At 45.4% G+C, this 144179-nt stretch overlaps 1 protein-coding gene across 1 annotated transcript; it reads right to left on the bottom strand.

Moving 5' to 3' along the window:
* Positions 1-32909: 32909 nt before the first annotated feature.
* On the bottom strand, positions 32910-106094 carry PPP1R14C (protein phosphatase 1 regulatory inhibitor subunit 14C). The gene is made up of 4 exons (XM_037048778.1): positions 103526-106094; positions 52674-52757; positions 51328-51360; positions 32910-34514 (listed from the first exon to the last, which is right to left on the bottom strand). The coding sequence occupies exons 1-4, from the start codon at positions 103832-103834 to the stop codon at positions 34440-34442; spliced, it is 501 nt and encodes a 166-aa protein (XP_036904673.1). The 5' UTR covers positions 103835-106094; the 3' UTR covers positions 32910-34439.
* Positions 106095-144179: the final 38085 nt, after the last annotated feature.

The raw sequence follows: 144179 nt of genomic DNA, 5'->3' as shown, positions 1-144179 counted from the left end.
GGATTTCACAGGTAGAATAAAAGTGCATTTTTACTACAACGTGCCTCCTCATCACATGTCAGGGGGGACTCAGAAACGCCTCTCCTCCATCAGAATCTCTGTGAGAAAAAGAAAAGAAAAATATTTCTTTTCGCACCACAACGAAGTGTGAATTGTTTTTGCAGTGTGACAGGAAGGATCAAGGAAAATGCCAGCAAGAGCAATATTTAGCATGAGTGAAGACTTTTTTTTTCTAGCGCGGTGTGTGACATTCTGGATATGACGGCTGACAGTCCTGTTTGATCACTGTTGTCCTGTCTCCGTTGGCTCCCCCTGGGCCCAGGGCTCTGCTCCAAGACACACAGAGCGTGCTGTGTGGTTATTGGCATCGGGAGAGGCTGGAGTCCACGTCAATGAGCCCTTTTTCCTTTTTGCTCTCTCCCTCCCCTCCCTACCCCTCCCACCCAGAGCTGTCAGCCCGCTCTCCTTCTATGAGTCTGTCTCTATTTCCCTTGTGAGTTCAGTTTGTTCATTTGATTCCACATAGGAGTGAAATCATAAGCATTTGTCTCTCTCTGACTGCCTTACTTCACTCAGCATAACAGTCTCCAGGCCCACCCATGCTGAGGCAAAGGGTAAAATTCTCTTCTTCTTTACAGTTGAGTAGTGTTCCATTGTGTAAATGTCCCACAGTTGTTTTATCCACTTGTCTATGGATGGACACTTGGGCTGCTTCCATATCCTGCCAGTTGATTGTAAATAATGCTGCAATGAACATAGGGTGCTTCTGTTCTTTTGAATGAGTGTTTCAGGGTTCTTCAGATAAATTCCCAGAAGTGGAGTCCCTGGGTTGTAAGGCAGTTCCATTTTTTACTTTTTGAGGAAATTCCTTACTGCTTTCCACAGTGGCTGTAGCAGTCTGCATTCCCAACAGTGCACTAGGGTCCCGTTTCTCCTCATCCTCTCCGACACTTGCTGTTTGTTGGCTTACTGATGATGGTCCTTTTTACGGCTGTGAGATGGCAACTCATTGTGGTTTTAATCTGCATCTCTCTGATGACTAGTGATATTAAGCATCTCTTCATATGTCTATTGGCCCTCTGTATGTCCTCTTTGGAGAAGTGTCTATTCAGGGCCTTTGCCCATTATCTAACTGGATTGTTTGGGGTTTCTAGTGTTGAGTTTTATAAGTTCTTTATAAATTTTGGATATTAACTCCTTATCAGATGTGTTGACGAATATGTTCTCCCATTCACTGGGTTGTCTTTTTATTTTGATGATGGTTTCCTTTGCTGTGCAAAGACTTTTTAGTTTGATAAAGCTAGAAAAAGCTTTATCAAAGACAAAGAAGCTAGGGCCACTCAGCAGCAGGCTGAGGATTTCCTCTCTCATTTCTAAACCGCAAATGGCCCTCACATATCTCCTTAATGAATGAATACAGATGTTTCTCAGCTTACGATGGTGTTAGGTCCCAAGAAACCCATCACAAGTTTAAAATATCATTAGATTAAAAATGCACAAAATCCATCTAACCTGCCCACATCATAGCTTAGCTTGGCCTCCCTTAAATGTGTCCGGAAAGAACACTTACATTAGCCTACAGTTGAGGGGTGGTCTTGAACTGCCTTCCTGTTCTTCTTCAGCAGAAGCAGAACACACAGAAAGGCCTTTTGTAGATGTGATGGGAAGAGAAAACACAAAAGACCACGTCCAAACACTGAGAACACAGTGGCTGTGGAGTATCTGTCTGTTATTGACCTTCGTGGTCACTCGGCTGACAGGGGGCGGTGGCTCCCAGCCACTACCCAGCATTGCAGGGGACAGTATCACTAGCTCAAGAAAAGATCAACATTTGAAGTATGGTTTCTGCTAAATGAGCCTCTCTTTTGCATTATCATGAAGTAGAAAAGAAAACTCATTAAATAGAACCATTATAAGTCAGGGTTCATCTGTAAATCTAGTTATATTCCAACATGAGTAAACATGACTAATTATTTATTATACTAAGATAATAATGCTTAATTTGTGATTAATGACGTCTTTGGGATCAGGTCAGATATGCTATATTTGTGCTTAGGATGAAGGGAATCAGAGCGATGAGGAAAAGCAGGACTTGTGCTGGTCTCGAAGGAAGGACACAGGCTGAAGAGGTGGAGGTGGGGAACCTGTACCAGTGAGGGTCCTGCGGGCTCTGCCCACAGGCCGGCTATAACTGATAATGCTGTGTGTGGAACTGAATTTTGCTAAGCGGGTAGAACTAAAGTGTTTTCATTTTCAGCAAAATAAAAAAATTTAAGGTAAATATGGGAGATAATAAACGGGTTCACTAACTTGGTGGGAATCCTCTCACAACTATTGGGTATGTCAAGTGATCACACTGTACACTGTACATGTATCACAGTTTCATTTGTCAGTTATACTTCAGTGGATCTTAAAAATATATACAAATAACAATACCCTGATTTTAGTATTTTATTTTAGACTAAGCTATATTCCAATAATATCACTTCTAACTGTGTGTTGGCTCATTACCTGCTTCATTATGCACCTACACCCTAGAAATGCCACTGGTCTTCTCTGGCAGGTCACCAGGGCCAGCCAGTGGCCTTCCATGGAGTTATCATTTTCTCTTTTCCTCTGGAAAAGCACCTGAATGCTCTGAGGTAAGTTTAAAGGATCAACTTTCAGTTTCTATAAAGATATGAGTTAGTTCTTTATAAGCTTTAGCTCCCATAAATTTAGACTTGATACTGTCATCCATTTGGAAAAAACTCTGAGATGTGGGCTTCACATACGTCACCATTACATAAGTGTTCTTGAGGCTCAAGACTTAGAAGGACCAGAGAAAACCTTAGAAAAGCCATTTCCAAGCTTGCAAAATTGACAACTACCACCATCACCACCAATCCAAAAGAAAACGACGTACCAGCTAAGCCCTTTATTCTTATCACAACGAACAAAGATGAGGTCTAACTCAGTTTCCTGAGGCTGAACTGTGACCCTGCCTGGGCTTTCTGGGTGCCCTGGGCCGAGGCCGCTCCACTTTGGGGAGGAAGTGAGGGCAGTTTTTGTTCTACTCTCGGTTCATGTAGGACAGGCTTTTCACGAGACTCAGAAACCAGAAATGCAGGTAAAAGATAAATGCTCACTTTTTTTTTTGCAGGGACATGAGAAAGAAATTATAATTTAAAACATAAAAAAAAGAGAGACATTTAAAAAAGTTGCTAGGTCATACCACGAGAAATGCAAACTGGAAGGCTTAAGGCAGGAGCCCCACCAACAGCTTGGGTCTCCCATCCACCCCTGCAGACTCATGCACACAGTTCCAAGTCACGTGCTTCCTACAGAGCCTCCTGCCCTTCATTTGCTCCTGTCTTGTCAGGAAAGGAAGAACGTACCTTCCCCATAAAATAACCCTGAGCAGTTCTGGCCTGGTACACCACAACACGGTCAAGTCTCTTTTCCTCAAAGTGCCCGGGAGTATTAGATCCCATCCGACCACTTCTGTGTTCCAGCCGGCAGAATGCGCTGGCTGAGGGCAGAGCTGGACCCTGGTCTACAGCCGTGCACACGAGCTACCATCTCAGCTCGTCTGCTTCGTAGAAAACGTTTTCCCTCATGATCCAAGTGCTTGCTGCTGAGCCATTGTGTTCCGAGGCCTTTCTTCTGGGCATCGCCCTCACTTCTAACACCCAAACCAAACGGTGTGGTGTAACTGGAAAGGCCACTCCACAGAAATATAGGTGTGCTTATTACTCAACAAAGTGAACATTTTTGAGGACCTAATATGTTAAAAAATCAATGCTAGGTGCCCATAAGGTATATAAAGATGAAAGAGGAATCCGCCTCACTCCGCCCACCCAAGAGCTTTTATAATGATGAGGTTCGTTTCGTCCTCTCATGGGTCTCACAACAGCACCACACCAGGGGCAGAGGGGAGTTCCTTTCCTGTGAAGGCGGGAATGCGACGCCCTGAGGAGCACAGTGACTTCAGACAGGCAGGGGCGCCTCCTGCACCGGAAGCCAGTGGCTGACTCCCTGAAAGGCCAGGGTGGCCTGCAGTGGGAGGAAGCATACAAATTAATAATCAAATATTTGCTGTTTCTGCAGGCCTTGGGACCTTGTCACCTCTCTCCGCCTCGCTGTGAGCATTTGTCACCACATTTTGCCCATAGCAGAACTTGGCAAACCCATCAGTGCCACCAACTGCTTCGGTGATGCGATTTAGCTCCTCAGGGCTCAGTTTCCCCATGAGGGATGCTCCCACTGACATCCTTATGGGGCTCCAAACAAATGACATCAGGTTCCCAATAACTTCAGATGAAATCAAGTGGAAAATGAAAGTTCGGACAAAAAGAAAAAAAGAAGGCATTTCATCATGCTCTTGACAGGGTGCTGAAAAGAGGAAACTCGGCTGTTGCCGGGCAACCTCCCCACCCGGGGAGCTTCAGGTTGGGGCCCTGACCGTGGGAGTGAGTGACTTCCTCTGTCCTCACGTGTGCCACTCTAACTGCCAAAATGTCCTCTGGCTGCTGAGAGCCCGCCCTGCGTGAGACCAGGCTCTCTACCCTGATTTGTGTTGTTCTGGAAATGTCTCTCTGAGCCTCTTTCTGTCCCAGGAACCCGAAGTCCTTCTCTGCATGTCGTGACTGCTATATAATCTATATGCAGACAGCGTATAGGAACACATCACACATGCAAACCGAGCCAGCTCCTTGGATGTTCTCTGTTCCTTCCTTGCCAGCTGCCAGATTTGGCAGGCCAGCTGACACCCAGCCAGGCCATTTCGTTCATCCCTGCACAACACCAGCGTCTGGCTCCTCTCTCCAGAGAATCACAGGATACAAGGGCTGGGAAGGGGCGGGGGTCCCTCAGTTCTCTGGTGACAACGCTGAACCTTTCCTGGGGGCTTTAATCAAGCATTTGGCCTGGCTATTGTAAACCTGTCCTCCCCATGATGGAGTACTTGTGACTTTATTCTCTGGGCTGCAGGAAAAAGCAGGGTCTGAAAGAACAGCTGGATGGAGGAGAAGAGGGGGCAGTCTCCGCCACTGGGGCGGATGTCCATCAGGACCCCAGGTTTCTGTGTGGCAGATATGTGTATGACATGATAAAGGTTTCATTTCATAGAAAAAAAATATGGTGTAATTCAGTGTCTGCTCCAGATGTCAGTTCCCACTTCTTTCTTCTGGGCACGTCACTCTTTCCTCTAACATCCAGGAACCACAGCTTGAACCCGCCCACATTCTTTGTGGAGCCCAGGGCCTGTGTCTAGGGCGTCTTGGAAAGATTCGTTCCTCTTGGATTTCCCCCCTCTCTCTCTCATCCTCCTTTTCCACTGAATTCTCCACCCTCATGTGACATCACTTCACCCCATGCCGTCCCTCTCCCTTCATTCACCAAAGCATCAGCAATCTAGGATTAGTGTGTGTAGAAGATAGTTTAGTGAAGGCAGGGACAAGGAAGGGGAGTTACAGCACAGTTCAGACAACGCCACACTGGGCATTAGTCGCCATGGTCTTGCATTTCCCCAGCCACCCCCACCACAGAGACCTCACTTCCTTTTAGGGCTGCTGTCTGCTGACACTGCCTGGGATCTTGTGGACATATACTTATCTTCAAGGTCCTACCAGTTACATCTTCTCCCTCAGGTTATGAGGCCCTAATCCAGAAATCCTGCTACTGGCAATGTAGAAAACACTGGTTGCTTTACTAAGCAATACGCATTTTATTCCTACTTATATCATCAGAAAAATCTATTCAATGCATGTATGATGTCTGAAGCATAAAACACAAAGTATGAAGCATGACATCACTTGCAAATCTTGTTACATTAAACATAGCAAATACTCATCATTTCTTTAGATCTGTTATCCTAAAAATAATAGAAATGTTCTCATTAATGTAGAAAAGGGCTCATTAGAAAATAAAAACTGAAAAATGCTTTTGAAAAGACAAGTCAATTTTTCATCTCAAAATGTTTTTCTAGTGTTTGTATTAGATGTTCCTGCTAGGTAGTAAATTACACCAAAATTTGAGACAACACATATTTGCAGTCTCACAGTTTCTGTGAATTACAGGTCTGGAAGTGGCCTAGCTGGGTGGTTCTGGCTCAGGGTCTCTCGGGAGGCTGCAGCCAAGACGTCGGCCAGGGCTGTGGTCACGTGAAGGCCTGACTGGGACAGAAGGATCTGCCTTCGAGTTGGTGCACTCACATGCCTGACAAGTTACTGCTGGCTGCGGGCAGAAGCTCCTCGTCCCTCGCATGGCCCTCTCTGTGGGACTGAGTGTTCTCATCACGTGGCAGCTGGCTTCTTTCAAAATGAGTGATCCGAAAGAGAACACGATGGACTCAGTAAGGCCTTTTACCACCCGTCACTGGAAGTCACACTGTGTCATTTCCATAATGTCCTATTGGTTGCATAGATCAGCCTTATTCAGTAAGAGGGGACTCACAGGGTAAATATCATGAGGCAAGAATCATGGGAATTAGGAGGCATTATGGACACTGGCTACCACACTGCTTGAAACGAATGTCAGCCTTCAATAAACACTGTATTTCGATGGATCTGAAATATCATTGACAGAAAGACACATCTTCATTTTATGTAACAATCAGAAAGAAAAATCTGTCCAATATTGGGAGACTTTTCAAACAAAGCTGGTTCACCAAAGGCTATGCCTGTGGTATAGGGCCAAATAAGAATAACTCCACTCCACGAAAAGTAAACGCAAAAGACTTGCCAGTCTCAACTTGGACTGAGTGAAAAAAATATTCTCGAACTGAAGCAGGTACGACCCTGAAACACAGACAACTTTAAATAGAGTTTAAGAGCCCCTCACAAGAAAGTTGATTTCAATCCAGGTTGAATGCAACTGAAGAGTCATTTAAATTTTAGGGGATGTTAATGTAGGCAAGTGTGCCTCTTAAAGTCAAGAAAATACAGTCATAGCAGTGAAGATTCGTGGAAAATGTACAGAAACAGTTCATAGTTAGCATTCTTTTGGGAGATTACAAAAACGGAGTCTTATTTGAAGGAAAAAAAAGAACAGAAACTGAGTCCATCTGCTATGAATTGTTGGCCAATACTGTGTGCTTTCTCTTACCTCTTAAACTCAGCTAACTACAGAATGGGAAAATGAAGAAAAGCAGAAAGGGAATCAGTGTAGAATCAGTAGAAATAAAATGAATGTTGAATTTGACCCACTTAGGTCTAGGTCTCTGTAGCTGTGTGATCTTGAGCAAGTTGCTTTACCTCTTTTGGCTTCTAGTTACATGACCTTCAGGTAAGGCCCAGGCAATAATCCACCTTGCCCGGTTGGAAGAATTAAATATCACACGTATGAAACATCTAGCATGGTGCTTATCAACAATGATAGCTATTATGGTGATCACTATTTATCATTTCTAAGACTATACTCCTTTTTTGAGATTTTTTAAAAGGCTCTACCAATAGGAAGACTAATACCCAGAGAAGGTGACCTTCCTTCTGCTGCTCATTCGGTAATAATCATAAACACTAATGGAGTCCTGAGTCTTCATTGAACACGGGTCCTGGATAGAGCAGTACTCCGGCTGCCCCAGCTAGGCAGCCCTCTCTCCTTCCCAAGGAGCTGTAAAGAGAATGGATGCCTTCCTCAAACCATTCCCAAGGATGGTCACACTAAGTCTCTATCCTGGAGGAGTCAGGCAACCCTCACTGGCAGGGAATTTGGAGTGAATGGTTCTTCATTCTGCAAACTTTTAGTAAGCGGCTTCTAAATTCCAGACTCTGAGCCAGGTTGCAGGGACATGGAAACCAATAGAAACCAATAGCCAATGCCCTTGAGGGGTTGATGGTCCTGTGGAGGAAAGAGCAAGGAGAATGATCAAGTGAAGGGTCCCACGAGGTGTGTGGAGATTGTGGGAGCACCTAAAAGAACACATCAACTCCACCTGGGGAGATCAAGGAAGGCTTCGAGGAGGAGGCAATGCTTGGGTGAGCCTTAAAGGATGAGCAGTATTTTGCCAGATGGATAGTATTGAGTCGTTAGGAGTTTGATAGATGACATCCATTTATTTCTTCCTTCCTCGAGTGTGGAATCAACTGAAAACTAAGACACAAGGGATAGACAAAATGTCAGCTTTATTGCTGAGAAAGCCAATTGGAGAACATGACTCTTTTATGGTTAAAAGAGCATGCCAAAAAAGTAATTTTATAGTGGGGAAAACTGACAGACACTTCCTCAGACAGGTGATCAAGGTCAACATCAACCTTCGTAAATCATGTTGACAGCAAGGCACACCTCGGTATGATGGGAATAACACTTCACCTCTGTGGGCTTAGTCCACAAAACCCACACTCCCAGTCTAATCATGAGGAAAACCTCAGCCAAATTCTGGTTGATGAACTTTCTAAAACACCTGACCGGTACTTCTCAAAACTGTCAAGGTCATCAAAACAAGGAATATCTGTGAAACTGTCACAGTAAAGAAAAGCCTAAGGAGACGACGGAAAAAATGCAATGTGGCACCTTGGAGAGGATTCTGGAACAGAAAAAGGACATTAGGTAAAAGCTGAGGAAATCGAAATAAACTATGGGCTATAGTTAACCAAAATACACCAATTTGGTTCATTAATTTTAACAAATGTGTCATACTAGTGGAAATGTTAATAATAGGGAAAATGGTGTGGTATATATGGACTTCTCTGTACCATCTTCTAAAATTCTCTTTAAATATAAATGCAGTGTGACTCTCAGCATGTTGACAGTCAGTTAATAAAGGAAGCAAAGAGAGCAAAGGACCCTTGCTGCTTGTGGCAAGTTTCCCAAAGTGTGACCTGAGGAACCCTTGAGGGGTGTGCCCCTTAAAACGCTGATTTCTGGGATCTGAAGTCAGAGACTGCATCTCTGAATAAGACCCAAGACAGTTGCTGGGAGGAAACTGATTTAGAGATGTTGTTCGGCAAATACCCCCTGGCCATTCTGTCCTTTTACCTTTCACACTGCCTTGTGGTGCTTAAAAGCAATCTTTTCCATAGAACTAAAGGCAAGATCCCTGAAGAGAGATTTTGATTACTGTCAGACAGAATCAAAGAGGGGCAAAGTGAGCCAGGAAGGGAGGAGGTGTTACCAGTTCAAGGTCTGTGTGCCCAGCGCTTCAAAGGCCAATATTCAAAATGTTGTAGTTTGGAATAAAGAAAGTTTCTGTGATCAAGAAGGCGCCAGCTTGAGAACATGGGACCCGGAGGGCTTCCCCAAATCCATCTTATGAGAGCCCAGAATTGAGGCTTCTTTTATGTCAATGGAAGGGAGAATAGGCAGGGTAAGAAGTGTGTGCCCACCCACCACAAACATCTGGGCGCCAACAGGGAATTAAGGAAGCGAAAGAAATCTCTAAAGCGCATGGTTACCCTTTCCTTGACCCAGGCTGCTCTAAATCCAGTCTTGAGGCCTCCCCACCCCATGTGTGAAACTCTAATTTCTCTAATAATTAGCATATCTATAATAGGAACTATTAGTCTGAAGGCCAGGGGAAAAACGCCCGGCTACAATTAAGAGTCAGAGAGAGCCAGGAGGAATCAATCAATCAATCAATCAATCAGTCAGTCAATCACAGGAAGGTCCGTCTCTGGGAGAATTGCCCACCACTCTGTAGTGAATACCCTGTCCCCTCCCCTCCTCAGGTAGCACAGCTAACTGGGCTCCCAAAATTCAGAATGTTCTCCTGTGCTATCCTGGTGGGTTACAGGTCTGTTCTCAGAGGCCTCACCTTCAGCTCATCCATTTGCACCAGTATGCCAACAAATATCTTTTTCTGTGCATGTCCTGATGGGAGAAAGTTGAGAAGTTTGTACTGAAATTAGTTCAGCACAAGCATACCTGTCAACCTTCTAATGATGCTGCACCCAATTCTAACGTGTGTGCGCGCAGCAGGGAGTGCCCATCACCCAAAGCAGCTCTCCAACACCAACTGGGTTTACACAAGTCAGTTCACCTCAGTTCTGAGGCTGTCTGCCCCAGATAGCAGCTGTCCACGCACGTTGAGGGCTCAGCCCTACCACCGACCCCACCACTTCCGTTGACAATCACAAGCCCACTTGTCACTTGTGCTTCTGACCAACACGCTACAGATCAGAAGTGCCAATGGCCCCTCCCTGGCTGTGATTTATTTGTTAAAGCAGCTCACAGAACTCAGAGAGACATTTTACTTACTACATCACTTGCTTATTATGAAAGGATAAAATTCAGGAACAGCCCATGGAAAAGATGCATAGGGCAAGGTACGGAAGAAGGGGCACCCAGCTTGTTTCCATGCTCTCTCTGGGTGTCCCATTCTCCCAGCACCTCTTGGAGTTTTCTGGGGGCTTCATTGCATAGTTATAATCATGGTCATTGAAGATCAATTCAGCCTCTATCCCCTTTCTCCTCCCTAAAAATAAGGGGGTAGTCCTGAAATTCCAACCATCTCACTACAGGGTTGTTTCCCCTAGCAACCAGTCCCCATCAGCAAGTGACCTAGGGGCTTTCCAAAAGTCACCTCATTAACATAGCAAAAGACAGCTTTTGTTGCTCTCATCACTTAGGAAATTCCAAGGCTTTCTGGAGCTCTGTTCCAGACCTTGGGACTAAGACCAAATGTATATAAGAAATCACAATATCGCACCTTCTGTTCACTGGTTGATCTGAGGGAAAAGTGCTTTCCGTTTGTTTGCCATGGAGCGGGACGAGGAAGCGTGTCCATGTGTCTTTTGTCCAAATATTACCATCAGTACGGACTGGTTCACCACCCAGAACAAAGGCAAGGTTGTGCTGCTCTCCAGGTTCGCTTCAGAGACCTCAAAGCTCACAGAGCTAAGCTGAGCCGAAAACCACCATCTCGGCACCTCCCCTCATCTCCTGGTTTTCACTTCCCTGGGCGTTGGCCACGCTTCCTGAATGAATGGACAAATGAAAGAATGAGTGAATAAATAAAAGGGAAGTATGGTAGAAGATCAGAGTAGAGAGAAAGAGAATGGAGAACACACATTTCACCTCAGGTCTCTCTCCTGGAAAGACCCATAAGGTGATTCCTTTAGGATTTTTCATGTCAAGGCCAAGAATGGACGTGTTGTTGTAACCTGGGGGTATTATTTGATGACCAATTTGCCCTTTTAATCTACCCCAGCGTGGCTTGAAAAGACATTGACCTGCAGCCTGGGCAAGTGCCCTGACTGGGAACCGAACCTGTAATCCTTAGGTTCACAGGCCGGCACCTAATCCACTGAGCCATCCCAGCCTGGGTTGCAGGCCAAGCCCCCAGTAGGGGGTGCATGAGAGGCAATCACACATTGATCTTTGCCTCTCTCTCTCTCTTTCTCCCCCCTGTCTAAAATAAATAAAGGAAATATTTTTGAAATATATATTTTTAAAAATGACGTTTGAAGCTTTAATTTCACCTCAAACGGAAACAGCAACTTTACCTGCTGTGCTGTTGATTACTCAACCCAGGAATTGGCCAGATTGGCCCTCTGCCCTTCACCACACAGTCCTGGGAGGGCCTTCAGGGAACCCTAAGAAGAACATTCCGAAGCAGCGATGCCCCTGACGCTCTTTCTTCCACAGTGAGAGCTGCAGCAGGCTGGACAGACATGCAGGTGACCTGTCATTTTCCACAGGGGACAGAGAAGGAAAAGCCATATGCTAACTTTCTATGGGCATAAGTAGCAGAGTTAGAACGTATGTCAAGGGAGTCGTATTGTCACAGGTGGGCACAGGTAACCAGGTTCTTGGTGATCAGGACAAAGATTTGAACCGAACACCCAGAGTTTATAGCAGAGAGCATGGGAGCAGGCCAACTCCAAGCAGAGATTGACCTCATGAGCTGAAGGAATTCTATTATTATAAGGCGGATCCTTCCTGGCTAGTTTTGGCAGGCTTTTACTGCGCATGTACAAGTAGTTGTGTTACTTTAAAGCTACTGCACTTGTGGTCTCCCATGGTTTTCCTGGATTGGCCACCAGGGAAGGGGGGGCCACAATGTTACCTAGTTGACCCCCCTTCTCCTGGGGTCCCCCTGTACTAGGTTCGCCTTTCCCTTCGCCAGAGAATTACAGCTCTCCATGTTAGAGATTGGTGAAAAGGAAAGGAATATTTATTCAAGTTATACGGACTTAAGAGTAATGACTTAATGTCTTCATCAAAATCCCAAAGTCCCTTAAAACACCCACAAATACACACAGTCCTTCTTTCCCCCTTTGCCCAGTCCAAGGTACCGTATCTCAGGAAAAGAAATAGAAAGCCACGTGGTGATTGTCTGCCAAAGCCAAGTGGTGGTTCTCTGCTAAACCTACATGGTGATTCTCTCTCACATGGCTGCGAGAGTCCCCATTCTGGCCAAAACTGCATAGTTTTCTCTCTAATGGCTGCCACGTCTGTGTTTAAATCCCCCTGACAATCTTCCTCTGCAGTCCCATTTCTGACTCCTCCCACAATTGGCTACCCCCACCAGGACTCCCATATCCTCCCAGCTGTACTGGGCTGCCATAGTGAGTCTGGGCAGGCGTGGCCCCGTGGCGTGGAGCCAATCAACTCCAAGTTCTCATGCAGGTGCTGTAACTCAGGGGACCAGCCCCAGTTACATACTGGGTAGAAGCCACTTCCTTCTCCCTGGCTCAAAGCATATGTTAAATGCCCACAGCTATTTAACATATCTATGAAACCAGTTAAAGGTTATAGATATGTTAAATGACAATTCTAGAGGTTATCTGAGACACTGTTGCTATGCAAAACAACTCAATGGCCTTGCTCCATGTATCCCATCCCCCCAGCTCAGACTTGTGGGGGTGAGGACATCCCATATTTTTAGTATTTCCTGGACACCCTGAGTTCTGGACCCCACTGCAATTTCTTCTTTTGGGGGCTGCACCATCCTACAGTATGGAGATGCTGCCTGTTTAACCCAGCTTTTGTCCACTCACCTGTTTTTGAAAACAAAAAACCCTTATTCAGTGCACTCCCTCACACCCCCTAGACACCGCCAGGCCCTTGGTGAGTCTACCATTTCTTTGTGGTCTGAAGAAGGTGGTGGGCCTTTCACACCGGCCAGGTTGGTCTTCTCATGATTTCTTACCTGTCTGTGCTCAGATTAATCCTCATACCTTGCAGGTTCGTCTTCACCCATCAGAATCTGACTCCTCCTTCCTTTCCGCTTTCTCTGAATTCCTACAGCCCTTGGGGCCTCATGCAATTTCCTGCTCAATCTTCCCCACGTGGGGCCCGTATGCTGTGTCATTGTCACCCTTCTGTTCACCCCACTTCACTGGCCCTGGGAAACAAGGGCTGTGCAGTAAGCATGTGGCTGTCTCTAGGTGAGTCACTGGACATCCGATTTGCTGCACCACACACTTGCTTATTTATGTGGCTCTTACCCCTTGAAACGGGAGTTCAAGGAAGAGGGGAGATCAGTTCAAGAGTGAAGAGAAGACATGAAAAGGCAGGAAAAGGGGAGGCTAAAGCACAAGAAATTAAATGAAGAAGGAGAAAGAAATAATAATTAGCCCTCAGGCTAGTCAATTTTGCTCTCCATCTGGAGGCATTTCCAGCCTAGAACGTATCAGTTTGAGTTTGTACGTGCCTGTTCAGACTGTAGGAGTCATGTTGGATTTTTGATGTGTGACAACAGAGTCCAAGTTCCCAATAATGCCCCCCAATTTTAAAAACCTATCTGGCATCTGCCATCCTCATGAGCTGGGCTGTGCAAATCACTGGCATTTTGTAAGCATTTGCTGCACTCCCATTGTCCTAGTGCCCAAAACAAAATCCTACCCATCCTTTGCCCGGTGCCATACTGCTGGAAAGACCAGTCCGCCTCTCTCTTCCTCTAGGGCAGGGGCGTCAAACTCATTTTCAACGGGGGCCATGTCAGCCTCCAGGTGGCCTTCAAAGGGCCGAATGTCATTTTAGGTGTAAATGCAACTGTTCCTTAACAGTTAAGCAAGACCTCAGCACTGCTGCCAGGTAGAAACAAGGTGCTGGGATGAACAAAACAAGGTGGAGGGACGGGTTTGGCCATCCCAAGGTTTGGCTCGTGGGCCTTGTGTTTGGCACCTGTGCTCCAGTGAGCTCAGGAAAAGACTATCCTTCTCCTAGGAGCAAACTGGGGGTTTGGAAGGCTTTAGAATATTTATTTAACCTACTCACCCTTCGAAGGAGACTGTAGTTATTAATTCATTTGTACTGAACACCTTTGTGTGCCACAGATCACTCTGATAACCTGGAAGCAAACTGAGGTCCAAAACACTTTGTAATATTTGTTTAATCTATTCGCTGTCCACATTTTTCTGCATGGAGTGCAGAAAGTCCTCCAGGAGCATCGCTTGACTGTAGTGTTGATGGGATGCTGTAGGGATGTAACTCCTGTTCGTAACAATTAACCTGTGGTAAAATTGGTGTTGGTAGACATCATTTTGCTTAAAGTCACAGAACCTATTGATGATGTTAAGTGAGGACTCACTGTAGTACATTTGACCAATGAAAAGGTCTTGTCAGCAGCTGACCTGGCTACATGGTGAGCAAGCATAGACACCAACAGCATGTGGAGAGAGATGACCCTTAAATGAATCCAGAATTTTTTAGCTAAGAACTCAATGGTCCTTGTTTTTTTTAAAAAATATTTTATTTATTGTGCTATTACAGTTGTCCCATTTTCCCCCTTAACTCCCCTTTGCCCTGCACACCCCCTCCCACCCACATTCCCCAACTTTAGTTCATGTCCATGAGTCATACATATAAGTTCTTTGGCTTCTGCATTTCCTATACTATTCTTACCTTCCCTCTTTCTATTTTCTATCTATTCTCTGTGCTACTTATTCTCTGTATCTTTTCCCCCCTCTCCCCTTCCCGCTCCCCTGTTGATAACTCTCCATGTGATTTTTATTTCTGTGTTTCTTTTCCTGTTCTAGTTGTTTGCTTAGTTTGCTTTGTTTTTGTTTTAGGGTGGTTGTTAATGATTGTGACTTTGCTATCATTTTACTCTTTATATTTTTATCTTCTTTTTCCTAGATAAATCCGTTTAACATTTCATATAATAAGGGNATGACCCTTAAATGAATCCAGAATTTTTTAGCTAAGAACTCAATGGTCCTTGTTTTTTAAAAAAAATATTTTATTTATTGTGCTATTACAGTTGTCCCATTTTCCCCCTTAGCTCCCCTTTGCCCTGCACACCCCCTCCCACCCACATTCCCCAACTTTAGTTCATGTCCATGAGTCATACATATAAGTTCTTTGGCTTCTACATTTCCTATACTATTCTTACCTTCCCTCTTTCTATTTTCTATCTATTCTCTGTGCTACTTATTCTCTGTATCTTTTCCCCCCTCTCCCCTTCCCGCTCCCCTGTTGATAACTCTCCATGTGATTTTTATTTCTGTGTTTCTTTTCCTGTTCTAGTTGTTTGCTTAGTTTGCTTTGTTTTTGTTTTAGGGTGGTTGTTAATGATTGTGACTTTGCTATCATTTTACTCTTTATATTTTTATCTTCTTTTTCCTAGATAAATCCGTTTAACATTTCATATAATAAGGGCTTGGTGACGATGAACTCCTTTAACTTGACCTTATTTAGGAAGCACTTTCTCTGCTTTTTACTTAGAATCTTCCATTCTAAATAAAAGCTTTGCTAAATAGAGCATTTTGGATGTAGGTCCTTGCCTTTCATGACTTGGAATACTTCTTTCCAGCCCCATCTTGCCTGTAAGGTCTCTTTTGAGAAATCAGCTGACCGTCTTACAGGAACTCCTTTGTAGGTAACTGTCTCCTTTTCTCTTGCTGCTTCTTGGATCCTCTCCTTAATTTTAATCTTGGGTAATGTAATTATGATGTGCCTTGGTGTGGTCCTCCTTGGGTCCAACTTCTTTGGGACTCTCTTGAGCGTCCTGAATTTCCTGGAAATCTATTTCCTTTGCCAGATTGGGGAAGTTCTGCATTGTTTTTTTTTTTCAAATAAGTTTTCAGTTTCTTGTTCTTCCTCTTTTCCTTCTGGCACCTCTATGATTCGGATATTGGAATGTTTAAAGTTGTCCCAGAAGTCTCTAAGCCTCTTCTCATGTTTTTGAATTCTTGTTTCTTCATTCTGTTCTGGCTAAATGTCTATTTCTTCCTTCTGGTCCAAACCATTGACTTGAGTTCCAGTTTCCTTCCTGTCACTATGGATTCCCTGTACATTTTCTTTTATTTCACTTAGTGTAGCCTGCATTTTTTCATCTAATTTGTGACCATTTTCAACCAATCCTGTGAGCATCCTGATTACCAGTGTTTTAAACTGCGCATCTGATAGGTTGGCTATCTCCTTGTCACTTAGTTATATTTTTATATAGAGGTTTGATTTGTTCTTTCATTTGGGCCATTTTTTTTTCGCCTTGATGGCCAGTTATGTAGTAAGGGGTGGAGCCTTAGGTATTCACTGGGGCAGAGCAACCCAGGTTGCTGTGCTGTGATGCTGTATGTGGGGCAGGGGTCCAAAGGGGAACAATGGTGCTTGCTCCACTCTCTGCCAGATTTAAGTTACTTCCCCCACTTCTCATAAGCAAATTGAGCCCTTCTGGTGCTGATCCCCATGTGGGTGGGTTTGTGTGTGCTCTAGGACCCTGTGGGTCTCTCCAACGAACTCTCTCATGACGCTGGAAGGTTCTCCTGGCACCTCAACCCCTGCATGTGTTTTCAATCAGTGTTTTGAGGCTTTATTTCCTCAAGCTGGGGTCCTGGGTTGCATGGTCTGCCTCATTCCCCAGTTTTGCCCAGTTTATCTGCACACGAATGTGGGACCTCCCAGCCAGCCAGTCGCCTTGTGTGCTGAGCCCCTGCCTTGAGCCCCGTTCCATAATCTAGCACCTCACTGAGTCTGCCAGCCACTGCCTTGCCATGAGCCCCCTCCACCCTGGCTGCCTGTCTCCACCCCTTCAGCCCGTCTGGGTGAGTGTTTCCTCTCTAACTCCTTGGTTGTTGGACTTCCATACTGTTCAGTTTTCTGTGTGTTCTGGTTGTTTTTTTTTAAATTGTTGTTGTCCTTCTTTTGGTTGTGTGAGGAGGCACAGTGTGTCTACCTACATCTCCATCTTGGTCAGAAGTCCTCTCAATGGTCCTTGCTTTTAACACAGAGACTTTGACTTATGCTGCTGGCATTCTTCCCCAGGGAAGGTCCCTAGACACCACTTATTCATCTAGCTGCTACCAAGATAGAAACCCCACCTTGGTGTTGGGCACCCAGGGAAGGCATTGTCACTGGATGACATGATGCCACTGGAGACTGGTCACCACACACTGCTAATTTTCACATCTTGGCATGTCTAATCCACATTCAAGGGTGAGGTGACCCCCCTCCCCACTGGCCCTACCCCAGCTCCTGTCACACCCTTGGCCTGCTTCACCTTGCACAGCAATGGCACTTCCCACGGGATTCTCACAGCCACCTTGGAGAGATACTTCCCACATTTGTCTAATGACAGAAAACAAACAAAAAACCAAACAACAACAAAACCCATGCCCAAATACCCTGCCCAAGGTAATCTTGGAAGATAGATTCCAAAGCCTTATCAGTGGCTCCAAATTTGGGTCAAGTCCAAACTTAACACGTATGTGAAGCTCTTTGTGAGCAACTTCACCCCTCCCAGCCTCCAATCCTGCTGAATTATGATGGCTGAGACTCACCCCACCCCAGGCCCTTGCTTGGCCAGATCCCTGAAGTTGCTATTACCCCTGCTGCAACCTCCTTTTCCACCTTCCAACCCTACTGCCTCCTAGGCTGCCTCCTGGCTTTTTCCCATTTGTCCTTGGGGTCCCAGCACCTCATTCATTCTGCTAGTCAATCAGTCAGCAGCATTCTGCTGGTACTCACCCGAGGTACACCGGACACCGAGGACATTGCCACAAACAAGCAGAGCTGGGCTCTTCCCCCCCACTAAGCTTACAACCCAGTGAAGGGACACAATTAAAAAAGGCAGTCTATATATATAAGATGCTTCATTAGGTGGTATGATACAGGATGAGAGCAAGGTGTGTGTATTAAGTGTTCTCTGAGAAACAACCCACTAGGCAATAGAAAGTGTGTGTGTGTGTGTGTGTGTGTGTGTGTGTGTGTGTGTAGAGAGAGAGAGGAGATTTTAAAGAAGTTTATTATAAGTAGTTGTCTCACAGGATCATGGCGGTGGGCCAGTATCAAGAGGTGCAGAGTGAGTGGACAAGCCGGAGACCTGTGTGAGCCAGCCAGCAGGCCAAAGGTCCAGGACGAGCCCAAGTTTCAGCCAGTCCAAAGGCAGAAAATGATCTGGTGGCCCCATTCAAAGGCAGTCAGACAGGAAGAATTCTCCCTTACTCAGGGCAACATCAGCTTTTTGTTCTGCTCACACCTTCAACTTCTTGGATGAAGTTGACCCACACTAGGGAGAACAATCTGCTTTACTTAGTCTACCAGTTTAAATATTAACCTTATTCAAAACACATTCACAGAAACACCCAGAGTGATGTTTGACCTCATATCTAGGCACACACGGGACGGTCAGGTGGACATAAAGTTAACCATCACAGGGTGCCATGGGGACACACAGCCAGAACCCCCACTCTGGAAGTACTCCCATAATCCCGCCCCCCCCAGGACTCCCTTCAGTGTCCTTTCTCTCTGTTCTCACAGCCTTCATCACAGTCCTTGTGTCATAATCCTATTGGCACGGCCTCTCTCCTGAGGAACCATAAGTGCCTCGATGTATATATGGTATTTAGGACCTTGTTTTGGAGTCCGACCAACTAGATTTAATTGTCTGGCTCCTCTTTTAACTGTATATCTGGACACGTTTCTTACCAATCCCAAGCTTCAGTTTCCTTATCTGTAAAAAAGGATAGATTTAGCGCCTTCCAACCTCATAAGAACGTTGTAAGGATTAAATGAAGTAATATTATACGTGGGAAGTGTTTAGAGCTGTGTTGGCACATGGTGGAGCCTTAGAACATAGAAGCTATTACTTTCACTCACCACTGAACTTGAGCACACAACACACTTTCCAGCAAGTGACAGGCTTTTGATCCGACTTGGATAGCACCACTCAGATTCATTTCCTGCCAACGACAGTGTCTGTGTCCAAGGGCATCTCAGGGACTCATTCTTCCAGAACCCAGCCAGTATGGCTCAGTTCCTCCCAGACAGGTGCTGTGGGAGGGGAGAGTGTCTGATCTTGTCTGAAGGAGAGTGATGAGAAGACAGATAGCGGCAGAAGGCTGTAGAGTGCCTGGAGCAGAAAACGGAGAACTATTCCCAACATGGCAACATCTTTTCTTTAGTGACCAGCACCTCCCAGCTTGATTTTCAGTTAATAGCAAAACCAACTTTAATCAGGCAATTGATTTTTGGCCAATCGCTTTCCAAAGGAGGACACCTCAGGACAACTCATTATCAAGCATTTGATTTCCACTTCAACGATACAGCGCGCCCAGTGGGATGAACTGACATTGGGCAGTTGCGTCTTTTGCCGTCATTAAGGATTTTCCTGCCTTTCTGGGAGCTTTGGGACTGGTGCCTTAGACTGCCTGACTCAGCAGTGCCAGACATGTCAGGGTTTTACTGTTCTCCTGACAAGGTCATCCACCTGTGGCTGGGGGAGGCAAGCCCTGGCATGGGGTCTCCATCCAGGCCTTCCCTACCCTCGGCAGCTCAGCTCCAGTGCCTGGGAAGTAGGAACCATCACCCTCCCTGTATACTTCAGGGTGACAGTGTGTGATATGACACCTAGATCAACGAGGTGGTATTTGCAAAAACACTTGGAAGAGAGCACAGTGTTACACACCTACAGGGGGGCAGCAGAAAAGATTTGGCCTGAGTGTCTTATGTAACCCAAACTAATGTTTATACAGAAATACATGTAAAGTCAGGTGGGATAACTTCCCACAGCCTGTAAACCAACAACCATGCAGCCATGGCTTTTGAAAATTATCTAGCATCATCTTTGATATTCCAGCAAGCTCTCTCTCTTCAGAAGTTAACAGCATGGGGCATCACGGTGTTTGGCCTTCCTGGTAGTTTTTATTGCTATTGATAATTTTCATTCCAACCCTTCTTTCAGGACCAGCACCACCGACTGACTGAGTATACTGCAGGACACAATATAACAACAGTGCACATTAAAATATAACAAGAGCAAACATTAAAATAATAGTGCAATGACCCCAACATCACTCTGGTGGGGACTCCTCTGCACACGCCACAGTGCAGGTGGGAACCAGCATCCAGTCCTCAGTCATGTCCGCCTCGGCCTCAGGGCCAGAGCAGAAGCACAGTTTACAATTCACCGGGTTCAGTGTGAAAGCTGGGGGTCAGGGGTTTAACTGTGTCCCTCACCAGAAGACTTTGAAACCCTAACCTCCAGTACCTGCAAACATGACCTTATTTGGTAATAATCACATTCCTAGGAGGATTTCTCTAATATAGTTGTGATGGTTCGTTTTATGTGCCAACATGGCTAGGTTTTACTGCCCAGCTACTTAGTCAAACAGTAATCCAGGTGTTGCTGAGAAGGTATTTTGTAGATGTGGGTAACTTCTACAACCCGTTGACAGTAAACAACGATGAACCTCGGTAATGTGGGTAAGCCTTGTTGGATCAGTTCAAGACCTAAGAGAAGAGAAAGTCTTCCTCAAAGCTGCAGCATTAACTCTTACCTAGTGCCCAGCCTGCTGGTCTGCCTAACTGACTTTGAACTTGCCAACCCTTCCAATCACATAGCCAGTTCCATAAGATAATAATAATTCCCTATTTATATATGTTATGTACATATAACATATAATCTATAAACATCTATATGTACATATAAAATTCTGCAATCCTTTAAATAACAAATTTCATCTATAGTCACATACATGTATGTATGCATATATGTGTAGACACATATTCACTTGTATGGGTATATGCATATGTGTGCATATGTGTGTGTCCTATGGGTTCTGTTTTCTGGAGAACCCTGATCTAAGCAACAGTATAGTTAGAAATGGCAGAATTTTCCCAGACTTGAGATTTGGGTCTGAGTCCCAGACACATCATGCTACCAGCTCTGGGCACTTTTGAAATTTCTGGAAGGCCTAAAATTCTCTTCTTGCTCTAAATTTATCATCTATAATGTGAAAACCAAAAAACCCCCTTTGAATAATAATACTTGCCTCTCCTACTTCATAGAGTTGCTTTGAGTATCAAATGAAATGGATGAAAATACTTAATAAAATGTCACTAACATCGGCCATTAAATTCAAAGGATGTATTTCCTACAAATGATAGGCAACCGTCTCTTTTTCTTTCAGACTTCGCAAAATTGGCCTCTACACTGGACAACAAAAAGAGCGCCTTGGCTTCAGATGGAAGGCATAAAGACAAAGTGCTTGAGGTCACGTGAGTGAATTCAAGGAGGTGATCGATACTCTGCTGCCAGGATGTGTCCTTGCAGGGCTCAGGGAGGACAGAGAAAGACACACAGGAGGTGTGTGCTCACTGTTGGCATGGAGACAGAAGGAGAGGAGGTGTTTCTACCCATCCTACAGTCTCCTTAGGAGACGCATGACCAGGACTAGGAGCAGACAGTGTGGCTGCTTCTCAGCCCTGCGGTGGGTGAAATTACTCTCCCAGGGCTTGTGTCGGGTGTCTCTAAGCATGGCTGAGCAGGCCACCATGTGATCGGAGAGACAGGGAGGGAGCCACCGGGCCTACCACAGAGCAGGGACGGACTTCAGAGATGTGCCTGCTATTTTCTGTGTTAGGGGGGGGTGTCACCTGCCAGGAGTGCCACGCTGCTGCTGGTGGCTCCTCGTAGGTCAGCAGACATGGAAATATTGGAGTGGGGAATGCTGGCAGAACCACATAGAATGTGTGCTTGCGAGCGTGGCAACCCGTGCACGCATTCGGCGGTGCAGGATGGAGCCTTGTGCACAAGGCGCTGCTAAACTGTCCAACAGCGGCCCTCCTCTCCGTGTCCCTGTCCGGGGCTCGCTGCAGCCTCCTCCCCGTTCATACAACACAAAGCCAAAAGGCTGCTTTTGCTGAGTTTGCTCCTCACCCGTGCGTTACCAAGGGCTCAGCAGTCATCACAGCTGTTCCTGCAGCCTCCACCCCCGCCAGTTTTGTTCACCGTCTTTGACGGTTAAATGACGCCATGCCTGTCAGGCCACAGGGTGCTTTTGTATTTCCCTGATCTGCCAAGTGTTATCCAGACCAACAAATCAATTCAGAGAACAAAATGCTTTCTTCTCAAGTCCGACAGACAGCCCGTTCCTCTAATACTGTAATTCTAACTTAAGAAGTATCCAGTGTGCCTTGCGTGAGCTTGTTCTCAATCTCACTGCCCATAGTCTGGGATTTCCTTATTTCTCAGAGCTCCTTGTGATCCATTTTTCCTCACACATACTGGCTTCACCCTCACCCCTCCCTCAAGATTTGTCATACTTTCGTATTTTCAAGACTGTTCTGCATGAGTATTTTCTTTGTCTTCCAGGTTCCTTTTATTTCCCATTTGTTTCCTCCCTAGATAATCATAAAAATCCAAAGCCTTAATCACCAGGTGTCATTAAGTAGGCCACGTAATTCCAGCATGTTTATGGCCACGTGTGCATGAGCACTGCCCACTCCACTCATCCCCTGTGTGTCTGCCCTGGAGCTCTGGTTCCCAGAGGCAAGGAAGAGTTCCCACGCTGGCGTGCCTTCCCCAGGGCCACGCCCAGACCTCTGGAGGGGGAGGAGCTTCATTCCGTGGGAATTTTAAAGAGGAGGAGAGACTGTGGCGCTCTTCCTGGAGTGTGCTCCACGTACACCGGAGTTCAAGCAAGAAGTCCCATAAAAAATGATAAAACCTTTGGGTGAGCAACATCTCAAAAGCAAGGAAGGAGCCACCCTGTTGTACATCTGAAACTAATATAGCTAATAGCATATTCTATAACTACGCTTACATTTACATAAATAAGTAATTTAAAATTTTTTTTAAAGCAAGGAAAGAGGGAAGGCAGGAGGGAGGGACTTTCAGGAAGAAAAGGGACATGACACTTTGCGGGTCCCCAAAGTCACCTGAGATCATTTGACAATATCTAGTAGGTTCAGAGACAAGAATAGCTTCATTTCCCCAGCTGTACTCAGAGCAAGGCTGGCGCCCTGTGCCAGTGGGCCAGACCCACCAACACAGTGAACTGTCCTTAGGTTAAAATGGTTTTTACATTTTTACGGGGGTTATGAAGAAGCTGGCGTGGTAAGGGGAGGATGGGAGGTGTTAACAGACCCTGTTAAAGTTTAAACTATTTATGATCTGGCCCTCTACAGGAAAAGCTGGCTTTGGAGTTCTCTAAACTTACCTGATCATCTTAGGACTCACCTGTGCAGACTGTCACACATCCATATCCCCACCTGTATCCAGTCTACTGTAGCACTGTCCGAATCACTAAAGGTCAGGGCTGGCCTAAATGTCCATCCACGGGAGAATAAATGCAGTGGCCACAGTTACTAACCCAGGAAATGCTCACATGTAAAAACTGCACTGCAGAGAGATACACGGAATATGATACCCTTTATATGAAGTTGTTAATGTAGCATTGTTCACGGATCCTGCATAAGTAGTGAAAGTATCAAGACATTCATGGGAATGGTAAGTATCAAATTCAAGTTCATAGCTATCTCTACAAAGGGAGAGAGAAGGGTCAGCGAGAGCACAAAGAGGGTGTCAATTTTAACCATAATGTTTTACTTCTTTTTTTAAAGATTTTATTTTTTTATCTTTAGAGGGGAAGGGAAGGAGAGCGGGAGAGAATATCAATGTATGGTTGCTTCTCGTGGTTCCCCTGCTGGGAACTGGCCTGCAACCCAGGCATGTGCCCTGACTGGGAATCAAACCACGATCCTCTGGTTCGCAGGCCCGTGCTCAATCTACTGAGCTCCACCAGCCAGGGCATGTTTTACTTCTTATGCTTCCTGGCAAGTAGATAAATAAATGAGAGGTAGATATAGATATTTATATAGATATAGAGACATATAATCTTACCTATAAGTGGACCCTAATGAATAAAATGAACAAATGAGCAAAATAGGACCAGAGGCATGGAAATAAGGAACAGACTGACAGGGGTGGGAGGGGAGGGGGAGAAGTGAAGAAGGAAGGGAAAGGTCCAGTCACAGAACAAGTGTGAACGACCCATGGACATGGACAACGGGGTGGGGACTGACTGTGAGAGCAGGGGGAGGGGTTGGGAGGGGCAATGGAGTGCAACGGGGGGAAGTTGGGACAACTGTAATAGAATAAAAAGGTAAAAAGTAAATCAATAAAGAGAAATACAGATATTTCAATATCACCCCTTAGGTTTTTTGTATACCAGAAACACTTTATTGTTGTGATTTTTAAACATGACTGCTAAGTAATCTACAACTCTAAATAGATATTCCAGGAAGCTGGAGTCTTTTAGGATTAATATATGGATCATGTAAAAGAAACTCTACACTTTCTGGTCCTTTTAAATGGTTCATTTACCAAGTGACGAAGACTTAAAAAAACAGCTGACTTTTTCTAATCATTGTAGGGGGAAAGGGGTCAGCAAGCCTGTGCTTCATTAAGCAGACTCTTCCCCTTCTTCTGGAAGTGTTTTTATACTCGGGTTTTCCTCTCTGAAGGAAGAAACATCGCTTCTGTAAGCTGCTTTCTGGAAGCAGCAGGAAATGCTGGTCAACAGATTTGGAACAGGAGCCAGGAAGGTGACTGTGGGGCGCCTATAGGCAATTGCAGATCGGCTGTGGGGTGGTCGGAGGATGGAGCAGGCTGTGGCCTTGGCAGGGCTCCCAGCAGAGACGTACCACACTGGGAAGGGATGGGGGCAGCAGGGCAGCCTGAGGCAGCATACAAAGAAATCCCGTGGATGAAGCTTCCAGAGAGAAGCAGATTGGAGCTGCTGGAGGATGGTGAGACCTGCAAAAAAACCTGGAGGCCAGGAGAAAGGGCTCTGCTAATTGGAGTGTATAATTGAGGAGGAGAACACAGCACAAAGCCCTGGAGGGACTGACTGCAGATTTAATTAAAGATGATCTTCCGTAACCTTGTTCCTGCTGTAAAAATCATCGGCTCTAAGACGTGCTGGAAAACTGCATGTGCCTTGTTAGATGGGCTTCTCCTTTAGAACTTAACCAGGAAGGGCTGTTTTCCCACCCAGAATTTGGCCCTCTGGGATGGCTATTGGATTTGGGATTTTTCCTCAACTGCCACCTGCACCCCCAAATATGACCCCAGGAGAGAGAAATGATACAAACACATTTGGAAAATGAACAAGTAGAAAGTGTTATACACAGACAATAAAGGTTGAAACATAAGTTTTTTAGGTTCCTACACGTCTAACTAGGGAACCTGAGACCTTGAGAATCCTGGAGGTAGACACCTGTCCCACCTGAGGCCAGTACTTGCTTCTAGAGATGTTGGCTAATTCTGGCCCCACAGGCTTGGGGAGCGCTGTCAGCTCCCCTGGACTTCCTGGTTTCTCTCTTTAGGTTGAGCAGCATCAGATGAATGATGGGAAAAGACCAAGTACGTAAGAGGGAAGGCCTGCCTGAAGAGCAGTGATCATCATTTCTGACACTATGAGGAAGAAAAGTGTTCTAAGTAACCACATGCAGTATCTGCCTCTTCTGTAAAGAACACAATGCTGGAGTGTGTGTGTATGCATACATAGACAAAGTCTCATCCTGTTTATCACTTTACAAGTAGAGACAGCAAGGGCAGACACTTATAACAGCACTGGAAATCACACCTGTAAGAAGCAGCAGAGCGGGGTGAGTGTGCAGGACTGATTCCAAGCCCTGTGCTATTGAGGTTTAGCCTGTGCTATTGACCTTTGACCTTCTGGCTAAACCTTCTCTGCCGGGGCCTTTCAGGAACTTCCAGACACTCTGTGCCATCATACGGGCCCCAGCACACAGGCCAGTCCATGCTGATCACCCTTGGTTGGCACTGAACGTGAGCGGGAGGTTCACAGAGGTGCTGGGCAAGGACACCTCCCCAAAATGTGTTTTCTTTCCCAAACTTTGTTTCCTCACACAAAGAGGGAATATAACTCTTACAATAAAAAAATCTCAAATATTCCAGAAATGTAATAGATAAGTGGTCTTCCAACTCCTAACCCCATAGTTCTAACCCAAGAAAACTGCTGACAATAGAATATTCTTCCACTTTTTAAAAAATGTATAAAATCATACATGCACACTGTTTTTTAAAAGTGGAATTACGTGACATACTCTCCTTGGATTTCCTTTCCCTTCTGCATAACCAATGCCATGTTGGTATCTCGTTCTTCTAAAAATTACATATTTATTGATAGGCATGGGTTGGTTTCCATTTTTCTCTATTATAACCAATACCATAATAGATTAGTTACTTATATATTTGTGCAGATACTAAGTACATTTTAAAGAGGGTCACTGCTGAATCAAAGGGTATTAGCATGTTATAGGTAACTAAGAGTTCTAAGTTGCCCTCCAAAAATACGGTTCCAGCTGACACACCTACTCTGTGCTGTCACGGGGCAGAGTTGAACCTTTCTCAGCCTGGCTCCTAATCGCAAATGTGGACATCCCGCTGCTCACATCATAGGGTAACTCTGAGTTAACTTACTCTGCAAACAGCCTTACAACATTCAAAGGACGTTTGCTATGGTTTTTCTTCCACTAAGCTTAACCATGGCCATCCAGCCCTCATACACCCCGACCCTCCTCCTTAATGGGGAATCTGACCAAAGCAAAGATGGTTAAAGCTGAAGATGCCAACCAGGAGTAGGAGCTGGTTAGCCCAAAGGAGGATGAATGACTGATAGTGGTGGGGGCCTCACACTCATGTGGGAGGGAAGGGGCTGTGACTTGGTAGGAGAAGGAGGGCCGGGCACAATCTTAACCCTGTGGCTGCTGAAACCTCACCCTAATAGGTACCTGCAAATCCCACAGCTCCTAATGGCCCAAGCTTTTCCCTCTGGGATTCTTCCTTTTAAAATCAGTGGCACTGTAACTTGGCCTCAGGGCCACAATTCAAAATGGGGGAAGGGAGGCCACAGGCAGCAGCATTTTTTGAACCTAGAACGCCGCATAGCTCAAGCTGCACCCACTGACCATCGTGAGGAGTGAGTTCCTCCGACAGCGACAGATGATTTCAAAACTTTTCGGAAGCCTCGAAACTTCATAAAACCAAGGAAACATCCCCAAAGGGTCAGTTCTGTGTAAGCATGTGAATGCTTAGTCATAAAACAGTTCCGTAATCCAAGATAAGCCTCTATATTAACTTCCCCAATAATCACCAGTGACCAACTCCCAAGGACTTCCCCTAAAACTCTGACCCCCTTAGTAATGAAGTCAGTATCGGAGGGAGGTGACTGAGTTAATGGTGAGTTACGATTTTTAAACCCCTTCATCTCTGCTTGCTTCTCCCTGGACAATCATCACTGAGCAAACATTAAGTCTGATCATTTGTGGTTGGCAACAGAATGGGAATTTTAATTTGTAAAGGGTTTTTGCCTTTGGGCTCTGAAGTGCCTTAGAAATGTGGCTTCGCTTGGTCCAACACACGGTGGATGAGTCTTTGTTCCTGACATGGAGAAAGAGAGAGAGTGGCTTTTGTCAAAGTAATTTCAGCCCACAGAACAATCATTTCCAGGAATGAATTGCTTTAAAGGAAACTGCTGGCCCCATATGGTTGAAAGTGATCAGTCAGATTAGGATCTAAATAAAAGAACTACCTTCTAGCTATGAAAATGATACAAGTCATACTGAAAGAGACCAAAACGGGGATATTTTCTAACAAATGTACCGGTATGTGTCGTTAGGTGCTTACGTCATTATGTGAACATCATTCCACAAGCCTAGATGGTGCAGCCCGGGACACACCTAGGCTGTATGGTGGAGCCTATTGCTCCTGGGCTACAAACCTGTACAGCATGTTACTGTACGGAATACTTCAGGCAACTGGAACACAGGGGCAAATATTTGTGTATCTAAACATGGACAAGGTACAGTAAAAATATGGTACACAGATTAAAATGGTACACCTGTACAGAGCACTGACCATGAATGGAGGCCGCAGGACTGGAGGCGGCTCTGGGTGAGTCGGTGAGTGAGTGCTGAGTGTGTGCGAAAGCCCAGGATGTGACTGAACACCCACTGGAGACTTTATAAACACTGTACGCTTAGGCTAAACTCAAGTTATATATGTTTTGTATGTTCTCCATAATAAATTAACCTTAGCTTACTCTAACATTATTACTTTGTAAACTATTTTTTTAACTTTTTCATTCTTTTGTAATAACACTTAGCTTAAAACACAAACACAAGGTACAGTTGTCCAAATGTATTTTCTTTTTTTCTTTCTTTTTTCTTTCTTTCTGTCTTTCTTTTTCTTTTTCGTTCTTTCTGTCATTCTTTCTTTCTCCTATAAGCTTTTTTCTATTTAAATTTTTTATTTATTTTTTTTCACTCCTAAAGCTTCATTTGTTAAACACAAAGATGCGTGAAGAATGAGAAACTCAGTGCTAGCTGGCTGAGGGTGGAGCAGTGCCCACTATGGGGCGGGGCTGCGGGCAAGTGTCTGGCTCCCACCAGCAGCCTCTCCTGCACTGTAAAAGGGAGAAGGGTCATTCAACTCCCACCTGCTCTCGCCCACCTGCTTCTCCGGGTGGTGAGCTTGGTGCCTGGGCCAGTCTGGCTCTGGCTTTGCTGTGGCTCCTTCGGTCAGTGTCCCCCGGGGAAGTGGTAATCATGGCTCAGAAAGACCTCATGTTCCCAACCAGCACGTCTTCTTGGAAAGAGCCACATGTAATCACACACTCTTATTGCTGAGATGCTGGTTCTGCATGATCTTTCATGGGCATTCGAGGTGGTAAGAGAAAATCAGATGCCTGGTGTGTCACAGGTATTGCTAACCAGCTTGCCGTGAGCCGCTTTTTCTCCCAAGTTTGCCTCCTCAGGTAATTGATGGAAGGATGCTCCATGCTCAGCAGCCAAGGCCACGTCCAGGAACTTTTTGTTAGGGGAGAGGGCAAGAGCCTGGAAACAGGGTGGCAGCCTCACACAGCCGGCCGCTCAACAGCTCCGGAGTAGGGAGCTCCTCAGGTCTCAGGGGTGAGGACGAAGTGGCAGGTGGCCAAGGACCTTTTCCAATCACAGAGCACGCCAATCCCCACCTATAGGCTTGGGGGCCAGATCCCATCAGATGCAGGTCCTGGCTTTCACTTGTGTGGGTGGGGATGAAAGTAACCCCCATAAGAGGCAGGAAAGCCTAGTGGTCAAGGGGTGTGGAGGCCAACAAGACTGGGTTTGAACCTCAACTCTGTAACCGTACAACCTCAGGTAAGCTGCTCAACCTTTCTGAGTTCATTTCCTCATCTCTAAAATGAGGATCATGCAATTTACTTGGTAATATTAATATTGAGATTAAATGAGATAACGCAGGTAAACCCTTAGCGTAGTGATAATAAATCGGCATCATTATGATTGTTGTAAACGGACACCCGTCTGCAAAGTTGAAACATAGATCACTCAGTGTTAAGGGAACACTGGACTAGAAGCTGCAGACGTGGGGGTCACCCCCCAGGGCAGCGCTTTCACTCCTCTCCAGTGGAAAATCAGACGAGAGACAGTTAACGTGCTGATGTCAAAGCTGCCACCCACTATAACAGCATCAACATGGTGAGCTGAGGTCAAGCTCGTGCATCTGGTGACACAAGAAGGACCCAGCAGCCCAGCAGTGTTCAATCTGGGAGCTCGTAAAGATGTATGCCTGAAATCTGCTCCTACAGCTTCCGGTGAAATTGGTCAGTTTGATGAACTTCCGGCCAAGATGGAGGCATAGGTAGATACACTTTGGCTCCTTACACCACCAAAATAAGGACAACAATAAATTTAAAAACAAAAATAACCAGAAATGCCACAAAATTGAACTGCATGGAAGTCGGACAACCAGGGAGTTAAAGAAGAAATATTCATCCAGACTGGTAGTTGGGGCAGAGACAGGAAGCTGGGGCAGAGAGGACTCAGGGCAAGGCAGTGGCTGGAGGACCCTGTGAGGCAAAGGCTGGTGGAGTTGGTGGTCCCACATTTGAGTGCAGATAAACTGGGAGGAACAACTGGGGAGCAAGACAGCCCACTCAACCCACAGTTCCAGAGCAGGGAAATAAAGCCTCAAACCTCCTGACTGAAAAAACCAGTGGGGGTTGAGGTGGTGGGAGAAACTCCCAACCTCACAGGTAAGTTCACTGTAGACATCCACAGCATCCTAGAATGTACACCAAACCGCCCACCTGGAACTCAGCACCAGAAGGGCCCAATTTGCTTGTGGGTAGTGGGGGAAATGACTGAAAGCCAGCAGAGAGCTGAGCAAGCTGCACTGTTCCCTCTTGGACCCCTCCCCCACATACAGTGCCCCAATGAATACCTAAGGCTCCACCCCTTACTATGTAACAAGCACGCTGAGACAAAAAAAATATGGCCCAAATGAAAGAACAGATCAAAGCTTCGTAAAAATACAACTAAGTGATGAAAAGATAGCCAACTAACAGATGCAGAGTTCAAAATACTGGTAATCAGGATGCTCACAGGATTGGTTGAGTATGGATGCAACATAGAGGGAAAAAATGAAGGCTATGAAAAGTGGAATAAAGGAAAATGCACAGGGGACCAACAGTGAAGGGAAATTAACCAGGACTTACATCAATGGTTTGGAGCAGAAGGAAGAAATAAACCAGAACAGAATGAACAAACAAGAATTCAAAAACATGGGGAAAGGCTTAAGAACTCCTGGTACAACTTTAAACATTCCACCATCTGAATCATAGAGGTGCCAGAAGGAGAAGAGGAAGAGCAAGAAATGGAAAACTTATTTGAAAAATAATGAAGGGAAACTTCCCTAACCTGGCGAAGGAAATAGACTTCCAGGAAGTCCAGGAAGCCCAGAGTCCCAAAGAAGTTGGACCCAAGGAAGCACACACCAAAGTCCACCACCATTACATTATCCAAGATTCAAGACAAGGAGAGAATCTTAAAAGCAGCAAGAGAAAAAGAGACAGTCACCTACAAAGGAGTTCCCATAGGACTATTAGCTAGTTTCTCAAAAGAAACTTTGCAGGCAAGAAGGGGCTAGAGAGAAGTATTTGAAATCATGAAAGGCAAGGACCTACATCCAAGATTACTCTGTCTAGCAAAGCTTTTATTTAGAATGAAAGGGCAGATAAAGTGCTTCCCAGAAAAGGTCAACTTAAAGGAGTTCATCATCACCAAGCTCTTATTATATGAAATGTTAAAGGGACTTATCTAAGAAAAAGAAGATAAAAAATACAAACAGTAAAATGACAACAAAATCACAACTGTCAACAACCAAACCTAAAAACAAAACCAAAACCAAAAGCAAACATCTAGAACAGGAACAGATTCACAGAAATATAGATCACATGGAGAGTTAACAGTGGGGAGGGGGAGGGGGGAGAATGGGGGGAAAGGTACAGGGAATAAGTAGCATAAATGGTGGGTACAAAATAGAGAGGAAGAGGTTAAGAGTAGTATCGGTAATGGAGAAGCCAAAGAAGTTATATGTATGACCCATGGACATAAGCCAAGGGAGGGGAATGATGGTGGGAGGTGGGGTAGAGGGCAGAGGGGAATAAAAGGTAGGAAAAAAATGGGACAACTGTAATAGCATAATCAATAAAATATATTTAAAAAAATAATTACTTAAAAAACTGGTCAGGATGAAGGTCTAGGCTTCTGTTGTTTTTAAAGCTTTCTGTGTGAAACAAATGTCCATTCAGGTCTAAGAACCACTACCCCAGCTGGGAAGGACACAGCTGGGTTTTCCTAAAGAACCTTTCATTCATTCAACTGGCAAACACATACTGATCCCTTTGACCGGCCAAGCACAAGAGTTTAACAGACGAGACTAATAGGGGAAAGGATAGTATTAATACTGTGGGTGGGGGCCAGGCGGGCTCACCACCGGAAGGTCTTCGGTAGAGCCTCTTCTTTGGTGAAGAGGGTGCTCCAGACCAAGGCAATAGTTTCTGCAAAGCCCCAGTGAAGAACATACATAGAGCATTCCAGACACCCCAAAGAATTCCAGCCATTAGTGCAAGGCCAAAAGGTGAGGCTGGAGATGCAGAGGCCAATTCCTCGTAAGAAATGTAGAGATATTTGGGGTTTCTGTGGGGAGGTAGAATGATCAGAGCGGTCTTTCAGAAAGATTATTTTGGCTACTGTGTTCAGATTAGATGAGAGGGAAGCAAGACTGGACACACAGAAACCAGTTCCACAATGGTTACAGCAGCTGCGGCAAGATTTAACAAGGGGCAGACCTGAGAGGTGTTAGCAGAAGAAGAGTGTGGTAACTGAGGGTGTGGGGGGGGGGGGCCCGAGAGGGGAGGTCAGCGAGGAGATCTAAGCTTGGGGCTTGAGCGCTCAGAGGAAATGGGGTAATGCCAGGCCCTGAGCAAAGGGAGTGGGGAAGATGGGGAGTGTGTTATGTGGTAGAATCAGGCCTTTGGGGAAGAGCTTGCTCAGGCTTCATTTGAGGACCATAACTGGGACAAACCTAAGAAAAATCCTGCAAATCCTCAGTTTTTCTATACTTATAGGGTGCACGGCACTAACAGTAATTGAAATACCTGATTAATTTGAAATCTCAAGGATTTGTATCAGATGGGTAAAGGGTCGTTTAAATAAAGGAAAGGGGCACGGCCTAGGGTTGGAATAGAAGGTGGGCAGGGCCGGGTGCACAGAGCTCGTCTTTTGTTTCCTTCTTGACCCAGGCGTGCGTTCGGCTCCTTTGCTTTTATCAGGGGCCGGCTAGGATCAAATGCCTGAAAAGGCAACACCGAGCGGCTTGGGACCCTCCTCTGCAGAGCGCCCAATCAAGCAATAGCAGCAGGTGAACGTGTTTTGTTTGAGGTGAACAGGTAAGCAGCATTGTAAGCAGCTCCATTTATTTGAGTAAATAGCTTGTCAAGAAATCATTGGTAAACATTACAAAATTAAATACGATTTTCAAAGCTTGCCAGTATACATAAAATTCACAAACATTGTTCTTTTGAAAAATAAAATATGTTCGGAGCACCCTTTGATAGACAGCGCCTGACCCCTGTGCTTGGACAGGGCCCCATAGAGACCACAGGTGGGGCTTCTGTGGGGAGGCAGCGGGGCCTCCTGGCTGGGGAGGGAGAGTTTCTGCTCTGACCTTTGACCCCACCCACGTCCAACTGAAGGTTGAGCCTCCCCCAAGGAGCTAGTGTATCACTGAGAGGGGCAGGACAGGCACCCCAGGCTTAGCTCCAAGCAAGGAGACCGAGATGCAAAATTAGGGCCAAGAGCCAGTGTCCTTACCGTATGCTGCTGGAAATGCAGTCTCCACCACGCTTCCCAGCCAGCACACGCTCCTCTATCAGCTCTCCCGAGAGAAGACGAAGCTTTCCCACCTTTGCACCGGCTCACCTCTCCGTTCACCCCCTCGGGTCAGGTGCTGCCCAGGCACAGAAGTGACCAGAACCTACTTCTAAGAAGGAAGATGCATAATCTGCTGACTCCCTTTGGACCTGCTTTCATGGAGAGAGGACAATACACAGTACTTGGTTGAAAGCAAAGAATGAATTGCTACACAGTGCTTCCATTTTCCATTGCGAAACACTGCTCAGATAGTGTGGGCTCTTCTCTAGAAATCCCAGTCGTTCTTCAAATGAAGGGTTCCTAAAACTCAAAAACACCACAAACGAGGCAATAAGTACATCACCTGGCAAAGCACCCCAATTAATGCAATAATATAAAGTCCATAAATTAAGCCCTTGACCAACTGAAGATTTCTGTAGTGCAGCTCACTCAAATAACAGATACACTGAATTCTTTCACTTTGGTGCAAAAAGTGGAAGTCGGAGGTCAACAACACTCACATGAAGACTACCTAGTCGCCTCTTCACAATATGTGTGCCGTGACGTCCAGCTCAAGGACAACCACAAGTTCATTTCGTCAGTGTGGAATATCACTCACATCTACGTTGGAACTCTGTTGTGTGTAGATATATAGTAACGTATATACAAGTATGAGAAATTCAACATCTGAGTCAAATGAACAACTGAAGATAAAAGGATTAGGAAACTAGTCATAAAAAAAACCATCATCCCTGTATAGTTAGGTCCTAAACATCGGATTTCTCGAAGAAAATACTGCCTGGCCCAGTCCATCCTTGGATGTCTGTGTGGTTTGATAATCGCTCGTTGGGCTGAAACCAGAGTCATGATATCTTTGCTATTAAAATAGTGCACTAATAAAACCTTTAAAAACAAAACGCTCTTGAATAAGTGTCTAATAGATATGCATCCCCCCACACACACAAAAAAAGTTCCTCGTATGGACGACTATTCTTTAATATAAGTCCTTGTGAAGTCCAAATTCCAGGCCCTGGTCTTGGTCTCCAGGCAAGTTCTGCCCTGTGCCAGAATCACACAGACTTCTTCTGGGGGGCACTCAGTTTCCTCATGCCTCTGATCCGAGAGAGCAGCTCCTTGATAAACTCCTAAAAGGGACCAGAAGAAATGAACATGAGTGGGTCCCTTTATCGCAATTTGGGTTTTAAATGTGCTTGAAGTAGCTGATGCCAAGTGAAGTTAACCTTAGTTGATGAGTTTGTAAGGATGTATTAACCCCAACTGGTACAATACGGGAAATTTTTAAACAAATGAAGAGTGCTTACATTTCATACCACAGTGCTTTCTAACTGCTCTACAGATGCTGCTGGATGTATGATGGGTTTATGTGGAAAATTCTTACGTCGAAAGTGCACCGAATACACCTAACCTACAGAAGATCGTAGCTTAGCCTGGCCTACCTTACATGTGCTCAGAACACTGACATTGGCTACAGCTGGGCAAAGCCGTCTTTCTGCTGCTGCCTAGCACCACGAGAGAGTATAGTACTGCATGTCGCTAGTCGGGAGAATATCAAAATTCGAAGTAGGGTTTCTACTAAGTAAATATCACTTTCGCACCATCGTAAAGTAAAAAATCGTAAGTCGAACCTTCACGAGTCAGGGATGGTATGTAGTCTTTAGGGAGAAAAACAGGCTGCCTTCATTCACTGACACTGTCTACTTGGCCCCTGCAGGCAGGCACATGTGGTTCAGATCAATGCTTCCAATCCTTTAATACACCTTTAATCCGAGCATACAAATCTCCCAGGAAGCATGTTGGCTCTGATTTAGTAGGTCTCAGCTGGGGCCTGCAATTCTGCTTTTCCAGCCAGCTGCCAGGGGATGCAGTGTTAGTCTCCACACCACACCTGGAAAGCAAGGCTAGACCAGTGGATCCTGAATTGCAGTGTGCGCCAGAATCACCAGGGGGCCTTATGAGAGCACAGAAGGCAAGGCCACCCCTGGAGTGTTTGATTCAGTAGGTCGCTGGTGGGGGCCTGAGAACTGGCAATTCTAAAAAGCTCCCGGGCGATGTCTATGTTGTTGGTCCTAGGATCTTACTGAGAACCACTGGTCTAGACCATAATAAGAGTCTGATTTTTTTTTTTTTACTGCAAATCATAGTTTTAAAAAGTACATACATTTAACATTTACAGTCTGGTACATTAAACATACACCTGAAATAAAACTTTTAGGAACAAACACTATACACAAGGTACTCCATATTTTCTATGTAGTCTAGTTTCACTGACCAGGTAATGGTGGGGGCAAACCTGCTAAAACAAATCTATGATGCATGGTTGAGAACCCAAAGACTGAAGGACAATCTAGAAAGGCTTTTGGTTCATACCATCCATCATCACGTTTTACAATATTTGGTATCGTATCAACTGACAGAAAAATTTAATAAGTTAGCAATGAAACACATTTTACAATGTTTGTGGTCTCTTTAAGGGCAATTTCAGCAAGTGAAGAACTTGGAAGAAAAAAAATGTATCCACAGGTTGCATCACTTGCATAGTTGGAGCTCACACACACAAAAATATTTAGCTGCTAAAATAAGTCACATTTCTCAGACAAGAATTACTTTGTCTTCCTATTCAGTGTTTGTCAAAGATGAAGCTGACAGCCAATCAGACTTTCTGATCAGCAAGTGACAGCTGGTGAGTGGCAGAAATGAGCAAAAGTACCCAGAGACCCTCCTCTCCATCACGGACGGCCCCTGTAGTAACAGAGCCCTCACATGACCTCCTGGACCAGTCACAGCCCTGGCCACAGGCTCCCCCAACCCGGTGATGCCTGCACCTACTCTCCGGTCCAAACACAATGAGCTTGGATATTTCATAGTTCATTAGACACCTCTATTTCCTTTTCTAATCATCTTTTTTCTATTATAAAAGTAATGCAAGCTTTTCCTAGAAGACTTGGAAAATACAAGCTAGCAACAATTACTCCTCGGAATCAACCACTATTAACATATTTTCCTCTATGGAACATTTTTTTTTTTTTACCTAAATAAGATTATACCATCCTTTCTTCCCATTTAGCATCATGTCAAAGCTTTCCCCAACAACATTAAATTACCTTTCTAAAAATTAATTTTAATGGTAATACAATCCTTTATTGCATAGATTTCTACAATCTGCTTAATTCCCCCAAATATCAATAGATATTTGATTGGTTCCTGGCTTTTAAAAATTATAAACACTGCCACAGTTTACGTCTTAGTGCGCCAGTCTTTGCCTTCAGTTTGGATTATTCCCTTTGGAGAGCAATCCAGGAGTGGGTCAAAGGACAACAACATTTTAATCATCACCATTTTTGTTTTTTTAATAAAGATTTATTTGTTTACTTTTAGAGAGAGGAGAGGGAGGAAGAAAGAGGGAGAGAAACATCAATGTGTGAGAGATACATCAACCAGTTGCGTCTCACAGGCCCTGTACTGGGGACCTGGCCTGCAACCCAGTCATGTGCCTGACTGGGAATCAAATTGGTGACCCTCTGGTTCGCAGTCCGGCACACAATCCATTGAGCTACACCAGCCAGGGCAAATCACTACCATTTTTGAAGTTGGACAGAACAACCTCTGCATGAGAAAAAGAAGACCCTATTTTATGCCTCTGAACATTATTTTATCTAACTTAAAGAATTCTCTAGGATAAAATAATGCCAAATATTCCCCCAACAGCCAGTTTTCATTCTGAAGAGTTAAGTGCATTTCCTGTTGCCCCTTTTACTACATGATTTAAACAACTGTGCTGCACATACAATTACTAATTTTGTGGGTTTTGGAATCTGTTATTCAGCTGATTACTGTGAGAAGTTCCTATATTTGAGTGTAGATTTTTTTTCTCTTTTTCTAAAAAAGCAAAAGTCAAAATTACAAACTCTATCATTTATATTGGTAATAAGACTGGTAATTTCTTCTTCACTTATTTTAATAACATTTTTCATAAAGATCATTATGAAAATAAAGACTAAAATCATTTAAGGAATAATATAACCTAAACTACAGAATTTTCTTCTTCAAGGCAAGAGCAATTTGGTAATTTAAATCAAATTTCCTCAAAATGTTTATTATGATATATATAAGTCTCAGTGATTAAAAAGTTAAAGTAATTCACCTTATACCATGTATGTTAACATTAATGAGTCTCATTTTAAAATTTGTATTAACATAATTTATATGTTTATTACTTAATATAGTCTATTGTGCATATTTTAAACTGTTCGTTAAATTTGCATAATGAGTACTCAGCTAAGTTAAAAAATAGCGAGATCAATGTTTACTCTCCAGATAGAAACTTGACAACACCACTTACAACAGAAAGACTTTGTTGATTACAGATGATTCACAAAGAAAATTCAAGGATCTCTAACAAAAAATACTGGTTGATGGCTCTTGGTTCCTATTACTCAAAAACACTCTACATATGTAACAGCAACACGTCTGATTTACTTCCAAAACAGATCACTCACATTTGGGTTGGGGACCCTCATGTGGTCAGAGAAGGGCTGCTCCTTCAAAGAAATGACATCTGAGTTACCACCTGAATTGATAAAATGAAGCCAGTTTGGAGAAGATCTGGGGGCCCAGGTCATGGTGCATGTGCAGAGGCCTTGCAGAGACATGCGTGAGAAAGTGGGCGCTCCTGGCAAAGAAAAGCCAAGGTGAGCATGGGGGGAGCCTTAGTGGAGATGCTGGGGCCAGACTGCCAGGGCCTTAGTGGGCACAGATGATGAGAGATCATTTCTGGTGCAATGGAAAGCCACCAGTAACTTTCAAGGAGAAGAACGCCATCTGGCTTGGGTTTTCAAAAATTCCTTTGGCTGCTGTGTGAAGAATGGGTTTTGTGGAGACAAGAGGGAAAGAAAGGGCAGGCTGGAGCTGTCGCAGTGGTCCCGGCCAGGGATGCAGTGGCTTGGCGTGCAGTGGGTGGAAACTGGGATGGACATCAGCGGGTGGATTTGGGATCCATCTCTGAGGCAGACCTTGCTGGTGGACTGAGTGTGGGTGTAGGTGCATGGAGGTTGGGGACAGGAAAGAAGGGAATTGGGGACTTTCATCAGAGGGACATTAGGAGAAAAGTGGTAGCATTTGGTGAGACTGGGGATAACTTCAGGGAAAAAGGTCTGCAGATATGAGATGCCTGGGAGATGTCTGAGGGGAGATATCGTGGGGCAGATAAATAGGACTTTGGGTTTTGGCTCATGGCTGAATGCATTCGTCTGGACCTCACCAGCACCTAGACCAGTGGCTTTCAGCTAAAAGCAAACAAACAAGACCAAAATATTACATGTGACCCACACATACTTACAGCAACCTAGAAGACAGAGATATAAGACAAAAACAGAAGTTTTGTGGGAAAAAGATAACTCTTACTATATGTAATATCTTTTGGTATTTTCCAATCTACTTTAGTTTAGGGAGGGGAACCCCACAGGCCATAACCAGCTAATGGCTCATCATCCGTAGTTTAGAAACAATAACGTAGACCAGGGCTATTCAAAACAGTAGGCCTTAACCATAGGTGTCTATTTAAATTCAGATTGATTAAAAAAATATTGCCCTGGATGGCGTGGCTCCGTAGACTGAGCGTGGGCCTGCCAACCAAGGCATTGCCGGTTTGATTCCTAGTCAGGGCACATGCCTGGGTTGCAGGCCAGGTCCCCAGAATGGAGTACAACTGCACATTGATGTTTTTCTCCCTCTCTTTCTCCTTCCCTTCGCCTCTCTCTAAAAATAAATAAATAAAAACATAAAAATAAATAAATAAATAAATAATAACATCTAAAATTTAGTTCCTTAGTCACACTAGTCACATTTCAAGTATTCAATAGCCACATATGGCTACTGGCTAGCATAATGGACTCTGCAAAAATAGAACATTACACTGTCTCAGAAAATTCTACTGGATAGAGCAGACCACAATGCTTTGAACCACAGGACTAGAGGCAAAAAGGTAGAGAAAAGCATAGATAGAGAGGAAAGGAAGACCAAAGCAGGTCTGAAGACCAAAGCCAGAGGCCCTCTAACGAGTGAGATCTGGTAAAGGAGTTTGAGCCAGCAAAGGCTGGGGGGGGGGGGGGGGGGGGGGGGGGGGGGGGGGGGGGTGGNAGGAGAGAGATGGGGAAAACCCAAGAGAGTGTGCTATGAAGAAGCCAAAGGAAGTGTTGGCTAGAAGGTTTTCTATTGTTCTGGGAAGAAAGAGGTGGCCAATGAAGTCAAGAGCTGATAAGAGTGGAGTAAGTCAAAGACAGACCAAGCTATTAAATTGGCAACAAAGGGGCCGCTGTGTGTAGGCTGAGGTGGGGGATAGAATCATACAAAGGACTGACTGGCCCCAGCCACTATGGTGGCAGGTTCTGGAGGTTTTCCTTTCAGCCCCCAAACACTAGCTGACCTGGGGAAGGTGGGGAAGAGGAGGAGCATTTGGGGAAGAGCAGAGTCTAGGATGCTTGTGCACATGAGTGTGTGTGTGATCAAAGGGAACACACATTTCCAGTGACCTTGGAAACCCGACTTTATATAACATGCAGCCACCTGACCTTCGAGAGATTTCTAAGAAAGAAAGAAGCCAAAACCCGTCTCTGAGGGGACCTGGCAGCCGCTGTGGAAACAGAAGGTCCTTCCTTGCTCTGCAGTCTCAGCCATGGGGCACTGTCAGGGGGCATGGCACTCATGGCAGGGGCCATGCTCTGCCCTGAGCTCTCAGCCCTCCATCCCTCCTGGGCCCTGTGGCTTTCAGCTTCCACCCCCTCCTGGCCACCATGTCTGTGCCTGAGCAGCAGATGGACGCAGGTTTTGTAATTATCGCCAGAGCCAGGTGTCTGAGAACCTTCCCTGGTCACTCCGGGTGATTCAGCTGTTACCCTCATTGAGGCCACGGCAATGCTCAAATGAGGCTGGCCCCTTCGGAACACAGGAAAAGCAGAAACCACGGCACCATTGTGAATCACTGCTTTGTGCATGAACTGCGCTTATATCATTCTTTCAGCATTTCAGATCACACAAAAAGATAAATGGACATGACGTGGTAGCCCTTTGATTAGATTTTCTGACAAAAGAACTTTTGAAAGGAATGTGGAAACTGCGGCTCAGTGACCTGCGTCACCAACAAAAGTAATCATATAGGTCACATGGGCTCCCATAAAGTGTGCCCAACAGAACTCTGGCTACCCAACAGATAGATGCTCAAGCTGCTTTTCAAAAAAAAAAAAAAACAACTTATCCACTCCTTCCACAGAATACAGGGTGGAGTGAAGAGAAAGCGCAGGTGAGGATTCTGCAGGTTGAGATTCACATGGGTCAGCACTTCTCTGTGTCCTGTCTTGTCTTTGTCACCCCAATCTACACACTGGCCATTTCCTTAAAAATACATATTCGCAGGGACCATCTGCTCCTGGCCCGAGTCTCCTTGCTGGATGACAGCAAACCAAGTCAGCTTGCAGACCTCCCACCCCAATATCATTTTGTATTACTTTCTGGTGTACAGCATAGTGGTTAGAAAATCACATACTTTACAAAGTGGTCCCCATGATATTTCCAGTGCCCACCTGGGGCACATGGTTATCACCATATTATTGACTAGGTTTCCTGTGCTGTTACTTTACACCCCCCTGACTCTTCTGTAACTGACCATTTGTACTTCTTTTTAAAATATATTTTATTGATTATGCGATTATAGTTGCCCATTTTTTCTCCCCTTCATTTCCCTCTGCCCTGCACCCCCTCCTGCCAGCATTCCCCTTCTCAGTTCATGTCCATGTGTCATACATATAAGTTCTTTGGCTTCTCCATTTCCCATACTATTCTTAACCTCCTCCTGTCTATTTTGTACCTGCCATTTATGCTTCTTTTCCCCATTCTCCCTCAGCTTCCATGTGATCTCTATTTCTATGAATCTGTTCGTGTTCTAGATATTTGCTTAGTTTGTTTTTGTTTTTATTTTTGTTTCTTTTAGGTTTGGTTGTTGATAGTTGTGAGTTTGTTGTCATTCTACTGTTCATATTTTTTATCTTCTTTTTTTTCTTAGATAAGTCCCTTTAACATTTCATATAATAGAGCCTTAGTGATGACAAAGCACTTTATCTGCCCTTCCATTCTAAATGAAAGCTTTGCTAGACAGAGTAATCTCAGATTTAGGTTCTTACCTTTCATGACTTCAAATACTTCTTTCTAGTCCCTTTTTGCCTGCAAAGTTTCTTTTGAGAAACCAGCTGACAGTCTTATGGGAACTCCTTTGTAGTTGTCTCCTTTTCTCTTGCTGCTTTTAAGATTCTCTCCTTGTCTTGAATCTTAGATAATGTAATGATGATGGATTTTGGTGTGTGCTTCCTTGGGTCCAACTTCTTTGGGACTCTCTGGGCTTCCTGGAATTCCTGGAAGTCTATTTCCTTGGCCAGATTAGGGAAGCTTCCCTTCATTATTTTTTCAAATAAGTTTTCAATTTTATGCTCTTCCTCTTCTCCTTCTGGCACCCCTATGATTCAGATGGTGGAATGTTTAAAGTTGTCCCAGGAGTTCTTAAGCCTTTCCCCATGGTTTTGAATTCTTGGTTTATTTCTTTCTTCTGCTCCAAACCATTGATTTAAGTCCTGGTTTCCTTCCCTTCACTGTTGGTCCCCTGTGTGTTTTCCTTTATCTCACTTTTCATAGCCTTCATTTTTTCCCTCTATGTTGTATCCATACTCGACCATTTCTGTGAGCATCCTGATTACCAATATTTTGAACTCTGCATCTAAAACAATAAAATATCGTATTTTTTGTAATATAAGAACCACTTCTCCCTTCCAAATTTGGGAGGAATAATGGTTGTCAATACTGCTGTTGAGTTCTGTTTACATTTACATTGGTGAAATATTATGTTATTTATGTTATTAAATATTTTACTACATTTTTTGCTTCAAATTTTTTTCCTATTTTCCTCCTCTAAAACCTAGATGTGTCTTATGGTCTGAAAAATATGGTAATAGGAGAAGTACAAATGGGCCTTTACAGAAGAGTCAGGGACATGTAAAGCAACAGCACAGGAAACCTAGTCAATAATATTTGCACTTCTCAGTCCCTTCACCTTTTCTGCCTAGCCCCCAGCTTGCACATTTTATGCATCTACTAGACACTTCTTCCCAAAAGCCTGACATTGAGCAGGTGACTAGAGAATGAGGCAAGTTGTGATCGGGTAGAGGAAGAGAAGAATTTTTTTTTAAATTTGAGACATAACTGACATGTAACATTACATTACTTTCAGGTTCATGCATACAATATGATTTGATACAAATATATATTGACATAATCACTACAAAAATTCTAGTTAATATTCATCATCATATAATTATAATATTTTTTCTGTGGTGAGAACTATTCAGATCTCCTCTCCTAGCAACTTTCACATGTACAATATAATATTAACTATAGTCAGCATGCTCTGCAAGAAGAATTTCTACATCCAAGAAAGTTTAGATAAGTGAGGACAATGGAAGGGTAGTAGGTATCTCTCAAAACACGATAGCAAACCCGAAAGCAGTTCCAAATGGCAAAATGTCCTCACCCAAAGAACCTGCTAAGCATTTAAAACCACACTGCAAACTTTCATCAGCCTGAACATTCAGTACACACAGGAGGCCAAAGGGGTAGGCAGTGAATCCGCACTGATAAACACAGCTCGGGCAGTCCCCAGCCCAACCTGACGCTGGGATTGCTCCCTGCAGTCACAGGCATTCAGCACCATAAGCACCATCATCACCCCCCACGGAGACATTTCATTTCTCCCCTGGTAGGGGAGGGGGTGGATAGTGTTTTTACAGTGGGAGAGGTTCGTTTGCTGACAGGGCACACCAAAACTGATCCTCTTTTTCATGATCTGCAAAGAGGCTCATGAATCTGTTATGGGTCGTGGGGTTTGTGCCAGCTGTTGGTATAATCACTTCTGCCAACAGAAACCCCTGCAGGTCTTAACTGCCTCCTGGATGATCCACACCCCGCCCCCCACCCCAATTCCTTTAACTTAAAACCACTGACACTATTTGGTCCATTTATTTTCTTGACTATTTGCCTTCGAAGATTAATTTGTTCTGCGCTGAGAGCAGTCCCCATAATCTATTTTAGAGATTCGTACCATTGCACTTAGGCTAATTTATTTTGTACCCAAATTCTAGCCTTCATTTTGTATGCAGAATATCAGATCCTTTGCCCTCACCATATTCACCTTACTAGGATTGAATTCTTCACGTACTAACAGGTTTCTCAAAATCCATGCACTTGCAATTCAGACAATATAAAATAAAATCCACAGAAGTAATCCAACCAATGCAAATAATCAGTGGAGTTAATTCAGCAAAATTATAATCTCCCACATCAAGTATCTCATTATCAATGAGGGACAATAGCATTTGCTACAAATATCTCAGTCTTACCTAAACCAAAGAAACCCATTTGCAAACTGTTTGAAATTTGGTTTTCTGACTCTGTTTACTAACAACGTAGAAATCCAAGTCATTTCTGGAATTGACCTTAACTCATATTGTTTCTTCTGTCTAGAAAAGCCTAAACACGAGAAAAGAACGTGGAGCTTTTAAAACATGATCATTCCTTTTGAATTTAATGGAGGAAAAAAGGCCAAAAAAATCACAATCATTTAGAAATGCCAACCTTTTAAAGGTCCACTGCCCTTTAAGGCCTGTATCCTTCTCCATCTCTTCCTTAAAAAAGCAAAAATCACTAATTACTGGAGAAAAGCATTCCAAAGACAAGATGTATGTGGCTCTTCCTACGATGGCATCTCTTTTTTCTTATGTTACATGACAATTACCATTCTCAACATCACCACTATTCTCATGGTCCTGCTTGTAAGACTGTGTAGTGAGGAATTTCACCTTGCCCAAAAAAGAGATCTGGTCTTTGCCCTCAGCTCCTAGGAGGCAAGCTCTAAGCCCTTGGAATGTCCTGCCTAATGAAAGTGCCTTTGTTTACCTGGGGTCTTGGGGCATGCAAAGTGATCTCACAATGTGATTCAGGATGGGGGTTTTGAGTTCGAGGGTCCTAGCTCATTATCAAGAGGGCCTGCAGATGTGAGGTTACCGTGGGCAGCCAACTATGACCATGAAACCAAGTCCCATTGAAAAGCGCAAACCTCCAGGCTCAGATGAGCTTCTCTGGTTGGCAATGTTCTCTACACACTGTCATATATCTCATCTGAGAGTCAACACTGTCCATGACCCCACTGGGAGAGGGCCCCAGGAGGCTCTACATTTGGAACTTTCCTGAACACTGTCCCATGAAGCTCTTCCCTCTGCTGATTTTAATCTGTATGTAGCCTTTGTCTGTAACAAACTGTAACTGTGAATATGACAACTTACAGTGAGTTCTGTGGGTCCTTCTAGCCAAGAATGAAACATGAGTTATGGTCTTATAGACCTGTGAACTTGACGTTGGTGTCAAAAGTGAGAATTGTCTTGTGGCTGGTTCCCTACATCTGCAAGAAAGCTGAATAAAGACCAGGAAATAAATGCAGATTTGCTTCATAACTACATGCCTTTAGCAACCTTAGCTAATATTTCTTGGTTGATTTTCCTCAGTGAAGACAATCTTTTTTTTTTTTTAGGCTTTATTTATGTTTAGAGAAAGGAGAAAGGAGGGAGAAAGAGAGGAAGAGAAACAATGATCAGTCATCCCTCCTATGTGCCCTAACCAGGGGGTCAAACCTGTAACCCAGGCATGTGCCCTGATCAGAAATCAAACTGCTGACCCTTTGCATTGTGGGATGATGCCCAAACAACTGAGCCTCACTGGTCAGGGCAATGAAGACAATCTTAATCAGGTCTATAAATGTTTCAAAGTGGAGCTTGGGCTCACCCAAGCACAGAAAGAAGAGCAAAGCAGCCCTGCCTCCCTCATTCATTTTAGAAACCACAGTCGGTATCATCAGAACCACTGAGAGCTTCAGAGATCCCATTCCTGTACCTTCATGTGGCCATGACATTTTTGTGACCAGGCAGATTACGGACACCCAGAACACACTTCTTACCACTTCCTCCTAGATTTAATCACCTACATGAACCGCTGATGTACCATATTTTACTGTGTAGAATGCACACTTTTTTGCCCAAATTTTTGAGGAAAAAAATAAGGATGTGCATGATACATGGGTCACATACCCGTGTACATTATATATGATTACATATCATGGGTATAATAATCCCGTGTATAATGAGCTAAAAAGCATGGGTGTGCATTACACCTGGGAAAATACAGTATGCCAAATTACACACTTTGATTGCTAGAGGGATAGGAAATACCCCAACTTCTATTTCACAGAAATGAAATAAATGCACAGAAAGAAAAATCTGGTCTTTATCGTAGAAAAATGGCACAGCTACCTCCCAATAGAAAAGAGGATTTCTAAAAATCCTTTGATTGCACTGGTAACTCCCTTAACAGATGTCCTCAATATTCAATGCATTTTCTGTCCACCATCCCAATACAACGGGGGTGATCTTATGTGATCTGGAGATTTGAAAACCGTGCAAAGTCAGAGTGAGAGACAGGAAAAGAAGCTCCTTCCCGTCTTCCCACCCCTGACTGCCACCATGTCCACTAGGCTGCTGCTGTTGTCCCAAATTCAAGTAACAACCCAAACAAAAATACTCCTTTTCTTCTTGCATTACATAAAAAATACCCTTTTTCTACCTTTAAATCAGCCCTATGTTAATACCAACTACATCAGAAATGGCATTCACTCAATTATACTGCCTGTTTCAAAAAGTCCAAGTCTGAAAAAATTTACATGTTACAAATTGACAGTTTGGAAAGTGGGAAAGCACAAGTACTTTTTTTTTATTAGCCAAGGACTTCTGTATATGACAGAAGGTCAAAAGTCAGTTCCATTTTTAATCTTCTGAGGAAATTCCATACTGTTTTCCACAGTGGTTGCACCGGTCCGCATTCCCATCAACAGTGTACTGGTTCCCTCTTCTCCACAACCTCACCCACATTTGTTTGTTGTTTTGTTTATGATGGCCATTCTGACCAGTGTGAAGTGGTATCTCATTGTGGTTTTAATCTGCATCTCCCTGATGTCTAGTGATGCTGAGCATCCTTTCATATGTCTCTGGGCCCTCTGTATGCCCTCCCTGGAGGAATGTCTGTTCAGACATTTTTTAATTGGATCGTTTATTTCCTGGTGTGTAGTCATGTGAGTTCTTTATATATTTTGGAGATCAAACCTTTGTCCAAGGTATCATTGGCAAATATATTTTCCCATATGGTTGGTTCCCTTTTTGTTTTGCTGATATATTTACTTTAGCTGCGCAGAAGCTTTTTAATTCGATATAGTCTCATGTGTTTATTCTTTATGTCCTTGCTTTAGGAGACATATTGGTGAAACTGGTAGATTTTTCAAAGTCTACTCTTCATTTAAATAATTCAAGAACATCATTGTTGGTGAATTTTGGTATTTTGCATATTTACTACGTAATGGAGAAGCATTACTTTATATAGAACCAGATTAACTAGCATGTGCCAAGCTTCATGTTACCGTATTTTTAGGACTATAAGATGCACTGAACCATAAGACACACCTAGGTTTTAGAAGAGAAAAATAGGAAAAAAATTTTTGAAGCAAAAAATGTGGTAAGATATTTGATAACCTGTGACCCTGCTCCACTGCCGGCCCCCCAACAGTGAGCCAGGTAATCTACATTCGGATTATAAGATGCACCACCTTTTCCTCCCAAATTTGGGGGGAAAGAGCATCTTATAGTCCAAAAAATATGGTATGTGTTTTATTTCATACCTTGACTTCTCCATTAATTACGTCACTTAGATGGATTGCAGAGCTTTCCTATGTTTCAAATTCCCTGACAACAACAGTGTCAACCTCATAGCTTTGTTGTGAAGATAAAACATGTTAATACACGTGATGTGATTAGATCGGTGCCTAACATGTGCTTAGTAATGGTTTAGCAACTTTATCGTTGTTGTTACTATCACTAAAATTATTATTATTGCAAATAGTCCTTACTAAAATCCAAGCAAGTCATTATTAGTTCCATCTTCAAGGCTTGGGGAAGTTGAGAAAAGTGCTTAAAGTCACACACATTGAGTACTGGTGCTGGCATAAGACTCTTGATTGGAAGTCTAGTCTTTACCTCCCACCATGCCTATACAATAAGACTATAAAAATGTATCTGAATCAGCAATGATCTCTTCCTTATGCTTCGAACTTCAAAGCAGCATAATTATATGTAAAATCTTTTTGACTAAAAAAAATACCACTCCCAGAGAAAGCTATTTGAAAAAGAGCATCACTCGTTATTGGGCATTTAGTTGAGATAAGACAAAATCCTTTAATGTCCTGAAAGTATTACTGAGTTAAGTAGCTTTGGAAAACCAGCAGGATGGAAAGAAAGGGTATAAGGTCAGCAGTCAGGACCTTGGAGTTAGGTCCTAGCCTCTTTGCCCACTCCTGTGAGGTCTTAGATAAGTTACCCACACTCTTCAAGTGATGATTATGAAGGTTAAATACGAGAATGCTCAATACCACAACGTGAACTACAGAGCCCTGGGAAAACAAAAGCTATTATTGAAAATCATCACACTCCAGGTGCCAGTAAAGTTGATTTCTTTGATAAGTTTTCTCAAAGGAAAAATTACCCAACCTTTTCTGAAATGATCCTTTAATAGACAGATAAACTTGGCTGAAAAATTGGGGAGAACAGGGCTCATTTAGGTGAGAACTTGAAAATGACTTCTTACTGCTGCCTGGCTGCAGAGCCCATCAGAAGAGAAAGCAGCAAGTCCAACCCTTCCCACCTAAACAACCAAAACCTGAACTTCTCCATCTAGAAGAACTGAAGAAAAGGGAAATAAAAAGTAAATAAATGGCAGGTCTACACCTACCAGTTCAGACTCACTCTCAGCCCATCCCACACCACATGCTAAGTCATCAACATAATTTTATTATTCTTTGTCTAATCCTTCACAATAATTCAATATGACTCTCCAAATAAATAATTATTTCAACTCTTACATTAACCCTCCGACTGTAAGTCAAGAAGTTCTGTGTCCAAAGAAACTAAACGGCAAGATTTTTTGCCTTTTTCCCATTCTTGGTCCATGGAGGGGAAAAAAGGTCCAAATAGCAACATTTGAGTGGTCTCCTTGCTCCATACACACACACCATAGAAAAAAAATCTTGTTTGTAACCTAGTGATTCCATGGAGAGACCCACCAATTGACAGGCTGTGCTCACACATGCAGATTTTAATCAGCTTACTGGCTCCCTAATGCTCAAACATGAGTCCACTCCTAAAAATCAGCAAAGAGAGATGAAAATGGACAGGAAAAAAAGGTGGATGCAGAGAAAACAGAGGCAGTGTAGAGAGCACAATATTCTTAAAATGCAAAAAGGAAACAAAAAAAAAGAAAACATCTGATTAATGTCCTAAAAGAGAAAAAGAATAGACTGCATCAAGGAAACAAGAAGAAATACTAAACCAAAATAATGATCAGAGATCAAGAAAGAGCTCTTTGCCCTGGCTGGTGTAGTGCAGTGGATTAAGCACGGGCCTGTGAACCAAAACATCACAGTTTGATTCCCTGTCAGGGCACATGCCTGGGTTGCAGGCCAGTTCCCAGCAGGGGATGCATGAGAAGCAACCATACATTGATATTTCTCTCCCTCTCTCCTTCCCTTCCCTTCTAAACATAAATAAATTAAATTAAAAAAATTTTGAGTAGATTCATTGCTCTACTCCCTCAGTCATTTAAAAAAAGAAAGAGCTCTTGATATAAAAATAAAATAGCTGAAAACTTAAAATATCAGTAAAAAGAACAGAAGATAAAGTCAGGAAGTGTTTCAGCAGGAAGAACAAAAAAGATCAAGAAGACGTAAAACAAAATAGAAAAGTTAAGAAATTAGACACCCCATTCAGAAGATGTACCATCTAAATAAGAGAGTGAATGATACAGACTTCTGAGAAAAAAATAATAAAATAAAATTTTTGAAGAACTAAAATATATGAATCTTCAGACTAAAACAGCTTGCAAAATACCCAGGATTTGAGTAGAAAAGGACCCACATTAGAGTATATTATAAAATTCAAAATGTGGAAAAAAATCCTAAAAGTTCACTAAGGGGGGAAAAACAGGTCACATACAAATAAATGTCTGAGGATAGAAATAGCATCGAACTTCTTAACAACAGAAGTAATACAACGATAGACTAATGCCTTTAAAATTGAGTTTTAATAATGAATTTTTATTATTCTGGAATTCTATATTGTCCCAACTATAATGATCGAAATTTATTTTTATATATGAAAGGGTTAAAAAAAGTTACTTTCTGTGCATTGTTTCCCAAAAAGCTACTGAATGATGCACTCCAATTGAGGAAGTCTGGGATTTAAGGAGCAAGGCATCTAATATAGAATAGCAGTAAACAGAAATCTCAGCACAGTAGCTACTCAGTAAAGCCAGAGAATAATTTCTCCAGATTGTTGCAAAGGGGCTTCAGAAGGAAAGTCTAAAGTGGGGAGGGGGGAGGTAATGATGTGTTTAAGCATACATAAAAAACAGTATTACATACTCAACAAAGATACTGGAAAGTTCAACAAAATATAGCAATAGACAGCACGGAGACAAAATAAAGACAAGGCAACTATCAACTCCAAGAAAAACAAAGGGCTGTATAAGAAAGGGACCACGGTCATATCTTACTCTTTGGTTTAGCAGTGAAAAACATTTGTTTAAATCATAATATGATTACAGTTGACTGTTAACAGAAAATGTCAAATAACTTTACAAAGGGGATGAAGGGAAATAAATTACGTGGTGAGTGAGAGGGCTGCCACATTTCCCCATAAGTCATAAGTGAAAAAAAAAGCTGTAAATGCATAGTTAGAAATATAAGAGTAAATAGCAGGGAAACAGCCAAAAGTGTTCTTGTATAAAAACATATAAATATAATACATTGAATATAAAGCACATACCTTTAGGGAGGGATATTGATGGGTGGGAGAGGCACTGCTATTTTTTCATTATAAGCTAATGGTATGTTTGACTTTCAAAATGATGATTATGTAGGACATTGATTAGAATACATTTTTATAACTGAAATTAAAGTTTAAAACTCTATAATTGCAAGATATAATCAATATAAATGTAAACCAGAGCTAGTATGGATAAAGCTCGAATAAGCAGTAACTGGTTGCAAACCAAATGATCATAAGACACCCCAGTCATTTAAATCTTAAACACTCTTCTAAAAGCACGCTTTCCCTCCACTTTGTAATGAAACCACTTCAAAAACCAAAAGTCCCACCACTACATGGACTCCAAAGCATCTGATGAATCTTTTAATTTCTCTTTTACCAATATTTTCATAAGTGATCAAACCCTTAATTCCCACACTATTATTCAGGCATTAGAATATACAGTAAATGCTTTGGTCTAATCAAATTAATATACTTTGTTTTTCACATTAGTATTTATACACTTAGTAAATATCCAAACAAAGCATAAATGTATTCTTCCAAGAAAAGCAACTGTTCAATTCTGAATAATAGACTTAGCTCTTAGCTAAGCTAAGCTCTTAGCTCTAGCTCTCAGAATGTATTCTCCAGTTACAAACCTTAGACTTTTACTGAAATGATTCCAAAACCTCTCACAGTTGAAGTTTGGCTTCTACATAAAAGCAAGCATGAGATTCCATTAGCGTTAAGTCTTCCTCAACCAGACATGTGTAGGCTCACAGGTGAGGAAGGTAGTACTATTCACACAGATGTACTTCCCTTAGGATAATAATTGGACTCAGTCTGGACTTAATCAAACCCATTTATTGTGGTTTAGCTTTAAAAATAGACAAGTTGATTTAATAAAGAACAGTTCAAACATGGTATTTAGGAAACATGATTGGTTTACCTCTGTTGGTTTGTAGCAGTCTACGAGAGCTTCCTAGAATGAAGTACACAGAAGGCAAGTTTTATTATTTTAAAATTCAATTGCATTTTAAAAATGAAATCAAAAACTATTTCATCGGTAGAGTACTACCGTAAACACGGTAAATCAACATTTCCTATCCACTCTCTAGAATCACGCTTTATATCTTTAGATGGCTAACAGGTGCTGAAATAGGAGTTATGTCTTCTCTATGCACAAATGCCTCACACTATCCAGAACACACACACACACACACACACACACACACACACACACACTTTCCTTGGGGCTGCCAGCTTGGTTAATAACAAACTAGAGAGACTCGAATTGAGACAAGCTGTGAAAGATGGTGACAGTCACACTGGACAAGGAGGGGCCTGGCTGGGAACCAAAGGGGGATGACCTGACAGTAGCTAAATCCTCTTTCAAGTTTTCAATTTTAGGAAAACTTTATGTCATCACATTCTGCATTGATTAATTTTTTGACTTTCATCTCCCAATTAAATTGACTCCCAAGGAAATAATCATTACACTGAGACTGTTCACCCCTCAAGGGACATTAGTAATTATTAACCCATTAAACACATTAATATACTGAAATGTGCCCTTTGATTGCCTTCAGCGATCATTTGCCACTGGCCACGGCCAACAGCTATTAACAGCAATTATCAGTGAACGTTAAAAACCTTGGCAGGTCCAGAGGTTTATTGGTTTTAGAAACTCCCAAATACAGATTTTAAAATGATAGATTTGACCACCTCTGGGAAGGAAAATAAACATTGCCTTACTCTGAACTCAGGAACCATGAAACATCTCAACATCCATAGCTATCCCAGAATGCTACCAGGTAAGCATACTCCAACAAAAGGTATTTTATTAAACAGAATTACGTTGTAAACAATCTTTTGTAGAAAGGAATATCATGAATGATATAATCCACAACTGCGAGACCGGAGTCCTGGGTTTAGACACTCCAGTTCTAGCTTAGCCCTTCTCCTTTTCATACAACTGTGGGGTGTCGCTTCCTTCTCCAGCAAGTGGATCTCTGGAGGCAGAACCAGCTCGCCCTCCCAAGAAGAGGAGGCTGGACAAATTCATATCCATAAGGTGCTTCGGGAACTGACCATCAAGAAGTGCTTTATCGTCAGAGGTGCATTTCGTGAGGGCGAACACCTAGCATCCCACCACTTTCCTCTCCGCAAACTGCCATTGCCCGAGAGCTGGTGCCGATACCTCTGCGGGCGAAGTCCATGCAGGCCAAGCTCTGGAGACCCAGGTGGATTCACCTATCTATAACCGGAAGGTTCCAGATTTTGAAAGCTGCTTACCCGTAACTTTAAGGCTCTCTCCTCTTCACTGTCTGCATCGAGAAGATCATCAATGTCAATTTCCACATCTGGCATTTCTTCTTCCTGGAGGACAAATGGAAGGCATTCTATTTAGTGAGAAACGGCATTGTACTGAACAGACTTAGCTGAGTCAAATAAATGACCAGATCACGAATTTAAGGAGGTTGACAATACAGGCAGAAGGAGGGGCCAAGAGAAAGGGGAGGGAAAGGAGGAGAAGGAAGGGAAGTAGGAGAAAGAGAGGAAAGAGGGGGAAAGGGAAAACAGGAAAAAGGAGGGAGGAGGAGGAGAAGGGGAAGAAGAGGGAGAGAAAAGAGAAGCAAGGGGGTAGAGGGAGGAAGAAAACAAAGGAGGTTGAAGAGTCACAAAGCAGTAAAAAATAAAATTTCTACTCTGGCAGAAACCTGCAATTTCAAGTACACCACAGGGTTTGATCTTCAAATCACAGAAAAAGCAGTGAGAGCAGTGGTTTTCTGCCCAATGGTCACCTTTCTCCTGGTGTCTGTGCCGATCTTTGATCTTTTTCAGGGATTAAATAACTCCTTTTTGGTTCTGGGTCTGGTGAAAACTGGACTCTGCCACAGGTTTATAGGAAAGGGCGAGAAATATCAATGTATGGTTGCCTCTGCCGAGGACACACAATGTATCATGTGTCCCCTGCCTGGGAACTGGCCTGCAACCCAGGCATGTGCCCTGACTGGGAATCGAACTGCGATCATCTGGTTCACAGGCCTGCGCTCAATCCACTGAGCCACACCAGCCAGGTGTAAGCTTATTTTTTTAAAGATTTTATTTACTTTTAGATAGAGGGAAGAGAAGGAGAAAGAAAAGGAGAGAAACATCTTCGTGCACGAGACAAACATCAATTGGTGGTTGCATCTTGCACTCCCCCAGCCAGGGACCTAGCCTGGGATATTCCCTGGCTGGGAATTGAACCAGGGACCTTCTGGTTCACAGGCCATGCTCAACCCACTGAGACACAACAGCCAGGACAAAAATAGGAAATTTAAATATTTGGTGAGAACAAGGCTAAAGGGTGGCCACTGCTCAGGGTTCCCGTGCTGGCAGCCCGAGCCAGAGGCCAGCTTTGCCACTAACTCTCAGGGTGACTCTGGTCAAGTGCCTCATCCTTTCTGGCCTCAGTTTCTCCACTTATAAAAATGGTAACAACTACCTTCTAACAGTGAGGTTTACATCAAATCAGCTAATTGATATCGAATTCTTAAAATAGTACCTGGCACGCCACTAAGACATCTTGATGACTGAGTACTGTTTCCTTACTATTCTGAGATATGTGATCCCTACTGAGAAGCTTGGATAAAACAGAAGTTGAACATAAAGTAGAGGGGCAGCTCTAAAATCCATAGTCTTGTTAAGGCTAAAATCTCTTTTTAAGAAATTAATAAGAAAAAGAAAGAGATGACACTTCTTGCTGAAGAACCATGATAGGAGTGAAATTAAAACATGATCACCTGACTGCCCAGGACATCAGGGGGGCCATGCAGGTGTGAGTATGCAACTGGCTACGAGAATATTCCATGGTACCTGCCAGGCCCATCCAGTCAGTCTGTCCCTCACACTGGTGGCATAGAGCTGCTATTTCATATAAGATGACATTTTTAAGCTCTGCTGGGGGAAGAGCAGGGAGGTGGGTATAGATGTGGCCTCCTTAGGGGCAGAGGATGCTGAAGGAGGCTGGGAGGATCCCAACACCCCACGCCATTGTCAGGACACCGTGAAAGGCCACAGTGGATGTGAGTGCTGCTTCCCACCCTCCAGGGGTACCCGCTCGCCTCTGTCCCTCCAGGCTTCCCCCACCTCCTTCCCCTATACCTGCTCAACTGACTTTCTCTTTCTGTGCTTATGTGAAACTGCTGCTGAGAGGAAGACTCATAGAGAGAGAATTAAAAAACACAGTGGTTACAGCTACCAAGGTGTAGAGAGCAGGACCAATAAAATGGCATTGCTCTGGTCAAGATAGCATAAAGTAAAAAAAAAAAAAAGCATAAAGTATATAAAACAAAATGGAGTCACTCGTGTGAACCAAAATGGCTGCCGGTCAACCATGACCCTTTGGTTCAAGAGGGAAATTTCCTAAGCCAGATCAGGCACATCTGATAATATTTGGTGAGAACAAGGCTACTTACGAAAGATAACTGCACATGTAATTAGAACAGCCGTGTCTGCAGATTGGGACCACCCACAGATAGGCTCCTGGGGAAATTCCTCACTTGCAAGCAGGGGTGTCGAACAGAACAGCCACGTACCACCCAGAGGCTTCCGGGGAAATTCTACACTTGGCATCAGGGGCGCTAAGACATTTATCGAAAAGACTCAGAAGGGTAGAGTGCACNTCAAGAGGGAAATTTCCTAAGCCAGATCAGGCACATCTGGCAAGGAGACACACTTACGAAAGATAACTGCACATGTAATTAGAACAGCCGTGTCTGCAGATTGGGACCACCCACAGATAGGCTCCTGGGGAAATTCCTCACTTGCAAGCAGGGGTGTCGAACAGAACAGCCACGTACCACCCAGAGGCTTCCGGGGAAATTCTACACTTGGCATCAGGGGCGCTAAGACATTTATCGAAAAGACTCAGAAGGGTAGAGTGCACCACTTTCAAGGTAAAACTGAGGCAGGCTCCAGAGCACTGCTGAGACAGCCGAGCTCCACACCCCAGAGTGCTGCTCCACACCATGCGTGTCACCAGCTGCTGAGGCCCTGCCCTGCTGGACTGAGGGCTGGCTCCGGAGACCCTCCCTTGCAAGACGCTGGCAACTCCCTTGCCCACTGTGCTGTCTCCCAGACCTGCAGACTGAGACTCTGGGACTCGGGCTCATAATCCCCCAATGATTGCTGTGGATGTGTGTTATATTTCTCTTAGACTATTAGAGTGTGAGTAGGATACTAATGTATGTTGATGGTCTACTTTGAGGGAACCTGCATTCAACAAGTGAATAGCAGAATTACTGTGTATGACTCTTGTCTATTGCTTGGTGCCAGGCTGCTCAGCCAGCAGCTAGCTGAGCAGTTGCCCAGCTGACTTATAGGAAAGACTGTATCATGAACATACACTCATGACACAGGGGCGTCAGATTTCTCACAGTGAAACGATTCATGGTGACTGAAAGACCATTCAAGACACTCACTAGCTCGCAAGACCCCTGGCAGCCCGTGAGCACAGAGTGCAGCCGGGAAGCCCCCGTGCGGAGAAATCAGTTGTGACCTTTCCCGAAGCTCAAGCCATGGTCATTGGGCCTCTGGAAGGGAGCCTCAGACATTGTGTGTGCATTCTAGAAAACACAGCTCCAGATTAAATCACCTCTGCATGAGGCCACAATACCCACGTAACCAGTTTCCACTGACTCACTTCACAAAAAAAGCCTGGCCAAAGAAGACTAGTTTGGATATCAGTAACGGTTATTTCCCTACTCCTCTCCTAATCACTCGTTTAATGACACTGAACAGAGGAAGATGAGCATAGAAGGTTCTCAGGGAATCACAGGTAAGGGGAGCTCCAAGTCTGCTTTTCATAAAGGAAGTAAAAGAGTATGTAATTAATGCCTTTCTCAAAACAGCTCAGACACAGGTTCCCTGCAGACATGACTCAGCGTTGGTGTCCTACCAAATTTGATCAAAGGGGCTTTCACTTGTGTAGCAACATCAAGTCCCCTCCACATACGAGAAGGACCAGGCCCAGCAGCAGGGATGCTCTCACCGGGAGTGCCCGGCCCCCTCTCAGGCCCTGGGTAACTCATTTTCCCCAGTCCTCAAGATCTGGGCTGTCCCCTACAGCAGCCACATGCGATATTTACATTTTAATTCTTTTTTAAAACTACTTTATTGTTTATGCTATTATAGTTGTCCCAATTTTTGCCCTTCTCCACCCAGCTGGCCTCTCACCCCCACAGTCAGTCCTCACACCGTTGTTCAAGTCCATGGGCCCTTCCTATGTGTTCTTAGACTAATTTACATTTAAATTCAGTGACATGAATTACAGCTGAGAATTTAGTTCCTCCATCACATTAGCCACATTTTAGTGCCCCGCTACAACATGTGGTGAGTGGCTCCTGGCCCGGACTGTCCGACACAGAACCTTCCCTTCCTTTGGTGAAGACTTTCCTAGAGTCCACTCACACGCGAGACTCAGATGCGGGAAGCACAACTCCCTCCCCTCTCGGAGGGGCTTGACAGACATATAGAAAATACAGTGCAAGGTCACTACCATTACCAAAGGCATGTGGCTGGGAAACTGGGCTTAGCAATCTTTATGGGGAAGTTGATACAATTCTTCCCTGACTGCTTACAATTATCATTGAGCATCAGCACTTTCTACCAACCTAGGTAGCTTCTCATCACATCTGCCCTCATCTATCAGAGGGCAGAAGGAGTCTGAGCCCAGCGTGCACACTGAGTGTGGAACCGAGGAGGGTTCTGATGGTCCATGTGCCAAAACCAAGGCCGGATGAGGACACAGAGACATGAGCCATGGAGGTACATGTGGGAGAGTCCCAGGAAGCAAAGACTGATCTAGGCACCAGCATAGTATGTTATGTATATTTGGCACTTGATATTTCCGAGAAGGAGTATGGAAGTAGTCTAAATGGGACTAAAGTTCTTTACCTCCTTCATAAAGCAGTATCTCTGAGTATAACCTTAGTGACAAATCAAATCACTTATGAGTGAGTGACTACACCCGCAGCCCAGTCTGGTGTACCAGAGTTCAGTTTTATTGGGGATTTCTCTACATTAAAAACAGATCCCCAGACAGTGGCTCCAGTGACAAGAAGCAAAACAATCTCCTCAGAGTCATTGTGGTGAGTCACCAGCTAACACCATGGCTTCTATTGGGACCCCCAGAACAAGACACCTAACCATTTTATGTATCCTTCCGGTTGTTCATCTGCTGCAAATCCACTACATGTGTGTGAGGCACTGTGTGTCAGACACTGTGAGGCTCTGCACTGGACAGATGGTCAGTCTAAGCTTGGAACAAAGCGACACACAATGGCACCAAAAGTGAGACCGGTGCAAGTGCCTTGGTAATTAAGGAGCAGAAAACTCCCACCTGGGCCTGGCTGGGAAGTTTCACAGAGGAGAGTGTGTGCCAGCTGGCCTTGGGGGATTGGCAGAATTTGGACAGATTTAGAAGCAGAGCAAATGGTACACGGGAGGCAAGAATACAAGGTGTATCCCAAATAAATGGTGTAGAAAAGTTGTTGGAGTCGAGTCAGACAGTTCTGCACTGCAAATAATAATAGAGGCTACACAGGGAACAGAAATGAGAGCTGAGGCAGATAAGAGCTCTATATGGAATGGTAGGGAGTGTGGCAAACTGATGAAAACAAGCTTGAAGGAAAGGCAGCAAAGAACACTCCATTCCTACCTATTGTAACCTTTTTGAAATGTGCTCAGTGCTGTAAGATTTTACATGTTTTCAGCAAGAGTTGAAAACACAGATCATTAGTATAAAAATATCTCAATTTTTTAAAAAAGTTGGTTAACAGCCCTGGCTAGTGTAGCTCAGTGGATTGAGCACGGGCCTACGGACCAAATAACCGTGGTTCGATTCCCAGTCAGGGCACATGCCTGGGTTGCAGGCCAGTTCCCAGCAGGGTACTCATGAGAGGCAACCATACATTGATATTTCTCTCCCTCTCTCCTTCCCTTCTCCTCTAAGAATAAATAAATAAAATCTTTAAAAAAATTAAAAAGTTGGTTAACAATTCCTTAAAATATTATGAAAGACAAACAAAATCCATCAGCCTGCGGCCTGCCAGTTTCCCCTCATCGTGTAAGATGGTAGCCCCTGAGGGTCTGGAGCAAGGGTGGGAAATGCCAGGGGGCAGCCGGTCTGACTGCAGGGCCGGGCAAAGGGAGGAGGCGAGGAGCACTGCCGAGAGGCACTAGCTCATCCCGGTGAGAGGTGAGAGGTGAGAGGTGACAAGGCTGGAATGTGACTTGTGGCAAGAACGGAGATCTCCTAAACAAAAGCAAGCTAAGAGGACAGCTAGATCAGGAGTGGAACCATAGAAATGAAGATCACATGGAGGATTAGCAACAGGGGAGTGGGAGGAGGAGAAAGGGGGAGAAGGTACAGAGAATAAATAGCATAGATGGTAGGTAGAAAATAGACAGGGGGAGGGCAAGAATAGTGGGGGAAATATAGAATCTAAAGAACTTGAGACACGTGGTTATAAACTAAGGGGGGGGAGAATGGTGGGGGAGGGAGGGTGCGGGTGGAGGGGAATGAAGGGGGAATAGGACAACTGTAATGGTATAATCAATAAAATATATTTTTAAAAAAGAATGGAGATCTCAATCAGTGATAAACAGGGAGGGCGAACCAAAAGGAATTTGGAAATGACCTGGATACTGGATGAGGGGGAAGGAAAAAGTAGAGAAGATGCAGGTTTTGAAGAAAGATGCTGTAACAGGAGCACACCTGAGACCTCGTAGACATTTCACAACCCAACGAGCAGTTCAGAGTAAAGCCATCTCCAGCGCCCACCCCCAAATTTGTGAGCAGAGGCAAGGTGCTATGCTGGCACCTCCAAGGGAGGCACTGAGTGACAGAGACACAGCCCTTGAAGGCAGAACCTGCGGCCTGCGACCAGGCCTGCAAGAGCCAGGAGTGGCCAATAGGCTCAGGCACCAGGCCGCAGTAACACAACTCAGGCAAGTTCCTGAAACACAGTCAGCCCGGGGAGTCAACACACACTTACATGAACTCACATATATACACATGTACACACACACTCACGTGCATATGTGCACACACACATGGGCGTGCACTCACACACAACACACACCACATGCACACACACTTCTAACTAGCCAGACATTTTATACCATGGAGCCTATCAAGTACAGTGTCAACTTTTAAACAATACACATGCTCACCTTTCTCCACAACAGCGAAGGGGGCAGGAATGCTCAAGCTAAAACAGCTTGAAAATGGACTGTGCTTTTCAAGCTCTGAGACACCAGCCTAACAGCTCCCTGAAAGAGACAGTGGCCCACGGCGCAGTCTCCATCTCGAAATCGGGGTCTGAGGGACGCTGGGGTCAGAGCTCTGCGAACACCCACGGGTCGTGGTGGCTGAGGGAGACTCGCGGGCAGCAGGGGCCGCGGGTGGGGAGTGCCCTGTGGCAACAGCCAACACTTCGGAGAGTGCCAGAAACTAGTGCGGGAAGACGCTAAGGAGAACGGAGGCAAACAGAATCTTGGCGATTCTGTGAGCGCTCTGTGAAAATATTTACATTTCGTGTTTTCATTTTCGTGACAATCCAAAAATGTTCTGTAAACAAGTCTATCTACTCTAAAACTTGTCTGGGTGACCATCCTCTAGCCAAGCTGGCTCTGTGTGTCCACATTGGCATCAGGCAGAATCACACTGTCACGGGCTAATGCAAAAAGGAGCAAAGGGTGGATTTAACATACCAGTCACTGATTTACACCAAGCCAAACCAGAAGACATCACTCACAGGACACTCACTGAGCTGCAGCAATCCGTCCCTAAATCCTAACACGGAGAGAAGGCCATCAGCCATCATGGTGAATTCATGTTGTACGGTTGAGTTCCGCTGGCTGGGGGTTTATGTTTTATTTGCAATTCTGATTTGATTTTATCACTGGAAGAACAATAAGCAGAAGGAGTTTATACTCGGTTTTAAGTGGCACATATTTAAATATTATAACATTTAATATATAGCCCTGAAATCTGCAAGACGGTTTTTCCACTCAGAAAGGAGCCCGGCTTCTCCTGCAGCACAGCACTGTGGGATATCAGAACACTGCAATGAAGGGAACATCAGGGGGCAGGTCAGAAGGGAGCAGGTCACGCAGAAGGACAGAGAGCCAGTGTCATCGGGCTCCCCAGCAGCACTGTTGCCCAATGGAAGCCAAGGAAGCAGCGATTCCAAAATCCTGCAGGGGCACGATTTCCAACCCAGATGCCTGCGTTCCCCCAACTGCCAACCAAGAGTTAGAGAACAGCCACAGACATCTCACATCATATCAGCTCGTCTTAATATACAGGGTGGGCAAAAGTAGGTTTACAGGTATAAGTACGCAAAGCAGTTTATTCTTGTACCCTTATTGTTATTTTGTTATTTTTCACATGAACAACTGTAAACCTACCTTTGCCCCACCCTGTACTTACTTCCCGTTTTGGGAAGTGTTCCAGCAAAACAAAGAAATGAACTAGGAGAGCCACTGTGGCTGGGGGTCCTAAACCCAGAGGGCGTGCACTGAAGTCAGGGCTGAGGAGGCACCTACAAGGCCGGGCAGTGAAGAGCAAAGCAAGTGGAGGCGCTAAGAGCCGGGACGCTGAGCACAGGGGGTGGAGATGAGCCCATTTTTATTATGGCTGCTGGGTCCAGGTCCCGATGGGCATACATCTGCATGAACGGCCAAGCCATTTGGAGGCACTGGGGTAGGATGGCACCCTAGGCCTTCAGTGGAACTTAAATGGAGTAAATAAGTGTAGGTCACTCCAGTTGCAACATCCTTGGCAAGTGGTGTGTCCCCACGTTACTAGTTTATCCCTAGTACACATTTGTTTTAAAGGTTAAATACCTTCAAATGTCTGAAGCTTGCTCAGAGCCAAACAGCAAAATCCTCCCAAAGATCAAACTTTAAAAAAAATCAAAATCTTTGCACTGAACTTGATCCTCTAGTAAAGTGAAGGGATGTTTTTAATACTGTCCACAGGGCCTGCTGTTCTTGCACCGGGAGAGGCCCCTCTTTACTCACCACGAAGGTTGTTCCTGGAACACTCAGAGCGTGCACGAAGGACAGCTGCAGCACGGAGGAGAAGAGCCACAGGGCTGAGCTGTGCCCAGCACCCACACAGAACGCTACCCATTTCTCACTGCTCGAGAAAATGCACTGTGGTATCAGCGATCGAGACGGACATTATTTTCCGAAAACCCTAGACCGTGGACTCATGGTGGATAGTCCACTGTTACGTAGCACTTTCATTATCACCACTGAACAAGTCACTGGTGGCTCACCCTTGTGTCACAGTGGCCCATAGGGAACTGCACCCCCAGCAGTCAGCGGTCTAAAACAAGTGTCAGCTCGAAGGCAGGAAGATCCCCACCCCTGTCCTGTGGGCGTGTTCTAGAACTAGGCCCCTCTCCATTGGGCCGAAAGGGCACTGGGCAAGTTCATGCAACATCCATGTGTTCCAGGCACTTTCTAGATGTCAGGGGTAGAGAAGAACAAACAACTGGCAAAAATATTTACTCTCATGGAGATTAAACCCCGATAGAGAAGACAGACAATTAAACACATTGGTATGATGCACTGTATAGCAAATGGTGATAAATATTTTGGAGGAAAAAAATAGGCAAAGGCAAGGGACCAGGACTAACAGGTTAGCTGGGACTTGAACCAGGGTGTCCAGAGTAGTGACAGAAATCGCTGAACGAAAGCCTTGAAGAGGGTGAGGGCAGAAGCCACACCGACACGGGTGGGACCATGCAGAGCAGTGCAGCAAGTGCCCAGGCGTGTGTTAGAGCTGCAAGGAGCCAGGGCCCCTGTACAGACTCTCACAGTGATCCGAGTGACAAAGAGCCAGTGGGGGTTTGAGCAGAGGGGTGGCGTGATCTGATTACCTTTTGGAAAGGGTCATCCTGTCTGCTTTGTGAAGACTGGGCTGGGGCAGGGGCTGAGTACACAAGCATGACCCCTTAGGAGGCCACAGGAAAATAACAGGTAAGAGATATCATTGGCTTAGCCTAGCACGGTGGCACAGTTGTACATATTCTGTTCTTATTTCAGTCGCTGCTAATCCGGCCTCAAAGAGCACAAGGGTGTGTCTGCAGCTGCACCAGCTTCGGAGGTCGGCTGAGCTAGAGCACCTTACAGGCAGCATGCCCTACTGAGCAGGGGCAGCAGGGTCGCATGGTAGTGAGTGTGAGCCGCTGGTGATGTGGACTCCGTGGCGGGGGAAGGCACTTGGCGAGAGGGTGCCCAGGACAAGAGGTCAGGGAAGTACCTCGGGGCTGACTGAAACAGGAAGCTGCGTGAGAACGGGGCAGGGCGACGTGGAATCAAGCTGAGGAGGTGCTTTCCCAAGTCTGAACCCCATTTCCCCTCCACGTCGGGTGCTCCTCTTCTCCAGGGGGCCAGGCATCTCCACCCCAAATCTCTGCCCTGAACTCCGCATTTAGCAATTCGTTTTAACAAATAAGTATTTCTGGAAAGATAACTGTAGCACTGCAGACACAATTTTTAAAAAAAACTTGGAGTCAGGGCAGAAATGATGTTAGATATCCCACCGTCAGTATCAATGGCTCATTGGCCACTTCCCCCCATGATAAAGGGGCCCTGGGTCTGAGCCAACAGGGTGCAGACTAGGAACCCGGTGATCAGATCCTCCATCTTCCCACACAGGCTCCGCCCACCTTCTCAGCACAGTGAGACCCCCTGCGCAGCGGCCAGGCAGTGGCCAAGGGCACGGAGTTTAGAGAGGGACAGGCCCACGTTTACATTCCATCTCTGCCGCTCACAACCTGTGTGAGCCGAGGCAAGACAACTCACCCTCCCGACCCCTTCCCCCCACGCCGGGAACATGGGGCGACTATCTGGCTCTCAGGGCTAGATAAGAAGCTGGCACAAGGTTCGCACCCAGCAGATAGCACCACCCCTCAGAGGATGCCAGGTACTCTGGGCACAGTTGATGAGTTGATTCCTCTTATAAAAAAAAAAAGGTCAATGCAAGTATCTCTTCCAAGGAAACTTGCACTCCTCTCACCTGAAAATGTCAATTTACCACATCACCAACTGGTTCAAAATCGCAAGGGTGAAACGAAAATGTAAGCGAATGCCCCCGGAGGCAGGGCTTCCTGAAAACAGTAACAGTGTGCTCCGCATCTCTGCGTACAGGCCCTAAACATGCACAGCCACAGGCGAACGCCAAACTGACGAGGAAATCGGGAGGCTGTTCCTAATACGCTATGTGAAAAGACGCGATAGCCGAGGCAGTTTATAAAGAGGGCAAGGACAACCTTCGTAGCCACGGCACAACCGATGACAGTGAGGACAGCCCAAAGGCTCGGCTTCGGCAGACGGACGGAGGGCCACCACCCGCGGGCCCCTGCACTGATGCACAGCAGTGCCTCCCCTCGGGCCCTCCCCGCTCCGTGACAGCAGCACCTATGGAATGAGGAAGGCCACACATAAGCTCCCAAGTGGGTCCTGAGGAAGCTGGTGGGCCTGGCCGCCGGGATGTACATCATAAAAAGACAGAAGACGGTGGGCGGCTCAAAGCTATGGACGAGGCAACTCAGCAGGGAGCTCGAGATGGTGCGGGGCTGCAGGCAGTGGGTAAGGACCCTGGGCAAGAATAAAGGAATGTTCCAAAGGAAAGGGCTGGTGCCACCCAAGGGAAGCAGGAGGCAATGGCCACCCAGCCTCTCTGTGGAGTCACACATGACTGTGTCCTGCTTCCCATCTATTTAGTGAGCTGGCCAGGCTATCTTCTGGTAGGAGAAGGTAGACACCAAACTTTTTAGCAAAACTGCTTAGAGGCCAAGCAGAACTCTTTAGGGGGAAAACCCCCAACTTACTCCCAGGGGGCCACGAAGGCAACAACAACTCAAAGCATATTACAGCCCACTTCTTAGAGGGAAGATAACTATTTTCCACAGTACCAAAACGTTTAGCACACAGCTCACTGGGATGACAAACATGGATTCACCACCGTAGTGGGTTTCCTGAACACAGGACAGCAAATCCAGACGTTGTCTACTCCCTGTGGTGCAGAGGCTCCCGAGTCAGCTGCATCCCGAACCCTGGGCACCGCATCTGGAGGTCGTCCACCCGTGTAGGGAGGGCTCCTGACTGAGGACCGACGGGTTCACGGGAGAGTAAGACTGAGCAGACGATGTGGAAATGCCTTTCAGAGGAGGAGCCAGGCACTGAGGAGAAACGGTGATGCCTGTGTCCAGACTTCCCGGGGCAGGCCCGCAGGCCCCGTGCGGTTGGAATTTGAAAATCTGTTGTTAAAACGAGCTATCAAGCCACAAAGAGAAATGCAGAAAACTTGCACGCGTATCGCTCCATGAAAGAAGCCCACCTACAAAGATTTCCTCAGTCCCCAGGGTGATGAGACCAACCTCCTCACCCAGAAACCGCGTTCCCAACCCCACGCACCTCTCCTCCATTGCGTTCACCACACAGATAACGTTTTCCATTTGTGAGTCTCCCTCCCTCAATTCTAGAGCAGTGTCTGCACAGGACTTTGCACAGTAAGTGCCTGGCACACAATGAGCCCTCCATAGTCATTTCTTGGGATAAAGAAGAAACAATTCCCGGGGGGGGGGGGGGCGGTACTATTATCATCTCTATTTTATAGATGGAGTGTCGAGTACAACTTAGTTTAGTTTGAAGCCCAGACCATCTGACCTCAGCAGGTACAGTGCATGCTGACGTGTGCTCTGTGCCTCTTGGGATGCAGCACGGCTGGGGAGACCTGTCCCCCTGGTTTCAGGACCTGCTGGGACGGCCAGGGTGCACGGCAGAGCCCTTTGAGTAGTGATGGCTGCCAGGGACCCCCCCTGGCCCCGCTGCGGCTCCAGGCACCAGGCACCTCAAATGTAGCTAATGCGCCCACAGCAATCTGGAGCCTGGGAAGCGGCTCCAAGTTTCCACGGACCACACCCTTGGTGAGCTATGCTTACATGCACTCAGGGCTTTAGGGCAAGTCTTGGAATGACTGACCATTTGCAGGGAACATGTTAATTAAATGCCTGGCTGGGAACCTGGGCCTTACCTGTTATGGAAAGTGTAGAGATGGTTGACTTACATATTGCCATTGTCTGGACCTGTCAGAGGGAAGAAGGCCACATCTGCGCCTGAGAGGACCGTCCAAAGAGGTGGGGAGCCAGCAGCTGGGCCAGTCCCTACTCCCCTCTGCTCAGTGGAGAAGGAGTGCTCGCCATATGGAAAGGGGAACTGGATGGGTTTACCTTAGAATGCAAAAGGTACAGCTAAGTCTGTACCCTCCGGTAGAGAAGGCTCCAAGTTTACAGAGAAGAGAAACAAAGACAACTGTGTCCAAGGAGCAAGTGGTTAGGACCCTGACACCGTGCGGGTGGCTGTGATGTGTCACAGTCTCCTGGGGCTCAAGGAGAGTTTTCCTGATATTCAGACAGTTAACTGGTTTTTAAAGGTACATTCAGTAATTTATTTTGTTGTTGCTGCTGTCCTATAAAAATACTCAGTTTCTAACATGTCAACTGGTTTCAATCCTACCACTGAAAATGTAAAATGTACTTGAAGAGAATTTTGGAGGGCACCTGGAGGACTCAGTAGGGTGGTACAAAGGACACCAAAGGGGAGGGAAATGCCAGGGGTTGAGAAAAGCGGTGGCTGGAGCCAGAGTCCCCGTCCACACGTGGAGATCCGCCCTCCAGAGCACTTTTCATCCGGCAGCCCAGAGGGCTCCATCCCTGCCCCAACTCCCAGAGCACCTGCTGCCCTGGGCACATCCTGTGAAGACACAGACTCCTGGGTGCCCCCAGAGCCACTGGGCCCTAACAGGCAAGGAGGAGCTCATGAGTTTGCACTGGTAACGGGGCCACCACGCACTCAGAAGCCAGTGAAAGTTGGCAAACCCCTGCTTCAGAGGGTTTCGAGTGTAAAGGAAGCCATTCCATTACGGATGGTGACAACAAAAAAGAAGCCACTCCTCGGTGTGGTCACTGACTGCCACAGCCCTTTAGGACCTCCATCCTGTGTTTACCGGCCACCTGCCGTGGGCTGGGCACTGTGCTGGCAGCTGAGGATCCAACCATTAGCAAGACATAAGACCCACAGCTGCAGCTCAGGGGTAAGACAAAAGTGCACACAGACAGCAGTGACACAGGCACATGGGGGTGACACAAGGATGCTGCTCCTTGTCTGTGGACGTGGAGCTCTGCTGCTGGAGTGAGAGCTGGCCGTGGTCTCCTGGCTAAATAGGGGGCCACAGGAGGGTCTCTCCCTGCCCACAGCCACTGCTGATCATCGTTGCTTCTCCAGAGGCCCTCTGCCAGCACCTGCGGAAGTCACCTGAGTCCTTCCTAGTGCCTGCAGGAGCCTCCACTTTGAAAATGAATCAAAACACCCATCTTCCTCAGCTGTCGTGATTGCGCAGGGTCTTACACACAGGTGAGGCGAGATCAGTGACAATGCCAAGGATAAAGGAAGTTCTGGCAGGGCAACTGAGGCATTCACACACTTCTCCCAAGGCCCCTCTCCATGGGGTGCAGCCAGGGCAGGGCACACAGAACCCCTCCCTGAGTCCGCCTCCTCATCGGCTGCAGCAATCGGGGACAGCTGTCACCACCAGCTTGCATCACCATGTGGCAAAGCAATGCTTCGACCACCCAGACACCCACCACCAGACATCCCACCACAGTCGGAAGTCAACAGTTCGCCAACCTGTAAAGCAACACTTTAACTTGGGGGCCAGCTGCCCCCTTCTCACTAATCTCATGGATGCCAGGCAAGCGATGGACCTCAGGTCCTGTGCAAACTCTGAGCCCCCACATGCACTCCGAGTGCTCTCTGGAGCCAGAGGTCCAGGGGCAGTTGTCCGGGAGTGGCTGCTGGTGGTGAGAGGCCCGCCATGCACCTTCCTCTACAAACGCCAGGAACTAGACAGTCAGTGCTCCCGGGGAGTGGACCCTCCACAGCAGGCCCAGCTGAAATTCATCAGGCTGGAGCTCAGCCACTCCCCCTGGTCTCCCCTCCCAGCTTTCTCCTCTCCCACCCACATGCTCCCCATTTTGTACCTCCTGGAAGCCTAAGGAAGGCAAGTGTGCCTGATAATGCTTGTAATCCTTCTGCAGGCCTTCAAGGATTGAGATATGAGTCATTTCCCAAGATTACCAGTCCATGAAGTGAAGCCAGTAGCAGAAGTTCAAGTCTTAGTGATCAGTGAGTAAAAATGGATCTTTGTAGACTGAGCACCCAAACCTTACTCAGCCCTAGAAATTCTCCCAGGTCTTCAGCAAATGCCACCAGCCCGATGATGGCAGTTTCCGCCTCTGTAGCTTGGGCTCCAGGCAAGTAGCATATAATCCAACTGCTGTAATTCCCAAAGCTCCAGTTTTGTGACTCTGAGTCCGTCAAAAAGTCAGCTTCAGGGAGAAAGCAGCACGTTGGTTTCTCATCTACGTCTGTGGCTTTTGCTCCCAGAACAGACTTCTCATCATTTCAGATAACAAGTAATGGCAGATGGAAGGGAAAAGGGGAAGCCAGCTTTATCTTTAATTTCAACAAGTGGATTGATTGAACAGATTTATTTTTCAAAGGAAAAAATAATTGGTGGCCAATAACAAGAGGGCAAATTTCTTACACCAGCGACTTTCAAACTTTTTGCGTCTTGGGACACATGTAAACTAATTACCAAAATTCTGTGGCACAACAAAAATGTGTAGTTTTTGCTGATCTGATAAAAATACAGGTATAATTTTGATTCATTCACACCAGATGCTTATTGTTGTGTTGGCTGTTGTCATTTTTTTAGCTGAAAAACTAAGAATTCAGTGCCCTTGACTAAACAGTCAGGTTTGAATGTTTTAAAAATTCTTAAGGCACACCAGTTGAAAATCGCTGCTTTATACTAATCTATATATTTATTCTCAGAAATGGGTGCTGAATGGTCAAACCTTCCTCAAAATTTTATTGGTTTTTCTCCTGAACAGGAAACAATTTGGATTGGAAATGACATACTCAAAACAAATTTGCAAATTAAAAAAAAAGCACAGGGGTGGGGGAGGGGGGAGTGTTGGAACAGAAATTAGATTCGAGAATCTGCTACTTGCTCCTCCTACTTCCCTAAATACTGACAAAGATGGAAGGAAACCATGCCTCCCACCCAGTGGGCACTCCATAATCAACTGCTGAGTGGCGGACTGCATGACTCATTTTAAATCCCAGTGGCTCTCCGCACTGGCAAGCTAACTCGGCTGTGAGAAAGGCAGGCAGGGCTGAAGATTCATGACTGCCCACTGCCCCGGTGACCGCACATCACCGTTGGCCTTCAGCTGCCCCACGCGGCCCAGCTAAGAGCGCAGCAGACATAACAGCAGTGTGTTGTGCTGGCTCCTTTCGGAAGGGCCTGGTGGCGCTCCTCTCTGGAAAGAAAGAGTCTCCCAGGACCACAGTTCTCAGTCCATGTGACGCAGGACAGGAGAATGCCATTTCTCCACTCACAGAGGCAGGTTCTTCAGCCCAGATCATGACCAGGTTGAAGCACCTCAATACACAGAGTATATCAGGAGATGGTATAAAAGCCATTGAGGCTGACCACTGCCCACGACATGACACTGCATTGGCACCTGAAGTTCCTGTCCTCTAGGCTCCCACAGCTCTGTGGTCATCAGCACATTAAATCTCATCACAGTCACTAGCACATCAAAACCTGTCTCACGATGTATACCTGTGCACCTCCCCGCCAAGACACCTCGGGCACACTAACAGCTCCTTGAGGACAAGGATTATGTTTCGTTTATTTTCCCACCCCCCAGACATAGTGTGTACCTAGCCCCCACATTTACACAGTGAATTTTTTAGTGAGTGAATAAATGGAAGGTCTCTCCCAGGCACAATGTTTAACCCTAAAACTACCAGTAACACATTTTCTAGAATATTCAAGTTAACAATAAGAGGAACTCACATAATTGCATGGGTACTTAATTTCCTCTTGAAATTGACCAAGAACTGGAGAAGGGATGGCTATGCAAGTTGCTTAAGGAAGGCTATAAATAGCAACTGCTTTAGGTATGTATGTAAAGAAAGTCCAAAGGGAAAGTGGAGATAAATTCTTTTTACAACTCTCACCTTTATTGATCTATTCATCCCAGACAGAGAGGCTCTTGAATCAGTTGTTATATTTATGAACTGGCTCGATCTCACCTTTGAATTCCATGTCAATGATTGTATTCAACGTGCTAAGTACTTGAGTGGACTTCCCCCTTTATTCATTGAATGGCTAAAGAATAAAGAATAGCAAACACCTGCCACCAAGCAATTTAAATAAACAAACAGGGTCTTAAGTTATAAAACAAATTGTAAAAGCAACTTTTACACTTTCCAGCCACCCAAGCCAGGCATTTTATCAGATTAACAAATGACAGAACTGTTTGTGCTAATGGTGACATGGGACAAGAATGGCCAGGCTCTTTCTGCATAGAAAGATTAGTAATTTCAGAATGAGGGGAGGTCAACGTAATCCAATAAAATGTAAAATATCTTAAATGGGAAGTTATTTCATTATTTAAAAAATAACATTCAAAAAGCCACCCTAGAATAAATAAACTGTCACTGGGTAGACAATTGGATAATTCTTTAATGGAAAAAAAAAGTAATTCGTACTTGACATACAAATGGTGGTGGAATATTATTTGATTCTCTTCACTAAGTTACACACACCACTTAAAAATCCTGTATCATTTTGCACATATTCCTTAAACAGAAAGCAAACAGGGATAGGAAATACAAAGATAAATCTTGGCTCAAGCTTTGTCCAAATCCTCAAATGGGTTATGAATTGCTTGAGTCACCATTTGGGGGGAGGTGGGAGAATAAGGAAAAGGCAGTTAAAATAGAAGAGGGCTTTGGAGAAAAAAAGGAGATAAGCAAACCAGGTATTCAATAAATATCTGCTGAAGAATTGGAGGAAAGCCAGGGTAAAGAGGCTTGGGACAGTAGGTCGGCAGCCACATCACAGGATGGCAGTTGAAGGAAATGGGAACTGAGCTCTTATCATGATGTTCAAAGAACAGACACCTTTGAACGTCTGTTCAAAGTCTGAATGGGCTGCCCTGGAAGGACATTCCAGATCCAACTGACCCAGAGGGGTTAGTGGGGAGTTCCCTCCCTCCTCCACATCACAGTTGGTTTTTTTATGTATATAAAGGATGTATCACTGGGCCTATTCTCTGTAAATGTTGACTAAGGAGGCCTGGAGTAGCATTTAAAAGCTCCCAGGTGACTCAGATAAGCAACAAGTTTGCAAAACCACACAACCTGGTAACCTTGAAGCTTTCTTCTCTCCATGAATCAAAGCATGACCCATTCCGCTGGTGGCAGCCTGTAGAAATTATTTTTACTTTGTAGTTCAACAAAAGATTAGGAACAGAAACTTGCAGAAAAAGAGAAGTGAAGCCTCAGAATATTATAAGGTCTATCTTCTTCCCACTAAAAGGCCAACCAAGGGTCCTGTTCCGTCATCCAGTATAGCACACTCGAGTAGATACAAATGAGCTGGGCCAGGTCTTAGAGACAATTAAATAACTATATCCAAACCAACTCCACAAAACGGGTGAGAAAAATTAAAATGGGTCAGCTTAATCCTGCAGCCAACCAAGTCTCCAGCACTGAACTTCTGCACTTTGTGAGGACCCTCGGGAGGGCACTCAGCACCTGCCAGGGAGACACTGGGCTTCAAAACAAGGGGGATTGCAAAACCAAATGACTCACCTTCCACACTGAGTCTGAGGGCTTGGGTGAAATTTTAAAACCAAGTGGCTTGCTCTCCATACTAGCTCTTCCTCTCCTGGCCCCATCTACACCTCATATTCCAGCGCAAGATCACTCTGATGCCTGAAACAGCTCCTTCTAGAATAGCTGGTGGTGTCAGCTCTCTCTCTTTTAAAGCCTCATATTGCCGTGGCACTTAATGATAGTAAAAAGTAGGGGTCATGTGCACATCTTTTGCTATACTATGGAGGTTACTCCAAAAGCATTATCCGTGTCTGGTTTATTTTTCTGTCCCTCTCAACTCTAAGCACTCTTCTTTGTGCATCAGTACCATAAACAAACATTTGGTGGGTACATTCATTCGATCCATATTTATTTTACTGAGTGCCTATTATATGCTAGACATTGTCCTGGGGACTGGGGATGCAGTTATCAATGACACAGACAAAACCCTTGTCCTTTTGGAACCTTTATATGCAAAAATACTGTTAGATGAGACAAGTGCTATAAGGAAGATTAGAGAAGAAAGGGGAAACTGGACGTGTTGAGGGTGTTGCAATTCCAAAAAAACTTGGTCAACGGAAGGTTCATTTTGAGTAGAGCTGTGAAGAAAGTGGGGCAGTAAGCCATGCAGATATCTCGAGGAAGAACGTTGCAGGCAGAGAGAGCGGCAAGCTGTAAAGGCCCGAGGAGGAAGTGCTCGTGGCGTGTGTAAGGAACGAGGAGGCCCACATGGGCGAGCGGAGGGAAAGGAAGGGAAGGCAGAGAAGTAGTGAGGAGGTGGTGGAGGGTCAGATCATGCGGATCATGTAGATCAGTGTGAAGACACAGGCTGTATAGTTTGATTTCTATCACTAGTATCGCTCTTTCTTCTGTGTCGAGAATAAAGAGGTCAGGGATGAAGGAGGAAGAGGGAGAGCAGGTGGGAGCTACTAGAATAATGCAGGCAAGAGAAGTTAGTGTTAGGGACCAGGGATGAGGCAGTCAGACTCTGGGTGTATCCTGAAGGTCAAGTCAATGAGATTTGCTGACCAGGCAAATATTGGGTACAAGGAGAGGATGATTCCCTGGTTTAAGACTTGAGTGACCGTTAGGACGAGGTTGCCATGACTGGGATGAGCTGGGCAGGCTGAAAGGGCAGGTGGGAGAAGGACAGGGCTGCAGATGAGGGCTTGGTTTTGGACATGTTATGACCGAGCTGCCTACAAGGCATCCAAGTAAAGATGTTGAGGAGACGGTGGAATATATAGGAAATAAGTCTGGTGGAGTGGTACACACTAGAAATATAAATTTGGGGTTTATCAGTGTACAGACAGCAACTTAAACCATAAGACTAAAGACAGAACCCCAAGAGGTGAAAAGTAGGAAGATCAGAGAAGAGGTCTGAAGGCTAATCTTTCTACCAATGTGTAGAAATTAGAAAGATGAGAGAGAACCAGCAAAGGGAATGGGAAGAGTCTGGTGCCTGGGGAGCCAGATAAACAAAAACATGTCTTAAGGGAGGAGGGGCTGATCAATTCTGTCAAACCCACAAGTGAGATAAGGACTGAGAATGGGCATGGAATAAAGCAACACAAAAGTCACAGTAACTGGACTTCTGCAAAGATGGAGGCATAGGTGGAAACACTGTGCCTTCTCCCACAACCAAGTTTGAATACAACAAAGGTTTGGAGAACAAAGACACAACCAAAGAACAGAAAATTGAATTATATGGAAGTCTGACAACAACGAACTGTTCAACCAGGACAGTAAGAGGGGCGGAGCCAGCAGCAGAGCAGGGTCGGGCAGGACAGATCCCCCCAACCTAGGCGCACAAGTGGCCCGGACCCAGTCAGGGTGTGGGGCAGACTGACCACAGTCGCATATTCGCACACAGTGAGACGGACCACGCAGGCCCCAGGGGGCGAGGGCTGATGGTGGTGGCACACTCGAGTGCAGTGGCACACTCGAGTGCAGTGGGATGAAACACCTTCCGGTGACGGTGGCAGCTGCCGCACCTGTGGGGGCTGCAGCTGGAGGCGGCAGACAGGATGCCATTGTTCCTCTTTGACCCGGTCCCCACATACAGTGTCACAACCCATCAACTGAGTTGCCCTGCTCTGGTGAACACCTAGGGCTCCGATCCTGCTCCGTAACAGGCACGAACAGCCCAAAAGATGGCGCAAGAAGAACTCAAAGTCCCAGAGCCCATAACTCTCAGCAACCAAGAAATTGCCAGCCTCTCAGAAGCACAGTTCAAGATACTGTTTATCAGGATGCTCACAGAACTGGTTGATTATAGTCACAAATTAGAGGAACATATGAAGGCTAAACTAATTGAAGTGAAGGGAGATGTCCAGGAAACCAATAGTGATGGAAAGGAAACTGGGACTCAGATCAATGGAATGGACCAGAAGGAAGAACAAAACATCCCACCAGAAAGGAATGAAGAAATGAGAATTCAAAAAAATGAGGAGAGGCTTAGGAACCTCCAGGACATCTTTAAATGTTCCAACATCCGGATTATAGGGGTACCAGAAGGGGGAAAGAAACAGCCACGAGTGGAACACTTATTTGAACAAATAATAAAGGAGAACTTCCCCAGTCTGGCAAAGGAAATAGACTTCCAGGAAATCCAGGAAGCTCAGAGAGTCCCAAAGAAGTTGGACCCAAGAAGGAACATACCAAGGCACATCATAATTACATTAGCCAAGACTAAAATGAGGAGAGAATCCTAGAAGCAGCAAGAGATAAGGGGACAGTCACCTACAAAGGAGTAGCCATCACACTGTCAGTGGATTTCTCAAAAGAGACCTTCCAGGCAAGAAGGGACTGGAAAGAAGTATTCCAAGTCATGAAATCCAAAGACCTACAGCCAAGATTGCTTTATCCAGCAAAGCTTTCATTTAGAATGGAAGGACAGATAAAGTGTTTCTCAGATAAGTTCAAGTTCAAGGAGTTCATCAGCACCAAGCCCTTATTATATGAAATGCTAAAGGGACTTATATAAGAAAAAGAAGGTGAAAAATATGAACAGTAAAAGGACAGCAAACTCACAGTTATTAACAACCACACCTAAAACAAAAGCAAACCAAGAGGACAGCTAGATCAGGAGTGCAACCATAGAAATGAAGAACACATGGAGGGTTAGCAACAGGGGAGAGGGAGGAGGAGAAGGGGGCAGAAGATACAGAAAATAGCATAGACGGTAGGTAAAAAATAGATAGGGGGAGGGCAAAAATAGTTGGGGAAAATAGAATCTAAAGAACTTAAGACACGTGGTTATAAACTAATGTGGGGGGGAGAAAGGTCGGGGAGGGAGTGTGTGGGTGGAGGGGAATGAAGGGGGGGAATAGAACAACTGTAATGGTATAATCAATAAAATATATATTTTTTTAAAAAGTCACAGTAACTGAACACAACAGTGTTGGTGCATTGTTGATGGGAAACCCAGGGTCATTTCACAGGAAAACGGGCAGTTGGGACTGGGTATGATGTTCAAGAATTTAGGGAGTTTTTCAAGGAGTTTCATTTTGGAAAAGGGGAGTACTAGTTAGAGGAGGAGGAAGAAAGTCAAGAAAGCATTTTATTTTTAATTATATTTTATTGATTATGCTATTACAGTCATCCTGATTTTACCCCCTTGGCCCTCCTCCACCCAGCACCCTCCAACTCCTTCAGGCAATTTCCACACCATTGTTCACATTCCTGGGTCATGTGTGTAAGTTCTTTGCCTACTCCATTTCCTATACTGTATTTTGCATCCCCATGGCTAGTCTACAACCACCTATTTGTACTTCTTAATTTCCCACCTCTTCATCCATTTCCCTCTTAAACTTACGCCCTTTGCCTAACACAGCACCCACCTTACAGTAAGCACTTCACCAGTGAGACCTGCTGTAAGTCTGAGAAAGTCAACTAGTGCACCCGGGCCACAGAAAAGATTAGTCTTAATTCAAATTCTTTATCAGATCTGGGTGGTGCCTTTGCTTACTGAAGCTCAAAATATACATTGCATAATGCAGTTTTTAAGGATTACTGGCCTCTGCCCAGAAGGCTGCTGAGCAACCCACCTGGTCTACACCCTCTAGGAATCAGTAATCAGTCCCAGAGCGGAGACTGTTTAGTCCATTGATTAATATAAAGAGGCAAAGTTCCTGAACCAGAAGTCAGCTCTGAATCAGTGACTTACAGCCAATGTGTTTGTTTTCTTTTTAAAAGCCTGTGTAAAGCCTGCACTACCACGAGGTACAGTCCTGGGCCTGGTCAAGAAGGGCACCTTTGAGGAACACAGTCCTCTTTTATTAAAACAACAACAGCTAATATTTTTCAGGATCACTGAACCAAGCACTGTGCCAATAACTTTTACAACCAAGACTTTACGTACTTCTCATCGCAACCCTAGTAGCTGGTGCTAGCATCGCCGGTGTTTCCCCAGTCCTCCACAAGAAGACCAGAACGCTGGCTGAATTCAATCTGGGGCACCCAGGTGTCTTCCTTATCCGATCAAGAGACCAGTGTCTCCCTCAAATCCAGTAACTGTGACCATGAAAAATGGGGTGATGACATCAGTTAAGCCATCAAAGACCGCCGCAATCAGCTGTGTGGAAGAAATATATTAAGAAGAGGGTGGCATGGGAGATGGGGTCTCAGTCTTCCTGGCACTTTGGAGGAAAAGGGTCATGCAAACCCTGGAGCATTCATTTTAGTTATACCCCCAAAATAAGTCCAAGGAGGAGGAATTGAGTGAGTGAACAAAGGGTGATGGAATGGTTTGTCAGAAGGTGGCACTTTTGTTCTATTTTCCAGTCAAGTTTCTGAGTTCCTTGTTCCAAGTTTCTGAGTGCCCCCTTCCCAGGGGCACTTGGGTGTGCCCTGTGCAAATGACTGTCACCTTCCTGCCAGATGTCACACCCATCCATCAGCAAGTTCGGTTAATTCTACCTCCAAAAATAGCAGCTGCACTGCCCACCCTGGCCCACCCCTGCTTCCAACACTCTGGGCTGGGCCACACCCTCCCCTCCCATTGTAGTTGTAGAATGTGTTGTGTAGAATGTGTTGTGTGTAGAATGTGTTGTGTAGAATGTGTCTAATTAAGCTATTACCAGAAGAAGGAAGGTTCAGGTAACTAGGTTATCTCACCATAAAACCAGAAAGAGATGAGTCTGTTCTAAATTAGAGACCCTTTGGTGCTTTAAGGACATATGTACAAAGTCAAATTTTGACATGACACCAAATTGTAGTTTGAAGTACATAAACCTAATGAAATAAATAAACCCCAATGACAAATATATCTCTCTCCACAGTGACTGAATTTATGTTACAGTATAATGTTCTACTTTGATTTTCTCACATTGTTTAATTTTCTGTGCAAATGAGAAATATTGGAAGGGGTCAGATTTAAATGTGGTCATTCAGTGTACAACATAACTTTTGATTTAAAATAGAAGTACAAGGCATAGAAACTAATTGTGGAAATATAAATCAGACCAAGCAGGGAAAGATAAAGAAAATAATAAATCAAGTGTAACAAACCAAAAAATTTAAGGAATTTCATTTTGAGTGAGGCATCTTTGATCTTGCCAAGGAAACCCCATGAATAAAGCTCACCCTCCAGAGCTGACAAAATGGTGGCAGACATGTCCGAGGAATACCGCGGGGATCTGATCCCCTTATGAGTCCTGTCATAGATGAGTGTGTGGGGAGGGTAACTAAGCGGGAAAGAGAACAACACTGAACGGTGGGAAGACGAGGAAATGGCATCGTCATGTTAGAAGCCTTGGATCCAGCACACACAATGGCTCTGTTTGCCAGAGTAATAATTGCTTCCACATGTCTCCTCTCCTCAGCACCTGTTTACTACGATATAAAAATCAGGTTGTGTACATTTTCACATTGGACTTTTGTTACATCAACTGTTGATGTAATAGTCACAAAAATAATTCATGTCTGACCACCTCACTCCCCCGCTTCAGTGACTTCTCACTAAACTTACAAGGCTGACTCCCCAACGTGGCCCACAGGGGCTTCACTGTCCGATTGTGCCCCTCCTTTCCCCCACCAGCTAACAGATTTCTCAGACTTCCCACCTGACCAGAGAGAAGCCCTCCCCAGCCTGCTCTCAAGGGGCCTAACCCTCCTCGTGTTCTCTAGCACGACACTTCCCCTTCCTCCTTCATCCCTCAAGCTGCCATCATTCTGTTTATTAACCACTTAAGCACGTCATCGTGAGGCCCCAGCTCCCAGCTCAGTGCTGAGCTCAGAGGGGTTACTCTCCAGGGCTGGCTTAGCCTCCTACGCAGATAACCAAACTACCTCACTGCACATGGAGCCATTCATACAATGACAAACCGCACATTAGGTCAGGATGAAGCCAGGTAAATAAACCCTGAACACGTTGAAGAGGCTCAGCGAAAGTGCAGTAAGATGAGTGAGCTAACTGAAGAGCCTTCTGGGCCAACACTCGCCTTCTAGGCCTGACTCTAGATTACACGGCCCATTTGCCCTTTAGACGGATGGCAGAGTTATTTCCTTCAAAGTGGCTGGGGAAATCGTTCCTGTGGGCTTCGAAAGACCATCACAAAGGAAATAACTGCATTTGCTAAATTTCCAGGAATTCATGTCCTTTCTTCCTGATGAAATAAAACAATTATTTCAAATGAAGGTAGAGAGGTGGCAAGGAACAATACTTAGAGGAGTGATGGTAACAATGAGGCACGATATTCTGGTGGCTCCTCCCTGACCCATGGGTAGATCTGAGCTCCCTCTGAAGATAAACACGGACATGTGACTTGCTTTGGGCAATAAACTGGGGGGTAGAAGTGATGTACGCCCTTCCTGCTGGAAGCTTTGAGAGCCATGAGCTGCCTTGGAAATCATGGCAGCATACCTTGATGAAGCTTCATTGGCCTGGGTCCCTGGGTGACAATAAGGAGAGGAACACCCATGTGAGCCAACTCTGGATACATAGCGTGACTGAGAAATACAATTTTGTTGTTATAAGCCACTGAAATTTTGGGTCACTCTTGACTGTAGCATAACCTAGCCTATCTTGATTGATCCACTGAGCTGATTATTGTCACTGACTATTGGAATTATAAATGATCGTTAGGTTCCTATTACACACGAGGAGTCTGACTTTAGTCAAATGACAAAATTAAGTTTTGCTTTTCTTAAATATTGTTTACATCCAAGCTAGTTAGCTATATAGCCCATGTCAAACTCAGCCTTTCCAAATACACTAATGCTTATTCTAGCCCTGCATATAATTTCCCACTTCATCTGGCAGTTGCTATGGAAAGAAACAAAGAGGATAAACATACAGCAAACCATTTACTGCACAAAGGAATTTTATGTCAAGTCTCAAATTAGAGAAGCAATGGAAAAGAAAACCTCTCGTAGCCCCAAATCAAAAATGCATCAAGTCTCATCACTGAAAGATCTTAACAAAGACACACACAAAGTGTGCTTTTTGCCTGGAAGGTGCTCGCAGACACTGCCCAACCCACGGGGGCTGCGCTCTCCCACGTGCCGCAATTAGGCAGAAAGACAAAGCACCTCATTAGACTTAGAAAGCAGAATGCCAGACTCTTAGGGACAGTTTTCCTGATTGAAATATAAGCTATAGAGAGAGATACGCAAGAGACCACTTTTTAATCCGAGAAGTGGGATGCCTGGAAAAACAGGAAATAGCATAATAATAGAGAAAAGCTGGAATAACAGAAAAGAACGATGCTAATTAACAGTTAAATATTCAAGACAAGATTTTTAAAACGGTCCACGCTACTGTTAAAATGTCACCTCTCAGGACAACCTGAATCCTACAGCAGAAAGGAAGAGAAAGGTGTAGCGCCCCCTCCCGGAAGGTAACCCTCAATCTCTCCCTCCCACAGGGGAGCCTGGTGCCAGGCCAGGCTGGGCCATCCTTTCAAGAATCTCTCCCCAAGTGCCAGCCTCCCGGGAAGCAGTCAGCCACTCACTGATAAGTCAACAAAAGTGAAGGGGATAAAAATGGTACTCCTGGAGACAGGTCTACTCTCGTTCACTTTTCAAAAGCAGATACCACTTACTGCTAAATTTAAATCCAGCCGTTAGTTCCTAAGAGAGAAACTAGAGTTCCTCTCACCCAACTCAACCTACCCCTATTTTGCCGTGTATAATGTACAGGTCTTTGCCCAAATTTTTGAGGGGAAAAATATGGGTACACATTATACACGGGTAGTACTAATTCTGTATCTATATAAATGTTTTTAATTATTTTATTTATGTGTTAGAAGTGTAACTCTAGAAAGCAATAACGATATCCGTATGCAAAACCATACCCTGGAATACGATAATCAGTTTTGTTTTTAAATAGAAATTAAAAAATTGAATTAAAAAATTAACATGAAAGATTTTTTTTCCTGAAAGTTTGTGCCCAAACCTGGGTGTGCATCACACAGGACAAAACACAGTGAACAGCGACCGTCGCTCCTTCAGACGCACTCTGAGTGGAGAGTGGGGTAGGTCTGGACTTTTCTAGTGACCAGGCACGTTCGCACTGAGTCACCGCCCAGCAGGAAGCCACAACACCTGCATACTCCAGGCTCCCTGAACCCAACCTGCGGTTTCCACTTCTCCCTCAATCCTACCCCAGGCCACCCGGTTTGGCAACAATCCCATCTCCTCAGTCATGCTGACGTTACTCTTGTCTCCCTATTACAAGTTCTTGAGCTGCCGATGCAGACTGCTTCCCCTAGTCACCACAGGGAGGTCTTCAAGACATGTGCTGAAAACAGCTCTTCTGAGAAGCGTGTGTGCCCCTGACCCCATTTATATCAGGTACAACACCCACAGGCACACTGAGGAGTGTGAGCTTCATCTCCACGTACAGCGGCCCTCATGCAATGCTGGATGAAACCTGACTCTCCAAAGTGCTTATATTTCATTAAAGCGTTTCCCCCAAAATCCTACGATGTATAACTGTCATGACAATGCTTTCATGTCGGTGGAACAAACATCCCCATTTTACAGATGAAGGAGCTGGGCCTCAGAGAGGGGTTTCGGTTATTTGCCTTGGATGCGAAGCCAAGATTAGTATTAGCCTCCACTATTCCGCCTCAAACAGAGTAAGAGCTAGGATTTACTGTTTATTTTCTACCACACTCTTTGCTACACACTTTATTACATGGACCACCTCAGTTAGTTCTCGCATCCCTTTTGTTAACCCCAGTTGCATGGTACCGAAGCACAGAAAGGCTGAGTGATTTCCCCAGGGTCACCCAGTTAGCACGTAAGAGTTGGAACTCAAACTCCGGTCTTTCTCACTTATTCTATGCATGAATGCTGTTCTTACATCACAACCATACTAAAAAAATAATGATAAGGTTGTTTCTTCTCACATCTATAAAAGCCTCATCATGAAGGTCATCCATTATCTTTAATAAAACTATGTGAACCAATGTGAAAGGTTTAACAGGAGACGTGTATTTGGGCATTCAGAGTCTAATAAAGGGCAAATCAGCAGAATTAGTTTCCATGTAAACGACAGGCCTGTGTGTCCAGGTGCCCAAGTCTAGACACTTACTGAGACTCTCCCCACCGGGGGGTCCACTCCCCTCACTCGTCCCTCACTGGGTCCCTTGGCATGCCTCCCCACACTGGCTCTGGTCTCAGGACAGGCGGACACCACAGGCCTCCCTTCCACCCAGGAGAAAGTGATTTGGAGGGTATTTCAGGAAGTTAAGCAGAGCTTGGAATAGCTTCTGTGCTCAGAGTAACAGATCGCATCCAAAAGGCTGAGAAGTGTCGCTGGCTGGCGCTCCCTGGAGAGCGGGCTGTGCCTGCGACAGGCCCATTTTGAGTCACTCACACCAGAGCTACGGATCTCATTTTCTCCGCTTCTTCGTGGATGAAGAAATCAGTCGCCCGTGAGACTGAAAATCTGCCTATCAGAGAGCACACCCAGCTGCCTCCAGATCTCCTTAAGCCAGGTCAGGAGCTGTGAGACAAACCAAAGCTCTGTCGCTATCTCTTCATCTTACATTATTATCACTTCTACTCATAGTAACACGATCACCAATAGTAAAAAGGCCCTCTTTTAGTATTTCTGGTACAGTATCTTGTATCACCATGATAATTTTGAAAGCCAGGTGGTAATTTATCTTTAATGATTAAAAAAAAGAGGAGACAGGAATCAAGATAATGTATCTGTTACTATGTGTAGGTTAGACACAGTCATCTCTTTGGTTGAGATACTTCCAGTAAGGCCTATAAATTCATTGTGTCGGCTTTGCTTAAATTAAAGAACTCAACTTCAAGGGCTGGTCGTGTATATCAGCAGAATGACAAATATTATTCTAAAACCTCTTCCCCCTCCGATTGAAGCCTGAAGTCTCCTGAGATTCTCAAGCTGGTCTTGCCCCCTCTGTCGAGCTACACAGGGCTTCCACCATTCCTGGGGCCCCCCACACACTCCTCTGTCCACACTTGCATGTTTCCTCCAGCCTCCCACATGGATTATTAGACAAACCAGCTGGACCAATGGCCCTGATCTCCCATCACAGCTTCCACGTGGGACAGAGACAGGTCACCATAAACCTGTCCAGTGTGGTACCAGCCCCTGATCCCAGGATGCAGGCAGACTGGGAGGGCACAAAAGCACCATGGTATGTGCAGGTGGGGTTGGGGGCTACCCCAGAGGCTAGGAGATACCCAAACAAAGCCTGCTAGGAGGCCATGGTCACAGCACTCAGCCCACTCACAAGTGAGATAAACCATCACACTGATGAGTAACATGACAATATTTATTCCACAGCCCAGGCTAACAGTACAGTGAAGAGGGGAGCCACAGACAGCCGCGGGGAAACCCACCCTTTTTGCTGGGGATAAAGTCTGCCCCCAGCTACTCGCTGGGAGAGTCACTGGGCAGAATCGGCCCCTGGGGTTCTGACACAAGTCCCATTGGCCCAGTTATACTAGCTCTCCCCCACCTGCCCTCTGCCTCTCTGTACTGGGAGAAAAAGACAACCAAGCAGTCTAGAAAGAAGGGAAGTCATTGCTACCTGTGAGACCACTGAATCTTCACAAAAGCTAGCTTCACAGACCCTTAGGCACCCCACACTTGACCCTGGTTGACCCTGTTTGCTGTCAACCGACGGGGTCCAGTCCTCAGGCACAGGTATGAGAAGTTTCACTTCTTATCTACCAAGAATGTTCCATTCCCAATATAAGTCTGGCCCGAAAGCACCATTAAGTGAGAGCTATAAATGGGCTCAAACTATGACTTCATTTTCTCTCTTCTCTGCAGATCCCTTCCCAGAAACAACAACAGGAAGAGAAGCAGTCCCTCTTAGTGCTCATGCGTGCCCTGCCTTTTCTGACCCACACAGGGTAGGCAAAAGCCTGCACCCTTGTGCTGGGTGTTAAGATGGGTGTAATCCTATTCAGAGGGCAATGCAACTTTTAAAACCACCCAGCACAACATCTCTTGGGAACCAGGGCCAGGCTTGCAAGCTAGGAAACATGGATATTAAAATTTCTGGTCAAGAGAAAGCAGCACATAGGACATGGAGACAGGGACACAGGAAGCCAATGCACAGGGTAAGGCCACATCACTTGCCCAGTGCAACCTGCTTTAAAAAACTGGCTGTCCCTAGCAGTGTCACTTCCTGCTTCCCTGAGTAGCCTCATCACTCAGGGGAGGCCCACTGTCTCTCCCACGGGCCCCCGCACAGTGAATAGGATTCTCCTGACTCAGCTACTCCCTCACGTCTTCTGCCAAACCCAGACCCCTGTAGCAATGGCAGGCACCGTCCTTACACGGGCCTCACTCCCCATAACAGAGTAAAAGGAAAACCTCACCTCTGAGGCCTGAAAGAGGTGTTAGAGTGTGAACTAGTGGAAGACGATCACAACAACTCTCTGGCCCCGACACACCAATCTAATCCGTGAAAACATCGGGAGAAAGAAGCAGATGTGATTTGGACAAAGAACAATTCCTTCCAATGAACTAAGGAAGTTCTCGCATGTATTGAGCCTGAATGTATTTGGAATGTTAAATAAGGTAGCAGAGATGGAAACAGAAAGTTGCTTCGCTATGGTCCCTTTGGCACCAAGACATGCAACTAGGGGGAAGTTCAGTTTAAACAGAAAGATGCTGCCTTGAAGCAGGAAATGAGATGAGAGGCAGTTACCGAAAGAGCCAGACACAAACTGTACCATGGGCAAGCTTGATTTTCAGGAGCAATCACTGCCTCGATAACCCAAGGAGGCCATGGTGCCCCTGGAGAGAGGGGATGGCCTCTGGGCCCGCAGATCCAGCCCAGCTGGCGGGGCAGGCTGTGAGCCTCAGCCTCACACGCCAGCACCTGAGAGTGCCCACAGGCTTCCCCTGCGTACTCCAATCATGAGAACCACTTTACCTCCCAAAACAGGTAATCAATCAAAGGATAAACTCGTAAGAACGCAAAAAGAAAGTAAAAGGCCAGTGTTGGAAATGTCCCAGTGGAGTTTTGAATTCTTTAGTAGAGCAACTTGTGACTTCACTGTGCAGGTGGAGAGATCTCGTCACCAGAAAGAGACCTTCAGGAACTCGAGGACCCGGTGTTGCGATTAAGACCAGCAAACCAAGTAGCGGTTAAAAACCCCATAGGTATGTTGCATTTATAGTTCAGAGGGCACTTCCCAGACAGACCAGAAGCATGGGCTCAGGTTTTCTCTTAACCATGCCGAGAAAAGCACTGGCATTCATTGCAGCGGAATCAAACACCAAGTGTTGCAGTTGCCTGACCAACCTGTGGTGGGTTGGGCGGCACAAAATCGGTAAACACTGAAAAGGGGGAAACACACGAAGAGAGAGTTCTGGGCGTCTTCTCCATCCTGGGGAATCCAGGACATACCAGAGCTGTGACCTGAGAAAGTCACCCTCACAAGGGCCGTGCTCTGGAGCTGCCTTAACCTGTGCTGTTTGCTGTTGAAGTCATACTCTACAAAGGACGTCGTCACTAAGCATCCTGAAGAACAAGGAGTTAAATATCTATAAAGGCTCACAAGATTAACAAGCTCACTTTTCCCAAAATATACTCATCATATCACATGATATTCTGTATCCTAAGTACATGACCACTCTGATTTCACAAGAAGAGGAGGTGAGGTCTGTGACCATCTGTGACCTCTGCTGGCAAAGTCCCCACAGGAGCAGATCCAAGAGACCTGGTCCATGGGGACACTCCTTCCTGTTCCCCCAGCTCCTCTCTGGCTCTCAGTGAGTGACCGAAGCTGTCTGTGCCTGAGTCACACTCTTTTAATGGCACTTGGTGATAGCAGCCGTCTCGTAGGTGGGTTAAGACAATCAAGAGTTAATGCGGGAAGGCCTTAGAACAGAGCCCCGTACACAGTAAGCACTGTGTGAGTTACTATTCTTGTGTTTGGTTATGGTCTTATTATAGTCAATGGGGATTAAATGCCAGAGCAGCACCATAAGCCACAGTCAGGCCATTGGTACTGTTTCAGATACAATGAGACCAAAAGAAAACGCTCTCTTCCGTATTCAGCAAGTTATATTCCAAGAAAATCACACTTATTTCAAACATATTTATTCAACAGAGACTATCTGCTGGACTTTTTGAATGACACAGGATATTATAAACCAAAGTCCCGACCCTCTAGGAGCTTCCAGTTGAATTCGGAAGATGCACACACATAAGAAACTTCAGGTGGCACAGAAGTGCCAGCGGAGTGATGCTGTAGCGATTATTTTTAACTGATTTCTACATAATAAGAAATGCTGGGTAAGCGGGTTGACTTCAGCCTAAAATGACAAGCATCACGGAGATGGGATCCGAGTCTGGATTCAGAGACTGGAGAGGATCCTCACTGAGAGGAGGGTTTGGGGAGCACACAGGGAATGGGATGAGCAGAGCTCACAGGGCCATCTTGAACTTGAGATGAGAGACTGGGGTGCCTGAGAACCTACGGTCTACAGTCCGATGGCCTCCGCCCAAACCCTTCTTCAACCATGCATGGCCAGACATGTGTCTGTCTCTGTGCCTCAATTTCCTAACTGGCCCCCCTCATGGGCACTCCCGGGGAGACTGAATAAGATGAGGTAGGAGCTTAACATAGTCCCTGACACACAACAGGACTCGAGGTGACCAACTGTGTTAGGGATGCAGCCAAGAGATCCATCTGTCTGTGGAAGGGACTGAGGTGAACGCATGCTGGAAGGTAAGAAAGGTGTCTGGGGGGAGCTCAGCTCTCATTCAGGGAGAGGTCGGAGTCACATGAGAAGAATCCCTTCTCCAGTGGTTCATCTGGCAGCTCTGGCAGCTCCAAAGAAGGTGGGAGAATCTGGAGACAGGTGTGCAATAATTATGTGCCAGGGTCCACGCATGCGTGGTAGGGGCAGGGTGGGGCCCTGGCACCTGTCACAGAAATGGAAGAGAAGGGCTGGCGTGAGGAACTGGGTGGCTCAAAGAGTGGGTGGGAAATGACAGGAGTCAAAAACAGGCTCTACAAGTTGCGGTGTGGTACCCTGGGTCAGAAAAAAGGGCATTTGCAGAAAAACCAGGGAAATCTAACAAAGACTGTAGTTTAGCTAATAGAATTGTGCCCGGGTCGATGTGACGTTAGGGGAAGCTGAGTGAAGGGGGTATGGGAAAGTGTGGTACTGTGTCTGCAACTCTCCAGTAAATCTAACACTATTTCAGAGTGAAACAACACTCCAGGTCTTTGGAGGTGATTCGTCACATCGCCAATAAAGCGAGGGAAGCGGGGGCGAGTGCTGGCTTGGACTTAAGGTGGTGAGTTGATTAAGCCCCTTAGACCAGAATATGGCTGATGGCAGACCAAGGAGGTACCCAAGCCTGACATGTGGGAGCACGACCTGTGCCCATATCCAGACACGTGACAAATCTGTCCTATTAGGGATGTGAAGTGGCTGGACCTGTTCTCTCAAGTTACTCACAGTCCTTGTCACAAGCCACCTGCCCCCCCCAGTCACATAGCACCCCACACACCCACTGCTCCCTGTTACAGCAATTTCGCCCACAAGGAGAGGAGTGAGACAGCATTTCCGAAGAACTTTATCTTCTAGTTTGAGGCCCATAATAAACTAAGGTTTCTTGAGGAATGAAGAAATATCCATAACATGAGCTCTCAATAGTCCAAATGAAAAACAATCACCAACCAGTGAGCCACATAGAGCGGGGCTCTAGACCAAGGGCTGCCTTGCTCTGTAGGCTGTGTTCTTCCCACCAGACTATAGGCCTCATACACCAGGCCAGGTGTGGTCTGCTGCCTTAGCAAACACACACAAAACTGCAGCTTTGCCAAAGAGCTTCACCTTGTCATAAAAGCACCATTGCCCGGAGCTAGAGAGATCTTTTAGAAAACTATCTACTTCCACTGGCCTGAGGGAATCAGCTATTTCCAACCTACAGTAACCTGAACCATTAGTTCTAAGTGTCAAAAGTATCATGCAAAGAATATATATACATATACAAGGTGGGGCAAAAAGTGGGTTTATAGTTATGCACATAGAAAATAATATAATAATTAATAAATAAAAATAATACAAGAATAAACTTGTTTTCACATACAACTGCTAAACCTACTTTTGCCCCCAACTGTATGTTTTATATATACCTGTGAATAAATATACCAGGTAATAAATTTAATAATCTCAAGAGCATAGATAAGAGAGAAATGTAATAAAATGACATAAAACCTATATAATAATGTCTTTTATATATGAGTGATGAATCAGTAAAATAAATCCTTTGTCAAGAAATAGGAGAGACTCTGAACACTGACCACACAATAACTGGTAACACACATTTGTTGATTTTACTGAATGACATGACTTGGTGGTCTTTACATCAGTCCCTACAAATAAAATGTCTGTGCTAATTTATGAAATTAGGAATTGGGTAATTTTCATGAAAATGAAATTAGAGAGCAATGGGAGAAAGAGATTAAATTCTGGGCGTGGTCTGGAGCCTGAAGAACTTCCCTGAACTCTGAAATGTCTGCATCAGTCATTGATTCTGTGTTGGGACACGTGAAATCTGAGCAGCAGAAGCCCTGGGCTGTCCTTCCACCAGACTATAGATGGAGTTAATGTGTCAGGTGGAGAAATCAGAATAGATCATCTCTTTCTAGCTGTGAGCTCCTGAGACTCTTTGATAGAACTGAGGTTGTTGTGCTCAAGTAAGCTGGCGAGGCATCTCTTAGCTGTAAGGTGTGGGTTCTGTGCAGGGCCATGCCATGGCTGGCTTGTAGCAGCTCACCACGGAGATGGCTTACCTCTTCAGGAGTTTTACAAACCAGCTGTTCAACCCAGTCATTATTAAAAATTAAATGATGTAAACATACAAGTAAAATAATCATAATTAAAACAAAGTTAATAAGTACTCAAAATATTATTTTCTACCAATTTTACTACATTTCCCTCTTATTTATGTCCCTGAGGTTACTCAGGTCCATCGTGTCCACAGGGAGGAAACAGTGTTATAGCTCCATTGTGGGCGGTTTCACAATAGTAGCCCCAAATCGACCGCAGTGGGGGTATTTGCACCACGGAAATGGGCAAATGCTATAAACAGGGTTTTTCCCCCTGAGAGCCAGTTGTTAAACACTTACCAGCAACCCACTGGACATTCCTGTCCTTCACAGATGAAGAAAACTGGAGAACTGTCATGTTTGAGAGGAGAAGAGGTAGAAGAGAAAGTGAAAGGGGTAGAAGAGAAAGTGAAAGCAGTTGGGGGGGAGCGAGCTGCAGGGAGGAAGTGGGGGTAAAGGAGAGGGGAGGGGAAGGGGATAGAGAAACAGAAGAAATCAAAGAGGGCACAGAATAAGAAGGGAGAGAGAGGAAGAGAGAAGGAAAGGCGGGGGGACAGGGAGAATTATTTCATTTCCTTAGTATCCTGAGGAAAACAACGGCTCTATATAAAAAATTATTTCAGATAACCAACATTTAAACTGTTTTTCTGAACATCTTTTAAATGTATTGCTCACATGCCTGCCTTCTGTGGCAGAGGCTACCAATACGACTCAGTATCTGTCAATGACTCATGCCAACCTGGCGAGTAGACACGCCGGTGCTCTGCGCCGCCCTCCAGGCCAATGACACGCGCAGAGCTCTTTCTGTCTTGGAGAAAATGGCTCCAGTCTCCTGAGCTTTTTATAGATTCTCTGTCAGCCCCTTACCGTCAGGCTGTCAGCTGTCACTTCTAGAGGTTCTCCTACTGCCCATATCTAGCAACCTAGTTTGTTGCTACTAAATCGGTGTGAACTAAGAAGTGAGAAAACCAGAATCGTGGGAATAGTCGCGAAAGTAGAGAGTCAACAAACTATGTTGTACACCTGAAACTAGTATTATATGTCAACTGTAATTGAAAAAAAAAATTTTATTTGCATGTGAAGTACCAAGACCAAAAAATAAAAAAAAAAGCCTATGGCTCTCTGTAATAAAGAACAAAAACTCCAGGATGGGCCCTTACATTCTCAAAGGCACCCATCCGCTTTCTCTTAGGTTCTTCACTGTGTTCCAAAAGGTGGAGGTTGGTGACCTCGAATAGACAAGGTCTCACTCCATATGGAAACATTCCATTGAGGCAAACTAACAATAAAGCAAACAGAGCCAGTGTTAAGTAACAAGAAAGTCCTGTGTGCACTTGAGAGTCAACCGCACAGATACCCTGTCCTGCTGCCAGGCTCCTTCCTTGTCCTGAGGCAGGGGCTGAGCTCCATGGCCAGCACCACGGCTGCCTCTCCCAGAGTCCACACAGCGCTCCCAGCAGCTGGGCCTGGCGACCACCGAAAAAAGGCAGCAGCAACAAGGAAGCTGACAGGGAATACTGGGGGCTGGCCCCAGCTTGGGGTGTCTACCCTCACTGTTACTCTTCCTCATCGTCCCTGAGAGAGGTCCAGGCACATGAACCAGGGCCCTGGTGTAAGTGGGCAAGATGACAGCCAAGGAGAAGTCATCCATGGACAGGTGTCCTGACAGACGGGTGCCAGGACTAAGCGCAGCGCCCAGCACCTGGCCCAGTTGACAGGCTATGAGCCCCTCCTGAGCACATCACCCACTGGAAAATACATGTCCCTCTCTCTGAATGTGGTCTTTGGGCTGGCCCTATGTTCTAAAAACAACAGAACTTAGGATTCAACAGATCATTGAATTCACCAGATAAAATAAGGTGCAAAAATAAAAATCTTTCTTTTGCAGGGCATTGCTTTGAAATGTTCTGATAACAACACAGAAGCTCTCATTCTTAGGCTTGCTGCCTGTTTACCCAGACTGCCATGTAAAAAAAAAAAGGTTTTAAAATAACTACACTACAGCAACAAAGCTCTACCAGAAGTAGAAGAAAATCCTAAAAATCACCCTACTGCACTGTTTAACTTGTAAAGAAAGAAACACAAATGTTCTAATATTAAAAATAGAAACTAGGAAAAGAATCCCATTATTTCATAGCCAGATTTTATGCCTGGCACAAAGTAGGCCCATAGCAAATGTGTATGGGCCTGGATGGCTAAATAGACACACTACTAGTGACGGGGTATTCTGAAGTTAACCGGCCTTCCTTAGGCATTCAGCCAGCAGAACTCATCTGAAACTATAGTTGGGCCTGTTGCAAAAATATAACCAGTCAAGTCTTCTCTGAAATGGAACCTGAGTATCTTTACTTTTGGCCTGAGCCTAGGAATTTTAATGCGTAAAGGCAAGCTCAGACCAGTCCATCAGTTACCTAATATTTACTCACCACTTAAAGCAGCCCATGAGCTATTATGCCTGGAAATGGAGGTGGAGCCTAGTGAGCAAGACAGGAAGGCCCCACCTGACACTAAAACACATTTACCAGAAGCTGTACTAGACCCACATATACAAGGTCCCCCTGTTTGTGACTACAGTGCAGTGTGGGGAGTACGATCTTTTCAATGGATGATGCCGGGTCAACTAGATGTCCTGGTGGGACAATAAAGAATCTTCTTGCCCTGGTTGGTGTGGCTTGGTGGGTTCATACCAACCTGTGAACCAAAAGGTCACTGGTTTGATTCCCAGTCAGGGCACCATATTTTTAGGACTATAAGATGCACCTAGGTTTTAGAAGCAAAAAATGTGGTAAAGTATTTAATAACTTGGGACCCCGCTTCACCACCGCCCCTGCCCCCCCACACACACACACACTGTGAGCCAGGTAAGCTACATTTAGACTATAACACATGCCCCTTCCTCCCCCCACCAAATTGGGGAGGGGTGCGTCTTATAGTCCAAAAAATATGGGTGTTAATCAGGCAGAATTAACTGTGGCAAAAAGATCACAGATGTTGCTAATAGTGCTTTCATAAATATCCTGGGGTTTTCTTGGGATGATTGTTATGATTCTTAACATTATTAATGCTCAAAACATGCACAGAAGGGCTATATCATTTCAAAGGGGAATTAAAGGAAGCCAAGGAAGGTGACTCATAACTAACTACTCAGAGAGGAGAGCCTGCCTCATCGTCCCAGGCAGGCCAAGCCCACACCTGCCCCAGGAGCAGGGAGGAAGCATAATGTGATTCCCTACACCTGGACAAGAGAACGTAACAAGAACCCCTGATCCCAACCAATAGGGATCTCTGAAATGGGACAAACTATTTCCTACAACCAGTAAAGAGCCATATCTAGAAACTTCTCAGTTTATTTTGACTTTGTCAAGTGGGGAAAGAGAAGCACCTGGGTTCCCTGAGAGGAAAGCTGGTCCAAAGCCCCACCCATCCTGCCTGCTCAAAGCCTTGCCCCCGAGGAGGTGGGTGGGTCAAGGTCCTACTAGTCAAGATGTCTGGCTGCAGAATGTGAATTTCACTTTACTCAATGTGTTATGTGATCTCTGTATCTCATTCTTTGGCCTCCTTCCACTGTTTTAAATTGCTTTAAAGCAAGGCAATTTACAGAAGGTGTCAAAGATTGATAAATGAGTTCCTCATTTTCTCCTTCTTTGGAGTAGTAAGTTAACTCAAGCCTAAAATCTCCACTTATTAAACACAGCCCACTACCGGCCTCGGAAGTTTGACTTGGGAATATCCCAGAGGTCTGAGGCAGCTGGCCACTAAATGCTTTCAGAGTCTCAGGCTAGTTCAGGTGGTAGTCTGTTTATCCAGGTACACAAATGTTTTCGCTACCTAAACATCTCCCCATGAAAACTGCTCAGTATTATTAAATACTGAACCTTCTGGGATTTGGTGGAAAAATGGAGTATTGTAGCTGTACAAAAGGCAGTTGTCTACCAGAGAGAGTACATGTTATTATTTTATTAGTTGTAATATTTGTGAGGTGTTTTCATTACAGCAAGCATAATCAAGTTTTAGTGCCAAACGCACCACTCACTTTCTTGCGACTTGTCAATGAGCTTCCACACCCCAGGACAAACAGAAGAAAAACCAGTGACTAATTAGAACTATCATGTAGCAAATTAGCTCACAAGAACTAAGCAGAAAAGCCATTTTGGCCAATCCAAAAACTCAACACCTTACCAAGTTGGCTTGAGACAGATTTGATTTAATATTTGCAAAAATGAATGAAGCAGCTAGGTCAGCTGCACTACTGACAAATGAAATGTAAGAACAAAGATATTAACAGATGATTGACCAAAGTGTACAGCACAAACACATCCTTTTACAGATGCCGAACAAGTGCCTAAGGGGCATTATTTTTTACTTCTAGTACTTTCAAACACGTAGAATAAAAAGCCCAGTCTGCATCCTCTGGCTTATTTCAAGTGAGTTTCTAACTTTTAACCTCAAAATTCTAGCTAAGTGAATAGAGGGACAGCCGAAGGCACAGGTGGCAAACACAAGGCCCGTGGGCCAAATCTGGCCCTCTACCTTGTTGCTACCTGGCGGCAGCACTGAGCTCTCACTTAACTATTAAGGAGTGGTTACACGTATACAGTCCTAAAATTACATTCGGCCCTTTGCAGGCAACCATGAGGCTGATGTGGCCCCCAGTGAAAATGAGTTTGACACCCCTGGCCTAAGGGCCCTAATACTAAGCACGCATGCAAACCTGGCAATCAATGAAATAACATGCTCGCAGGGATAGATACTTGAGGACTAATGGGTTTGAATTTTTCTAAAGAAGAAGCTGAATCCTATAAATGGCTTCTCTAAGAAATAAAGGGATCCTGTAACTTATTAAAGATGAAGCCTATTTGAAAATATATCAAGTAAGTTAAGCAAAAAAAGCCTTGCCCGGTCAAGTGTACTAAAATTGATGGCAATGGTCAGGCAGAGAAGGTGAAACTGAGGGTCCCTGTTCTCAGTCTGAGTCTCTCTCTTCTTCCTGGCAGTTTAAACTTGGGCTTGGTACTAAGTCCCTCTGAGCCTCAGGGCTCTCGTTTAAAAAATGGGACAGCTACTTACATTAAAAAACTTTTGTGTGGATTAAATGGGATTATCTGATCGTGCTTTATGAATTCCACCATCACACAAAATAAACAAACATTATAAAGAGGAAAAAATTCTGCTTTTCACTTCCTACCAAAAGTGCCCATGAGAAATCTTCATTTCTTTTTCCTATTCTGTCATGTTAGTTCTACAGCTATAAGGGGACATTGTAGGAATAAATTCCCCAGTGAAAATTAATTTGTTTAGGCAGGTTTATTTGGCCTCCTAGTTAGGCTAATTTGTACCCTTCACAGGTTTTTAAAAAATTTATTTCCTAAAGCTACTGTGATTTTACTTCTCAGAAGCTCATTTTATATTTCAACACAAATGTTCCTCAAGTTAAAATAAATACCACCATTAGTTAATTATGAGCTGCCAAGCTCAAGGACAAACAATAGGAATGGAAACGGCCCCCGACAGCCAATATTATAAATTATAGGCTGAAAGTGTTTAAGGCAAATATGCCAGCTCTCCTTAAAGGTCAACCCAATTAGAGCAAAGAAAACAAAAGAAAGCAAAGCAGCATATAGGGTAGCTCTGAGTACCTACTTGTCGGATTTCAAATTTAAGTTGCAAGTCAAGAGTAGGGAAGACATGCTAGAGGGGGTTAGGAGGGTTGTTTTTAAAGGCTTCTCGACCCGATATTTCCTATGTAAGTCTCATCACACCAGAGATCATGCCAAGAAAAGGAGGGATAGCTACATGCTCCCGTTAGCTGCCAAAATTAACTACGGAAATCGGATGATGCTCTAGTGAACTCACCCCACTCTTGTCTCAGGTTTGCCTAGAGAGAAAGGCCTCTCTTTCTACCGCTGCTCCCAATACCGCCCTCTCTGTAATAACTCTCATCCTGTCCCGCGCAGGGCCAGCTTTATTGTAGAATCTCTAAAGCCTAGGGCTTGAAAGCCTGAGACCATGCTTTTTTTTTTTTTTCAGCTGAGGAAAGAAAATTGTGAAACAGAAGTCTATTGGGAGCATTACTGGCCAAGGTCACTGAGCTAGAACAGAGGCCACAGACCAGGGCCCTTCCTGCAACATCGCACTGAGAACAGCAGGCATGTTTTGGTTTCATAGATTCCAACAAGGTCCCACCACCCACAAATAGGTTAGTTAGTTATAAACTTGCCCAGGTTTATTCATTCCCAGAGTTTAGCTGTTAAGGGATGACTTCCTCTTACTTAGTCCTCACTTTTCATTAAAATGAAAGATAGTGTTTTTAGTTGTTGATATTATAATGTTAATGAATTTATCATACCCCTTGGAGAAAATAGGCTTTGAGTAAAGGAATGCACCCCGACTATGCAGTGAATAATTTACTGGATGCGCTGTGAGCGGCGGGTAGGCTCTGCCCTGAAAGGACTTGCCCTCGTATGGAGGCCTACCTTCTGCTGCTGCTCTGGAAAATGTTCTTTCACTTTCTCCACTTCTTCTCTTACACAGATTTGAAGGATGAAGTCTTTTAAGTTCCCCTTTGTGAAAAGGGGAAGAAGAAGACTTCATCCTTTGTTAACTATCATCTATGTAAATATCTGCTAAATGAATGAATGAATATCCCTGCCTGCCAAAGTTCCTTCCATAGCTTGCCCTAAGTATTCTTTCCAAAGAGGAAAAAAAAACCCTTTTAAAGAATCACCATAAAGTGATTCTTTATTTTTTTATTTTCCTTTTTTAAAAATATATTTTATTGATTATACCATTACAGTTGTTCTATTCCCCCCTTCATTCCCCTCCACCCACACACTCCCTCCCTCGCCCTTCTCCCCGCCTTAGTTTATAACCACGTGTCTCAAGTTCTTTAGATTCTATATTTCCCCTACTATTCTTGCCAGTAATCCTTAGAATTACGGGCAGAGGCCAGTAATCCTTAAAAACTGCATTATGCAATGTATATTTTGAGCTTCAGTAAGCAAAGGCACCACCCAGATCTGATAAAGAATTTGAATTAAGACTAATCTTTTCTGTGGCCCGGGTGCACTAGTTGACTTTCTCAGACTTACAGCAGGTCTCACTGGTGAAGTGCTTACTGTAAGGTGGGTGCTGTGTTAGGCAAAGGGCGTAAATTTAAGAGGGAAATGGATGAAGAGGTGGGAAATTAAGAAGTACAAATAGGTGGTTGTAGACTAGCCATTGGGATGCAAAATACAGTATAGGAAATGGAGTAGGCAAAGAACTTACACGCATGACCCAGGAATGTGAACAATGGTGTGGAAATTGCCTGAAGGAGTTGGAGGGTGCTGGGTGGAGGAGGGCCAAGGGGGTAAAATCAGGATGACTGTAATAGCATAATCAATAAAATATAATTAAAAATAAAATGCTTTCTTGACTTTCTTCCTCCTCCTCTAACTAGTACTCCCCTTTTCCAAAATGAAACTCCTTGAAAAACTCCCTAAATTCTTGAACATCATACCCAGTCCCAACTGCCCGTTTTCCTGTGAAATGACCCTGGGTTTCCCATCAACAATGCACCAACACTGTTGTGTTCAGTTACTGTGACTTTTTAAAAAAATATATATTTTATTGATTATACCATTACAGTTGTTCTATTCCCCCCCTTCATTCCCCTCCACCCACACACTCCCTCCCCGACCTTTCTCCCCCCCACATTAGTTTATAACCACGTGTCTTAAGTTCTTTAGATTCTATTTTCCCCAACTATTTTTGCCCTCCCCCTATCTATTTTTTACCTACCGTCTATGCTATTTTCTGTATCTTCTGCCCCCTTCTCCTCCTCCCTCTCCCCTGTTGCTAACCCTCCATGTGTTCTTCATTTCTATGGTTGCACTCCTGATCTAGCTGTCCTCTTGGTTTGCTTTTGTTTTAGGTGTGGTTGTTAATAACTGTGAGTTTGCTGTCCTTTTACTGTTCATATTTTTCACCTTCTTTTTCTTATATAAGTCCCTTTAGCATTTCATATAATAAGGGCTTGGTGCTGATGAACTCCTTGAACTTGAACTTATCTGAGAAACACTTTATCTGTCCTTCCATTTTAAATGAAAGCTTTGCTGGATAAAGCAATCTTGGCTGTAGGTCTTTGGATTTCATGACTTGGAATACTTCTTTCCAGTCCCTTCTTGCCTGGAAGGTCTCTTTTGAGAAATCCACTGACAGTGTGATGGCTACTCCTTTGTAGGTGACTGTCCCCTTATCTCTTGCTGCTTCTAGGATTCTCTCCTCATTTTAGTCTTGGCTAATGTAATTATGATGTGCCTTGGTATGTTCCTTCTTGGGTCCAACTTCTTTGGGACTCTCTGAGCTTCCTGGATTTCCTGGAAGTCTATTTCCTTTGCCAGACTGGGGACGTTCTCCTTTATTATTTGTTCAAATAAGTGTTCCACTCGTGGCTGTTTCTTTCCCCCTTCTGGTACCCCTATAATCCGGATGTTGGAACGTTTAAAGATGTCCTGGAGGTTCCTAAGCCTCTCCTCATTTTTTTGAATTCTCATTTCTTCATTCCTTTCTGGTGGGATGTTTTGTTCTTCCTTCTGGTCCATTCCATTGATCTGAGTCCCAGTTTCCTTTCCATCACTATTGGTTTCCTGGACATCTCCCTTCATTTCAATTAGTTTAGCCTTCTTATGTTCCTCTAATTTGTGACTATAATCAACCAGTTCTGTGAGCATCCTGATAAACAGTATCTTGAACTGTGCTTCTGAGAGGCTGGCAATTTCTCGGTTGCTGAGAGTTATGGGCTCTGGGACTTTGAGTTCTTCTTGCTCCATCTTTTGGGCTGTTCGTGCCTGTTATGGAGCAGGATCGGAACCCTAGGTGTTCACCAGAGCAGGGCAACTCAGTTGATGGGTTGTGACACTGTATGTGGGGGCGGGGTCAAAGAGGAGCAATGGCGGTCACGTCTGCTACCTCCCACTGTGGCCCCCACAGGTGTGGCAGCTGCCACCATCACCAGGGCCCAAGCGTTTCGTCCCACTGCACTCGAGTGTGCCACCGCCGTCAGCCCTCGCCCCCTGGGGCCTGCGTGGTCCGTCTCACTGTGTGCGAATGTGCGACCGTGGTCAGTCTGCCCCACACCCTGACTGGGTCCGGGCCACTTGTGTGCCTAGGTTGGGGGGATCTGTCCTGCCCGACCCTGCTCTGCTTCTGGCTCCGCCCCTCTTACAGTCCCGGTTGCACGGTTCGTTGTTGTTGGACTTCCGTACAATTCAATTTTCTGTTCTTTGGTTGTGTCTTTGTTCTCCAAACCTTTGTTGTATTCAAACTTTGTCATGGGAGAAGGCACAGTGTTTCCACCTATGCCTCCATCTTGGCAGAAGTCCCCATAAAGTGATTCTTTACAGCCTAAATCCACATTCTGGTCTTCTCTGTTTTCTGAGCTTTCAAGCAGTGGCACAGATTTCCAAACTGCCAGGGCTGATGAACACCTGGTGAGAATGGGCCGGCCCGCACTTTTGAGCAGGAGCCGAAATCCTGGCTCTCACACCTGTTCTAGCCAGATTTGTGTGAACCTGTCACCCCCCATCTCCTCTGCCAATAGGGAACACTCACCACTTCCTAGCACAGTGAGCATGTACACTCCCAAGGCAATGAATCATTTCACTGGGCAAATAAAATAGTATTTGTGTACATCCTGAAAAAATAAAATTGCAGAAAGGAAAGGCAGTGCCCTGTGATCACTTCCTTAGTGGATTTTTATCACCCATGCATCTGCACTGTATTCCATAACAACTTCCTCTTGGTTCATGGGTTCAAAGGACTGCAGAGACACACCATATTTTTCAGACTATACAATGCACTTTCTGCCCAAATTTGGGAGAAGAGTCAGGGTGCATCTTATAGTCTGAATGTAGCTTTACATTTACATTGGTGAAATATTATGGTATTTGTGTTATTAAGTATTTTACCACATTTTTAATAGTCTATTTTTATCCTCACAGTATCACTGCACTACTTGACTCAATCTTTATTTTTTAAGATTTTATTTATTTATCTTTAGAGGGGGAGGGAAGGAGAGAGGGAGAGAAATATCAATGTATGGTTGCTTCTGGTGTGTCCCCTGCCAGGAACTGGCCTGCAACCCAGGCATGTACCCTGACTGGGAATCGAACCGCGATCCTCTGGTTCACAGGCCCATGCTCAAACCACTGAGCTGCACCAACCAGGGTTATTTTACCACATTTTTTGCTTCAATATTTTCTTTCCGATTTTTCTGCTCTAAAATCTAGGTGTGTCTTATGGTCTGAAAATATGGTAATTCATAATCACAAAAAAGAGCCCAAACTTCCAGTTAACAGTGAAAGAGCAGAAAGTACTTTTAATACAGTCAGAGCCAAATTACAAGAATGCAGTTAATTTACGGTATCTCTGAAAAGTACCACACCACAAGATGTGCCAACTGCCCTTGAGTGGCCCTCACTTAACAGTGCACCTGAGTGCAGCCAGGCATGCAAGAGGCACTGGGTGTCTAACTGGGTGTCAGACCTTCCCAGAGAAGGTCAAGTTTAAGGGGTTCGTCATTACCAAGTCCTTATTATATGATATGTTAGAGGGACTTAGCTAAGAAAAAGAATAACAAAAATACAAACAGTAAAACAACAATGAACTCACAACTATCAACAACAGAACCTTAAAAAACAACAACTAAGCCAGAACAGGAACAGAGTCACAGAAATGGAGATCACACACAGGGTTATCGGTGAGGAAGTGGAAGGGAGGGGTAGGAGAAAATGTACAGGGAATAAGTAGCATAAAGGGTAGGTAGAAAACAGATGGGGAGGTTAAGACCAGTATAGGAAATGTAGGAGCCAAAGAACTTATATGTATGACCCAAGGACATGAACTAAGGAGAGGAGAAATGTGGGTGGGAGCAGGTGCCCAGGGCAGAGGATAATAAAGGGGGGGAAATGGGACACCTGTAATAGCATAATCAATAAAATATATTTAAAAAATTAAAAATACACACTTTGTGTTTCTTTTGTAATTTTTTCTTTAGCGTATATAGTAGCATTAGGCAGTGCTTTGTGGGTCTGCTCTCACACCCATGTGTCTGTGTGTGTATCAGACAGCAAACGAAAGTGAGGGTGCTTCTTCCTGTGAGTCACCATCAAAGAAACTGAAAAACACTGGTTTACAGCCTGAGGATGGTAGGCAGTCAGGGAAGATGAAAAGGTGCAATGATACCAGGAACTGCTCTGTAAAGTGTTGACCACTGAAGCAGAGGGAAAGCCCCTCGGCACACATATCTGTGTGTGGCGAGGCTGCCCAGGGCACGGCCACATTCTGAGGTTAACAACAGGCTTTCTTCCCCCATTCCCCCCGAAGCAAATGGAATTACTGATTTCTGAAAGTACAGACTTCATCTTTATCTTGAGATGGGGAAAAAACTAACAGGACTTATCCAGTAAGTCATCTTGCAATATTTGTCCACATAGGCCCTGTGCCAGATTTCAAATGCTCTTGAAAACCTGTCAGGGTTTGGAAGAGATAGGAGAACGTCTTAAAACAGAAAGCCTTAAATGTGGATATAGATTTAATCAAACAGTTCCATTACAACCAAGTTCCTAGGTGAAAATTTAACAACCTGTAGAGGAGGTGAAATGGAAAGTAACTATAAACACATAACAAAGTGTTTTAGAAACTATAAAAGCATTTATCGACGTAACCAAAAGGTTGTAAGATGTGGGTGAAACTGTAACAGGGTGCAGCCAAGAGGGGGGACCACAAATAGGGATTTGGAATGGGGTACAGAACTCAAGGTGTCCAGGAAATATTAGAAAGATATGTAGGATGTCCTCAGCATGCCCCACCCCCCATCTCAGTTGTGGGAAGGGACACATGAGCAGGGCCATTGGGAGCTGTTTTGCATAGCAACAGCTTTGCAGCTAACCTCTGGCATGGTCATTTAACATATCTATAACTTTTAACTGGTTTCAGAGGTATGTTGTGAGGTAAATAGCTGTGGCCACGCTTTGAGCCAGGGGGATGGAAGTGACTTCCACCCAAGATGTAACTGGGAGGCAACTCCCCCTGGTTACAGTGCCTGCGTGAGAGCTTGGAGATGATTGGCTCCACGCCATGGGGCCACACCTGCCCGGACTCACCATGGCAGCCCAGTAAAGCTGGAAGGATACAGGAAAGCTGGCACGTGTAACCGATTGTAGGAGGAGTCAGAAATGGGGCTGCAGAGGAAGATTGGCTCAGGGATTTAAACCCAGATGCAGCAGCCATTGAAGAGAGAACCATGTGGCTATGGCCTGGGTGGGGACCCCCTCGGCTTTGGCAAGAGTGAGGACCACGTGGCTTTGGGGTGCTCCCTTTTGCCACCTGGCTTAGAAAGCAGGAGAGACTTTGCCTGGAAGAAAAGGGGTGAAAGTTCTCTTGCAGGTGGGCCATGAGAAGGTGCCACATGGCTTTGGATTAGCTGGAGATCCTGGTGGCAACACAGCTGATGGTACTGGGAGCCTGAATCACGGACTTCTGCTTCTTTTCCTGAGATACAGTACCCCAGATTAGGGCAGAGGGAGAAGGAAGGACTGTGCACATCTGTAGGTATCCTAAAAGACTTTAATATTTTAGTGAAGACATTGGGTCACTACTTTAAGTCTATATAGCTTTAAATAAACATTTCCTTTCCTTTTCACAAATCCCTGGCATTGAGAGACGTCTTTCCTCTGGCGGTGGGCATAACAAACCTAGTGGGGGGTCCGTTCAGTAATAGTGTACCGTAACTCCCTCCTCGGCCCTGTTCCGTAACAAAACCACACACCTTCAACCGGGGGAGGGGGGCCCACATTCTGCACCACCCCCATTTTCCTGCAACCAAGTGAACCTGCCCAGCCAAAACTGGTGTTCTCCCTCCTTGTTTTAGGCTATTTTCCAGGTGCCCAGAACTGCCTAATTAAATACACAGCCACTTCCAGGGCATGAACTGGCTCCTCCTGGATTTCCCAGCGGGGGACTTGGCCACTAGTCTGAGGCATGGTTAAGGGGTGGCAGAGGGTGTGGGCAAAGACTGTCCAAGCACATGGACACTATACCCTTTACCAGGTGGGACTGCTCCACGGGCAGGAAGCAACTGGAAGCAGACTCCAGACTCAGGGCATATTCTCCCAATCGCAGGCCAGCTCTGAGCTCTGGGAAGTCTGAGAATCCTAAATCCAAGCTTCACCTTTCAGGCCATTCTAAAAATATTATTGTCAAGGTAGGTAGACGAAAGATGGTTTGTTAGTTTAATTAGTAACTTTTAAATATTTAGACCTATGCTACAAGGGCCTCCATCTGTTCTCTTGCATGGGATCCTGCAAAGCTTCCCCTGGGTTCCAACCCCCGCCCGCCCCGTCATTCTCCCAGCTACCTGAGCTGGGAAAGCCTCTTAATCTCTCTGTATCTCAGTTTCCTCATCTGTAAACACAGACACTAAGGGCACCCTTCTCACAAGGCTGTTGTAAAGATACAATGAATGAGTGCATACAAAGTCCCTAGAACAGCACCTGGTACCTAATAAACTCGCCTCAAATGCTCTCTTTATATTGTTCTCCAAACAAAACTGACTGGCAAGTGCAAACTTCTAGATAAGAGCACAGCCAAGCAGTGTAGTTCTTCTTTATCATTCCTTTCTAATTTAAAATATCACACTTTATGCCACTCCAAAAGATCGTTATTTTCTACTCTCTAAAGGACAAGTCCTCTAACTGCTGACCTGCCTGATAAAAGTTCTGGGATTAAACATGTGCTCATACCCTCCTTGTTCTCCCGACTTGGTGGTTAGCTCAGGCCTCTGATCAATTTGAAGCCTGGCAATTTGGCTTTCGGTGTCCATTTCACGGAATTAAACATTTTTAAAAATTACCAGCTTGCAGTGTTAAAAGGGGGGGGGCATTTCTTAATCTTCATATTCATGAGATTCACAGCCATAAGCAGGGGTAGGTTCTTCTCGATTCACGTAACACAGGCTGAACTACTTGGTGCCATCAGCAAGGAAAGACTACCAGGCCAGAGGAGCTAAGCTAAAAATAGGCCCCGACGGTGGGGAAGTGGGTAGAAGGAGACAATCCTTTATATGGCTACTTATTAGTCCACCTGCTTTCAGTTACTAAACAGTATGCCGTCAGCATAGTAATTACAAACCAGTAACAACCTTTTCAATCATTCCTATTCCTTCAGTCTAAAATGACAGAACAAACAACTGGAAAAGAAATCCTTGCCACATTTTAATGACAGGCGGGCCTATACTGTATCACTTCACCTTGTATCATTTCACCACAAAACCTATCTTTCGCACGAAAGCTGTTTGCTACACATTGGAGGTCTACAGTGGGAGAAGAAGGGCACAGAGAAAACATCCAAGGTCATATTTACCCTTTTAAAGACATACCTACACGTTCAGTACAGTAAACACACAACCCACCACTTTTTCCCAATTATTCTGAAGAGTTTTTTAAATATATGAATTGCCAACCTACTGAGAGGCTGGAACTCTTTCTAGCTTCCCAAGCTCCTACTAATTAGTCCCCCATAGAAGAGGTATTGCTAAAGCATTGTTAATTTCAACAACAGTATTCCCATGAACTCAAGCCTTCTCCAAATTCAAAATGGAGTATAAAGCCCAGTATGAAATGAAAATTAATTGGATTCTACAGAGGCAAGACAGAGCACATCCCCCACCCAGCAGTAATCCCATCAAAATCACATCTACTGTTTCTTTGGAGAGTTCTGCCAACTTCCTATTTTAAAAAAACCATGGACACTTCCGATGTCGGCCAATTTTTATTCATGCAATTAAAATGGCTTTTTATAAGAGCTGGGTTAGAGAAACAATATATTTTTACAAGCCCATTAGTGATATGGTCAAGCTTCATTATATCATAACCATTCATCATTAGTCCATAATGAGAATCCTATTTCCTTGTGTAATGAGAATGTTAAGGAAGGTATGTACTCACAATAGGCCACAAAATGTGTGAAAAGCAGAAAACCCCAACCCAGTAGAAAAGCCAGTGAGTTCACCTGGCTTTCATTTGCCCTGAAGAACATTAAGAGTTATGGACACAAGCCCAGCTTTAACTCAGAAGCCTCTCCTAAATTATCAATCCTCTTCATTGCTCCACCCTTTCCAAACTCCACTCCTTTAAGAGAAGTAGAATGTTTTGTTTGAAATCACTATTATTAAAGACGGGAATGAGAGATCATGTTGGCTCTGGTCATTTTTCCCAGCCTACCTTTATTACAGCTTATTCTAAATATTGCTCCTGTCAGTCAGAGTGGTGTATATAACCCGAGCCCCTGAACTATGGGAGGTCACAGCGGCCTGGCCACCCGCGGAGCCACCTTCCTTCCATCCAGGCACCCTTCAAGGCTGCCCAAGGCTTTCATCCTGCGCCTATCGACAGGAGTAACCAGTGTGTGCAGCTTTGGTAAATGAAAGACGAATTATAGGGATATGCGTTGGGGCTGGCTGGAAAAGGGAAAACATTCTGATACAGAATTTCGGGCATCAGAGGGGGCCTCTGAGGTTCCCAGAACCTCTCCTTTCTGTGAAGCGGCATTCAGGTCCCTTCCCTGTTCCCTGTCCCTCGAAATCGGGGCTACCAGGATCCCAGGAGCGAGTACTGGTACTGCGTTCCCTGCAAAGCCGTGGGGTTAGGCGCCGCTGGGGTGAGTCCATCCAAGCCCCGCTTCTTTTAGCAGCAGCTGGGGGCTAGAAGCCCCGGATACTCCAGAAATGCTAGGCGCATAGCAAGACCTAACCTCATACCGTCACCCATAGCCATTAAGGGGGCCTGCAGCTCTTCGGGCAGCCGGCGGCGGAACCCAAGCTGAGGAGTTCCAAGCGCTGCGCCTCGGGGCCAGAAGACACCCTGGAAAGGAGCAGTGCGCCTGGCTCCCAAGCTGGGAACCCGGGAGTCAGGACAGTGTGCGCTGGGAGCTGGAGCCCTGGAGGATTCCTGTGTGAGCACATCGGCTGAGGGAGGCCCCCCAACCCTCTAGGCCCCGCGCCCAGGTACCTCGCAGCCGTACAGCTGTCCCAGCTGCTCCACGATCCACTCCTCCAGCACGAGCCGCTTCCGAAGCTCCTTGCGATCGTATTTCACTGTCACTTTTCCCTGCTGGTGGCGACGCTGCTGCTGAACCTGCCCTGCCGTGGCCGCGGCTGCGGTGGCCACGGACTTCGAGTCCTCCCGAGAGGAGCCCGATCCGCTGTTGGAGCCCGGGCTACCGCCGGCGCCGCCCCGGGGACTGTGGAAGAAAACCCTGGTGCCGCCGCTGCCGCCAGCCCCACCGGCCGCCTCGCTGCTGCCCGTCGCCACCGACATGTCCCCGTGCGCAGTACACTGAGTGCGGCCGGGAGGAGGGGCAGGCGGAGCGCGCCTGGCGCCTCTACCACCCCGGGCCAGGCAACGGCATGCGAGGGGCTCGCCGGCACCTGCTCCGCGCGCCACGCACGCCCTGCCGCTGGGCTCTTGGGAGGTCGAAGGAGCCGCCGTGAAACGAGGAGGGCGGGGAGAAGTGGAGGCGGGGACCGCAGCCTTAAAGACGCCTCGGAGGACCCTCTGGATCCAGTCCGGGAGGCGGATCTGGCGCCTGGCCAGGCAGGGGGGCTGGGGCGTGGGAGTTGAGCACCGAGGCAGAATGTGTGCGCTTTGACACGCGCGTTCGCGGTTGTGGAGACACCGGAGAAGACCGTAGCGAGTCTGGTGCCAGGATGGTCCTCTATGCGAGTGTCCTCTTCTCCCAGAGACCGGGAATTGCGCTTCCGTCCACAGTCCCAGAGCGCACAGAACCCACCGCCTCCAGTGGCCTTGGCCAGGCTCTGCCCTGGGCACAGGACTCAGGAGAGCGGAAGAGGAAAGGAACCGCACCGCAGTTCTTCACTAGGGTTTTCTTCTTCCCATCTCCTCCAAGTTCGGGGAAGTGTTTCCTCCGCCTGAGGCCCCACCTCGCTGCTCCAAACACTGGGGTTCCTATTCATGCCTCTTCCTCTCTCTGTGAAACAAATCGAAAGCCGCCGATGTTTGTGCAATCAGGTAATTGCTACACCTGAGAACCTCTCTCCAGACCAATTTTTCGCTCCTTATAAACTGTTTATTCATAGGCAGAGCATTAGGATATCTCTATATCTAAAGGGTGGAACGCCTGATTGTGCCTTGGGATAAGGGGCTGGGGACATCCAGCCAGCAAACATTTCTCTAAGAGTCAGGGCCGGTTTACTGATCTTACATGTCTTACTGGTACTGCATAGCCAAGCTTGTCTCTCTAAACACCATTTCCAAACAACCTCTGTTTACCTGGGAAAGCACTGCACCACTAACTACTTTAAAAACATCATGCAGCCCAGTGGCGTTAGGAATGAATGAGCTTATTATACAGTTTAGGGCAAAGAGATGGGGAGGGAAATTATAAACAGAAAACCATGTGTGTGTGTGTATGAAATTATAGGGAGACGCTAATATATTTCTGTTGTACATAACATTACATTTCAGTTTAGGCAACTGAAAGAAACCACAAAGATACTCATACACAGTAAAGAGCCTTTATGAATATTTTTTAAGCTGGTAAAGGTTCCTGGCAGGTGCCAAAGAAGTTTCTCAGAAATGAGATAGATAATTGAATCCCTTTCTTCTGAACACTTCCTGCGGCAAGGATTCTGTGTGAGAATCTAGACCAACAGCTGTAAAGGCCCCGAAAAACGAAAGAAGTAACCAGCAGCTCGGAACCGGCTCCTCTGGCTCTCCAGCCAGTGGTGCCCGGGGCCTGCCCTTCCCAGGTCTGTGATCAGCTCTGTTCCTTCCTGTTGGGGTTTTCCAGCCACAGATTGAGTAGGGATTTTCCTAGAGTATTCCACGCCCAAGGCTCGTCATCAAAACAGGTCAGGTCTTGAACAGTGAAAGGAAAGGAGCCAGTGAGAATTGTGTGGAATAGGGTGACTGGCGTGGGTCTTGGACCTCCGTCATAAATAAAGGGGGTCAAGGCTAAGGGGTCACTGCTCCATGGAAGAGGCCAGCTGTCCATCAGCAGGTGGCTTTCCCCCACAACCTTTCTGGGACAAGGGAGATGGAAACTCTGTGACTGGGCCCTAAAGAGGGATGACAACTCTCCCTGGCACCTCTGTCCCCCCACTTGTCTGGGGGGCATCTAGATCTTTTCAAACCTGGAACACACTACCGAGAGGGTGAGCACCTCAACGAGATGGGGCTCTGTGGGCCAGGTGGAGGAAGACGGGAGATGCAGAGATGAATCGTCTCCCCACACAGAATAAGCCTGACTCTCCCCAGGCATCTGGCACATATCCAAATTAGCCAGAACCAGCTTTAACCAGCTGCATGGGAGAATGCCAATCCACACAAAAAACAGCTGAAATTTAAGTAACAAAAACTGTCTAAAATCTTTGCCTCATTCTGACTCTGGGACCTGGCTTTACCAAGTACTTTGAAAACCATGCCTGAGATCCAGGAGTAGGGTAAAGAGCGGGGAATTCCTCCTCCTCTGAGTCTCGGGGCAGTGAATTCAGTCATTCAAGAGAAACTTCAAAGAACTTATAAAAATTCATTAAGTTTGCCGTGACCAGTGTGGCCCAGTTGGTTGGGCATTGTTCTGCAAAGTGAAAGGTCACTGGCTCAATTCCCAGTCAGGGCACACGCCCGAGCCATGGATTCTGTCTCTGGTGGGGGCACGTACAAGATGCAACCAATCGATGTTTCTCTCCCTCTTTCTCCCTCTCCCTCCCCTCTCTTTAGGTACAAATAGAGAGGATTAATAAAAGAGGAAAACAAAATTAAACTTCTTTTAAAAAGTCACTAAGTTCTCTCTGAGAAATTCTTGTGTTAATTTTTTCACTCCGTGTAGCATAGTTTTTCCTTCATGCTTATAACTCAGCTTTCATTTATGACTTCAAAAATGACAGATACTAAGAGACATTAAGGAAAAAATTGGGGGTTTTAGGTTGATTAACCTAAAGAAAAGTAGCCAGTGAAGGTTCAGAGTCTCCTCAGATACCTTGATCTTCAAAGGCCCAAAGGAATCACCTTGACATGCAACTAGGAGTTGAACTACCATGAGAATTCCTCTTTCTGTAAATCCGCTTGCTCCATCCTGGACACAACTTACATTTGCAGTAAACTCTATAGTCCACACACAAACACACATACTTAATCCCATGTTTCAAAATATTTGGGAATAGGGAATTATTCTCAGGTTAGAGACCCCATAGATGACTGTTTAAATTCAGGAAAACCAGCAATATTTCTCCTCTGTGAGAGAGATGTAGATATACAGATAATTGTTCAAGGCAAATATTTTATTTCTAACCCGTATAGGCAGGATTATTCTAATACTGTTTCATCAAAAATAGTGAATAGTTTTTTAGCAAGTTGAGTGGTCTGAAACTATTCTAGAACACAAAGGATGAGCTTTTACCTCAAGGCGATTATCCCCCTGCCCCGTGCAAACACAGCCTGAGGAAGCTTCATTTGCCTACATCGTGTCTGCGTAGCTTTGTGTTTCTTAACTGAACATGTTAACTTGCTTTCTCTTTAGGGAAAGTTTATTTTAGGAATTATATAGGTCCCTCGCCTCTGAAAATAATCTTTATGCCCAAAGTTTGTTAGACAAGATGACTTAATCAGGGGTCTTAGGGCTTTCTCCACTTTCCAGAGAAACAAGGATTAACTACAACTGTTTATACTCAGATACAGATTTCCTGACTCCTTCAACACTAGGTGTTGCAATAACTAGGCAACACCTGGTAATCTACCTGGAGACTGTGGTAATTATGACCCCAAGGCCCACAAACCTCAACGTGGAATTCTTACCTTGAGTAACAATGTAGGTGATAAGGTGCCTACCTCCAAATTCCCTCAAAGAATAACAGAAAAGGACAAATCAAAGGTAATTTTAAATCTGGTTTTCCTCCTAAAAGTAGGGAGGAATCCCAATCTGTTCTTTGGGGTTGTATCAGTTACCCAGAATACTTCCAGTTTTCAGAATACAGGCCATTACTTCACTGTTCTCTACGGAGCCACAGCAGCGATGCTGCGAACAGCATGTCCATGTCATTTTCCTTTTAGCTACTGTCTCACCTCTCTTTTTCTCTTCCTCCTCCTAATTCTGAGCCTTTGTTTGTACTGTGCCCTACCACCTGAAATCATACTTCCAAAATCGATTTAGCCATTACTTGTGTAAATAACCGAAGCAAAAGCCGTCGTCGTCACAGTTGTAAAATTTTGCCTCAGTAATTAACAGAATTTTTCCCCTGGCTGTTTGGAACTAAAGAAAAGGAAGTGCGGAGAAACACAGCTTCATCTCATTCCTTCTGACAAAGATTGAGTATTCCTGGGCCTTCGTGGAAAGCGAGCCTGTGGAATATCGTCTTTTCCTGTAAACTAGGGTCGAATCTGTTTCTACAGGAGAGTTATCCCCAGCAAACCAGTAGCCTCGTGCCCTCCTCCTTCACCGCCCAAGAAAGGTTTTGGAGGAGTGTTCCATCACCCCCACGTCTCTGCCTGTCCCTCCTACCAGCTCAGCCTTCTGCATCCACCTACCTTCACTGGACTGAAGGCACCACCCAAGGTCACCCTCCAACTTCACGTTGCTCAATTCAATGTGCACTTTTCAGCTCTTATCTAACTTGACCTCCTCCCACCTTTGACCATCTTGAACCCCTTCCTGATCTTTAGACACTGCCCTCTCTTGGCTCCCCTGCTGACACCTTCCTGGTTTGCCTCTCGCCTCTCTGTTCCTTCCATTGCAGAGGGTTGTGTGAGTACCTTCCCTATATCTTTGCCTTAAAGGTAGGTGGCTGCTTCAGTTTTCATTCTTGGCTCATTCACAGGCTCCCCGGGCGATTTTGTCTCCTGCTGAAGTTTCTGCTTTGCACAGACTCCCCAAATCACCATGGATTTCTGGTCTGAGCTTCCAGTCTACAGGTAGACTGCCTTTAGCGCCAATGCACTACACAAATATGTTTGTAGTTGAAGTACACAAATACACATACAGTTTTATCAATTCATTAGAGAGCAGAATAGCAGAGCGAATATATTTTGGCCATGGATGATCAGCCCATAAAGGATGCTCTAGCTTAGTATCTGTTTTATTTTTTTTTTTACCACAAGCCACAAGAAATACATTTTATGCCATGACCCAAATATATATCCACACACATAATTTACCCATATTACACATAACACACCCTGACATATCCTATTCTATTCTGTCGTGTTTCATTATTTTTAAGGAACGCTGCTCCTAATCTGCTAAACTGACTTCCCAACCACGAAAGGGTTGTGACCCAGAATCTGGAAAGTGCTGCTGTCAGCCGGAACAGCACCTATGAGTGCCAATCCTGGCTCTCCTTAGTCTTAACGGCACACTCCAGGCCGCCTATTTATTTCCCTGGCATCCTCCATCATTATTAAGTATTCTCGTAAACAACGTTGACCCAAATGGCTGACATAAGGCTCGCATGCGATCCCCCTGGAGGTGCCACCAAAGAACTCAAGAAGAAGAAAAGCGGACGTTAACAGGCACCTCTGCTGGACTTCCGTGCTCCCCCGGAAATGGTCAGGACCTGGAGGATAAGGATCAGAAAGCTGTTAGGGAGCATCCAGGTGGAGGACAAATATGTATGTGCACAGCCCCATGGCAGGTGACCCAAACAGAGAATGAGAGAAACCATCTCCATTTCTAGCTGCACGCATTTTGTGCTGGTTCTCCAATGCAGATATACCAAAATGCTGGCCTCTCTCTCCACCCTGCCCCCCACCTCACTGATGCTCAATATGGCAGGGGCTGTCCCTCTGAATCACAGGAAGTCACACCTCTCCCCTCTTGGGCTCCCTGGGTTTTCACCATGTTTCCGCAGTAAACAAAGGGAACAACCGTCACCAGCTCTCCCGAGGTCCTACAGGGTCACCTTTCCCTCCAGGGTTCAGTTTCAGCTTTTCAGCACCTGCCTGGTTTGAGGCTTGAGATGGTGGCTGAGGAATCAGGTGTAAAATCAGAATGTGATTCCACCCCTCCCCCCTAACTCTGCCATCACCCAGCAGTGGCTTTGCATCTGCCAAAGTGGGGTGATCCTGCAGACTGCCACCTAAGGCCACCTGTGGAGAGGGACCAGCGTGTGGTCCTAAAGGGCACAATTCATCCGCAGCCTGTGTTCGACTCGGGCTGGTCTAAAGCCTGTCCTCTCACACCAGTCCCTACCACTGGTCCCATGACAATGTCAAATGTCTCTACAACTTGATTAGCCTAGACCTTCCCAAGCCCCTCCCATCTGGCACAAGGTGCAGGGATTTAGAAGGACAAATTGGCAGTGATAAAATAGTCACAGGGCTGTAAAGTACAGCCTACAGAATATAGTCAATAACACTGTAATAACCGTGTCTGGTATCAGATGGGTGTTGTATAACTTACAGAGTGATCACCCTAATGAGTCCAAGTGTCTAATCATTATGCTGCACACCTGGAACTAATATAATATTGTGTGTCATCTGCAATAAAGACACTTTGGTGTCTCAAACTTTCTAAACGCCTACTCTCAAGTGCTGTACTCTTGTCCCCAGGGGCTGAAACGAGCCATTCACCAACTGGCACCAGGTCTGGAGCCACACTCGGAAAAACTGTGCTAGAGGCCCCATTTTGTAATTACGAATGGCTTGTAAACTTTAATAGCTACAACGAGAGCTTGAGAAAACAAGACACTGGTTTTAATTTCCTCCTCCGGAAATCTTTGATAAAAACAGAACAGATTCCAGTGACGCAGAAAGACGGTTACCTTCCGATGTGGCCGCTGCATTGTTTGCATACCACGTGCTGCAGAGGGCCGCGTGAGAGTCTTCGGAAATCGGCGGGCCTGGTTCTGTGGGCGTCTCTCATGACTGGTGCATTGCGTGTCCCACTGCGCAGCACTGCGTGTTGCGCTGTGTTACAGTGGGCTCCATCCCAGTGGACAGGGGGCTGCACGTCAAAGAAGGGCCTGACAGTCCAGTGTCAGTTATTTGCAGAGTTGCAAAGTCTTTCTAGAAGCCAGACTCTTTAGGCACTACTGGGGAAGGTAAAAGACGCAATTTTTCTTCAGCCTCACGATGAGACTCTGAGCAGCTGTATTGTAGGTGTTCTGCACCTGGGGAAGTAGACCCTCAACCACAGTTGGCAAGTCCTGAACTAGTCTTGTCTGGAGCAGATGACGCAGGTTTATAACAGTTTGGGCCTAATAATGCCAAAAGCTATGCATCACTGGCAGTTGCTATGTGCCGGACACTTTAGCATAAATACTACCTCATTAATTTGCCCACAACCCTGCATGATATCAACATGCAAAGTTGGTGACTATGTTTGAAAGAGGAGGGAACCAAGCTCTGAGAAGCTAAGTGACCCCCACTCCCACATTGAGGTGTAAAGGGTAGTGGAGCTGGGGCCTTATCTCTTATCTGCTGGCCTGCTTCTTAGTGAAACCTTGCCTGACTGTCCCAGGCCTCTCTCAGCTCTGCGCGGGGTTCTTCGGGCAGAGCTGTGTGCTTAGGGCAGGCCACAGGGTTACGGACATCAAGCACCCCCTTTCCTTCTGTCTGTCCCAGCTTGGCGGAGTCTGGGGTCACTGTGAGAGAGCCCCAGGGACAGTTGGCCTCAGAGGACTGCCAGTCCTCTCACAAAGATTACCAGTCTAGTTCCAAATCGGGAGTGGTCAAATCTCATCGTACTGATAAAGATGGTCTTTCCTTTCCCTTGCTCTGCTTTGAGAACTAAGAGTCCCCAAACTAGGTCATCGATTACAAAAGGGATGCCAATTCTATGCTGGGCCCACCCCATGCCAACCCAGTCAAAATCTGCAGAGGCCAGGCCTGGGCATTTGTGCTGTTTAAAATGCCTGGCGGGCCCTGGATGGTGTGGCTTGGTTGACTGGAGCATCGTACACCAAAAAGTTGGGGGTTTAATTCCCAGTCAGGGCACATCCACGGGTTGTGGGTTTGATCCCCAGGTGGGACATATACAAGAGGCCACCTATCATTCCTCTCTCACACTGATGTTTCTCTCTCTCTCTTTCTCCCTCCCTCCATTCCTCTCTCTCTAAAATCAAGAAACATATTTTTTAAATTTTTTAGTAAAATAAAAGGGCTGGGTGATTCCACTGTGCTACTAGGGTTGAGGACCACTGGCCCTCAGGGACACAGCCTTAGGACTCACAACTGGATCCCCTAACCTTTTCTCTCTCCTCGGCACCTTCCTTTCTTCCCTCTCTCACCTACTCTCTCCTCTGTGGCTTTGCCCCACAGATAGAGCAGAATCATCATTATCAACCTCTCCATAAGTGCTTGATCAAATATGTCAATTTCTATAAGAATGCACGATTCAGCCACAGTGTGAATTTCATCGTAAAATTTGCAACTGGTGAGACAATTTGGCACCTGTCTCGAAATATATAAAGAATGTAGTTTTATGAACTGCCAAAAATACCCCATTTATAGAACAAGAAAGAAACCAGATATAATTATATAATTGTATGAATCTGTGAATCTATCATACCACAAGAAGTCTGTTGACCTAATTGGAAAAGAAAACCCTAAAAGCATGGTCTGTCAGAACCTCGAGCAGAGAATTATGTTGATGCTAGGAATCACAATGTGCTGAAAAAGCAGAGAATGGCATTCTTTCCAGCTTCCCTGTTGGAGACAACAGAAAGCTCTGTGGCACTACGTTGCCTACATAATGTTACGGCGCAGCGATAATGCTTTCCTTTCCTCCCAGAAAAGGAACCAAGCGGTAGGTGCATATAACGTCCTCAGTGTGGACAGCCAAGCAGTAAGCTGTAGAATAAGCAATAAATGACATTAACCTCCTCTGCCCCAGCGGCCCAACCCACAGAGAGAAGAAATTATTAAAAATGCCACAGATGCCCACAGGCTGTCTGGCCCCTTAGAAAGAGGTTCGATACAGAAAAGCCCAGAAATGCGGTAGAGCATAATGAATGAAGATAAGCCTCAAGGTACTTCCGAAAGTGTCCCTGCGTACACGCAGAACTGCCATTGTCATCACAGCCATCATTTCAGAAGATAACGCTAGTGAATACATGCTTCCAGGGAACCAGGCAATGCAGAGTCTTCCTGGGAAACAGGGTAGGAATCTAATTTCCCTATTGTGCTGTCTCCCCTCTTTTGTCCTGTAAAATCAGCCAGGCAGGAAAAGGAGCAAGCCAGACACCAACAGGCACGGGGAGGTGAGCTGGGCCATCTGCAGTTGCTAATCCTGGAACGCAGTTCTGGGGTGGGTCCAGGCTAGGGGCAAGCCGTGGGTGGGCGACATGTGTCTCTCTTCCAACTTTCCAGGTCCTGTCCTTCCCCCAGGAGCATATTCCAAGCGCTCAGTCCCTCCATCTCAACCCCTTTCGGGCAGACCTTCTCAAAAGCCTTTCCCCTCCCCCATGTTTCCCACTCATCTCTCCCCACGCCAGCCCCCTTTCTCTTCCTCTGATTCCAAGGAGGTAACTCTCAACTGGGATACACCAGCTGGGTGATAGATAATGACAGGTGGGAGAGGGCCTGGGCCTGTACTGGGTTGAACAATGTCTCCACCCCCAAAAACTTCACATCCTTCCTGGAATCTCAGAATGTGACTTCATTAAGAAATAGAATTACTGAAGATGGAATTAGTTAGGATAAGGCCATACTGAAGTAAGGCCGGCCTTTAATCCAAATGATTGGTGTCCTTACAGGAGAAGAAACAAAGCATTTAATCACAGAGGCAGAGATTGGAGTGATGTGTCTACAAGCCAAGGAACACCAAGCCAAGAGATGTATCTGCGAGCCAGGAACACTAGGCGCTAGAAGAGGCAGGAAGGATCCTCTCCCAGAGTCTTCAGAGAGAGAGAGGCCGTGGCCCTGCCAACACCTTGATTTTCGACTTCACATCTCCAGAACTGAGAGGGAATGAATATCTGCTGCTCTAAGCCTCCTGGTTTGTAGCACTGTGTTACTCCGGTGCTAAGAGCTAACACACAGCCTTTGAAGGTGAGTGTGCACCTGGCTGCTAACTATGTGGTCTCCTGTAGTCATGGGGTGGAAAATACATTTCATCTCAAATGGCGGCCCCTGTTTCTTCAACGGAGTTACTTCCAGCTCTGCCTGGAGGAGGGCTGGGAGTCTGCCTCCAGGCTCCGCCAGGAAAAATGCCCCCGGGGCACTAGTATTGTCTGCCTTGAACCCAGAAGAAGGAGTGACAGCTCGGGCCACCTACTGCCAGCCCCACTGGAGCCGCTTCCCAGGCTCAGAGCCCCAGCGCCCACCCTCTAGTGGGTGGCCCTCCCACACTGAAGTGTCTCCTGTTCTCACTTTACAGGGGAAAAGGGAAATGAATACAACATAACACACTTAGAAGTAATCTTTTACAAAGGTCTTTTTCAAATAAATCTAATCTTTTTTAAAAGGTGGAATTATTAATTCTTATAGAAATGCCAAGTGTCAGTCGATCTTTATTTTTAATTAATAGAAACTGGACCCAGTACCTAGTTAGTAGGACAAACTGTTAGGAAAGGATCCTGAGAGAAAGGTCCAGTTTATTAAAAATTTAAATATTTAAGATAGAAAATCAAAGAAAATTTGTGAGGCTGGAAAAAAATTAGTTTTCACCAACAAGGTCGAGATATAAAATCTCAGAAGAAAAACAAAAAATTACTTGGCTTGCTGTACTACCTTGGTATCCCTAACATGCTAATGCTTAGCACGATATTTGGCAAGCAGTAGATTTAATGAATAAATACATGACTAAATATGTTAATTTTTTAAATATAGAGACATTTAAATACCAAATGCTATTTGGACATAAAATTATTATGTTGGTAATCGGTAACTCTTCTATACTCTTCTCCTCAGCTTATTTATTATGAAAGAAGCATTGAAAACTATTTAATCATCCCGAAAGTCAAGATTCAAGGAGAATATTAATGATACTACTATAGTAACAGCAGCAATACTTATTTCACCCCACTAAGTGCCAGCTGCCATCACAATTGCTTCTTTTATATCTACTAATTGTTTTCTCCGCACTCATCACTGTACAGATGAGGTGATGGAAATAGAGAGAGTTTAAGTAACTTGCCCAAATCACACAGCTGGGAAGGGGCAGGGCCAGCTGGGTAGACCCTTCGCCATGCAGGAGTTGTTCAGACCTTTCTGAAGTGCCCACTGCGTGCCAGCGGCATGTCTGGCCATCGCTCTGAGTCTCTGCAGGGCAAGCTCATCCTGGGCACAACCCACTCACATTCCTCCAAACCCGGGATTCTGACCCTCCACAGCCCCCCTCAGAAAGCAGTGTTCACACCCAGCAAGCTCTCAGTCCATTCTCTCCTCCGAGGCTGGCAGGTACAAGCAATCCCTTCAAACGTGACACCCCACACACAGGGTACAAATCACATTGCAGTTAGAAGGACCTGGAGTTGCGGCTTACCTTCCTAAGGGGGGAAAGCTAGTGTTTGCAGATAAGATAGTTATATTTAAAAAGCTGAACTGTTTTATCACTTAAAGAGCAGTCTTCCAGATGTCACATGTCCCCTGGACACAGAATGGCCAGAATGGAAAGTACATTTTTTAAACAGACAAACAAGAGGACGGCAGTGATCATTCTATTCAGGGATCAAGATTGATGACTTCCTTCTGCCAAACCTCCTGGCGAATCCAATAGGTTTCCTGAGTGCACATGAGACACTGGAATGGGATTGAGGGAGCTTTGCTAATAGGGATCATTTACCTGATGTGGCCAAGGTAACACGTGGGTCTTGTTTTCGTGTTTATTTCTGAACTCCTGAGACTGCCCCCAGGGCCCTCCCCAGGCTGTCGTCGCTAGCTAGCTAACCCTTCAGTGGCACAAGATGATATTTTTAAAATTAGGCAGAAAAACTTTAATCCTTACACTTATGTCTCTGGGAGGTAACACCACGGGTGGATTGTTGTTTCCATCTGGCCTGTGAGCGGCACGCTCTGCTCGTGCACCTGCTAATGCGTCGGTAGCGCAGCGAGCGTTCATGAGAATAGCTAACTGCCATGGCGGAGACCCAAATACGCAGTGGCTGCGCCACTACGACGTTTATTCTGTGCCCACATATACATTGACTCCAGATAGACGAGCAGTGCTCCCCGCAGCCGCCCTCCCCCACACAGTCCCTCACAGAGACGCCCAGACGCGCGAACACTCGGCTCTCTCCAACTCGTGACAGTCCTTGGTGACGGAATGAAGCCATTGGAGGAGGGGAAGCCTGGAAGACAGCACGGTTTTCATGGACCAGACCGGGAACCGGTGCACACCACGTCTTGTCGGGTAGGACTCGGTCACCAGGGACACTCCTGATTGCAAGGGACCTGGGAAACAGAGGTTAGCTGTCTGCCCAGGGAGAAAAGAGGACAAGGTTTTGGCCAGCCCGTAGCAGCCTCCACCACATAATGAGTTGGGGGACTGTGGGTAAATCCTGAACCTCCTTTCCTCTGTTCAGGAAAAGGTACCGTTCTGAATAGTGTAAGGTATAGGGAGACTTTTAGTTGATATTTTAAAGTTCCATTCTTGGGGCTTTTCTGGACAACCAAAAACTGACAAACTCTGTATTAGGCCCTGGAGTCGGATGGACCTGGATTTGGATCTGGGCTCTGTCACTTAGTAGCTGGTTGATCTTGGCAAGACATTCATTTTTCCTGCCTCAGTAAAATGGGTACAAGAACAGTACCTACCTCATAGAGCTGTTACAAGGGTGAAATGAGATCATGCGCTTAGACTGTTACAGAGTGATTAACACAGGGCCTGGCAACACTCCTGAATGACTACAAATACCGCCTGCCAAAGTAAGGTGTGAGACCACCACGCAGGACTACGGAAAGGCGTGGGGGGAGGGGTCATACAACCCTCACAGCCCTCTCACATGAAGGGTATTCATAGAAAAGAGCTGGGGGGGCGGGGCAGTTGCTGCTGAAATTCCCCCTCAGCCACCCTCAATGGGGGCAGGTTGAAGGAGCTCAGCCCCTGACTTTGGAACTTCAGCGATGGTGCTTGGGAACATGGAGGGCCAGTGCCTGACTCAGGCCTGGGGAACCTGACTGAGCCTGGCAGTCTGGCCACCAGGCCACCAGAGCAAGAAGAGGCAGCTGCATGGAACCGAGCATGGGCCCTGAGTGACTGCCCAGGCCAAATGCCCCCGGAGGCCGATCTGGAGCTCCGCCCCAGCTCCCTCAAACTAATTTGGTGGAGTGAATGCCTAGGCTCCTGATAGTCATACTATAGTCCTTTGGAAGGAAAGTAGCAACCTTGAGTGTTGAGTAGGTCACCCTCCAGAAGTATCCAAAGCAGGAAGGCCAGTGAGGAGTTTCAGCTTTAGACCCCAGTTACTCCGCATGTGGTCCTAGCTGGCTCGGGTCTGCCCATCCAAACAACCATCTGCTAAGTTTCTTAAAGCAGAGATGTTAACTTCACCCTCTTTGAGACAGCGGCAATAGAGTTCTGGTCATTCGACAACATGTTAAGTTGTTCCCACTTTCTTCTAGGAACATGACTGACTGTTCACTGACCAGATTCCCTAATTTCACCGATTAGCACAGCATTGCACAAAATTACTCTCTGCTCCGAACCCCAGAGTAGCAGGGCCTCCATCAGCATTTTACATGTCTTTAAAGCATCCAATCTCAAAAAGACCCTCTTGGGGAGGTAGGGGTCCTGCTCTGGTTAAGCTCTGCCAGGACTGGCTATGTCACTGGGGGAGGGTGCACTGTGTGGAATGAAACTGTGGGGCCCTTGTCTGAAGATTATCAATCATTTCAGGACCACATCAGCAGAGCATGAAACTGAGCACAGGCCCTGTGTGACTACAGGTCACAGGCCCCGGAGGCCCACCCGAGCTCTACCCAAAGCTCTCCCAAAACTGATTCTCCTTGATTTCTAAGGAACTTCCTGAGTCACACAGCCTGGAGCTAGTTAGAAGTGTCAACATCGGCTTCCTTGGGCAACCATGTTTATTCAGGTGCAAGTTCACTGCTCTTGTCACTCTTGTTTGATTCCAGCCAGGCACACTGGAATCTCAACTTGAACTTCCTCCAAAACTGCTCCAAGTGCCACTTACCCAGGGGCCTGGTGGCACCTCATCTCCACCAGCAAGGCCTTCCCCAGCTCGCAGCCCCCAGGGCCAGAGGAAGTACAACGGTCCATTTACATACAACACAGGTCCACTCTTCCTGTCTACCAAGATCCATCCGGTCCCCACAGGCCCATATCTCCAGGTTTTCAAGAGAATCCAGAAATACTAATTTTTAAATGTGAAATCTCCTCATTTTAAAATGTCGTTAACTAAATAAGAATTTAAGAACACTGTGTAAGCAAAACAAAAGATGCCACGAGTGCTATTTCCTTGTGAGCTGCAGGTGGCCAACTTTGTGTGGTCTGCAGGTTACCTCCCCAAGTGCTACACTGCCCCTAGAGATGGCCCCCACGGCCTGCCCACAGTGATGTCCCCTCCTTAAGGCTGCACCTTCTGCCCCAACAGGCACGACTGGGTCACGGAAAGGTGTGATTTTACACGTGCATACAGAGCATCTAGGGATGTGACTGTGCTCCCTCAAACGCAGAGAAGGCCGTGGGGGTGCTGGGGTCTCTTTCCTTGTCCCGTGAGTGGTGAGGACCTCCTCAGATTACAAACCAGGAGTTGAGGATGAGAAGGTGAAGCCTGAAGTGTCCTACAAGGAGGGAAATTTGACCTTGGATGAAGACAGTTGGCCTGGATAGGTGGGGGCCAGTAGACAGAGGAAAAGGCCATGAAGGAGGAGTGATGAGAACAGAGAATGAGAAAACCCAGAAGGGATGTGCCAGAGGAGAGAGGACTCGGGGGAGAGAGACCAATAAGACAAACCCACCCACTTCAGCGTCTTGCCCAAGGCTGTCCCTTGGAGCCCAGGCCTCTGCAGAGAACTGATCACAGAAGTAGCCTTTGGGCCCTGGGCGATGGGGTGCACTCCTGGAGAACAGGGTTCCCTCCCATACACTCCCTGCGGGGCAGCATGAACAGGAGTCACGATTGTGATTGACAGTTGGTTAGCTGGGAACCGTCCAGTGTCTCCAAGGGTGAGGAGTTCTCTCCTCTCCTGGCAGCTCCGAGGGGAGCAAACACTTGTAGAATTTGCTCATACTTCTCATTGTGTGTTTATGTTTGATAAAGTACACGTTCCCAGGAAGTGCCCACAGCAGTTTCAATAACACGATAGCTCTTGTTGGGGGTAGAGCGAAGGACAACTTCGTAAAGCCCCTGATTGACATCATGAATAGGAAAAGGCAGTCTGACACCAACAGAGAACTGAGTTATGTTACCTGGAGCCAGTCTATGCGGACCAGCCCCGGGGGAACCAGGCAAGGCAGGCCAGGAGCTGAGAGGCAAACAGCTCACTGCCCCACAGGGAGGCCTGGACTTGGCTGTGATCCTCAGGGAAGACAGGGCTTCCAGGAGGCCTGAAAGGACCAGAACTTCTGTTGCCCCGTAGACCCTAGAGCTCAGATAAAGTACCAGGATGGCTTTAGACCACTGAAGGCCACTGTCAGGGGACACTAGCCAAGTTTGACCTGTCCGCAGAACATGAGCGTCAGTAGATCAGACACTGAAAGGGTCTGAGGTAGGCAGTGGTAGGGGTTGAATGTACCCTGACGGTGGGAATTATTGAAATAATTCAAATCTATCTGTGCAGTATGGAGCCAAGTGTGAATCTGGCAGCTCCAGGATCTTGCAGATTCAACTGAAGTAGATGAAATATTTTTTCTTGTCTACATCACCCAGGGTGGTTTTGAACACTGACTACATTAACTATGCAGATTTTAACTTTTACTTCTCTCTAAATTGTACAGATTTAAAGCAAATATTTCAGTTAGAAATGACTCGTGTTATCAAACATTTTACAGGAAACATGTATACACTTAATATATTTGTTTCACTTTTCATCTTTCTAAAAGAATGAAATTAATCTTCACGGAATTTTACACAACGTTTTCTAAATTCTTTGCTTAAAGAGCAATGCAGAATTTCCACTAATTAACGAGGTGCCTTAACTGTACTATTTAGAATGGTAAGAGCTGGTTTTATACTTGTGCCAGTGCGTAGGAGTGTAGAAGAGGAGGAGGGAGAGGGTGGAGAGAGGGTGAGGAGAGAAGAAACACGTGGCAGGCTTCCCCAGATGGCACCTCAGAAACAGAGAGAAGTAGGCGAGGCCATCTTTTTTGAGGCCATCGGAAGCAGCCCACGACCTGACTGGTTGTGACTCCCTCCAGGGGCGCTCTGCCGAGTCAGAATCTGAGGCCCCATCTGTCTTGTGCCCGTTAGCTTTGGTGGTTCACGTGCTCATTCAGGAATGGGGTGGCAAAGAGTTTCCTCCCATGGAATCCTCTATGTCTGGAGCTGGTCTGTTCTATAGAAACGATGAATGACTCACGTTCTCTCCCCACCCAGTGAAGTGCAGGCCTCACTGGTTTGGGCTTTCTTTTAGTTGCACGTTGTCTCTCCTTCCAGGAATGATGAAGAGAATACTTCACAAAGTACTTCAAAGCTGTGGCACCCCCGTCAGAGCAGTCGGGCACGGTGGCAGATGTGAGAAGCATGGAGGTCCAGGTTGACCTGGGGTTGGTGGGCGCCTCTGAGTCCTGACGGCAGAAATAGAGCAGCTGTGAGAGGGGCGAGCGTAGCTGAGAGAAGGGAGCAAAGGGAGTCTTGGGGTGGATGGAGGAGGTAAGGGAGCCTCTGTTGGAGCTGTTGCAGGGATGCAGACCCAACCGAAGCAGGAAACGGAGGTAATCTCTCCATGCTGAGGATCTGCCCTTCTTGGTTGCGTAACATTGATTGGCACTTCCACCATACAAAGAGTCACGCTCCATATACCGCCCCAAATATTGTTAGAACTGAAAACTCAGAGAGTGCCAACCAGTAAAATCAAACTTCCTGTGCCATGTATGCTAGTTTGGTACTGCTGCAAAGCAAATGATCTTAACACAGAGATAAACATTTATCATCTCACACAGATCCTAGAGGTCAAGTTTTGGGGTGCAGTGTGGCTGGGCTGATCCAGGTCCGGTGTCTAATGAATGACAGTTGGGGCTACAATCATCTGAGGGCTTGGCAGGGGCTGGGGGATCTGCTTCCAAGACGGTGCACTCACAGGGTTGCCAAGCCAGTGCCGGCTGTTGGCAGAAGGCCCCAATGCCTTGTCACGTGGATGTCTCCCTGGGATTGCTCCAGGGCCTCACAGCCTGTGGCTGGCTTCCCCCAGAGCAAATGATCCCATAGAGCCAGGTGGAAGCCACAATGTCTTTTATAATCCACACTTGGAAATCACACCCTATCATTTCTGCAACGTCCCACTGTTTACGCAAGATTGCTACCCTGTTTCGTGTGGGAGGGACAACACAAAAGCATGAGCGCCAGGAGGCGAGGATCCCTGGAGGCCGTGTTGGGGGATGGCTGCCATCCCACGGAGCCGCGCATGTAAGAACACATTGAACACCCACCCATTCTGGGGGGAAATGACCAGCTGAAATCCTCAGAAAACCCAACTGTTGGCAAGTTTCAAATCCATCCTGCCTTTGAACTGGAAATACTTGTCACAAGTGACCAGAGTCCACCTTCCTTTCATCTTTACCCCTGAGAGAAAAGGGCTAAGGCTTCATAAAATGCTCAAAGGTGAGACTTGCAGAGAAAAAGAGGGGCAGGAACACCGTCCTCTTTGTTTCAAGTCACTGGAACATATGTTACCACTTGCTTGAAAAGTACCGCCAAGATAAAAGACTGCCCTTAATCAATAAATCAAAGCGAAGTAGTCAATGAAATCCAGTGAAATTCAGTTCTAATATAAAGACCAAAGGAGCAATTTCCCAACCTGACACAGATGAGATGTGATAGCATCAAACTCAGACAAACGACAGCCAATAGCGGAATGAAGAAAAAAATGTTCTTAATAAAGTCACTTTCACACAGTGTGATTGGGAATTCTAAGCCGTGGTGGCCAAGGTAAGATCGAATAACATTACTATCTTCTGTCAAATATCGAGGTCTTCAACATCAAGGATTTTAATTTATTGCAATCAACATTTATCACCCAAAAGGTTGTGTGCAATGCACTCTGTTCATTAGTTATAGAGGAAATCTAAAAACAATGAAAACGTGGTCCCATTGCTCAGGGAGCTTATCCTTTAGGGAAAGACAGACACATACCCAGGAAGGAAACCACGACCGCCCACAGGGAAATGCGGGCAAGGGACTATGAGAGTGCTGAATGAAGATGGCCCAAGGAGGGCTTCCCAGAAGAGGGGCCTAATGAGTGGGGCATCACAGGACGCACAGGATGTCGATTCATAGGGCAAAGGAGGAGCCAATGGGAAGCAGAGCAATTCTGATAGAAAAGCCTAGACAACGAAACAGAGGTGGGCCAGTGCGGGATTTGTTTGGAGAATAGAAACACATCATCTAGACTGTAACTAGAGTGAAAGGGTGAACTTGAACAGGTTACTTAAACCTTCAATCTTTTATCTGCAAAAGAAGATGATAATAGTACTTACTTCATAGGTTAGGGGACTAACTGACTTTCTACAAGGAGGAGGAACAGTGCCTGGAAGAGTGTCCCATCATCCTCACTGTTGCCATCATTTCTTCAGGGAGATAACGATGCAGCTCTGTGGGATGTTGCAAGGGTGGAATGGAAAGGACTAAGGACCAGTCAGATGTGCAATTATAAGTGGGAGGAGTCCAGTTACATGTAAACATGGCTAAGTTTACACTACCAGGACAGCTAAGAGGATGGAGATCGTACTGGTTAAGATAAACAAAGTTAAACTGAAGAAACACATGAAACCCCAAATCCCAGGCTTAAGAGAGTAACGAATTATTTCCCACCTGGGAGAGACACCCTACTCTAGTTAGTGAAGTGTTTGCTCCTCTCAGACACCCAGGCACCTGATAGAAACCCCACCACCCTGGAGCTACCCCTTGGGAACTGTAGCTTCTTCTTGTAACAGGGGATGAGACTGTTGTTGCCTGCAGACTACAGCTAGGGCATGGCCCTCCCTAACTACAGGTGGGCAGGGCTTCTAAGGAAATTACATGAGTATTCACTGCACAGTAAATGCCTCTGTCCCAGAATGAATGTGTTTAGATAGGGAACTGTATCTGGTTTGAGATGTTGTACGGATTTACTAAAAATACTATAAGACAATACCATAGATAGGATAGCTTAACCAACAGATATTTATTTTGTCACAGTGATGGAGGTTAGGAGTCCAAGAGCAAGGTACCAGCAGGTTTGCTTTCTCCTGAAGCCCCTCTCCTTGGTCTGCAGACGGCCATCGTGTGCCCATCCCTGGTGTCTCTGTGTGTGTCCAAAGTTCCTCTTCTTACAAGGACATCAGTCAGATTGGATTAGGGCCCACCCAAATAGCCTCATTTAAACTGAATCACCTCTTTGAAAGCCCTGTCTCCAGATAGTCATATTCTTAGGTCCTGGGAAAATTAGGGCTTCAACATAAGAATTAAAGGGGAGTGGAGAAGACACAAGTCAGTTCACAATGACGTATTGAGTTTGAACTAACTGAAAGACTCATTGAAGATTTGCCTTAAGAATAAATCATTTTTGTTAGATGCTGGCAAGTTCTGAGTCAAATGAGCCCATTAATCAACCCATTAGCCCAACCCAAGGGGCAGTGATCATAAATGTCATTTCTGTTCAGTTTTTAACAGAACCAACAACTTAGATATCCTAAACATAAAACACAAGGAAACAATTTCTCTGACATAAAAATAGAAAAACCCGACCTCTGGAATATGCAAATGTGAACAAAGAATGGAACTCATTCACAGCTGTGAAATAAGTAATGTGTTTGACCTGGCATTTATTAAAGAAATCGAAGCCACAGTGATGATCCTAATTAAAATAAAATTAATCTCAGGCTTATACAGTAAACACTGACAGAAGACACCATGTCCGTGATTATTTCCTTTCAGCCCTCATTACCCCATGACTGGCGTCTCTGTCATTCGTCTCATTTCTGCACACATGCTGCCAACATTTGGAAGGACAGTTTTAAAATTCAATCATGCAAACTAAACAAAAAACAGACAGAGGATTGTGTTTTTCTCTCCTCATTCCCATGTTTCAGCATCACAGAAAAATGGCCTGTAACTAGGATTACAGAAAAGGGTGGCTTATGAACTTGCAGCGAAACTCCAACTGCGGAAACTTTTCTCACCACACTACGTTATGAAAACCAGACAAACCATAGCATTAACTAAGTTGTGAAATACCATCTATGACTAAGGTGCTTTCTCCTTGGGTTTTTCCCCAAATGGGCTCGTTAGGACACTGTCAAATCTCCTCCAGCAGCCTCCAGCTCTGCCCTCTGCGATCCAGGACTTGGTTCTCTGACCTCATATCAATGAAGCACGTGGATAAGTTCCCTCCTGCATTTGGGGAGAACATACCTCACGTGTTTTATGTCTCTCACAATGCCTCTCAAGGTTGAACACAGCTGCCCATGGGGGATCCTTACTTCTATAATACCTGGGGACAGTTCACCTGTTAAAAAGGACAGAGCCATTCTACTGATTCCAACAATGCTTTCCTGCAGTCACTCAAATTTTCCTCCTCTCCTCAGGGAGTGTGACAAAAATCATTCTCTCCCTTAACCAGCAAGTGGGACAGAAAATCAAGGCCAGGCTAAGAGCCAAGTGACTTCTTTCCCTCGGATCACACTTTGCAGTAAAATCCTCATATGTAAGTCTTTCGTTCAGCCTCTCCTTTCTGCAGAACCCAGGTTAAGGCAGAATGGAAATGAGCAAGTAAAGAAATAAAACCATCGACCTTCTTGTAAGTGCACAGCTCTGTTGGGAGAGGAAAGAAGACAACGTGTTTTCTTGATTGTATAGTGCTAGCTCACTCTGAAAGTCACTTTTTACAACTCGGGTCAAATTGCTTCTAGGTGAGTCAGCAAATGAACAGATATGCAACATGGTTGGTTTTAGATTTTATAGTCTAAAATCTGTGATTTCCAAAATATAGGATTTCCGGTAATCAATTGAATACATACTGTCCTGTATGGAATTCTAAGATATCTTGAGTCATCTTCAGGACTTTGCTCATTAATATTTCATTCATCGTTCATCAGTACAGTAAATATACTCTCTCTTTTCTTTATCTTCTATGCTGTTTATAATAATTGTGCTTTGCTTTCTCTGTTAATTCCCTCCTTCCTCTGACTGGTCATACTCAGAGCCAGCACCTTCCACTAAGTCCCTGGCAACCACCTATTTTAGGGGCCCCAGTCAAAGCCCACCTGTCAGGCTCCAGCCCCTGTCCCTTTGGGAAAGCAGCAGGTAATGTAGAAACCCGGGAACCAGGGAGACTCATTGCCACCCAGTCCTGGTCAAGGCCACAGAGAAGACTAGTGGGCAAAAGAGACACACACGCCAGGACCCTTGTGGCAGAAAGAGCACATTCATTCATTCGACCCACTGTGTGCTAGGGTATGTATCACAGAGCAAGACAGGCAATGTCCTGCCTGCATGGATCTTGCTACCTAGAGAGGCCACAAGGTGCTATTTGCCACGGCCACGACCTCCAAGAAGACACAGACCAATGGGCGATCAGGATGATTATCCCCATGGCTGTTGCAGACCCCAGCTGCTCACTCTCTGCCCTCAGACCCTGTCCTCCATCTGTTGGCCACACTAGCCAGCTCTGTCCCAGGCCACTTAGTGCTCCCACCCAGAGGCATGGCTCAGCCCACAGACAGTACCTGGCATGAACCCTGCTGGCCTCATCTGTGTGTAGCCACTGGGCCCTTGGCGAGCCCTTTAGCTGGTCTCCTCCATTGAAGGTGTCTTCTGGGGAGGAGATGGCCCCCAGAGCCCCACTTCTGACCGCTGCAGAGACCTGGGGCCTGAATCTGGGAAACTGTAACCTGCCACATGCTCTGTTCCATAAACTATCATAGAAATGCATTCTATATAATGTTATAGAAACTTTTCTTCAGTCTAATTTATGAACACGTTTCAAAGTAAAGTTTACCATCTTGCTGCCAAGGCAAAGGCCTCTGGTAAGGCAGTCAAAAATCTATCTGTGGTGGACAATTTATAGAAAAAGAAGATGGTTTACTGTTAGACTGACTATTAAAAGAAAACAAATGTGTGGGTAAAAGTCACTAGATTCTTGACCGGTACTCATCTGAAATTTTATAATAGAAGCCAATATTAAAAGATAAGAAAGTTTATAGCAGCTTCACTTATAACAGGTAGAAACCAGAAACAGCCCAAATGTCCATCAACAGTAGCAGGGTTGGTACAGACAGCCGAATTGTGTGCGCTCGTGCAAAAAAGTACTACTCGTCATTTCCAGAAAGAGCAAACTACTGCTACTAACACCCAGAATGACTCTCACAATTGCTATGAGAACAAAAGAAGCCAGACACAAGTGAGAGCATACTGTACGATTCTATTTATATGAAGTTAACATGCAGGCAAAAATAAATCAATGGTGGAAGAAGTGGTGAGCGCTGGGGGGAGGGGTGTTGGCTAGAAGGGACATGAAGAAGCCTTCTGGAGACAGTGATTTCAATCTGGGTGGCAGTATATGGAGGCAGACATGTCAAAATCATATCGCGAACAAAAAAAAGAAAGCAAAAATACACTCTATAGAAATCCACTTTAGAGTCAACCACATTCTAGAGCTAATATTTAGCGAATTCCTAAGTTTCCTTATTAGCATCTTACAGTTTACAGGGCTGTGTGGCTTTGTGATGTGCTTCTGCACGGCGTACTGTCACATAAGCATTTATTGATCGTTACTGGTTTCCATTTCATTCTCACAATAACCATGGATGGTGCAAAGGACCAGCCATTATTACTTCGTTTTATAAATAAACAAACTGAGGTTCAAAAGATTAAGAGATTTGTTCAAAGTTGTACAACTGATCCATGGCCAAGCCCAAGCTGGAAATCTGATCACCTGACTCCAAATCAAATAATCCTTCCACAACACTCAGCCATCTCCTCGTCACCCGAGGATAAGAAGACCCTCAGAAGACCCTCACTGTCATCTCCCTTCAACCTGCTTTGCTTAGAGGAATGACTGGTGGATGACAATTATCTGGTAACTATAAATAAATCTGGCATGGATGACACACGTGTTACATGCAAGCAATATGTTTCCCTTTGTCACAGTGGGTTTACGCTTCTCAACGAGCTGACGGTAGATACATCTATCCCCACTTTACCAGGGAAGTAACAGAAGTCCAGTAACTGAGCCAAGGCCATGCAGCAGGTAGACAGGAGGTGTGATGACTGAAACTCCGGTCCTCCTGAATTCGAAGTCTACTGGCATGAGCATAACCCTCCTGCCTCAGTTAGGACATTCCCATACCCTTTAGCACGTTTTAACTGAAGGCACTCTTCCCGAAAAGCATGTAACCACATCCCATTTCAAACTTGCGTGTTGCTCAGCTTGTGTACATGAGGGTCACCCTGCATATCTGTGGTGTTTGGATCCCAAGGAGAGAGATCCCTCACAGTGCGCCACGAAGATGCCGACAGGTTGGGAAGAAGAGAGAACTTGAAAAGACAGAGCTCTTGTCAACATCTGAATAAACTCACATGTGTTTGAACAAACTTAGAGAAATTATTTTTCATGTTCCCAAATAGGCAGTACAAACTGAAATGACAAATAGACATTTCACCTTCGTAAGAGAACATTTGTGTGTCAGGAATGGAACCTATTTAGGACTTGGAGCTTCAAGGTGAGCCTTTTCCATTTGCGGCTGCTTACACCCAAGTCAAGGCTGAGGCTTCCCGCAGCTCTCTTTGATGTACTGGAGAGACAGAGACAAGCCCTTGACCACTGAAGCTGGTCTGACACTCACAGTGAGGCCCTGATGTTCTTCTGCTGAACGTGAACACGTTCACAGAACATCAACACCAGACAAAGCCATTCTGTAACCAGGGAGAATCAAGACAAAATCAAGACAATCCCGACTTCCAGGCAGGATGGAGGCATAGGTAGACACACTGTACCTCCTCACACAACCAAAAGAAAGACAACAAAAATTTAGAAACAAAATAACAACCAGAACTGACAGAAAAATTGAACTGTATGGAAGTCGGACAACCAAGGAGATAAAATAGACAAATTCATCCAGACCAGTAGTCAGGATGGAGTCGGGCAGCTGGGGGGAGAGGGGTCGAAGTACAGAAGGCAGTGGCACTGGGCGCACAAGGCATCCCTGGTGCACAAGACGGCAGCGGGTGGACCCCAGGCACACAGGCAGTGGCTGGCAGACCCCGGGCACTGGGTGGTAACAGGTGGGCAGACCCAGAAAGGTGGCGATTGTGAAGCCAGGCACTGTGAGCAAGGCGACTGGCTGACCTGGAGGCCCCACATTCATGAACAGATAAACCAGGCAGAACAGGGAAATGGAACAGACCATGCAACCCAGGGCCCCAGCGCCAGGAAATAAAGTCTCAAAACACAAATTGGAAATACCTGTGGGGTTGAGGTGCTGGGAGAGACTCCCAGACTCACAGGAGAGTTTGTTGAAGAGACCCATAGCATCCTAGAATGTACACAAGCCCACCCACCTGGGAACCAGCACCAGAAGGGCCCAGTTTCCTTGGCAGAAGTGGTGGAAGGGACTGAGATCCAACAGAGAGTGGAGCAAGGACCATTGTTCCCTCTCTGACCATGCCCCCACATACGGTGTCACAACCCAGTGACTAGGTTTACTCACCCTGGTGAATACATAAAGCTCCACCCTTCATACATAACAGGTGCAACAAGACAAAAAAAATGGCCCAAATGAAAGGACAGATCAAAGCTCCACAGCAAATACAACTAAGCAACAAAGAAATAGCCAACCTATCAGATGCACAGTTCAAAATACTGGTGATCAGGATGCTCACAGAATTTGTTAAATTTGGTCACAAATTAGATGAAAAAATTAAGGCTACACTAAGTGAAATGAAGGAAAATGCACAGGGAACCAATAGTGATGGGAAGAAAAGTGGGACTCAAATCAATGGAGTGGACCAGAAGAAAGAAAGAAACATTCGACCAGAATACAATAAAAGAACAAGAATTCAAAAAAATGAGGAGATGCTTCAGAACCTCCAGGACATCTTTAAATGTTCCAACATCTGAATTATAAAGGTACCAGAAGGAAAAGACGAAGAGCAACAAGTGGAAAAGTTATTTGAACAAATAATAAAGGAGAACTTCCCAAGTCTGGCAAAGGCAATAGACTTCCAGGAAGGCCAGGAAGCTCAGAGAGTCCCAAAGAAGCTGGACCCAAGAAGGAACACACCAAGGCACATCATAATTACATTAGCCAAGATTAAAATGAACAAGAGAATCCTAGAAGCAGCAAGAGATAAAGAGACAGTTACCTACAAACAAGTTCCCATCAGACTGTCAGCTGATTTCTCAAAACAGACCTTACAGGCAAGAAGGGGCTGGAAAGAAGTCTTCCAAGTCATAAAAGACAAGGACCTACATCCAAGATTGCTCTATCCAGCAAAGCTTTCATTTAGAATGGAAGGGCAGATAAAGCACTTCTCAGATAAGGTCAAGTTAAAGGAGTTCATTATCACTAAGCCCTTATTATATGAATTGTTAAAGGGACTTATCTAAGAAAAAGAATGTAAAAAACATGTACAGTAAAATGACAGCAAACTCACAGTTATTAACAACCACACCTAAAAGAAAAAGGAAAACAAACTAGGCAAACAACTAGAACAGAAACAGAACCACAGAAATGAAGATCACATGGAAGGTTAGCAATGGGGAAGTGGGAGGAGGAGAGAGAGGGAAAAGGTACAGAGAATAAGCAGCTTAGATGGTAGGTAGAAAATAGACAGGGGGAGGGCAAAAATAGTATGGGAAATGTAGAAGCTAAAGAACTTAAGACATATGGACATGAAGTAAGGGGAGGAATGTGGGTGGGAGAGGGTGTGCAAGGTGAGGGGGAATGAAGGGGGAAATGGGACAACTGTAATAGCATAATCAATAAAATATTGTTTTAAAAAGGCCATCCTTCTGAACACAGAGAAAGACAGAACATTAAGAAAAAACAAAAATGACCAACATGTCCCTGCCCTGGCAAACAGGATTGGCTGCTACTTCTTTTCCAATCATAGCTGTAGACTCCTCTGTTCTTTTTGCTTCTAGATAAAATTATTAAGACACTGAACCATGGAATTTCCCCTACTTCCTGACAGTATCCAATGCAGATCAAAGCAAACGTTCCTTGAACCCTCCCCCAAAGCTCTGAACACAGCCCCAATGCCATCTTTCCTGTCTCACACTCACTCAATGACATGTTCTAGGATTCTTTGTGCCATGCACCCTCCCCACTGCAATGAGTAATGAACCCAATCTGTTTAGCTGTAGCTGAGCTTCCGGTGGTTTGTGGTAAAAGAGCAATGTCATTGGCTACCTGCCTTCCCATTCCGTGTCATTGGGAACTACCATAAATTTAGAAAACAAGATGAAATGTATTTCAATGTAAGTTAGTTAATCCTCCTTTAAAGATCTAGACTTCTATGTAACTATATTATAAACCGATGTCAAAGATTGCTGGTGAAAAGGCAAGTGCCCTTACCTATGACCACAAACTTTAACCAGCACCTATGTGAGCAAGCCCTACTTCCAGCTTCTCCATTAATTCATGCTTAACAACAACCAAACAAACAAGCAAGCAAAATTTAACCAAAGACACTGAAATAGAAAACAGGCTGACAGTGACCAGAAGGAAGAGGGGAGGGAATTTCAGGGGAAATAGGGGAGGGATTTAGAGGAACATATATAAAGGATACATGGACAACAACTGAGAAAGGTGGAAATGGGAGGGAGGGGGGAATACGGGGGTGGGATGGGATGGGAGTAATAGACAGAAAACTGTACTTGAAAAATAATTAAATAAATTTTTAAAAAAATTCATGCTTAACATAAGATGAATGGCCACAGAGCTGATGAAGAGTGTTCACATCAGGAGGTCAGATCCTGAGGAGGGTGTGCAGGCTGTCTGAGCCAACCAATGGGAGGAAGGGAAATGAATGTTCCCCACTGTCCCAGGCATGAACACAGCACTGAGACAGATGGACAAGGTTCCTGCTCTCTGGGGGCTTACATTATCACAAGAGGAGACAATAATCAAGTAGGTAGATAGATAGATAGGTAAATAAATAAATAAAATAGAATCATTTCCGAGAATAAAAAGGGAATGAGATTAGGCGATAATCAGAGAGGTCCTCCTTTGCACGGGGTGGGCTCATGAAAGGTCAACTCTAAATAGCTGAAGAGGTATCAAAAGAAGATGAACTATATCTTCTCCCTTTCATGCACAGTGCTGGCCAGATGTCACCAGACTTCTGGGAACTTCTACGAAGAATGGGCCACACTTTCTAAAGCCATAACTTTCACTGATAATCACACGTGGCTAGTTGGAGCTAGCTGCCAACTGAGAGTTCAGCTGGTACCATCAACCAGCAACCCAGGCTGGTTGACCACAGGGGAAATGACATTTAGGAACACAGATGGTTTGGTCATGATGGTCTAGGCATGGATTTCTCCACAAATTGGCTGACTATAACTTCACGTAGCTTTTTAGACTTCCACAGCGTGGAAGGGCAGTGTGACTGGGGACACAGAGCTGCCATCCCGAGAACGGTGACTATGTGTGTGTGTTCACAGTATAGGCACTGCCAGGCAACTCCCTAATGTTTATGTGTAAACTCTTCAGAAAAGGGGGTTGCTCAGCTTCCAAATAATCAGAGAGTGGAGCGTGAGCTGGGACCAGCAGGATTCAGGGCAAATCACAGTTGAGAGGCATTGATGGGGTCAGAAGTCATCACTTACCATTAGTCAGAGCTGCCTAGCAATGCCCTTGACTTTTATAACCTCTCTCTTACTCATAGTTCTTACCTCATCTTTTGCAGCCTGGAGCAGGCCATTGGCTTTGTTCCCGGTTTCACTGCTGATGACCCAGATCTTCATCATTTTCAGGAGGAGATGGGCTTTCACAGTCAATCTAGCACCAGAGCAGCACCCACAGTCCACACGCCACTCTTTCCAGCCACGTGTTGATAAGCCAGGAGCTTCCAATGACTCCCCACTGACCATCAAATGAAGGAATACAAGAGCCTCCACATCTTGGCTATGAATCTCCTTCCAGAGCCCCTGTCCAGGCCTCCATTAGTCCCAGCTATCTTCACTGACTGAGTCCTATATTGTCTCCTTCTGTGCCTGTGTCCTTGCTGTTCTCCCCACTGAGGACATCCTCCCACCAGGTCGACGTGACCAAACCCCACCTGCCATTCCTCAAGCCATTGTTTCCAGGCTTCCCCCTCCCCCCCCCAGGCTTTCCCATGCTGTCACAGCTGAGCTGGGTCTCACCTTCCCTGAGCTCCCACCCGTCTACCTAGAGAGGATCGATCTAGTCACTGACACGTGCCCGAAAGGCCAAATTTCCTGTTGGGTTGAAAGCGCAGAGGAGTTCAGTAGTGAGAGAGCCAGTCTTCCCCCTTGTGGGCAAACATTCAGACATTGCTTTAGAAAAATGAGCTGTGGAAACCATAATTTTAAAAGGAGAGGGGACTTCTATAGCATAATCGTTAAGGGCAAGTGGGCTTTGGGCTCAGATAGCCTTAGCTTGAATTCTGGCCCCAAAGCTATTTAACACCTTGTCCCAGTTATTTAACCTTGGTAAGTGGCATTATTCCAATTTACAAATAAGAAGAAAACAGTACCCACCTCACAGCATTGTTGTGCAGCTTAATAAGAGGAATCCTGTGGAGTGCTTAGCCCAGTTCTCTATACGAAGTGGGGTAAGTACAAGTATATGTTGGCCATTAGTATTGCTGTGATTGGAATGATAATTCCTTTGTCATACATATGATGCTAAAATCAATGTTGGCTATGAGTATTATATTATTATGGCCCACTTTGTGGGGTATAGGGAGGAAAGGAGAAATTTGTCCTTGGACTAAGTTGGGAAGTAGCAGTGAACTAAGAAATGTCAAAGTGGTCACCCGGTGCTCATGTACATGTCACCACATGTACATGTCACCACAGCACATGTACATGTACATTCCACAGTTGGGCTTCTTGGAGCTAATTACAATACAATGTGGCCAAAAGAAGACTTGGACAACAGCCTCAAACTTCACAGGGGTTTTTAAAGCCCTTTCCTCTCAAGGTACTAATTCTCAAGCTTTAAAACAATAACAGCTATAATCAAGCCCCACACTGAGAGACTTGAATTAAATAGACTTTCAAGTCTCAATAAACGACCCAACTTTTACCCTCACACCTCTGAGGTGTTAGCAAGCCTCCGCTGAAGTAGCTGTCTCCCTTACCAGGGTAAATGATGAATCCAGCTGTGTCTTGTAGAGGAAAAAAAGGCTAAAAACAAAAACACAACCGTTGGGCGCGCATTAACTCTGGGGCAGCTCCCTCACTCTCTCCCAGACTAAAGAGAGTCATGACCCCCTGCAATGCCCCCGGTGGGGGCCTTGTAAAAACTATTTATTTCCATGTTCCACATCATTTTTGATAGTTCAACTATGAATTGTGTGGGCATATTGGAATAGAAATAGAGATGTGAAAACTGGTTGGTTTCCAAAAAATTACCATAAATTGGAAGCCTGAATATAGCTATTCATCCTCTGGCCTTGGGATATGAATGGATCATTAATTAGGGCCAGAAACAAAAATGGTGTTGTCTCCGACAGGACGGCAAAAAGGAAAGACTCTTCCTAACCAGCGTGAGTTCCTCTCAGGCAGGGCTCACAGCCAAGACCTGGGCCCTCAGTGCCCCGCCCAGCAAAGGCAGATGACCCACGACTGGAGAATGAATGAATGGAGTGAATGAACGCAGGGTCGGCGTGAGAGATCTGGGGTGGAGCCCCCGCTCCAGCATTTTCAAGAGCACAGCCCTGTAAAAATGCTGTTTCCAAATTCTAGATTTTCACCTCTGTAAAGCAGAGACTGAAACCATACACATCTCTTAAAATCATTATGTGAATTATATGTTAATTCATAAGAAAAAATGTTCACAGGCCACAGAAAGATTTTGTATGTGGAAGGGAGAAGGAACGTAGTCCCTTAGTGCCTGTTACTTGCTCAGCATACTGACCGAGACCGTTTTTATTTGCTGCCTCATGTAATACAATACCATGTGGATGTCAACTAGGAATTCATTAATAAACATGTGTCGGTTGACTTGTGTTCTGAGTGAATTCGGAGGCTCTCTCCAAAGGCATCACCACTTCATGGGTACAGGAGGCTGCTTCGGGACTGGTGCCACTCAGCATTTGCCTGTGGTTCCCGCGACACAGGATGGGCAGAAACCTCAGAATGAGGAGCTCAGCAGGGATGCTCAGAACCGTGGGCCTTGTCTGGGTGCATCAGCAGCTAACTGTCAGAACAAGAATGACATGGCTAACCCCATTCACGGGGATTGCATCACAGTTAATTATAAAATGCCGAGGGCCCTTGGTTTACAGCAGCCTCTTTCAAATCTAAATTTATCTTGGGGTATTATAGCTAGTAAAATGAACAGGTAAAGTTAATTACCGACTAACAGCTCAATAATGAACCTGAAAACAACAACCTAAATGACACCTGAGGCTCAAACAGAACTTCCATGAAGGTTGTTGTGTTTCTTCCTCTTCTGGCCGGTTCCCTACCCTCTTCCACATTCTGCTTCTAGGAGGAGGTAACAGGACACACCAACAAGTTAAGATTCCTAAACTTACTCAATAAGGAACAAACACCCACTACCAGCATTGCTATGAGAACCAGGCAATATATTTAAACAAAAAGAATAACTTCCATTTACTGAGCACTTCCCACGTGCCAAGCACTGTGCTGTTTTGAATCCCTATGAAACAGGTATTATCATCCCCCTTCTACAGATAAGGAAACTGAGGCCCAAGGAAGGTAAATTATTTGTCCAAGGTCACAGGTATATTAAGTAGTAGGCACAGAATTGAAATCAGTCTGTGTGACATCCCAATCTGTACTTAACCAATACATCACTGCTGTGGCCTACTCCGTGCCTCCTACAGCCACCCAGAAAATGTTGCATCCACATTCCTCCTTTGGAGATGTCAGCGACATAAAGCTTCACTCATTTCTTTTGTGAAAAGTTGCCAATCAATGTAAACATGTGTGTATGAGATGAGTGCATGTGATCACTATCCCTCTATTTAATCACTGATCTACCTGTAAATTTATTTCCCGTAAAGGCTTGAGCTGGACAAGACTTGGCAGTCACTGAGATTCTGATCAGTTTGGGGGTATAGAAGAATAAATACTGTGTTTACAGTATCTGAGAAACCCAGTCTGAACCCTGATCTACCTCCTGTTGGCTGCATAGTTGAATTTGCAGAAACCATCTTTCAAAGAAAGAGTCCATTGAGAGGGGGCCTCTGAGGATCCATGGGAGGGCTGTGATCCAGGCTTGCAAACCACAGGAACCAGGGCAGGCCAGGCTCCCTGGCCTGGATCACCCACAGGGACATTCTGCTTAAAATACCACACTCACCCTAGAAGGCACTCACTCCATGCTTCTGCTGGGGGTCACCCCTGACTCACTCTGCGCCACAGACACTCCAACCACATTAGAACCCCAGGCAGAAACATCCGGCCAGCATGTTCAGGCCGCAAGCCCACTGCCTGGCTGCCAGGAGCTACAAGAGGGACCACCTGCCCTCCTAGGTCCTCCCAGGATGCAACATCAGGGAGGGGTCGCCAAGCTGGAATGCTGCAGGTGTCCCATAAACACCAACCCACTTCTCCCCTGTCCCTCCCACCACCCCTCCCAACCACCACCAATGAATGAAGCTAAGACTACCAGACAGACTCCTGCCAACCGCTCAGCCACAGGCCAGCCTCAGAGAAGCACGCAAGCCGGTTGACACAGAGCTACCTGGTCTTGACACTTCACCCCTCTTTGCTAGTATGGCAGCTAGCAATTCTAAACCACAAAGGATGTTATTACCACTCTGCTAAAATTTAACAATGAAAAGGCAGAAAGTCAGTGCAGGAAGTATTCTGAGAATCCCTTTCAGAATACCAAGAAATGCAGAGAAAGCATGCCATTTCGTATCAAGTTATTTGAGTTCAAACTCAATGACCCTGGCTATTAAGGGTGTCCTTGGGCAGGCAGGCTCACCTTCTCACATCTGTTTCCTCACCTAAGAAATGGAGTAAATAATGTTTCCTGAACAACCTGCAACACAAGCCCAGTTGGCACCATGGAAGCGTCTGCCCAACCAGGAGATTGGCTTTGGAAGCGAGCAAGATGGTTATGTGCAGGATGGACAGGAGGGGAGAGGCATAGCAGCTTCCACTGACCCTCCTCTGCTCAGCCTACAGGCAGGTCTGACAGAGGTTTCCCCAGCCACACGCCCCAGCTGGTTTAACTGTACAGGCCTCTCTCTCCCTGCAACCAGCAGTGCCCGAGCAGAATCCTGTCCCCTTAAAACTGCGTTCTCTCTCTCCAGCTAGCTTTCAAAGACATGTTCCAACGGATAAGCTTTACATTTTTTATCCTTTTGGTATTTCTTTTCCTTTTGCTCTGGATGTATCAAACAGGGTCTCCTGTACAATGGTGACTGTAGCTAAAACAGTACAAGAGAAGCTGAGCTTCATCCCAGATGACCACTTCTGCATTCTCACAGAAACAGAGGGGTCATCTTCCTAAAAACAGTGAACTTATGTCCTCCACAGCCCAGAACAAGGTAACCATGTTTAGAGAAGAAAAAGCACTGGAATTAACTTTTTTTTAACAAACTCGCAGCACCAAGGTGTGTTTCACTCTGAAGCTGGAAAGCAGTTTGATAAAAATGAATGGCAGCCGAAAGTGGACACAGAGGGACTGCTTAGTGGCTCCCGAATGCGCCCTGCAGCGGGGCAAACTATTCCTGCCCCTCTTAAGATACCTCAGGCCACCTTTTGCAAAGAAGCCCCAAGTTTTAAACTTGAAAAGTAATCACTTATATACCCATCCACATTCTTGATCCCAAGATTAGGATTCCATGCCTGCATTTTCTCCTGGATTTCCTATTGGAAATCAAATAACTGGCCAGCTGAGCATCAGGAAAAAAAAATGCAAAGAAAACAAAGGATCCACAACTGTTACTGAGTGTCCAGTGCCACTCAAGCGCCTTTTTGAAAACACAATTTTTAACAATATGAATCTTTCCAAAACCCAGACTTTAAAGATAAACAGTGACCTGTGATAATATATAGAGAGATGGAAAAAATCACTTATTGAACAATAATTTTAAAAATCATCTTCAGAGAAGCTCCACTAGAAAACTTTACTTCCTACACAAGATTTGAGACTTTCAGAGTGGGATGAAGCCTTCTCCCACCATTTATTTCAGATCCAGGTGACCAGACTGGACTCGTCAAGGTCAAGTCACACATTCAAGTTCCCCTGGCAAGAGCTGCCAAAGGAAAAAAGGCCCCCTCCCCCATCTTCTGTAGCTGGGGCCCTTCCCCCGCTCCATCTGTAAACAGCAAGAATTAATTCACTACCACCCAACTGGCTACATAGAAGGTAAAACACATCAGAGGCGTCACGCCAGGACAAACAAAGCTGGCCTATAAAAGGAGACAAATCAGGGACACGTGACGGGAAGAGTCACTTCCTCAGGGAGGCAGGTGTCAGTCTGGTTTGCACTGGTACCAGAAAAACGCACGGATTCATCCCCTCTCTCGACCCAGTGCGATCACTAACTTTCTCACCAACCAGAATTTGTGCTGATAAGTATTTCAACAATCACTATTTCAGAAATTGCTTTGAACCTAAAGTCATTATTGTCATTCTTAAAACCTCAACTTACAAACAGGTAGCATTCAAAAGTTCATTTGCACATCGTTTTTAAAACATGGAACTTGCTTTCTGCCAGAAACGATTCTACAAACGGGAAGTCCACCTAGTTCTGCCCAAGGGTCAAATCCATAACGTCCCTAAAGTAGCTCAACTAACACACTAGCACAGCCCTGTCCTACTCACTTGTCCTCCAATTCCCGCTTCCAGTCCCCCTCCCCCTGTGCAGCACTGCTCACACTCGGATGGGAGTTCTCTAAGTGTCCGTGTTCTGGTTGCATTCTAGTTGTTTATGTTATTTGAGTTATTTATTTACTAACAGGCAGCTGCCTAAACACAGAGCCTATGGCTCACACATGTACTTTCTGCAGTGGCTCCCACACTGTGTCTTTAATGCCGTGGGTGTTCGCTCAATATTTGTTGAAAAGACCTGAATCGTGAATTAAAGATTCCTCATTTAGCCCACCACTGGCACATGCCCTAACACCAATACATCTACCCCAAATAGAACTTAGGGGACAGCAAAACAAGAAAACTAACCAAAGGCAGAGAACTCTCAGGGGCCCTCAAAATCTTCTCTGAGACCGGCACCACCTGAAGAGCATTTGCTGTCTTTCTAAAGAAACACACAGAAGTAATTAGTATGAAATTAATTCTGGAAGGGCTGAAAAACAATTGCCAGCAGATGAGCTGCTTTAAGCTGGCGTAGTCCTACCCAGATTCTGAGTTTTCTTCACAAGATGCTGCTGCATCGGAGAGCTTTCTGGCATGAGGCTCAGAAGGGTTGACTGGGCTGGAGCCAGCAAGATCTACACAAAATTTCTAAATGGTATCTCAGCGATATTTGAACCCCTACCAGCTGGAATGGGGCCAAGGCTGTTAATAGCTGTAAAGAGACAGGCTTGATAAAAAATTCTGAGGAATTATCTCCACATCTATGATTCTGTTCCTGTTTCATTTGGAGGGTTATCAGCTGGGGGAAGGGGAGAATGGGGGGCAAGTTACAGGGATTAAAAGTACAAATGGCTAGGCACAAAATAGACAGGGGTATGTTAAGAATAGTATAGGAAATGGAGAAGCCAAAGAACTTATATGCATGACCCATGGACATGAACTAGGGTGGGGATTGCTGGAGGGAGTGGGAGTACTGGGGGAGGGGTATGCAAAGGGGGGAAATTGGGACAACTGAAATAGCAAAATCAATACAATATATAAAAATACTTTAAAATTCTAAGGAATCATAAACCAGGATGAATTTCTCATTTGGGGACATACTATCTAAAATATTGTTGACTTATTCATTTGTGCTCCATTCGGTCACTGGTCCATGGATTTCCCAACATTCCCTGGGCCAGGATGCACCAGGTGACAGGAACACAAAGTCACGTAGGCACAGCTCCTGCTCGCCAGGCAATCTCAGTCCCTCTGAGGAGAAAAGCGGGGAGACCTTGCGTGTCACCTCACAGGAGCGCCCAGGAGGAGTGTCTTAATGAGAGGGTTCCTTAATGAGAGGGTGACAAGGAGCTGGGTGGTACGTGAGGGGCAGGAGTCCCCAGGCAGCAGCTGGGGTGGGCACTGCAGATGGAAGGAGATGTGGATGAAGCACTTACCCTCTGTCGTCTTCAATTCCAGAGACCCAGTCTGATGACGTCCCTGAGGGGCAGCCGTGTGCCTGGCAATGTCCCTGCACTCCAGGGGCGGACCCGCTGGTGGGTCCCGGTTTCCCAACGGCAGGGGGTGGGTTGCTGCGACTCCTTCTGGCTCACTAGTGGCCTGGGTGTGCCCTTCTAGCATTCGAGGCCTAGAATTAGGAAGAAGCCCAGAGCCAAGGAACAAAGCCAAGTTTAGCAGGAGAGGCCAATTAATGAATCACCGACCACAGGCTTAGAGCTTAAAATTAGAATTGTTCATGGTAAATCCACTTTCATCCCTTATAAAAGTGCCTCCAAGCGCCGGATTTAAATCTGAGTGCTTGATCTCCCTCTCCCTTCCTCTCACTCTGTATAAAATACACATAACATAAAATTGACCATCTTAGTCATTTTAAGTGTCCAGTGTGATGCTATTAAATACATTCACATTGTTTTGCAACCATCACCACCATCATCCCCATAACTCTCCTTATTACCTTGTAACACTGAAACTCCATACCTTTTAAATAATAGAACTCCCATTCTCCCTTCCCCCCAACTCCTAGAAACCACCATTATACTTTCTGTCTGTAAGATTTTGACTACTCAAAAGTAGCTCATAGAAGTGGAATCAGACAGCTTTTGTCTTTTTGTGACTGGCTTACTTCACTCAGCATCATGCCCTCAAGGTTCACCCATGTTGAAGCATACTGCGGAATGGCCTGCCTTTTTAGGACTGAATGAACATTCCATGGTGTTTCTGTGCCACATCTTGCTCACCCATCCATCTGTTCATGAACCCTTGGGTTGCTTCCGCCTCTCAACTGTCATGAATAATGCTGCCGCCGCCAACGTGGGGCGCACACATCGATCTCTCTGAGGCTCTGCTGTAAGTCCTTTTGGGTATACAGCCAGCAGTGGGATTACTAGATCATACGATAAATCCATTTAAAACACGAACAAACACCATACTGTTTTCCACAGAAGCTGCACCAGTTCACAGTCCTCCCAACAGCACCCGAGTGTTCCAGTTTCTACACTTTGTCTCCAACATGTGCTGTGTGGTTTTTTGATAGGAGCCATTCTAACGGGTATGAGGTGGCATCTCGTCGCGGTTTGCATTTGCATTTCCCCCAGCGGTGAGTGATGTTGCACATCTTTTTATTGTGCATGTTGGACATTTGTGTACATTCTTTGGAGGAAGGTCTATTCAAGCCCTTTGCCCATGTTAGAATTAGAGTGTGTGCGTTTTTGTTATTTTTAGGAGTTATATTCTGGACATTAATCTCACGTCAGATACATAATTTATGAGTATTTTCTCCCATCCTGTGTATTGTCTTTTTACTCTGGGGTTAGTGCCTTTCGGTGCACAGAATTTTTAATTTTCATGAAATTCAGTTTGTCTGTGTTTTGCTACCTGTGCCATGGATGCCATTTCCAAAAAGTTATTGCAAATCCAATGTCTTGAGGATTTTGTCCTGGGCTTTCCTCCAAGAGTTTTATTATTTTAGGTCTGACATTTAGGTCCTTGGCCCACTTTGAGTTAACTTTTGCATATGATGTTAGGTAAGGTCTAACTTCATAGTTGTTTGCATGTGGGTCCTCAGGTTCCCGGCATCCTTTGTTGAAAAGTGGGTTCCGTCCCTTTTACAGAAGTTCACATTTCACTGCACATGCGTCACCTGGCTCAATCTTTCTGGCAAGCACGAAGGCTTATTTGACCTCTTTATTGTTGTCAATGCAGGTCTTTCTTGCTAGGGGACTGACACTTTAAATCTCTGGTTCAGACCACCCAGTGTCAGTGGCAGAGCAGGGACTAAAGCCATGGACTTCCCTGTGCTCTTCCCTCCCATGAGATCAGGCTTCCTCAGAATTTCCTAGTTGGCCAGGACTGGGGCTGGCAGTGGGAAGAAATATCCACTTAAGTCAAAGGGAAAGTATACAGAGCCCAACTCACATTCATAAATCAGAAGTTTTCTCTTTGTGCTTTATTTCCTTGTATGTCAAATGAGGTTGTTAAACAAGAATTCCAAACATTTCCCCTAAAGTAACACACTATTACAGAAGAACCTGAGCAAGCGTTTGTCCTAAGGACCAAGAAATCCAGCCCAGAGCAGCCCTCTGCAAGGGAGAAATATTTTGAAGTCCCTTCTTTTTCCTCTGGGAAAATAAATTATGTGTAGTTCTGCATTTTACTCCATAATAGGCTTGCATTGGTTTCAATATAAACATACATGAGGAAACTTATCCCGTACACATTTTTGGCTAAGATGGATTCTCTGGGGCAATGCAGGGACTCATCCCATGATTTCTTGTCCCCCCTGTCGCTCAGCATGGTACTAACAGGTGCACACACCCCAGGGTGAGGTATTAAATTTCCTAAACCTCCTTCCACTCCCAGCTTATAGGCCTATAATTGGGCTTCAATTAAAAGGTGTGAAGTCACCCTCAAGTTTGATAATGACTACTGAGAAGCAGGAAATTCAAAACAAAGATTTTTGACATTTACAAGAGCTCCAAAATGGGGCAGACCCTGCACCTGCACCCACAGCAGCCCAGCCGGGAACCCAAATGTCCCCTGCGAGAGGGTCAACCAGGTTGCAGGCAGAGGTGTCTCCCTAAAGGTAACATCCGCTCCACGCTGAGCAAGGGACTGCCCCGCAGACCATCAGCGTGACGTGCAGCAACCAGAAAGGAGACTAAAATGTAACTACCACTCCAGCCTCAACGAATCCCTAAGCAAGTCTACTGTCAACGTTTTAGGAGGAACATCCCTGCTTCTTTAGATACTCTCGGTAACCAAAGGGGGGGCGGTTTAAATGGTATATAAGCCCTTGCTTTTATGGGAGACGCTAATGCGCTGAACAGATATCCACATGGTTTTGGCAATTTTCATATGTCGGAGTTGGATGTCCATTCCTCTCGCTGATTCTGTCTCCCGCCGCTGTAGCTCGGGAGACCCGCCCAACTTCCAGTTTTGTGAACACACGATGCTGAGGTTAAGAAGGAGGCTGGTAGTTCACGGAAACCTTTGCTCAACCAGGAGACGCTTTGTTCGCTTGTATTTTCATTATTTCTGAACTGTAGGGCAATTTGTCGTATTACAAAAGGTCGTTTGCATAAAGGATTTTATTTGTACCCTGGAAATTTCATTAACTGGGGAAAGAAGAGTACAGGGCTGTCTGTCACAAACAGACACTGGGAGGTGACATATGAGCGCTATGTAGAATCTAACGTCCGTGAGGCCCTAGTCTCTATGAATTGCTTGTATTTCTAACTTTTAAAATGTATCATTGCTGTGAAAGTTAAACATGGCTCAACTAGATAACATTTTGATGAATTATATTTCAATTATAACCCATCCTTTTTTTTTCCATCCCCAATCCATATTGGAGTTCTAATATGCATTTCCTTGAACCTAAATTTCCCCTGAGGACTGAAGTCATTGTGCGTATACTGCCACGAGGTTAACTGGTCTCTGGGGCCCTCTCCCTCACGCAGCATGAAAACCTACGTGTGGGCAGACACTGTCAACAGCAGCGTTTTCTCATTCACCAAACACTTGAGCCCTGGAAGTCCCTCCCACTGCTCGAGAGTCCACAGCAAAAGGTCAAGTGTTTTGTTTCTGTTATGGGTCTTCATTTTATTAATGTGACCCTCTAAGCTTCCTAACAACAATCCAGATGAGCGTAACAAAGCCGTACTCAACCACCCTCCCGAGGCATGCACGCCCACAGAGCTGAAGACAAAAATAATTCCATAACATTTTTTCAGTTGGCTTTAACAGAAGATGCACATCCTACTCCTTTCACGGCCAGGCCTCTGCTCACACTTCTTTCTCGCCCTCTAAATCGATTGGCTGCATTCGACTTCTACTTTCTTCCACCAATATATTTTTCACTTGAAATTTTATTTAACCTAAATAACTCTTGAACTGGACAGCCCCGTGGTGTTCTTCTTGGTTTAAGCAACCGAAGTCATTGGCCTTTGCGTCCTGTTTCACAGTGTTTCAAGGTGGTAGTTTGAGCATCTGTTTCTCTTCAGTAGCACCTAGAGATACATTACAACGATAAGACTTTGTAACTAAATGAAGAGTGAGAATGCTTGGAAGCCACACTTCGCAGCCTGCTTGCTTAGTAAAATGCTAAGTAAATAACTTCTTCCAGTGTTTCACGTTCTCCAGTTAAGGACTTGAAGACTGCTAGCTCAGGAACTCAGCTTACAGGGCAGGGAAGACCATGCCCTCATCTGAAGGGCAAAGAAATCAAGACCCAGAGACGTTAAGTGACTCTCCCAGGTGATATAATCAGCGATCTTCTGCCACCCGAGAATAAAAAGAGCTAACACTCCCTCAGCACCATCACTCACCGGGCTCACTGTGCTGGGTGCACTGCACCCACTGTCTTATGGGGGCCCCACAGCAGTGTTTTGAAGTCACTACTATCACTATTCCTACGTTATAGACAGAACTATAAGCTTTGAACCAGAGGTGGAGGAAGCTTGTGTGCTCCAGGTCACACAAACAACAGGTTTTGAGCCGGGCAGTCTGATTCCAGAACCCACACTTAAAACCAGTTCTGCTCTTCTGCCTTTAGAGGAACCGTATACATAGATGTAGATATGTAGATATAGTGATTCAGATGCATGGATATGCAGGTACATGTATATGATATATCAATAAGCAAGATGTAATACTATTTTTGCATATCTTTAAACTTTAAATAAATAACATTAGATTTTATAGTGGAAAAAAGAGAGAGAAAAACAGTGAAGGAGGCACCTGTGGATTGAAATGGATTTATCTACTTATTTGTTTTTAAGTGGATTTAGAAGACACATACAGCTTTGTTTTTTAGTGGATAACTCTAGTGTCTCAGAATATTTGCACTTGGGTGCAAACATAAGGAAGTAATTACTTTGGGGGAACGGAGAAGGTTAGGTTGGGGTGAGGTGCTGGGGAAGCTTGTGGAGGGGGGTGGGCAGTGGTTAACAGAATTCTGCTTCTTAACCTAGATGGATACACAGGTGTTTGCCTTATAACAGAGTTGTTATAAGCAAAGTTGTTATATAAACTCATTAAGCAGTACCACAAAATAATAAATAACGTCTTAACTATATGTACCTGGGGTAGATGGAGAAAAGAGTGCCTAACACCCATTCC

This window comes from Sturnira hondurensis, unplaced genomic scaffold (genome assembly GCF_014824575.4).
Source record: "Sturnira hondurensis isolate 20B ecotype Veracruz unplaced genomic scaffold, ASM1482457v3 Scaffold0000167, whole genome shotgun sequence".
Taxonomy (NCBI): Eukaryota; Metazoa; Chordata; class Mammalia; order Chiroptera; family Phyllostomidae; genus Sturnira; species Sturnira hondurensis.
This window is presented reverse-complemented; position numbering and strand designations above follow the sequence as displayed.

Coding starts and splice junctions, on each gene's coding strand:
- PPP1R14C (XM_037048778.1), bottom strand. CDS start 103,834: ATGTCGGTGGCGACGGGCAGCAGCGAGGCGGCCGGTGGGGCTGGCGGC. Junction 52,758..103,525: donor GACAGCTGTACGGCTGCGAG/GTACCTGGGCGC, acceptor TTTGTCCTCCAG/GAAGAAGAAATGCCAGATGT. Junction 34,515..51,327: donor ACTGCTACAAACCAACAGAG/GTAAACCAATCA, acceptor GGTCCCTTTTAG/GAGTTTATCAAGGAGCTGCT.